Source organism: Macaca mulatta, chromosome 3 (assembly GCF_049350105.2).
Source record: "Macaca mulatta isolate MMU2019108-1 chromosome 3, T2T-MMU8v2.0, whole genome shotgun sequence".
Lineage (NCBI taxonomy): Eukaryota > Metazoa > Chordata > Mammalia > Primates > Cercopithecidae > Macaca > Macaca mulatta.
The window spans coordinates 39520637-39664069 of record NC_133408.1 but is presented as its reverse complement, the minus strand read 5'-3'; the positions used below and the strand labels follow the sequence as shown (position 1 = coordinate 39664069).

General features: G+C 45.3%; 13 protein-coding genes across 13 annotated transcripts; all 13 read left to right on the top strand.

Moving 5' to 3' along the window:
* Positions 1-61912: 61912 nt before the first annotated feature.
* Positions 61913-69435, top strand: LOC144340064 (beta-defensin 109-like). The gene is made up of 2 exons (XM_077997872.1): positions 61913-61970; positions 69230-69435. The coding sequence occupies exons 1-2, from the start codon at positions 61913-61915 to the stop codon at positions 69433-69435; spliced, it is 264 nt and encodes an 87-aa protein (XP_077853998.1).
* A 14307-nt stretch (positions 69436-83742) lies between these two features.
* On the top strand, positions 83743-85332 carry LOC106996277 (ubiquitin carboxyl-terminal hydrolase 17-like protein 17). The gene is given in 1 exon segment (XM_077997871.1): positions 83743-85332. A coding segment is annotated over 1 exon segment (1590 nt).
* A 3110-nt stretch (positions 85333-88442) lies between these two features.
* On the top strand, positions 88443-90038 carry LOC144340063 (ubiquitin carboxyl-terminal hydrolase 17-like protein 6). Its single transcript, XM_077997870.1, has one exon. It carries the CDS (start codon positions 88443-88445, stop codon positions 90036-90038), a length of 1596 nt encoding a protein of 531 aa, XP_077853996.1.
* A 3108-nt stretch (positions 90039-93146) lies between these two features.
* LOC144340062 (ubiquitin carboxyl-terminal hydrolase 17-like protein 6) lies at positions 93147-94742 on the top strand. Its single transcript, XM_077997868.1, has one exon. It carries the CDS (start codon positions 93147-93149, stop codon positions 94740-94742), a length of 1596 nt encoding a protein of 531 aa, XP_077853994.1.
* A 3107-nt stretch (positions 94743-97849) lies between these two features.
* Positions 97850-99445, top strand: LOC144340061 (ubiquitin carboxyl-terminal hydrolase 17-like protein 6). The gene has a single exon (XM_077997867.1). It carries the CDS (start codon positions 97850-97852, stop codon positions 99443-99445), a length of 1596 nt encoding a protein of 531 aa, XP_077853993.1.
* Positions 99446-102553: 3108 nt separating this feature from the next.
* On the top strand, positions 102554-104149 carry LOC144340060 (ubiquitin carboxyl-terminal hydrolase 17-like protein 6). The gene has a single exon (XM_077997866.1). The coding sequence runs from the start codon at positions 102554-102556 to the stop codon at positions 104147-104149; it is 1596 nt and encodes a 531-aa protein (XP_077853992.1).
* Positions 104150-107256: 3107 nt separating this feature from the next.
* Positions 107257-108852, top strand: LOC144340059 (ubiquitin carboxyl-terminal hydrolase 17-like protein 6). The gene has a single exon (XM_077997865.1). It carries the CDS (start codon positions 107257-107259, stop codon positions 108850-108852), a length of 1596 nt encoding a protein of 531 aa, XP_077853991.1.
* A 3108-nt stretch (positions 108853-111960) lies between these two features.
* On the top strand, positions 111961-113556 carry LOC144340058 (ubiquitin carboxyl-terminal hydrolase 17-like protein 6). Its single transcript, XM_077997864.1, has one exon. It carries the CDS (start codon positions 111961-111963, stop codon positions 113554-113556), a length of 1596 nt encoding a protein of 531 aa, XP_077853990.1.
* A 3108-nt stretch (positions 113557-116664) lies between these two features.
* On the top strand, positions 116665-118260 carry LOC144340057 (ubiquitin carboxyl-terminal hydrolase 17-like protein 6). The gene has a single exon (XM_077997863.1). The coding sequence runs from the start codon at positions 116665-116667 to the stop codon at positions 118258-118260; it is 1596 nt and encodes a 531-aa protein (XP_077853989.1).
* A 3108-nt stretch (positions 118261-121368) lies between these two features.
* LOC144340056 (ubiquitin carboxyl-terminal hydrolase 17-like protein 6) lies at positions 121369-122964 on the top strand. The gene has a single exon (XM_077997862.1). The coding sequence runs from the start codon at positions 121369-121371 to the stop codon at positions 122962-122964; it is 1596 nt and encodes a 531-aa protein (XP_077853988.1).
* A 3108-nt stretch (positions 122965-126072) lies between these two features.
* LOC144340055 (ubiquitin carboxyl-terminal hydrolase 17-like protein 6) lies at positions 126073-127668 on the top strand. Its single transcript, XM_077997861.1, has one exon. It carries the CDS (start codon positions 126073-126075, stop codon positions 127666-127668), a length of 1596 nt encoding a protein of 531 aa, XP_077853987.1.
* Positions 127669-130786: 3118 nt separating this feature from the next.
* Positions 130787-132382, top strand: LOC144340054 (ubiquitin carboxyl-terminal hydrolase 17-like protein 6). The gene has a single exon (XM_077997860.1). It carries the CDS (start codon positions 130787-130789, stop codon positions 132380-132382), a length of 1596 nt encoding a protein of 531 aa, XP_077853986.1.
* A 3119-nt stretch (positions 132383-135501) lies between these two features.
* On the top strand, positions 135502-137097 carry LOC144340053 (ubiquitin carboxyl-terminal hydrolase 17-like protein 6). Its single transcript, XM_077997859.1, has one exon. It carries the CDS (start codon positions 135502-135504, stop codon positions 137095-137097), a length of 1596 nt encoding a protein of 531 aa, XP_077853985.1.
* Positions 137098-143433: the final 6336 nt, after the last annotated feature.

The window sequence follows — 143433 nt, the reverse complement described above, 5'->3', positions numbered from 1 at the left end:
GGGCTCTCTGGGATGACTAGGAAGGAATGGGAGACTTTTCCCGTTCCTAATTCTACAGTCCTCTGGGTTGTCCAGGGGTATTTTTTGATGCCTGTGGCCCCGTGCACCCAGGATGTTTTCTTAGACATTTTTCCAATTGGTTTGGTTAGGACTGAGCGTTCCGCCCCAGTATCGACCAAGAAGCGAACTGGGGACCCCTCCACTTGCAAAGTTACCCTGGGTTCGGGGAGGGGGTCTGAACCCCGTCCTCCCTAGTCAGAGTCCTGGGTAACGAGTACGGAGGTAGGGTTAGCTGGTCTCCGTTTCTTTGGGCAGTCCTTAATCCAGTGGCCATGTTCCTTGCAATAAGCACACTGATCTTTTTCTAATCCTTGCCTAGGGTCTTGCTTTTTCTGCTTTCTGTTTTGGCCATTTCCTGCCTGGGGGAAAGCTGCTACTAAGACTTTGGTCATTTCTTTGGTTGCCTTGAACTGTTTTTCTTCTGGAGTATCCCTATTATTATAAACTCGCTGGGCCATCTGAAGGAGGTCCTGAATCTGCTTTCCCTCTAAACCTTCTAATTTCTGGAGTTTTCTTTTAATATCTGGTGTTGCCTGGTTTACAAAGGACATTACTACCGCTGCCTGATTTTCCGGTGCTTCCGGGTCCATAGGGGTAAACTGTCTGAAGGCTTCCATTAATCTCTCTAAATACACAGCGGGGCTTTCTGTCTTACCTTGTAACACAGAATATACTTTAGCCAAATTGGTGGGCTTGCGAGCTGCAGCCCGGAGACCCGCCATTAGAGTCTGGCGATAAATGAGCAGTCGTCCCCTACCTTCTGCCGTGTTGTAGTCCCATCTGGGCCGGGTCAAAGGGAAAGCCGCATTAATGAGGTCAGGATTTGCAGTTGGCTGGCCGTCATCTCCTGGAACCAGTTTTCTGGCCTCAACTTGGATTCTTTCCCACTCCTCCGTTGTGAACAGGATTCGGAGGAGCTGTTGACAGTCATCCCAGGTCGGCTGGTGAGTAAACATGACACTGTCTAACAACGAGGTTAGATCTTTGGGATTATCTGAGAACCGAGCATTTTGGGACTTCCAATTGTATAAATCACTGGTGGAAAAAGGCCAATACATGAGACGGGAGAGCCCGGTATCATCGAGTGATCCTATTTCTCTGAGAGGCAGGGCTACAGTGGAGTCAGGGAGTCGGGAAGCTTGGTCCCGCTGTACGCGGCCTCGTGTTCGGCCAGCTGGTCCCCCCAGGTTACTTTCGCTCTCAGCTGCTTCCGCTTCTCGGTTTCCCTCTACGGAAGCACCACCCTGGGGGACTGGGTCCTGCGGGATAAGGTGCGGATATGGTGGGGGAAATGTGGGTTCTAACGTTAGGGGGTCCTGGCTGTCCAGCAGCACAGGGGCCGAGGGAGCAGAGGGAGTCTTTTGTCTTGTAGGTCGCGTTACTAGGACTTTGCAGGGCTCAGGGATGAATGGAGTTATCCAGGGTGGTGGGTTTTCCACAAGATCCTGCCACACTAGAATATAAGGAATTTCATCAGGATGTCCTGACTGCCCTGGCAGGAAAATCTTAGTTTTTACCTTAGTAATAATAGAGAGACAGAAAGTTCCTTCGGAGGGCCACCCTACGCCGAAAGAGGGCCACTCCGAATGGCAGAAAGTAACTAGCTTTCCCTTCTTTAGTTCTACGCTTAAGTTACGCCCCCGAGCCTTCACATCCTTAAAATTGGTAACAAGGAGTGAGAGCGGCGTGCTCTGGTTGTTGCCCATCTTTGGACTGCTCCTACAAAGAGAAGGGGGGACGAAAATGAGTGTGAAGCAGAGGGGAGTATCCGACAGGTCCGGTCCTGGAAGGGGAAGAAAAGGTTTTATGTTTCGTTTTGGGCTTACACTTAACACTTAACAATAACAGACAGACAGTAATAACGATGAGCATTCGCGAGCGCGTGTCGGACTTCCGACCTGAGTCAGACGGGGCAACCAAGGATGGAGGCCCCCAGATGGGCACTGGGGAACGTCTCCCACCAGTCCCGAGTGGCTGTCTTCTAGCGCGTCCGCCAAGACTGTGCCACTTACAGAACAGACCAATACAGATTACAGATTACGGATTTCGCAAAATTTCAGGGAGACAGACAGAGACAAAGACAGGGACAGTGACAAAGCCAGCTTACCTACAGATTAAGATCCGTTGACTTGGAGGTCTGGTGGGCTTGGGGGAAATCCCGGACGAGCCCCCATTTGTTATGCCCAGACCGTTTATTCCCCGAAGAAGACCACCAGAGTCCAGAGTCAAAGCTAAGCAGCAAGGATCTTTATTACAGGTTCGAACCTGGAACTCTCCCTCGCTCGTGAAACGAGACGGGCAGGAGAGCTCCCCCACTCAGCTCCGAACAATGTTAGATAGTCTAAGAAAAGTGGGCATAGAGTTATTATACAAATCAGATATATGATTGGCTAGTGTTTGAACAAGGCGGTTTGGCTAACTATGATTGGTTCCTGCCATTTCTGATATTTTGGTTCAAACTTTGAGGCGGGAGAGCAGGTTTATGGCAGCAAGAGTTTATCTTAAACACGTCTTGTGACCTTGCCTCAGAACTTACAAAATCTCTGGTATGTGCAAAACAAAATCTCTGGTACGTGCAGAAAACCAGGTACTCACAGAACTTACGAAATCTCTGGTATGTGCAAAGATTAGAGAGCAGAACAAGGGTGTAGCGGGTGGGGGGCGGGTACACATCTATCTTTGTGTCCTTTCACTAACACACCCCCAAAAGCGCCCAGCTACATTTCACACCCACTGTCTTAACAGGGGTCGAAATAGAGAAGAGCAGTGCAATACAGAAAACAGAGCCTGCTGGGCGTCAAAAGCCTGGGGAATTCCAGTCCTAGCCCTGCTACCAATCAGTCTGGTCACTTCTCTCTGGTTCTGGTGTGGCCAACAGTTATGCGAGAGGATGAGGCATAAAAACACAGATGTCAGGCAAACTCCAACATCCAAAATACATAGAAATTAAAAAGCATTAAGGTGATATCAAGGAATGTATGGCATCAACCAGAACAGTACTGAAGTATTCGTTTTCCCATTCCTAAGAAATCAAAAGTGGAAGCAGAAAATTGAGCAATCGGCCTACCAAGTTGACTGGGGCAACAGAATACACTCACGGATTCTGCTCACAACAGCGGGGTGACAGACCAAAAGAAGAACTGCAGAGCGTCCCTCTCTCCTCTGTCCACCCATGCCATGAGCACGTGAGTGCATCCACACGCAGTGCCCAGTCTCCTGTTCCACTGACGCCAGCGTCCACTCACCACAAGCCTACAAAGTGCCACATGTGCTATGATGCTCCCTCATCTCATCACCATAGACATCCCTGCTGGAGGTGAGTATGTGACAGACGAAAATCACGGAGGCCTAGGGAGGTTGAGACCCGCATTCCCACTGTGGCGAGGGCGTGCTTGAGAGGGACCCCACGGCTGGGCCCTCCATGCCGCTCTCCTCAGTCATCACTCCCAGACCAGAGCAGCGAGGGGGAATTTTCTTCCTCTCACTATTTTCAGCCCCTTGGCTGACTCAGCATTCCCCAGAAAGCTATCGAGTTCGGGCAGCTCTGAGGCCACAAAGCCATAAACGCACGGGACACACAGCCCATCTGTCTCTAACGGGTCTTTTACTTGTCATGCTGGTCATTTCTAAGAGCAGATGGGTTAAGAAAGACTTGGCAAGTTACCACGAAATGACCCCTCCACTCTTCCCTGGGGGAAGGCTGACTAGCGAGCAGTCAGGCCGGCTTTCTTCCCCCACTCCTGCATTCCTGTCCCTAAGGAGCCACAGACAATCCCAACAAATATAAGCAGGAGACAGCTGCCTCCTTCCTACAGCTGGAGGGGGAAGGGTCCTCTCGGGTCTTTCAAACTGAATGAAAACCAAACTGTGAGCTGTACTGACCCGGGCCTCACCCATGTTGCAGGCGTGTACAACCCAGGTGCCCAGTGGTATCATCAGGCAGAACTACGAATGTGCTTTCCATCGTTTTCATACACTGATTCCAGAACAGCTATCCACACAGCTCCACTTCTCACACATACGACGTGCTTCAACGGATTACACAGCATGTTCACCATGGCCCCTCATCCGCTCCTCCCAGCAGCCTTGTGTGATCCCTTGAGGATGCTTCCTCATACTGAGGTTTGAAACCAAAACTTTCCCAAGAACATCCAGCTAGTGTTAGAACCAGGAGATGAGGGCTTCTGATTCTAGAACCAGTATTTGTGCCACTATTCCACATGGGCCCCTCCAGGGATTTCTGCCTGATCTTAAAATGCAGACAGCAAATCCATCTCTCTACAGTCCTGAGGTTCCCTATAGACAAGAAGTCAAACTTCTAACAGAAAGCTTATACTTATTTGGAAGGCTACCTGGGATATTTCTTTTAAGTTAGTTTGTTCATGTTTTGGAAAGATTGTTCCAATGGCAATGCGGGGCATGAAGTGAAGAAAGGATTCCATGATGAGGCAGAGAAACAATTCGGTGGCTCTTACAACAGTTCAAATGAGGCTTGAGGCGCAACCAGAAAGGACAGAGGCAAAATGCACTGGAAAGAAATGCAAAATGAAACCCACTCAGACCCAGGATGGATAAAAGGGGATTAAGCATGATGGTGGTTTCTAGTTTGAAAGGCTGATGAACAAGGATGTCATTAACTACTGCAGAGTGGTATCTGGGGCCTAGGTTCACCAGTTTGTTTAACCATTCACCTGCTGAGCAGTCTCTGGGCTGTTTCCAGTTTCTAGCCTCTATAAATAATGCTGCTATAAACAGATACATATAGGCTTTTGTGTGAACATAAGTCTTCATTTCTCTGGGATAACTGCCCATGAATGTGAGTGCTGCCTCCTACAGCAATTGCACACTGAGTTTTTTAAGAAACTGTCAAGCTGTTTTCCAGAATGGCTGTACCATCTTCCATTCCCACCAGCCAAGTGTGAGTGATTCCGTTTCCCCGCATCCTCACCAGCATTGCTCTTGTTACTACTTTTTATTTTAGGCATTCTGATAGGTGTGTAGTGACGTGGCTTTAGTGTGCATTTTTCTGATGGCTCATGATGTTGAACATCTTTTCATGTGCTTATATGTTATCTGAAATGTCTCTTCAGGTGTTTTATTCATTTTCAAAGTAGATGATTTGGTTTCACAGCTGAATTTGGATAGTTCTTTATATATTATAGACATGAGTCCTTTATCAGACATGTGGTTTGCAAATAGTTTCTCCCAGTCTCTAGCTCCTCTTTTCATCTTCATTTTGCATTTTACATTTTAGTCCATGATCCATTTTGAGTTAATTTTTGTATGAGGTATGAGGTTTAGATCAGAGTTCAGGTTTTTTTCCTAGGAATAATCAGGTGGCCAGTAACTTTTTTTAAGAGACAAGGTCTCACTCTGTCACCCAGGCTGGAATGCAATGACAAGATCAGAGCTCGGCCGGGCGCGGTGGCTCACGCCTGTAATCCCAGCACTTTGGGAGGCCGAGGCGGGCGGATCACAAGGTCAGGAGATCGAGACCACGGTGAAACCCCGTCTCTACTAAAAATACAAAAAATTAGCCGGGCGCGGTTGTGGGCGCCTGTAGTCCCAGCTACTCGGGAGGCTGAGGCAGGAGAATGGCGTGAACCCGGGAGGCGGAGCTTGCAGTGAGCTGAGATCGCGCCACTGCACTCCAGCCTGGGCGACAGAGCGAGACTCCGTCTCAAAAAAAAAAAAAAAAAAAAAAAAAAAAAAAAAAAAAAAGATCAGAGCTCACTGCAGCCTCGACTCCTGGGCTCAAGTTATCCTCCAGCCTCGACTCCTGGGCTCAAGTTATCCTCCTGCCTCTGCCTCCTAGAGTAGCTGGGACCACAGGCAGGTGCCACCATGCCCAGTTAATTTTGTTAGTTTTTGTAGAGACAGGGTCTTGTGCCATGTTACCCAGGCTGGTGTGGAACTCCTAGGCTCAAGTCATCATCCCACTTATATGGGACCAGGCAGTGGCACATGCCTGTAATCACAGCACTTTGGGAGGATGAAACAGGAGATACACTTGAACCTAGGAATTCCAGACCAGCCTGAGCAACAGAGGGAGGCCCTATCACTGCAAAAAATTTTAAACATTAGCTGGGCATGGTGTTGCACACCTGTGGTCCCAGCTACTTGGGAGGCTGAGGTGGGAGGATCTCTCAAGCCTATGGGGCTGAGGCTGCAGCGAGCCATGATCACACCACCACACTCCAGCCTGGGAGAAAGTGAGATGCTGTTCCAAAAAAAAAAAAAAAAAAAGCAAAAAAAAAAAAAGCTAAAGCATCACCCATATTAAAGACAGGCATTGTCTTTTTGAAAATTTAATTTCAGTTATATAATGGACATGTAAAATATCCAGTTTGAAAGATTGAAAAATACATAACTCTAAGTACTCTTACCTTAAAATTCTGATTCCTACCTAAGATATCACATACTGTTTACATAAGTATCATAATACCTGGACAACAACTAAAAATGTGTAAGAGGGAAAAAAATGAGCATGTATGCCTACAAAAGGATATTTCCCCCTTATTACATAAAAAAGTCATCACTGCAAACCCCTGTGACTGTATCTAAAGCAAGCCTACTGTTTTACTTCTCTGTATTATAAAATGCAAGGCTAAAATTCAAATACTACACATTTCCTGAAGCCAAGGGTAGTTTACTTAAAATAAATGCCTAGGATCTATATCAAAAATATGAAAAAGCTAGCTACTTCATAACCATTCCAATCTAAGTTCAGCTTTTTCTTTTTTAATTGATACATAATTGTGTATTGTACATATGTATGGAGTACACATAGTGATGTTATAATACATGTAATGTATGTGATCAGCATAATTAGCATATCCACCATCTCAAACATTTATCATTTCTTTGTGTTGGTAACGTTCAATATCCTTCCTCTAATTATCTGGAACTATATATTCTATAAATATATATATTTTTGAGACAAAGTCATGTTCTGTTGCCCAGGCTGGAGTGCAGTGGTGCCATCTCGGCTCACTGCAACATCTGCTTCCCAGGTTGAAGCTATTCTCCTGCCTCGACCTCCCTTATAGCTAGGGTTACAGGCACCCAGCACCACGCCTGGCTAATTTTTGTATTTTTAGTAGAGACGGGGTTTCACCACGTTGGCCAGGCTGGTCTCAAACTCCTGACCTCAGGTGATCCACCCACCTCAGCCTCCCAAAGTGCTAGGATTACAGGCATGAGCCACCGCTCCCAGCCTGAAACTATATATTCTTGTTAACTATAGTCATCCTATGTTATAGAACACTAGAATTTATTCTTATCCAAGTATAATTTTGTATCCTTTAACAAATTTCTCCCTATCTTCCTCTACCCCCACCCTTCTCACGCTCTAGGATCCTCTGTCTACTTTCAACTTCCATGAGATCCACTCCTTTTTACCTTCCACATAAGAGAACATGTGGTGTGTAACTTTCTGTCCCTGGCTTATTTCACATAATATCTTCCAGTTCCATCCACGTTGCTGAGAATAACAGGACTTCATCCTGTGTTATGGCTGAATAGTACTCCACTGTGTATAAAGACCACATTTTCTCTATTCATCATCTGCTGTTGGACACCGAGGTTGATTCCATATCTTGGCTATGGTGAACAGTGCTGTAGGAAACATAGAGGTGCGGATGCCCCTCCGACACTGATTTCCTTTTCTTTGGGTATCTACACTGTAGTGGGACTGCTGGATCAGTCTGTAATTTCATTTGCAGTTTTCTGGGGACCCTCCATACTGTTTGCCATAGTGGGTGCCCTAGCTTACTCTTACTCTTTTTCTTTTTTCTCTTTTAGACAGAGTCTCACTGTTGCCCAGGCTGGAGTACTGTGGTGTAATCTCGGCTTGCTCACTGTAGCATCCGCCTCCCGGGTTCCAGGGTTCTCATGCCTCGGCTTCCAGAGTAGCTGGGATTACGGGCACTCACCACAGCACCCGGCCAATTTTTGTATTTTTTAGTAGAGATGGGGTTTCACCACGTTGGCCAGGCTGGTCTTGAACTCCTGGGCTCAAGTGACCCGCCCACCTCTGCCGCCCAACAGTGCTGGGATTACAGGTGTGATCCACCGCTCCCAGCCAATTTTTGTGTTTTTAGTAGAGACGGGGTTTCACCATGTTGGCCAGGCTGGTTTCAAACTCCTGACCTCAGGTGATCTGCCCGCCTCGGCCTCCCAAAGTGCTGCGATGTCAGCGTGCGCCCCGCGCCCAGCCAGCTGCTCTAGTGTACACCCCACTACAGTGTGTAAGAGCTCCCTTGTCTCCATAGCCTCACCAGCACTTGTTATTTTTTGTCTTTTTGATAATACCCGTCCTAACAGGTGAGATGATACCTCACTGTGGTTTTGATTTGCATTTCTCTGATTATAAGTGATACTGAGCATTTTTTTTTCACATATTTTTTGGCCATTTGTACATCTTCTTTAAAGAAATGTCTGTTCGGTTGGGTGTGGTGACACAAACCTGTAAGCCCAGCACTCAGAACGCTAAGGCAGGAGGACAGCTTGAGTCCAGACCAGCCTAGGCAGCATAGTGAAACCCTAGCTCAAAAAAGAAGAAAGAAGGGAGAAAGAAGGGAGAAAGAAGGGAGAAAGAAGGGAGAAAGAAGGGAGAAAGAAGGGAGAAAGAAGGGAGAAAGAAAGAAGGGAGAAAGAAAGAAGGGAGAAAGAAAGAAGGGAGAAAGAAAGAAGGGAGAAAGAAAGAAGGGAGAAAGAAAGAAGGGAGAAAGAAAGAAGGGAGAAAGAAAGAAGGGAGAAAGAAAGAAGGGAGGGAGGAGGAGGAGGAGGAGGAGGAGAAGAAGGAGAAGGAGAAGGAGAAGGAGAAGAAGAAGGAGGAGGAGAAGGAGGAGGAGAAGGAGGAGGAGAAGAAGAAGGAGGAGGAGGAGGAGGAGGAGGAAGAGGAGGAGGAGAAGGAGGAGGAGAAGAAGAAGGAGGAGAAGAAGGAGGAGAAGAAGGAGGAGAAGAAGGAGAAGGAGAAGAAGAAGAAGGAGAAGAAGAAGAAGGAGAAGAAAGAAGAAGAAGAAAGAAGAAAGAAGAAAGAAGAAAGAAGAAAGAAGAAGAAGAAGAAGAAGAAGAAGAAAGAAATACCTGTGTCTGTTCAGCTTTTTGACCTCCAAAAATTAAGAGCCCATTTTGGAATCTGACGACCTGCCTGATTCAGAGACAATCTGTGTTTGGTTCTACTCTGCTACTTCCTATGTGACTTTGGGAAGTTCCCTTAGCCACTTTGAGCTCAACCTCCTCAACATTAACCAGGAATAAGTACCACCTGCCTCTGCTGGTTAACGCTGAGGACTGAAATGAGAACCTCCACAACGCCACTTGACAATGCCACCTGGCAGGAGCCCCTCAATGCGGGGCTGGTAGGATCATCTGAAGCTAAGTACAACTTTCCTTTCCACTGTCCCAGGCTCACTCTGCATACGATTAGCAAAGAATAGTGAATAAAGGAAACCAAAATACTTGCTTAATTTTTAATAAGAAATTTTTAAAAAGTGGGGGTGGTGGCAAAATAGGAGGGAGAGGAGAGGAAGGAAAAGCAGTCGATCACAAGTTCTAGTCCAGGGCTCATCCCTGGCCTCCTCACTCAGGAAATCACCAGTCCCCACCTCCTGGGAAGGGGTACTTTCTCGGCTGGCTTCACCCACATGGAAGGCACTGCCACAGGTCTTCAGAAACCAGGAGCACCTTGAAATGGGCAATGTGCTTTGGGTAGGAGACCTACAATTTTCCCGAAGGAAATCACAGCACAAAAGTGACCCACATGGAGGCACCAACGGCTGTAAATACTTGGTGGCAAAAACTGATGTCATACCTTCTGTACAGGAGACACACACCCAAATAAAACTTGCCAAAGTAGCAGAGAAAAAAATACAGCAGACAGCCAGTGCCATTCTGTTACAGAAATATTTATATCCCAAAGCCAGGGACCTCTCTGGAACACTGTCTTTATTTCCACGTTTCATGGAAGATATTTGAGTGCACTCACGTGTGTCTCAACAAACTTCCAGTCCCTGCTCTAAACCCTGTGGCTGCTCAGCGAAACCCAAAAGCAAGTATCAGTTTTCCTTCCAAGTGGGAAATTTCCTGACCTAGCGAAACCAGCATCAAATCCACTTATTATGAGAGAGCTGATTACAGGCGAAGCCCTCTAGTCCCAGGATGACTCCCCTCCTGCAGGAGCGGGAGGGATGGGCATAGCACTGGCCTGTCAGACCACATCTCCAGGCAGTTTGAAACCATGGTTGCTCAGCTGAGCCATGATAAAAACCAAAACCAAGTATCTCTGAAAAGTGTACATGTCAAGAACCAGACCTCGGACCAGACTCAGCAGAAATGGATGTTGCAAGGTTTGTTCAGAGACCTCCTCTCCATGCCCCCTCTCCCCGGGACCTCCCTCCTTGCACTAGGAGCCCAGGGACAATGGACCACTCCCTTACCTCTAGCGCAGAGCATTTTCAGGAACAACTCCCAGACTGTACCAGACCCTGAAATGTATTCACTGAATGCACTATTTCTTGGAATGATCGTAAATCACCTGATTATAACAACAACTGTTTTAAAAGTGTTCTCTCTCTCTCTCTCAGGAATCGTGCCATGAGTTTGAGCAAGCAGCTTTGCTTCTCTCTACTGCAATTCTATCATTTGCAAAATATTAACAAATATTGTGTTCACCCATAGCATTCTTATAAAAAGCCTTAAGACCCACTTCATGTAGCCTGTCTGGAGCACAGACTCTGTCACGTGGTAAATGCCCACTGAAGGTGAGTTACCTCTAGCTATTATAACCTGCCACTCCAGCGAACAAAAGGAGTCGATCAGGCCTCACCGTATCACCATGAAAGGATGTCCATGTAGACTGCGCAGTGGGAGTAGGGGGACTCAATGTTGATCAGGTACTATTTTGTTTTTTACAATGTGTACATATATATTTGTAGGTACACTGGAAAAGATCTAGAAGGAAATACACCCAGTGTTAATAGTGACTACCCCAAAGACACATTCATCCAAACACACAACAGAAAATCACTCAGTATCTTTCTGCCTTCCATATCATTTGAACTATTTTCAATAAGCATCTATGGCTTTTGTAAAGTTTTTGAAAGGAATTTATTGCATTTTTTTCTGGAGAAACAAGTAGGAGCATGAAAAAGGTGGAAACAGAAGGTAAAATATACCTGGTTGTGTGTACTTGCCCGGGGCTGTTAGCTTTCCTCCTGTGTCTTTGGCTGGCCTGTAATCCCCTAGTGGTGGAAATGCACCCTGACACTTAGCCATCATCCCCACAACACTCAGCACCGCATAGAGACCAGGGCAGTGATGCCCACTCGGACTGTGATTCTACTTATAAAGCAAAGGACCAGGGGCCAGATGCGACTTGTCTTTGGTAACTCACCAGCTGTTGTTTGAACCAGAACAAAGCCAGGTCTCCTGATGCCCAGAAAAGAGCTAGTGCCTGTCCCACTGGAAACGTGGTGAAAATGTTTTGCTTGCTGTGAAAAGATGCACTACTGGAGAAGATGGGTGCAACTTCTCATGGAGACACTCGGCCCAGATCACCAGGAAACAGGTCCGTCAGATGAGACACTAAGCCCATCCACCGGAAAGGAAATCTGGCTGGTCAGTGGAGGGAAATTCACACAGCCCAACAGCAGCAACAGCATGAACAAAACAAAAAACACCTGACTGGAAAGCCATAGCCTGCGTAGCTTATTCGAAACAGAGCCACAGTCCTAGCAGCACACATCACTGCAACACAGAGCTGCAGTCAGTGTGCGCACACTTTAAGTAGAAACGTAAAATGTCCATTTTTTGGAACAAGGAGGCTATTTGTGTGTGTGTGATGTCAAAGAAAACAGCTGAGAAGAAACTGTTGGCAAGGAAATAGAAATAGGCACCCTTACACATTGACAGTGAGATAACGGTATGGACCTAACGGAATGGAATCCGGCAACACCCATCAATATTTAAAATGTGCAGAACCCTGGATCCCACAATTGCATTTCTAGTAATGCATCCTATGAACATATTTACGCAAATATGCAAGAATTATGCACAACTCAGCACTGATTAATAGAAACGGTTGGGAACAACCTAAATACTTACCGGTGGACAACCGTGTTTATCTTATGCCAACATCTGTGTTTTTAAAAACAAGACACATAGGCTGGGCGCAGTGGCTCACGTGTGTAATCCTAGCACTTTGAGAAGCTGAGACAGGTGGATCACGAGGCCAAGATATCCAGACCATCCTGGCCAACATGGTGAAACCCCGTCTCTACTAAAAATACAAAACTTATCTGGGCGTGGTGGCGCACACCTGTAGTCCCAGCTACTCAGGAGGTTGAGGCAGGAGAACCGCTTGAACCCGGGAGGCGAAGGTTGCAGTGAGCTGACATCACGCCACCCTGGTGACAGAGCAAGACTGCCTTGGAAAAACAAACAAACAAACAAACAAAAACTGGCAACAGTGGTCACAGGGCAGTGATGGGAGTAGGACTGCCTTTCACTCTCCAGGACCTTTTGAATGTCAGTCATATTACATATTCAGAATATATGACTACAGCAAATATTTTCAAAGTAACTATGAAAAACTGGGAGAATAATAATATCTAACACATAGGACTGCTGTATAATTAAAGGATGAAAAACATTAAGCACTATCAGAGTTCAAAGGAAGAAAGATTAATTCTAGCTTGGATGTCAGAGTGGGGATCATGTAAAGGAAGTGAGTATTTCAAGTCTTGAAGGATGGAGAAGATTTAAAGAGGCAGAAGTGTGGAGATGATGTCCCAGATGGAGATAAGAACATAGGCGAAGACGATGAAGAGATGAGAAGGTATAAATTCTAAGTGCAGCTCTCAGGCTGGGCCTCAGAACAGGGCTTAGGCAACAAGCTGGAGTGCAAGGCTGATGGCGGGAATGGAAACACTGAAACCCAAACTTGCATATCACGCCCTGATCATGAGCCTTGAATGCCAAGCCAGGGAACCCGTCCTTGATCTTAACAATGAAAAATCACTGGGCCGGGTGTGGCGGCTCATGCCTGTAATCCAGTCCTTTCAGAGGCTGAGGCGAGAGGACTGCTTGAGGCCAGGAGTCTGAAACCACTCTGGACAACACAGCAAGACTCTGTTCTTACAAAAACTTTAAAAATTAGCTAGGCAGGATAGCACACCTGTAGTCCCAGCTACTCAGGAGGCTGAGGCGGGAGGATCACTTGAGCCCAGGAATTTAGGGTTACAGTGAGCTGTCATGGCGTGCCTACATTCCAGCCTGAGTAACAGAGCAAGGGCATGTCTCAAAAATCAAATCAAATGAAATAAAATCACTAAAAGTTTGTATAGACATAAAGTATAAACTCATACCATATATGATTTAATCAAGATATATAATATAAATTAGAGGGGGAAAAGAGAAATTAGGAAGCTATTATAAGAAAACAAGGCTCAACTAAGACATGAGCAAAGGCCCTGGGATCACAGCGCTATCTTTATATAAAGGAATGAACTACCACATTTATTTTCATGGCATCACCAAGTTAGATACAGGCTACAGTATTCTGGAACCATCTCTATATCAGTCAAATCAGATGGCCATAATACCGTAGGCAAATACCAGAAAAAACACCATAGGCTGTGTGGTTTAAACATTAGTTTATTTCTCACAGCCCTGGAGGCTGGAAGTCCAAGATCAAAGTGTTGGCCAACTCAGTTCCGGGACAGAAACCTCTTCCTGGCTTGCAGACAGCCACCTTTCTTCTTGTTTCCTCACACCAGGGCAGTGGGAGCTCTCTGCTTTCTTTTTTTTTTTTTTTTTTTTTTTTGAGACAGAGTCTCGCTCTGTCACCAGGCTGGAGTGCAGTGGCACAATCTCAGCTCACTGCAACCTGACTCTCTGGTTCAAGCAACTCTCCTGCCTCAGCCTCCCGAGTAGCTGGGATTACAGGCACGTGCCAGCAAACCCAACTAATTTTTGTATTTTTAGTAGAAACAGGGTTTCAGGATGGTCTCAATCTCCTGACCTCGTGATCTGCCCACCTCGGCCTCCCAAAGTGCTGGGATTACAGGTGTGAGCCACCACACCCGGCCTGGTTTCTCTTCTTCTAAGGGCACTAATCCTGTCAGACCAGGGCCCACGCTCATGATCTCATCTAACCCTAATGACTTCCCAAAGGTCCTAACCCCTAATACCATCACACTGGCAGTTAGGGCTCCAGTACAAGAATCTGGGGGAGACATAAACATTCAGTTTAGAACAATGTCTTTTCAATCCTGTTGAAAAAAACAACCAAATGAGTAGGCGACAAAGTACCTTATACGTAAGCAAGTCAGGACTTTTCATATTTCTGCTAACACATTAAGGTCAATTCAAAATATCTGATAACAAGAGTCAGAAGCAGAGATAAATGAAAGTTAGTTACTCTGCATTTTAGGCCCGCATTGAGCTGTCTTCCAATGACATTGTGGCACAAAGGACACTGCTTTCTATTCCTGGTTTTGCCACCAAAAAAGATGGAACATTTCCCTGTATTTCCGTTTATCTTGAAAATCACTGGGCTGACCTAGCAGACCTCCAAGGTCCCTTCCATTCACAAATTCCACAAATAACTTCCTACCAACAGATGCTACACAAATAAACTACACTGACGAAGGGGAAAGCTAACACTAGCAAACAATGAGATGCACACAAGACAAGACGTATAGAGAACTGGATCAACCACAAAACTGGTGGACGATGAGCCGGCGGTGGATGAAAACACATTCCCTAACGGTGGACAGAGAGGCAATGGCGCCGAGGTAGTATTGTTGAGGATTTCCTATTTTAAATCTTCAAGATCAATGGCCCAATTGTTTATATTCATTCTGATTAAATGTGAACGTGAAAACTTCCTCCAGGGGACACAGACATCTAAAAACTTCCCAATGTATCCAATTTGTCATTTGATATTTTTACTGACAAGAAGAATGCGGGACTGAATATACAAACAGACCATGCCTGATCATATGTATAAAGACAGAACTCAGACCACAACCTGTAGCTGCCCACCCAGGAAACCAATCCCCTATCTACAGTCAACAGCCAGGAGGCCAGCCAGGCTAGCACATCAGACAGGAAGCCAGACTGCTCTCTCTCCACAACCCAGAAACTAAACCACAACTCTGTCCCAGGTGGCCAGGACTTGACTCAAAACTGACAGCCACCCTAATTTTGGCCCCTGTTTCCAGTTAGGATAATCCAGAGAAAGCCAAATATGCCCCTAACCAATCATATAGGACACCCCACTTCTGCACAGCTGCCTCCAGCCCCCACAACAGCCTCCAATGGGAGCCGTTCTTTTCCATCCTGAAGTTTCCCCACTCCTCATCCGCCACTCACTTGCATGTCAGTCTCTGCCACACGCAAGTGACGGTGCCCACTCCCTTGCCACAGCAGCTCTGAGAAAGTCGCCTCTGCCTGTCTCATGCGGGTGGCCTTCCTTTATTTCCCCCAAAGAATAAGTCTTAAATGAGGGGCTTCTCTCTATATGGCCAAGCTATACAATTCAGAAGCCCAGCATGGCAGATTCCAAGCCTGGAAAGACCATACACCCCTCAGGTCCTCTTTCCACAAAACACAGCTTCCTTGAGTTCTTCAGTCACTCCCCACAAACCAGGGAAGGAACCACGTGTTATGGAAAGATCAAGGGCCTTGAAGTCAAACTTCTGAGTTCATCAAATACTTCATCTTTCCACTTAAGAAATTACATGGCCTTGGCCAGGCGTGGTGGCTCACACCTGTAATCCCAACACTTGAGGAGGCCAAGTTGGATGGATCACCCAAGGATGGGAGTTCAAGGCCAGCCTAACCAACATGGAAAAACCCCATCCCTACTAAAAATACAAAATCAGGCAGGGCGCGGTGGCTCAAGCCTGTAATCCCAGCACTTTGGGAGGCCGAAACAGGTGGATCACGAGGTCAGGAGATCGAGACCATCCTGGCTAACACGGTGAAACCCCGTCTCTACTAAAAAATACAAAAAACTAGCCGGGCGAGGTGGCGGGCGCCTGTAGTCCCAGCTACTCGGGAGGCTGAGGCAGGAGAATGGCGTGAACCCGGGAGGCAGAGCTTGCAGTGAGCTGAGATCTGGCCACTGCACTCCAGCCTGGGCCACAGAGCAAGACTCCGTCTCAAAAAAAAAAAAAAAATACAAAATCAACCTGGCGTGGTGGCACATGCCTGACATCCCAGATACTCTGGAGGCTGAGGCAGGAGAATCACTTGAACCTGGGAAGCAGAGGTTGTGGTGAGCCGAGATCACGCCATTGCACTCCAGCCTGCGCAATAAGAGCAAAACTCTGTCTCAAAACAAAACAAAACAAATGACGTGACCTTGAACAATTTTCTTAACTTCTCTAAGCCTGTATCTTCTTCTTCAATAAAATAGTTTTCCCTCCAAGATTGCATTAAACGGAATCACACATGTAAACCAGCTGACAAATATCAGGGGCCCAACAGCTGTGCGCTCCTACTGCCACCCCACTTTACCCCAAGGGAGAAGCACAAGATGTCCAGAAAAAGCCTGTTGGTCCCTACACCTCAGCATCCTGTGTTCACACAAGGCGCAGTGGCATCCAGACTTACCGGGGTCACACAAATACAAGACATGTTTTGATTTTTCAACTTAGGTACACATGGCTTCTAACGTTCACCATATATCATCCATAATTTAGAAGAGATTTTCCTACACTACCCCGTGGTTCTATTTTAGCAGACTTAGATGTGCCATAATAGCTCACTCTCTTAAGCCCTCTTCAGTATCAAAAACAAAACTTTAATCTGTAACACAGTTATCAGCAGTGAAAGTGGAAAAGGTACCTATGAGTCAAAATCACCCTCTGCCCCGCCCAGCCTCACCCTACAAAAAGCTGTTCAGGAGTATTTGGGCTGCTTATGAGAATGCTGTCTGTATTCCCAGGGACAGACCAACGCCTACCCTGGTTAGAAGCCGCGCTGCTCAGCCTCCAGGGTAGAAAGCTCCCCACACCCTCTACCCAAGGAGAAGAGAAGCAAATGGGGCGGCCAGGCTCCAGGATGTGGATGTTTAGTGTGGTTTCTGCAGTCTAGGTCACCGCCATGGGTGAAGCTCTTCCTTCCTTCTTTTCCACCCAAGTGGCCAAGGTCCTACGGCTGCTGTAGGGCCTCTTCCCTATGAGTCAGCCCAGCCATTCCCCTTCCCCATTCTTCTTTTTTTTTTTTTTTTTGAGATGGAGTCTCACTCTGTCACACAAGCTGGAGTGCAGTGGCGTAATATTAGCTCTCTGCCACCTCTACCAACCGGGTTCAAGCAATTCTCCTGCCTCAGCCTCCCAAGTACCTGGGATTACAGGCACGCACCACCACGCCCAGCTAATTTTCATATTTTTAGTAGAGACGGAGTTTCAACTTGTTGGTCAGGCTGCTCTCGACCTCCCGACCTCAGGTGATCCACCTGCCTCGGCCTCTCAAAGTGCTGGGATTACAGGCATGAGCCACTGCATCTGGCCGAGTCAGCCCAGCCATCCTGACTTTGTTCTGGCAAAATTACTCTCTTCCACGTCTACCTTCCAAGTAGCTAAATCAGAGATCTGGCCCTTGGGGCAGGCTTGAAGAATCCCTGTTTTTGGTCCTCAAGAGGTCCTACCAGGGTCTGGGACAATTTCAAGACTTGTGTTCTTAAAGAGGAAAGAAACCTCACATACACGGCTCTCGCAGAGCTCAGGCAAGCTCATATCAGAGGCAAGGCTTGGGAGGCGGCCCTAAGGTTTGGGTGTGCCATCTATGATACCAGCTAAGAGATCTGAAGCCAGCTGTCTGGGTTCAAACCTGAATTCCAACAGCACTGGCTGTGTGATGTTAGACAACGTCCCCAGCCTCTCTGTGGTTCAGGTTCCTCACTGTAAAAGGGCCACAATAATAGAGCTGCTCTAAAAATTAAGCGAATTAGTGCATATAAGGTATTCAGAACAATGCTTGGCACATGGGGGAGTTCAGTAAACACATATTGAACAGAGTAACTTAGCAATTAGTAAATATACTCATGCAGGTCAGGCGCGGTGGCTCATGCCTGTAATTCCAAAACTCTGGGAGGCTGAGGCGAGAGGGTGACTTGAGCCCAGGAGTTTGAGACTAGCATGGGCAACAGAGCAATATTCCATCTCTAAAACTGTGTGTAACATACATGTCTATATACACTCAAATGTTCACAGTGTATTTATAGTATACAAAATAGCTGGAATACAGACTTAACTATTCACAATGGCTACTTCTAGAGAAGGGGGAATGCAAATTTCAGCTTTTTACCCCACACATACATTCTTGTATCATCTGAAATATTTAAGTAAATTGTATGTATAAATTTGCCCCAAAACACATAGCAGAATAATGTAGTTTTGACTCCAAAATCTTCAAATCATGATGGAATTGTCCTGTGAAAGTAAAGTTATAGAGATGAAAAGCCTCCCTCCAGCCTAAATGCTCTTTCATATGACCTATATTACACAAACCAATGCAGACGCCCCAATCCTTTCCCCACTGTCATAAGAATTTTTCAGTGAACTGCATTCCCCTTTACAAACTAGATGATAGTTAAGAGTTACCAGGCAAGAACGTGGATCCAGTTCTGCTTTTTCAAAGCCCAATGTTCCTCACATAATAGCAATGCATTCTTCAACCGGTCAACTGCCCCCAACACCTGAGCTCTCTGTTGTACACAACTCAACGAGGCCTGGGAGAAAGCAGGTGCAAATTTCACTTACTCAGTAGCAACACATCCCACCTGATTCCTCTGCTGGGCTAGTTCTCAAGTCATCTTTTTCTAAGCTTTCATTCGGCTCTACTACACGTACCTAGTCTGGGTAAAATACTGTACCAGGGTTTTTTTGGTTTTTTTTTTTTTTTTTTTTTTTTTTGAGACGGAGTTTCACTCGGTCGCCCACGCTACAGTGCAGTGACGCCATCTCGGCTCAGAAGCCAGCGCCCGGGTCCATGCAGTCCCCTCCGCGGCAGACGCGGGGAGCCGGGGAGCAGTGGGGACCGGCCCCCACCCGCAGGGCGACCGGGACCCCCGCGCGGGCCCAAGCGGTATCGCAGCAGGCGCGAAGCCCCCGGTGCCACCCGAGGCCGAGACAAAGCCCAGGCGCAGGAACCTCAGATCCCGACCTCGAACCCTGCGGAACCCAGCTCAGAGGCGCCACACCCGGGGCAGAGACCCCCGCCCGTTCCGGAGACCCCGTCGCCCGGTCTCACCTCAGGCCACCGGCTCGCAGCACTCGCTCCTCGCCGCGGCGCTTGGGGTGATTGGAGCGCAGCTGAGCAGCCAACAGAGCCGAGGCAGCCTCAACAATGGAGTCCCGGGGCGGGGCCGCCGCCGCCGCTTCAGCCCGTGTTTCCCGCTCAGGATCCGGCTCGGATCAAGGAGCTGCAGCTGGCGCGGGACTGCGACCGGGACACACACCCTGCAGATGCACACGGCCCCGCCCGCCGCCCGCCGCCCCGCCCCCAGCGGAGCTGGGCGCCCAGGGCCCGACCCCCGGCCAATGGAGAGCGAGCCGCGCTGAGAGGGCGGGGATTGGGGGAGCAAATGGAGGTTGGGCGGGGCGGCGCTGGGACTGGGCGTACCGGATCCCGCGGGAGGACCGAACCCAAGAGCTGGCCGGATTCTGGCCTCCTAGAACACCCAGCTCAACGTCCACTGCAGTCTGGTCTACAGGACGCGCTCATCTCAAGCCCAGAACTCAGGCTTTTAGGGCAGAGAGCGAGAGACAGGCTTGCTTTACAAAAAGTGAAACTGAGGTCCAAGGAATAGGATTGCCTGCTGCCCGAAGTCACGTAGTCCCATTCACTCGTTCACCTTGTCATTCAGCACACATTTGGAAGCACGTATGCTGGGCGTTAGGAGTGAAGTAGGGCCGGGCGCGGTGGCTCCCGCCTGTAATCCCAGCACTTTGTGGGGCCGAGGCAGGTGGATCACTTGAGGCCAGGAGTTCGAAATCAGCCTGGCCAACAAGACGACACCCCATCTCTGCTAAAAATACAAAAACTTAGCCGATCGTGGTGGCGCGTACCTGTGATCCCAGCGACTGGGAAGGCTGAGGCAGGAGAATCGTTTGAACCCGGGAGGTGGAGGTTGCAGTGAGCTGAGATGGTGCCACTGCATGCGCTCCAGCCTGGGCGACAGAGTGAGACTCTGTCTCCAAAAAAAAAAAAAAAAAATTAATAGATGGGAAGTAGAAGCGAACTTAGACCTTCCCTGAAGGAGCTCGGCCAAGGAGTACCTGAAATGTCTCTGCATCTCTTTAAGGTCTGATAAAGGAACCAGGAGCGAGCACTAATCACTTCCCTTTCCTGCCTCAGAGCTTTCATATGTTTGCTGTTCCCCACCTGAAATGCCAAGTACCAATGGTATTTATTTATTTATAGAAATGGGGTCTCCCTATGTTGCCCAGGCTGGTCTCAAACTCCTGGCCTCAAGCTATCCTCTCATCTCAGCCTCCCAAAGTGTTGGGATTACAGGCATGAACCACTGTCCCCAGCCCTGATCGTCTTTCAAACCTCTTTCCTCATCTTATTTGAGCTTCCTGCTTCATCTGCCCCCACACCCTTGGTTTTCCTGTACTTCCATAGCTGCTCTGCCAAACTTGTGTTTATCTGGGCTCAGGCCAAATGCCCTTCCATTTGCAGTGGGCACTGCCACAGGAAATCTGATGCCTTTCCGGGCTTCACAAACCATCCACATGCTCTGCTGCCTGCTAGAGACATCCATCCCAGTCAGATGCCCAGCCCTGACCTTTCCCAAAGCCCCAGCTGGACACAGGGAAGCATCTCAAATTTTCCGTGGGCCAAAACAGAGTGCTTTATTAGTGCCCTAACCTGCTCATCTACATTCTTGTGATTGTCTGTAAACAGCCCCTCTATCCACCCAGCTGCTCAGGTGAAAATCTCAAATCCTCCTCCAGTCCTTCCTCCCCAAACCTCTCATGCAGCCCTCTGCCTTCCTAGGACACTGAGCACCCCTCACTTCCAGCACCAGCTGGGGTGCTGTCTCAGTCACTGCCACCCACTTGGCATGAAGTGTGACCTCTCTCCCACTGTGGTGGCTTACGCCTGTGGTCACAGCACTTTGGGAGGCTGAGGTGGGCAGATCGCTTGAGGCCAGGAGACTGGGACCAGCCTGGTCAATATGGTGAAACTAAAATACAACGATTAGCCAGGCATGGTAATGCGTGCCTATGGTCCCAGCTCCCCTACCCAGGAGGCTGAGGCAGAAAAATTGCTTGAACCTGGGAGGCAGAGGTGGCAGTGAGCCACCATCACAGCACTGCATTCCAGGCTGGGCAACAGAGTGAGACTCTGTTGCAAATTTAAAGAAAAAAAAAAACGAAGAAGAAGAAGAAGTAGGAGAAGTGTGACCTCTCTAAGGCAAGGCAGTGTCCCACTCTGATTCACTTCCATGTGTAAAACAGGACCTGCACCCTGAATGCACTCACTCAGGGAGGCTGCTGGGATGGGCGGATGCACAGTTAAGGTCTTCATGGTGGCTGGGGCTGACCCCATCCCCATCGCTCTTCCCACACACACCTGCACACTCATCACTCCGATGCTCGCACCCGTCACAGAAAGCCTGGCCCCTAATCTGATTTGCCTAAAAATATCCCCAGATGAACAACACAGGCTTCCCTACCTCTCCCCTGCTAGGGCCCCACCGTGTTCTGGGATGTACTCAGGGATAAGGAGAACAAAACCTCAGGGAGTGAAAGGACATTCCAGGGTGCAGGCCTCTGCATCCCCTTCCATGCCCTCACCCCTGCCTGACACACCCTCACCCCTGTACCTGGCCAGCTCCTACCAGCCCTTAAAGTCTCACCAAGTTCAGTGGTGGCAGCCACACCCTTAAGTGACTGACCCCCCAATGACCTATGCCCTTGCATAGTCTTCCTGACCTTGGGTATGAACAAAACCGGTGACTGGCTTCTAACCCATAGAGCCTGGCAAAAGCAATGGGATGTCACTGTCACAGTGCATCACCTTCGCACACTAGAGAGAAAGGTTCCACCTGCAGGCGCTCCAGGAGGGAGATGCTCTGCTGAGAAAGGACCTTTAGAGGGGCCCCGTAGGCAAGGAAGCAAAAAGCTAGGCCCTTGCCAAGCGGGTCCGAGCAAATGAATTCTGCCAATAACCTCGGCGGACCTGGAAATGGATTCTGCCCTGGTGGAGCCTCAGATGAGGATGCAGCCCAGCTGCTTAGAGTGAGATCCCAAGCACAGGACTCGCTAAAATGTGCTCAACTCCTAGCTTGCCAAAATTAGCTTAAAGGTGTGTGTTGTTTTAAGCTTCTAAGTTTCCAGTTATTGCCTGTGAAAGTGTTAAAATATGAGACAATAACTTAGGTGTCCTCCCCATCACACACATTCTTCCTTCTGGCATTCATCACAATTCTACTTATTGATTTAAAATCTCCCTCTTGACTGGGTGCAGTGGCTCAGGAATTCCAGACCAGCCTGGCCAACATGGTGAAACCCCATCTCAACTAAAAATACAAAAATTAGCTAGACGTGGTGGTGCAATCCTGTAATTTTAGCTACTCTGAAGGCTGAGGCAGGAGAATTGCTTGAATCCAGGAGGCAGAGGTTGCAGTGAGCCGAGATGACACCATTGCACTCCAGCCTGAGTGACAAGAACAAAACTCTGTCTCAAAAAAAAAAAAAAAAAAATTGTCTCTTGCCACTAGCATGAAAGTCCCATGAGAAGAAAAATGGGAACTCTTGCTCATAACTGTCCCAAATGCCCAGCGTGGTATAGTCTAGGGAAGGTAGTCGATGGTGGAGGCTGCTGGTTAGAGGGCCCAACTGGCCCTCCCAACTGCCTTCTTCCTGGTCACATTCCATTATAGAGAACAGAATAGTTTCTTGCCTTTCCAGAGTCCCTCTTAGTGGGGATTGGCCAAGTGACCAATCATTGTCCTGCCCCGGGAGACATAAGTGGAAGTTGGCTGAAAGGTTTCTAGCCGTGGTGTGCTGGGACGATTTGAACCAGGACATGACAGCTGACCGTCCATTGTTCGGGAATTCTGCAAGTTGGTTGTTCAACACATTCAGTACTTCAAAATGTTAAATAATATAAACTCGCAAATTAAAAAATGCATTAGACCAGATGCAGTGGCCCACATCTAACACATTGGAAGCCTGAGACAGGAAGATCACTTGAGCCCAGGAGTTCAAGACCAGCTTAGGCAAAAAAGGAAGACCCTGTTTCTACAAAAAATTTGAAAATTAGCTACACATGGTGGTGTGTGCATGCAATCCTAGCCACTCAGGAGGCTGAGGTAGGAGGATCGCTTGAGCCATCTGTTCAAGGCCCCAATGAGCTATGATAGTGCCACTGCACTCCAGCCTGGGTGACAGAGCCAGACCCTGGCTCAGAAATAAACATATTTCATATATTAATAAATTTATAATAAATGTATACATATACACATTTATTTATTATAATTATATACTTAGACATAAATATATATTTCTTGTTTTATTTATGTATTTATTTATTTTGAGATGGATTTTAACCCTTGTCACCCAGGCTGGAGTGGAATGATACAATCTGGGCTCACCGAAACCTCCACCTCCCGGATTCAAGTGATTTTCCTGCTTCAGTCTCCTGAGTAGCTGGAATGACAGACACGCACCACCACGCCTGGCTAATTTTTGTATCTTTAGTAGAGATGGGATTTCTCCATGTTTGTCAGGCTAGTCTCGAACTCCTGACCTCAGGTGATCTGCCCACCGTGGCCTCCCAAATTGCTGGGATTACAGGTGTAAGCCACTGTGCCCAGCCTATATGATATGTTTATATATTAGAATTATGTATATTAATTTTATATAATCATATATAAATATAAATATAAAAATTTTCCTTGCCTTCCCTTGTTTCTACCTACAGTCAGTCCCATGACTTCAAATACTATCTACATATAATAATTTTAAATGTATATTATATATATATATTTTGTTGTTGTTGTTGTTGAGACGGAGTCTCGCCCTGTCGCCAGGCTGGAGTGCAATGGCATAGTCTCTGCTCACTGCAACCTCTGACTCCCGGGTTCAAGCGATTCTCCTGCCTCAGCCTCCCAAGTAGCTGGGCTAATAAGCGCCCACCACCACGACCAGCTAATTTTTGTATTTTTCGTAGAGACAGGGTTTTGGCATGTTGGTTAGGTTGGTTTCGAACTCCTGACCTTAACTGATCGCCCACCTCGGCCTCCTAAAGCGCTGGGAATACAGGCGTGAGCCACCTTGGCCAAAATATTTTTCTGTTTCCAAACATTTTACATGAGAGGAAAGCGGAGAATAAATCATCTGTCATTCTACTGTAAAAAAAACTTTGTGCCTCTCTTCTTTCCATCTTTCCTAAGTGTACATATTACCAAAATATCTTTAAGTTGAGGTCCCCTTGTGAAAACATTACAGAATGTTGTGTCCTCAGCCACCCTCCTGTCTTTTCCTAGTCCTGGCATTTTAGAACGATCTGGGGATGACCCAGGATACCCACTGTGGCCATGTCTATTGGAGGGTCTAGTGAGTATCAGCCCCGGGGTCATCTCATCGCCAAGGACAGCCTGAGGTAGGGGGTAGAGTCTCTCAGGGGAGCAGTTGGATGCTCTTGGCCTTAGAGGAATCTCCTGGTATAGTTTCATCTAAAATGGTGACCCCTTAGGGTTATTAAACTTTTAGGACATTAAAATGAATGGACAATACAACATAATGCCATTAAAGCTGGGTCATTAAAACTGTTCCTCCAGCCGAGGAGTTTTTATTCCTCGGAGACACATTGATGGTTTGCCAATGGGATGCTGATTTTTTTTTTTTTTTTTTTGGAGACGGAGTCTCTCTCTGTCGCCCAGGCTGGAATGCAGTGGCCGGATCTCAGCTCACTGCAAGCTCCGCCTCCCGGGTTTATGCCATTCTCCTGCCTCAGCCTCCCGAGTAGCTGGGACTACAGGCGCCCGCCACCTCGCCCAGCTAGTTTTTTGTATTTTTTAGTAGAGACGGGGTTTCACCGTGTTAGCCAGGATGGTCTCGATCTCCTGACCTCGTGATCCGCCCGTCTCGGCCTCCCAAAGTGCTGGGATTACAGGCTTGAGCCACCGCGCCCGGCCTGGGATGCTGATATTGAGAGGAAAAGGCAGAAATGATTTCTGCTCTCTAGATTGTCTCAGACTTGTGAAGAGAGAAAAACTGTCCCAAAGGACAAGGAAAACCCACCCCAGAGAGGATATGCAAGAACCTGAATATGAAAATGCACTGAAGGCGCACAGGAGGACAAAGAGCAGTGCCAGTGCCTCCTAGGTGGTCACTGAGGACTTTACTGAACAGGATGGGTGTCCCGAGGGATAGAATGGCCTGCCGTGACACTTAGAAAGGTCTGTGTTGGAGTCAGCGCTGCCTCTCCCTGAGTTTGTTACCTTGAAAAGGCTTGTCCGCTTATTTGAGTTTCAGTTTTTCATTGACTGTAAGATACATGTTGTCAGTACAGCTTGAAAGATAAAAATACTATTTCCAAAGAAGCAAGATAAAATGATGCATTTTATATGCTAAAAATTTGTATTTCTTTCTTCCCCAGAGTGAGTGTAGTAAGTTTCAAAGGTCTGTTCTTTTCAAGGGTAATTTCAAATGGAATTTTAAGACTTAGCTTTGTCAATGTTACTGGTGAAATAAAAGTGTGTTAGATAAATTGATGATTTACAAAGATTCACCAAAATGTCAGTTCCCCTCTTGTAGCATGGTGAAGAATTTATGACAGTGGACACATCTGTATCCTCTTATCTGGATATCAGAGGGCTTTTTTTTTGGTTTTCTTTTTTTTTTTTTTTTTTTTTTTTTTTGTCCTTTTGGAGACACTGTCTTGCTCTGTAGCCTGGCTGGAGTGCAGTGGCGCCATCTCTGCTTACTGCCACCTCTGCCTCCCGGGTTCAAGTGATTCTCCTGTGTCAGCCTCCCGAGTTACTGGGATTATAGGCACCCACCACCACACCCAGCTAATTTTTGTATTTTTAGTAAACATGGTGTTTTAGGCCTGGCACACTGGCTCATGCCTGTAATCCCAGCCCTTTGGGAGGCCAAGGTGGGCGGATCACGAGGTCAGGAGTTCCAGAGCAGCCTGGTCAACATGGTGAAAAACTGTCTTTACCACAAATACAAAAAAATTAGCCGAGCCTGGTGGCAGGCACCTGTCATCCCAGATACTTGGGAGACTGAGGCAAGAGAATTGCTTGAACCCAGGAGATGAAGTTTGCAGTGAGCCAAGATCTTGCCATTGCACCCCAGCCCAAGCGACAATGCAAGACTCCGTCTCAAAAAACAAACAAACAACAGCAAAAAGGCGGAGTTTTGCCATGTTGGCCAGGCTGGTCTCAACCTCCTGACCTCAGGTGATCACCCGTCTCAGCCTCCCAAGGTGGTGGGATTACAGGCCTGAGCCAGTACACCCGGCCCACTCTATTTTCTTTTTATTCCCTAAATTTTAATATGTTTGAGTTTGTCTGTTCCTTTATCACTGTTTTCTTACATAAAAGAAATTCTGCCTAATCCTCCATAAAAAAATCTTCCTGTGACTTCTGAAAATGTTCTGGTTTTATCTTTCATATTTGAATATATAAGTTGATTATGGATCATGGAATAGAGAAGAATGCAATGTATTTTCCCAAGTAGATGCCAGCCTGGTTTGCCTCATATTTTAAAGTGCATGTGATTTCTTTTTCTATTCTACAGTGCCTACTCTATCATTCATCAACTTTCCATATAAATGCTGGGTCATTAAGACTTTTTTTTTCCCTTGGTCTGTTTGCTCATCTCTCTGCTAATACTGTGCTGTTCTGAGTATTTTCATTTGAAAATCTTAGAAGTATGTTAGACAAGCCATCACTCTTTTTTTAGCTGACTAAAAATCATTAGACATTTGCCATTTTTACTACGTATGAAAAAGTAGTTTTTCTTGCCTAAAAAAAAACCTGATTTGGGAATTTATGTGATTTCATAGGAATAACATCTAGAAGTGGTGACATTAATATCATTTAAAAAAAATGTGTCATATTTCCTCTTATTCCTTGTTGCCTTGACATTGTGCAATAGAAATTTTTAAAATTATTGTATTAGTATTGTTAAATGTCAATTATTGGTTTTATTTACTACTCAATTGAATTTAGTAAGCCTACTCTGTCTTGGTGTAGTCACATGGAGTGGGCTCAACTCCCCAGTTAACAAGTGACAGCACGTGTAAAATATTGTCTACAGGGAAACTCATTGAACACTTAGTGTTCAGACTGTGGTTTGGTGTCTGGTTCCCTAAGCACCACTGCAGTGACACAAAATAATAGACTTTTAGCAGAAAAAGTTTTGGCAAATATATTGCATAAGCCATTTAGATGCAGTGGGTCATTCTTATTACTTAGGTTGGTGGAATCCTTTTCAAAATGTAAGTTACTAATACAAACAAAGATGGAAATTTGAGAGCAGGCGTTTTTAAGAATAAGTAGTCTCAGGACTGATAATATTAACTCCCTTATGCACATCAGGTAGGACTTTATTATGGCAGATATTAGAAATGTACAAAGTGAAGTTAAAAGGTAACTCCTAGCAACACATCTTACTCCCTGGATTCTCTAATGAGATGGGTGTTTCTACTTGGCTGTTGCCTTTTTGAATAGTTCAATTCTAGCATTAGAACTGCTGTGTGGGAGGGAGTATGTGTGAACAGAGTAAGAGTGGCGACAATTAAGTCATAGAATAAATGCTTGAAAATTTTAGAATCATGTAAACAGCTTATGGATTGAGTATAGATTCCCAGTACTCTCAGTCTCACCCATCCTTCTATCCACATGTGTGGAATGTTCTAGGACTCCGTGGCTTTTGAGGATGTGGCTGTGAACTTTACCCAGCAGGAATGGATTTTGCTAGATTCTTCTCAGAAGAATCTCTACAGAGAAGTGATGCAGGAAACCTGCAGGAACCTGGCTTCTGTAGGTGAGAATGACAACACATTTCACTTAATTACAGAAGTATTTCCCTATCATCAGTGCTATTTGTGATTTGGAATGTGGCAAGGGAATGATTTGGTGAAGAAATCAGGCATGGGCGCTGTGTACAATGAACATGAAATCTAGTAATGTTTCTGTAGTTTGTAATAATTCATGATAATTTTGTGGGTCTGCATTTTAGGCAACAAATGGAAAGACCAGAATATTGAAGATCACTTCGAAAAACCTGGGAAAGATATAAGATAATTTGCACTGAGAAGAGGAAATAAAGTCCTCTGAAGGAATCTTAGCTTGTCATGAACTTAAAAACAAGCAATCAAAACAAATGAGAGTCACTCGAAATTTTTTTTTTTAAGAAAAATTTCACCCAAAATGTAATGTACTTCAGTGTAGCAGTCAGTGTTTGGAAAACAACTTACTTGAAAATAGCACTACAAAATTGTGTATATGAATGTTACTAATTTGGTCATAGCCATGCAGGTGGTAGCTGTGTTTTCAGTAGTAACCCATTTACTTTCAAATAATTCAATCATGGCACACACACACAAAAAAATTAATGATAATAATGCATTTTCCTTGGTATTGGTAACAGTGTAAGGCCAAGATCTATTGATAAGTAGAAAGTTATTAAACTAACCAATTAATATGTGCTTGTCATTTTTTTACAGCAAACATGTGGTTCTGTACCACATGTGTGTGAAAGCAAAGAAGGTAGACAGTATGGACAAGTTGTCAGCCAAATTCCAAATCTTGATCTGAATGAGAACATTTCTACTGGATTAAAACAATGTGAAAGCAGTGTTTGTGGAAAAGTCTTTGTACATCATTCCCTCCTTAATAGGCACATCCTGGCTCACTCAGGATACAAACCATATGGAGAGAAGCAATATAAATGTGAACAATGTGGGAAACTCTTTGTTTCTGTTCCAGGTGTTAGAAGACACATGATAATGCACAGTGGAAATCCAGTTATAAATGTACGATATGTGGGAAAGGGTTTATTTTCTCAATTTATTTGAAAGACATCAGAGAACTCACAGAGGAGAAAAACCCTATAAATGTAAACAGTGTGGTAAAGCGTTCACTGTTTCCGGTTGTTGTGTAATACATGAACGAACTCACACTGGAGAGAAACCCTAGGAATGTAAGGAATGTGGGAAAACATTTAGATTTTCTTGTTGTTATTTTAAGATGCGTGAAAGGACTCCCACTGGAGAAAGACCCTATACATGTACCAAATGTGATAAAGCCTTCAGCTGTTCCACTTCCCTTCGTGACCATGGAAGCATTCATACTGGAGAGAGACCCTATGAATGTAAACAATGTGGCAAAGCCTTTAGTGGTTTGAGTTCCCTTTGTAACCATAGAAGTACTCATACTGGAGAGAAAGCCTATGAATGTAAACAATGTGACCAAGCCTTCAGTCATCTCAGTTCCCTTCACCTCCACGAAAGAATTCATACTGGAGAAAAACCCTGTGAATGTAAGAGATGAGGTAAAGGCTACATTCGTTCCAGTCACATTACTCGCCATGAAAGAAGTCATGATATAGAGGCTGGGTGTACTGACTCAGCATATAATTCCAGCACTTTGGGAGGCCAAGGTGTGTGTATTGCTTGAGCCCAGGAGTTCATAACCAGCCCGGATTAAAACAATGTGAAACAACCTGGGCAACATGGTGAAACCCTGTCTCTAGAAAAAATAAAATAATGCCAGGCACGTTGGCTCATGCCAGCTACACGGGAGGCTGAGGCAGGAGAAGGGTGTGGATCTGGGAGGCGGAGCTTGCAGTGAGCCGAGATCGCACCACTGCACACCAGCCTGGGCGACAGAGCGAGACTCCGTCTCAAAACAACAACAACAACAACAACAACAAAACAAAAAAAAAACAAATAAAACTGGGCATGGTGGCACATTTCAGTTGTCTTAGTTCTTTTTCAAGGACATAAAGAGCCAGGGGGGGTTGGGGGAAAGCCCTGTGCATGCAGATCACGAGGTCAAGAGATCGAGACCATCCTGGCCAACATGGTGAAACCCCGTCTCTATTAAAAATACAAAGATTAGCTGGGTGTGGTAGCATATGGTTGTAATCCCAGCTACTCAGGAGGCTGAGGCAGGACAATCGCTTGAACCCAGGAGGCGGAGATTGCAGGGAGCCGAGATTGCGCCACTGCGCTGCAGCCTGATGACAGAGTGATACTTCATCTCAAAATTAAAGAAAATAAATAAATAAATAAAGCCCCTTGAATGTTAGAAATGTGGTAAAACATTTACTCTTTCTCATTCCCTCATAAACATGAAAAGGCTCACACTGCACAGAAACCTTAAGAATGTAGGAAATGTGGTCAAGCCTTCAGATTTTCCTGTTTTTGAAGATTTGGGAGGACTCAGAGTGGAGAAAAGCCTTTTGAATCTAAATTTGTGGTAACGCCTTCAGTTGTGTTAGTTCCATTTGAAGACATCAGTTGATTCCTGAGAAAAACCCTATGAATGTCCAGAATGTGGGAATGTTTCATTTCTCTCATACCCACTCAAGGACATGAAAATGCACACTGTAGCTGGCTGGACCTTGTAAATACAAGAACGTACACAGGATTAAAACTCTAATAGTTTAGAAACTGCAACAATATTTTCAGTTTTCACATTTACTTGAAAAGTCACGTGAAAACTCCCATGGGAAAGAAGTTCTATAAGTGAAGCTTTTCTAGTTTGGAAAGCCTGATGTAAATTAATTATGGTGCAGTGCTTGAAAAAAATGTATGAAATGTTACACAAGTTACAAGTATTTTGTTTTTATCAGTGGCTCATTCTTAAAGAGTCTTGAGTATGCATTTCACCTTGTTTTGCAGGGAAAGCTTGAGGTGAGAGTTCTGTAAATGCTCTTTAAGCAGTAGTACTTGAGTTTCATAGATAATGATATTAAGTTTGTTGGTAGAATTTTTGTCTATTCATTTGATAATGTGCTGGATTCATGGTTGAATTTTAATGTTTTTCTAATATGAAGGTATGTTTAACTTTTTTTATTTCATTATTATCTTTTTTTTTAGATGGAGTCTCACTCTGTTGCCCAGGCTGTAGTGCAATGGTGCAGTCTCGGCTCACTTAGGTGCCTCAGTTAGTTGTTATACTCCGTTCAAGAGAACTAGTAGATGGCTCACAAGAACACTCTGTTGCTACTGTCTGTGCTTCTGTCACAACAAATATCCTGATCCTTCAGTTTTAAGGGTGCAGGGCCATTTTCCTCCCTTTCTTACTGGTAGTTCTCAAGATAACTCTATGATATGCTGGGAATGCAATATCCTGATAATCAGGTGACATTGGTCAGAACAGCCCAGGCTCTGTTAGAGTCACGGCTTGAAACAGAATGGCCTTTAACACTTGTGTCCAGCAAACTACATCGTGGGAGAAAACCCAAGGTGGGCTGCTTTCTGGGGTTCCTCAGTTGTAGTGCAAGTGAAGTGTTTATGTCAAAATTCCATCCATCTGCTCTGGGTAGCCTTCCTGATCTTGTGGTAGTGGTTCTTATTGAATCCTAGACTTCTGTTGTCCTTTGTCTGCTATTTGTAAGTAATAAATTCACTTCATGGAATTTATGTATGAATGTCTTTGGTCTCATTGTACTCAGAAAAGTTGGTAGCCATTGCACAGCGAACCCGCTTCATAATTGGTGAAAACACCTATGCCACCCTTGTGCCACAACAAGGAGGTTAATTCAGCCAAACATAAGCTTCATATTTGTAAAACCCTGTAGCACAATTATTACCATGCGGGAGGCCTTTAACAGTCGTGATGCTGATTTGAAGAACACTGAAGTAAGAAATTTACACAAATAGGTTGGGTATACGGGAGTCCCTCCTAACTTAAAGCAACCCTTGCTCCCCTCTGCCTAAAAAGAGTGGAGAGGCCAGGCACGGTGGCTCAGGACTGTATTCCGGGTACTCTGGGAGGCCAAGTTGGGCAGATCACAAGATCAGGGGTTCAAGACCAGCCTGACCAACATGGGAAAGCCACATCTCTACTAAAATACAAAAATTAGCTGAGCATGGTGGTGGGCACCTGTAATCCCAGCTACTTGGGAGGCTGAGGCAGGAGAATTGCTTGAACCTGGGAGGCAAAGGTTCAAGTGAGTCAAGACCATGCCACTGCACTCTAGCCTGGGTGACAGGGCAAGACTCCATCTCAGGGAGAAAAAAAAAAGAAAGAAAAAAAAGTGGATAAGAACTGAAACAGGTTTAAAATTTTACCTAATTGGAAATGCAAAGTTTACAAAAATAATATTTCAAATAAAATGCTAAATGAGTGCTCATTGAATTTTATGCCTCCACAAAATAGGTTGTGAATTAACTTCCACATCTGTTAAAAGCCAACACAGTTGGGCAGCCTCCGTGTCTGAAGTTCACATGTGGCTCAAATAAGAATTATACCTGGGAATACTCCAAAGTTTAAATATGGTATCCCCTGTGATATTATGAGGATTTACTGTACATAAAATAGGTTGTCTTCCCTTAAATCTGAAAATCATATTATCTTGCCTAAATTCTCCAAAATGCATCACTCTGCAGTATCCTATGGTGGACATAGGTTTCCTGACCAATGAGCACTAAAAGTCAGTGTGTGCGACTCACCTATGTTCTTATCAAAATGGAAATCCCCGAATCCCACCAGTTAGAATAACATGTCAGAATGTCAGATTTTTGGAATCTATAGGTTTTCTGTAAGGTTATTAGGTATCGATTCCATTTTTAAAATAGTTATCAATATATTTAGATTACCTATTTCTCCTATGTTTTAATATTAATAGATTATGTCTTTTAATTCATCCAGTTGGTCTAAGTTACCAAGTTTGTGAGTTATGGAGATTGTAATGTTCTTTATGATTTTATCATCCATGGGCTCTCTAATATAAAGGCCTCTTTTAATTCTTCTATTATTAGGTTGGTGCCAAAGTAATTGTGGTTTTGGACCGTGAATTTTAAATTTTTATAATTAGGCTGCAACACATCTTTATTAATCAAAATAGAACCCATTACAATGGACTGGGCACAGTGGCTCACGCCTGTAATCCCAGCACTTTGGGAGGCTGAGGCAGGTGAATCAGGAGGTCAGGAGTTTGAGACCAGCCTGACCAACGTGGTGAAATCCCGTCTCTACTAAAAACACAAAAAGTAGCCAGGTGTAGTAGCATGTGCCTGTAATCCCAGCTACTCAAGAGGCTGAGGCAGGAGAATCTCTTGATCCCAGGTGGCAGAGGTGGCAGTGAGCCGAGATTGCACCTTTGCACTCTGGCCTGGGCGACAGAGTGAGACTCGGTCTTTAAAAAAAAAAAAAAAAAAGAGAGAGAAACCATTACATTGAACACATTTTTGTCAATGAGAAATAAATTTATTTATTTCATGCTTTCAGGGTTCGATAAACTCTTGGAAAGCATTTTCTGCATCCTGTTGGTTGTGTAAGTGTTTTCCCCGCAACAAGTTGTCAAGATGCTTGAAGAAGTGGTAGTTGGTTGGCGAGAGGTCAGATGAATATGGCAGATGAGATAAAACTTCATAGCCCAGTTTATTCAACTTTTGAAGCCCTGGTTGTATGACATGTGGTCATGCGTTGTGGAGAACTGGGCCCTTCATGTTGACCAGTGCCAGCTCCAGGTGCTGCAGTTTTCCATGCATCTCATCGATTAACTTGACATACTTCTCAGATGTAATGATTTCACCAGATTCAAAAAGTGTAGTGGATCAGAAGACCGGCAGCTGACCACCATACAGTGACCATGACCTTTTATTGGTACAAGTTTGACTTTGGGAAGTGGTTTGGAGCTTCTTCTCAGTCCAACCAGTGAGCTGGCTGTTGTATGAAATCCACTTTTCATGGCATGTCACAATCTGAACAAGAAATGGTTCAATGTTGTTTCATAGAACAAGAGAAGATGACACTTCAAAAGGATGATTTTAAAAGTATTTGTTCAGCTCATGAGGCACTCACTTATCAAGATTTTTCAGCTTTCCAATTGGCTTCAAATGCTGGATGACCATAGAATGGTCGACATTCATTTCTTCGCCAACTTCTCGTGTATCTGTAAGAGGATTGAATTCAGTGGTTGCTCTCAATTGGTCGTTATCAACTTCTCGCCCAGAGTCTGGGGCTGAGGCTGCCATGACCACCCTGTTCTCTTCCTTCTGGGGTCCCCAGGAAGCTCCCAGGACTGAATGATTCCCACAACATACAGTGGCCAGGATGGGAGGGCTGGAGGTCAACTACCCCTCACCCCTGCCACCACAACCAAGAGGCCCCTATGGAGGTTGGCCCTGAGCTGTGGGTCCCTGTGGGATGCAGGCTCCCACGGAAACTTCAGGGGATGAGCATGGGTCCTCCTGGCTGACAGAGCCTGGTGGGCACTGGGTGTGTGGGGCCTGTGTAGGTAGGTTGGACAGCACTGAGTCTAGCCAGGGAGCCGGGGACTGGTGTGGCCAAAGTGGGCAACAATATGTTACCAGAACAAAACTACAGTGCAATCAGCCCAGCTGGGAGGGAGAAGGAGGCTTGCCTAGCAGGACCATCCACCCCTGTCCTGGCCCCAAGTCCATACGGCCTGCCTGTACTGGATATTGCCTGGTCCAGGAGGCCTGGGTATGAGGGTCTGGTGGTGTGTCCCTGGGTTCCAAGCCTTGGTGGTCCCTTGGGAGCTGAATATCCTCTGGGCAGGAGGAGGGCCCGTGGTCCACTGTTTCCATCGACCCCTGGGGGTGTGCCCCACCCCAGCTTCTCAGTGCACATGGGGACATGGACAGGGCTCCTCACCTGCTCTGTGGCTCCAGCCCTGAACAGCTCACTGGGTGACTCTGACAGCTTCCTCCCCAAAGCTTGGGTCTTCATCTGTTGGAATGGGGTGTCCCAGGACCCCTGCAGGCAGGAACCCACCCCCAGTTCCTCTGGTGGGCCCTCCTGGGCTTTCTTACCTACTGGCTTGTGAGACACGGTTGGCCAAACTTGGTGTCCTATTTTTATGTTGGCCTTTTTCTTAGTGTGTGTTTTCTGTAACTACTGCTGTGTAGATCTTCTATTTGAGTTTTAGGTAGAGAATCTTGCCCACCCAGAGGGCCTCCACCCCAGAGAGCCTCCACTTCTCCCCCCGCTGGGCTGGTCCTGCCTATGCTCCGCTTGGTGTGAATGTTAAGTGTGATCGATCCACACGGCTGCTTGACACTGCATCTCCTTCCTTCTTGTTGCTGAGGCCAGTTCTGTTCTCTCTTTCTCCACCTGAACTGCACTTGAAGCCAAGATGAAGGATGAGAAGTGGTTGCTACGAAGGACCCTCCTGCAGTGGATCTGCTGTGAGGAGGCTGTGCTGGCCCAGCCTGTCATTTCCTTCTCTAAGCTCATTCCAGAGGTTGGCAAGGGGCGGCCTGTCCCTGCCTGCTATTGTCGCCCGTGAATAAGGAATGGATTTTACAGTTCCAAATGGTTGAACAAATAAAATACTAACAATTCATGACACTGAGGAGTTTCCATGTCCATAAGTAAAGTTTGATGGGGGTGCAGTCATGCCCATCTCTTCACAGGCCACCTGCAGAAGGCTGCTGTTGTGCAGCCATGGCAGAGTTGCATCCTTGAGGCAAAGATCAGTTGGCAAAGCGGAAAATACTGACTCCTGGCCCTTTAGGGAAACAGTTTCCAGTCCCTGGTATAAGGGCTGTGTGGCAGAACCCCAGGATTTTGGTCAGCTTGTTCCTCACTCAGAGCCTGCTGTGGCCTTCGCTAGTATGTCTGCAAAGTCTGCGTGCTATGGTGCCTCTCATGGGGCGTTGAGCTCTGTTGGTCTAGATTTCAGGGTGTCTGCCTCATGATCACCTGTCTCACCAACAGAGACCCTGCGGCCAGATTCAAACTAGCAGGAGCAGTTGGTCTTTGGCAGCAAGGATAGCTTAGTGCTGAGCTGCCACCCACCCTGAGGTGGTCCCATGACACCCACTGTCTCGGTCAAGGTTGGGGCAGGGCTGGTGTCCTGAACTGCCCTGCGATGTGGATCGTAATAGCCAGCGGGGAGAGGGGGTTGCTATTACTCCCCATATCGTGGGGAGTGCCTCACCCCCTGAGATGTGGATCGTAATAGCCAATTACTCCCTTCTGCAATGTGTGTCCATTATTAGCAGTCTCTTTTGTTCAGGATATTACGAATAATTTCACAGGTTGTGTGTAAACAGTCTGCGATACGAGAACGAATACCATCCTCTGCACCTCCGGATATTAGGAACCATATCACACAATGGGTGTACACTTTTTGGGAGGTTTGGGATAATGTCGTCCTGTGTTTCCCAGAATTTTCAGAGAAATATCACAGGGTGGCTATACACCCACTACTCTCTTGGCAGGAACATCATACTTTACCTACTGGAAATTAGGAGCAGTATCAGAGACTGGGTGTCAAGCCACTGTCATACTGGAAGTAATATCATGCTCTCCCCCACAAGTCATGAGGAACAATATCACAGCGGGGTGTGTATCTTCTCCGGTAGTGGGAGTAGTATCATCATCTCTTCCTTTAGATAACAGGAACAATATCACAGGGTGGGTGTACAATCCGTGTGTTTTTGGAAGCAATGTCATTCTCTCTTCTTCTAGGTTTTACGACTCATATCACAGGCGGGGTGTACACCCCTTGTTATATTGGATGGAATCTCATCCTCTTTCAACCTGTAACTTTAGAACAATATCCCATGGGGGGTATCCATCCCTTCAATATTGGTACTAATACCATCTTCTCCTTTCCTGGATATGAGAAACAATATCACAGGAGGGTGTACACCCCTTGCAATGTTGGTAGTAATGTCACCTCTCCCCTGTGGTTATTAAGGACAAAATCCCAGGGTGGCTGTACGGTTCCTACTTTATTGGGAGTAATATCATCCACTCACCCCCTGGATATCAGGAACCATATCAGAGAAGAGGTGTCCACCCCCTTCGCTATTGTCAGCCATATCATCTTCTTCCCGCCTGGATATTAGGAATGATACCCCGGGACTGGGGGCGGTGTACACCCACTGCGACATTGAAAGTAAAAACAGCCTCTTTCCCGCTAGATATTAGGAACTATATTACAGGTGTGTGTGCACCTTCTGGGATATTGGTAGTACTCTCAGCCTCCACCTCGCTGCATATTAGGAATAATATACGGGGGGCAGGGTGGTTACACGTCCTGCAATGTTGAGAGCAATATTCTCTTTCCCCTGTACATTAGGAACGACATAACAGGGGTCTGTATGCCTTCTGTGATATTGGGATTAATGTTATCCTCTCCCACACTGAATGGCAAAAACAATATCACAAAAGGGTGTACACCCCCTGCAATATGGCTAGTAACATCATCGTATCTACCTTTGGATACTAGAAACAACATCACAGAGGGTGTGTACACTCCCCTGCGATATTGGGCATAATGTTATCCTCTCATCCCCTGGATATTAGGAACGATATCCCTGGTGGTGGGAGGTGGAGTACATTAAGAACAACATCATTGGGTGGGTGTACACCCCTTGCAATATTGGATGTAGTATCATCCTCTCTTCCCTAGGATATTAAGAACAATAACACAGGAGGGGTGTACAGCCCCAGCCCCTGCGTTATTGGGAGCAATAGCATGTTCTCCCCCTCTTGATATAAGGAACAGTATCCCAAGGTAGGTGTACATCCCCTGGGATATTGGGCGTAATGTCATCATCTCCCAAAGTGGATATTGAGCATAGTGTCACAGGGGGGTGTACGCCTTCTTTGATATTGGGAGTAATATCATCCTCTCCCCTCAGGATTGTAGGCAAAATATTGAAGGGGTTTTACAACTCGTGCGATATGGTCAGTATTATTATCCTCTCCCCACCTAGATGTTAGGAACTATATTACAGGCGGTTGTACACTTCTTGCGATATTGGGAGTCATATCATCCTTTCCCACTCAGGATATAAGGAAAAAGATGACCGAAGGGATGGACACCCACTGCGATAGTTTCAATAATGTCATCCTCTATTCCCTGGCTATTAGGAATAACATCATAGAGGGGTGTACACTTTCTTCGATATTGGGAGTAATATCATCCTCTCCCAGCTGGATATCAGGAACAAGTCTATTAATTATTAATATTAATAAATATAGTAAAAATTAACAGCAATCATCGATACTAATAATCACAATAAAGATAGTATAAATTAATACTGGTAAAAAATGTTAACGATTAGTATAATAATTAATCACAATATCACTATTAACAATAAAATAATGATATCAGCAATTAATGTTACTTAAATCAATACTAAGTGATGTTGGCAATAAAATAATAATTAATATTAAGTACTAATATTGTTAAATGACATTAATATTACTAATTATTTTCAAGCATGCATAATCTTATGTTTAAAATAATTATCCATAATGAATAATGGTATCCTATTAATTGTGTCATTGATAATTATTAAAATCAACATAGATGTTTAATAATCATATTATTACTCCTGATACCGCAGGGGGTATACACCTACCTGTGATGTTGTTCCTAATATCCAAGGATGGAGAGCATGATTTTAGTTTTAATATCATAGTAGGTGTGCAATCACCCTGTGCCACTGATGTTAATATCTAAGGGGTAGAGTATGACATGACTCCCAACATAGCAATGAATGGAAAGCCACCCAGTGATATTGCTCTTAATATTCATGGAAGAAGGGTATGATATTACTCCCAATATCACAGGGAGGGTACAGCTCTTCTGTGATATGGTTCCTAGTATTCAGAAGGGGAGAGGATGAAAATAATTCCAGTATCACAGGCTGTGTTCACCTGCCCTGTGATATTGTTATTTATATCCTGGAAGGGAGAGGATGATATTATTCCCCGTAGAGCAGGAGGCGTACACCCAGCCTGGGATATTGTTCCTAATATCCACGGAGAGGAGAGGCTGATATTACTCCCAATATGGCAGGGGGTGTACATCCACCCTGTGATATTCTTCTTAATATTCCAAGGCCGAGAGTTTGATATTACTCCCAGTATCGCAGACACTGTACACCCCCGTGTGATACTCTTCCTGATATCCAGAACGGGAGAAGATGGTTTTAATCCCCATATCGCAGGAGGTGAACACCCACTCTGTGATATCTTTCCTAATATGCAGGGGGAGAGAGGATAATATTATTCCCAATATTGCAGAAGATGTACACATGTCTCCCCATGATATTGTCCTTAATAATCCAAGGCACAGAAGATGATGTTACTCCCAATATCACAGAAAGTGTACACCCCCCAGTGATGTTGTTCCCATGATCCAGGAGGGGAGGGCATGATATTACTTTCAATATCGCAGGGGGTGTACACACCCCCAGTGATACTGTTCCTAACTTCCACTGGGGAGAGGATGATACTACTCCCAATATCGCAGGGATTAAAAACATGGTGATGCACAGTGTCTGTAATACTAGGAGTAATATCAACCTCTCGGCCTTGAAATATAAAGAAGAATATCACAGGGTGGATGTACACCCCCTGCCACATTGGGAGTAATATCCTCTCCCTTCCAAGATATTAATAACAATGTCACAGGGCCGGTGAACACAGCCTGTGACACTGGAATTATTGTCATCCTCTCCCCCTCCGGATATTAGGAATCATAACACAGAAGAGCTGTACCCTCCCTGCGATACTGGGAGTAATATCATACGCATCTTCCATGAACATTAGGAGCTATTTCACTGGGTGGCTATCTATTCATTGCTATGTTGGGAGTCATGTCATACTCTACTACACTGGATATTAGGATCTGTGTCACAGGGTGAGTGTACACTTATTGCGATCACAGGTAGCTGTATACACACTGCAGTATTAGGAGAAATAATATGATTAATTATTAAACATCAATGACTGATTTTAACAATTATCAATGATACTAATAATAGGATACCATTATTAATTATGGATAATTATTTTAAATCTATGATTATGCATGTTTAAAATTAATTATTACTATTAATGTCATTTAGCAATGCTAGTAGTTCATAAAATAATCATTATTTTATAACCAACATCACTTAGTATTGACTTAAGTAACATTAATTGCTGATATCATTATTTAATTACTAATAGTGATATTGTATTAATTATTACTAATATTAACATTTTTAACCAGTTTTAATTTTTACTATCTTTATTGTGATTATTATTATCAATGATTACTATTAATTTCTATTGTATTTCATAATAATAATAATTAACAGACTTGTTCCTGATATCGAGCTGGGGGAGGACGATGTCAGGTGGGGAAGCTTCGTGCAGGTTCCCCATGACAGGGGGAAAAACAACGGAATCCAAATACTGGTCCTTACTTGGGAAGCCAAGAAGGTCACTGGGAGGATGAGAAGGTTGGCACATGAGAGAAGGTGCAGAGGTGGAAAGGGCACAAGAGTTCCATTTATTTATCACAAAACACAGAACAGGACTGGGCCAGAGACTGAATTCTGTCTGTCTCCTGGGGAAAACCGGGTGCATGGCCTGAACTTTTTCTCTTCTGCAGGCAACAAGACCCGCAGAGGAAGGCTCCCAAGACCTTTTCTTGGAAACCTTCGGAGAAGGCGCTGCCAAATCGAAAAGCATCCACGGAATCTTGGATTTATCTGAGGGTGAGTGTCACCCTGGGTCCCTGTTCTTTGCTCCACTAGGTCACTCTGGTTGATTTACTTTCAGGTTCCCGTGTGTGTGAGGGGATCGGGGAACCCCTCTTCCCTGCCTTCTTGGGGTCAGGGACTCCACGATCCTTCCAGGTCCATTTCATTCCAGGTGAAGGCATCTGAAGATGCCGCATTTCCTGTTGCTTTCTTTCTGTGCAATGACGGCAAGCCTGCCAACAACATCTTCCTAGTGGCGTGAGGAAATTAGTCCCTCAGAGGCCCCAAACATGGAGGAGGCTCACCCCAGGAACATGCATGTTTTCAGAAAAGACGTCCTGGGAACCCTTGAGCCACCAACCTGCCTTCAGAAGGGCATTAGTCCGTCCCACTTCATGGAAGGCTGAGTGGAGGCGCTTTGATCCAGTGAATGCCAAAGATACAGTCTTTAGAAAAATGGTGTTCTTAGATCATAGCTGGAGAGTGCATTTTTCATGGGTCTTGTCCCGATCAGCACTCACGTTGAGGATCTGTCCCTATTTCCAAGGACCGCCTGTCCATACCGTATTAAGAATTTCCTGCTGTGTGCACCTTGTCTTTGGATGTGGTTGATTTCCATGTTGGCTCCATGCCGAGGAACTTCTAACGTGTGTGATCTCCTTTCTTTCAGGTTGTAAGCAGGCCAATGCCGGTCAACACAGCCAATAAGAGGCCACACGTGGACCCTGCCCTCACTGATGGCTCAACTACCAAAATGTCTGACACCGTATCCGTCTTGGCTTCACTATCTCCTCTCAGAAAAGCCAGTCTGAGCTCCTCGTCAAGTCTCCAACCAAAGGCACGACAGACAGGGGCTGTGGCCGACATCCCTCAGCCTGGAGTCAGGCAGCAGGGCCCAGAGCCTCTCGTCGTGGTGAAGCCGACACACAGCAGGCCTCAGGGTGGCTGTCGAGAAGTTCCGCAGGCTGCCTCCAAGCCCCACGGCCTGATCCGGGTCATCAGCCCCCAGGCACAAGACAAACGTCCTGCGGTGACCTCACAGCCCTGTCCACCAGCCGACACACACAGCCTGGGCCTTGGCTCCAATCTCAGTTTCAGGCCAGGAGCCAAGAGACCTGCCCAGGCTCCGACTCAGGCTTGCCTGAACTTCCCCAAGAAACCGAGAATGGGTCCCTTCCAGGTGCCCGAAAATGCCATCCAGGGAGGTGAGCTGGGGGCCCTGGAGACTCTCCAACCTCCGCCAGCTGCAACCGAACTCAGACCAAGTCCGTCGCCCCAGATGAGCAGGGGGACAACCGCCCAGGTGCCCAGCAGCGACCGGCAGCCTCCGCACAGCAGACCTTGCCTGCCTACTGCCCAGGCCTGCACCATGTCCCATCACCCAGCGGCCAGCCACGATGGGGCCCAGCCTCTCAGAATGCTCTTCCGGAGACTAGAAAACGGATGGTGGAGCTCCAGCCGCCTGACAGCTCCCTCGTTTCCCTCTTCTGAGAAGCCGGGAGCCTTCCTCGCTCACAGCCCTCATGTCTCAGAGAAGTCTGAGGCTCCCTGTGTTCCCGTCCCACTGAGTGTCCTCTATGAGGACCTTCAGGTTTCCTCCTCCTCAGAGGACAGCGATTCTGTCCTGGAGTGAGGCTACAGGAGGCCGGGGCTCCATTGCATCCAGCTCCCGTGACTTGGAGGAGTATGTGGGACTGAGGAGCACAGAGCAGAGAGCAGACTGTGTGTGGTGACTCCCAAGCTCCCCAGCTGTGGTGCTTCTGTGGATGTTGGAGCCCAGGCCAGGCAGGGACCAGATGCAGAGACTCTGCCTCATCGAATTCTGGTGAGGGACATCGTAGTTTGCAGGGCTCTCCGGAAACCCGCCACCAGAAGCTTCTGTGCCAATGATTCGTTGCCTCAGAAACTGGGTGACGGCGACGCGCGGGAGTCAGACTTCAGCTGTGATGTCAGTAGGAAACTGGGGAATGACTGTGTGTTTGCTCTCCAGATGACTGAATCAGGGAACAGTTAGGGAACCCTGAGAGATGCAGGCCTTCAGCTGTGCCCCGCCCCGACAGCAGTGTTTTGGACGCTGTGAAGCGTTCTGCGCAAAGCGTTCTTGAGGTGTTTCCTCAGCCTGGAAAATTGGGCTCTGGAATGCCGTTGGAAATAGGTGTGTTTAATTTGTTTTGAAGTGAATAAAATTCTCAAAAAGATGACGTATTCCCTTTTGACTTTCATTCCGTGTTTGTGTGTAACTGATTTTCCAAGGGCTTGAAAATGTCTTGACTTGTCCGTAATCCAAGTCATTATGTCTCTGAAACAGAGTTGATTGAGGGGACCGCAGGTCTTCGCAGGACCTGTGACTTCTTAAACATCCACAGGGGCAAGAGAACCTCAGCCCCACTCTACCAACACGCACCTAGACAAATTCCGCCAAGTGAATCTCACGCACGCTAACACGTGGGGAGCGTTGCTTGCACCACGAGTCCCCATTTGGCTCACCGCGATGCCACGTGTGGGGTTCAAACTGTTACGGCCCCCATTAAGTGGTTTCCGGATGTGCGTATGAACGAGGCACACTTTCATTCGCCAAGTAGAACCCAGTAAAGCTGAAGTAAACTCCCAGATTTGGGATGTACTTCAGAGGTCGAATATTCATCCCGTCTTCTTTCTGGATGCCTGAGCACCGGGCCTTTCCATGCTTCTCCCCCGATCCTAAGTGTAGCTGAGGTCGAGATTCACTGAAAGCTCTAGGTAAAGATATCCCACCATGCACAGGCTATCTCCGTTCTCTGACCTGGGAACAACTCTGACCAGGATTCCACATCTAGGAGGCCTCGGAACTGAGTGGGATTTTCTGAGCGACACCAAATGGCTGCTCCCTTTCCGGCGCCGTTGAGGGTCGTTACCTTGATTATCCAGATCACCTAGAAAGTATCAGTATCCAGAATCAACAAGATCAACTCTCTGCTCCTCTGACAGCAGAAGGAGCATGACCAAAAGGAACCAAAGAGCGTGGCAGCAAACGATATGACCGGAAAGCTCAGAGAACAGCCACAGGGGGATGTAAGCAGGCGTTCCCACCTGATCATGAATAATTAATGAAGCGCAAATCCAGGGGGAATCGAGTTTCAGCAGGTGCAACTCATCCAACGGGAGATCGCCGGAGGGCCAACAAGATTCAGCAACTGAGAGTCGGGTGTAGTATCAAGTGGGACGCGACTGGTTCCAAAGCTCTAGAAGCCCATGGGGTCACTTGGACCACCTGAGAAAATGCCCCCAGTATGCTGGTTCAGCATTCTGACTCCTGCCTGTCCCTTCCCGCCCAGGGAACTTGGACCCTAACTTGTGCAGGTGCAGATGACGAAGGGCAGAATGAGGGGACGAGGCACCCAAGTTCCCCGACAAGAGAGTTCCGCAGAAAGTCCGCTGGATCTTCGCAAATCCAGAGAAATGGCAACGGGACCCAAGGAAATAGAGCCCCACCAGTGTCCTGGAGACTCTTCAGGCATAATGCCTGGAGCCGCAGGACGAGCTGAAAAAGGAGCCAGGCAGCGAAGGACAAAGCGGTGTTGACGTTCTTCATGTGGGTTTCCCAGTGCAGTCCAATTCACGGTGGTTTCCAAGGGCCTCCTGGAGGAGAAAGCACGTGAGGGTGTGGTCAGGGTTTTCTGCTGACACACTTACTGTGGGGAAGAAGGAGAAGCTCTGAAGATGGATAACGGCCGAGATTGCATGTCAAGGTGCACCTCCTTGATGACACTGAGGCCTACGTTGAAATAGAGTAAAAATGGTCCAATTACACTGTGCCTATTTTAGCACCTTGTTTAAAAAAAAAAAAAGATGTAAAACAAGACAGGGGTACATGCACCAGTGCTACATACCTGACGCGAAACATCTATTCTTCAAAGCTTGCGGCTGTACAGGTAGGTTTTAGAATGTCTGTCCCTAGTGAACATCGTCTTAGAATGGGCTGGGCAAATAGACCTTTCCAGGTCATGTAATTGGATTAAGTTGATTAGGTTAGGGTCCGTTTCGCGTCAGGGGTCCAGAGGCAGTATAAAAGGCAGCCTGGAAAGCAAAGGTCCCTCTCCGCCCCTTCCTCCGGCTTCCTGAAGGCTGCACCGCTTCCAGCAGGGCTGCTCCAGCACCTGCCCATCTGAGCGCCAGCGCACCTGTCCATCTGAGCACCAGCCGAGGAAAGAAAGTAGACCTGTAATTTCAGGTTAGTTTCCCTGAACGACTGTTTGTTTCACGTAAGCCCTGAGGGGTTGGGGGAAAAGAGACAAAGGAGAGTGAAAGAAACAGATCACACTGGGGCTCGCTGGTGGGGTAGGATGTGTTCTCCTTATCCGTAATTCTTGGAACAGAAAGCGAGAAAACATTTCCATCTTCGTGCCTGGGATAAGAGCCAGATGGAAATGCAAAAAGAAATTTACTCCAGCACGCTGAATTGGCGGGTAAATGGAAAAAGAACTTTGGAAAAGGGTTGGTTTGCCCTTTAGCCTTGTAAGAAATTCATATGCCACTTGTTCAGCATTTGTTTAGATGAATTCGTATGGCGTGTATAAAATACCAGAAAAATAAATAAAGAGGGGCTGGAGCTAAAGCCAAAAAGACAGAGCGGGAAAGACCATCACCTGCTAGTGTGGTAGAGAGGGAGTTAACTTCTCTCGATGAATTTGTGTTTGGAAGTTGCCAAATGAAACGGCAAGAGTAGCGATTCGAGTTCTGATAGGAAGCATCCCTTATCCCTGACTTCAAGCAGACTTGCCAAGGGGTGACATCGGCCATGCCCTGTAGCTTCGATTCTTTTGTCCCTCAGGGGAGAGAGAATCACTGTGTCTTCTACTGGAGTGAATGGTGATAGACCTAAGTCCAGTCTCCAGAATCAGTTGTTTGGTTGGGATTGAAATCTCAACTCCAACTCCACATACCTAGGCCGTGGGCCGTGTGGCAGGCCAGGTTTACTCTTGGACCAGGTAGTCACGGCAGAGGAACACACAATATCTGAGGATGCACACACCACATTGTGATCCACAGATTTGACCGACGGGTGGTGAGGTGTCCTCATGACCACACCGTCATGGAATTAGCTGGGGGTTTCTTGTGGGTGTGTGAATATCCAATGTGCCTAACCATCGCTTTGCGTGTGTTTGTGTGTGATTCAGGTGACCCAACCATCAATCCCTGAAAAAGGCAGCCATAAAACGTCCAGGAGATGCAGATGATGGCACGTCGTGACCCCAAAAGTGGGGTAAACAGACTCGTGAGAGCCCAGACCCTCCAGAAGCAGCAGAGGGCCCCAGTTGGGCCAAGGGCTCCCCCACCCGATGAAGAAGATCCCAGGGTACGTGTAGCCCTGGAATCTTTTGGGTATTGAGGGGGGAGAAGGGGGCGAGTGTCACACGGTCCTCAGAGACTGGGTTGGATTCCAAAGAATTCTGCCAGCACCACCCGGGTTGCTTTTCCCATCCAAGGTGGACCTGGCTTGGGACCTCCTCCCCGGTCCGACAGGTCCCTTGAGAGACTCTTGGGAACAACCTCCCTATCCACTCAGAATCCTGTGTAGCCAGGTTGGGCTGTGTTGCGGACATCGAGTTCACAATCGTCCCTGCTAGAATCCTGAGTCCTTCCTTTGAGAGTTCCTCCGTCACATGGGCTTTGGGAGGGAACATCGTAACCGAACCCTCCCTCCACTTAAGGGCCCCCATGCCGGTGTCCCCTCTTTGGAATCCTCACTCAGTTCTGAATTCACAGTCCGTCTCAATGTTGACATTGGATCACTGCCTGTGGCTTCAGCTCATTCACTGACATCACTTCCTTTCCACCCACAGGTCAAGTGCAAAAACTGCGGGGCCTTTGGGCACACGGCCAGAAGTACCAGGTGCCCCATGAAGTGCTGGAACGGAGCCCTGGTTCCCCAGACCTTTGGGAGAAAGGAAGGGAAGGAAAACCGGAAACCATGGAAGCCTCAGGTTCGAGGGAACCCTGAGCCCTGGAACAAGGAAAAGGGAGAGAAGGAAGAGAGACCGAGGTGAGCAGTGGGAGGGGTTTTCACCATCCTTAGGGTACTGCCACCTAAGGACACGGTGTCTCTGCACCTGCACACCGTGTGCCTTTCCGTCTCCAGGACAGGGAAGGAACGCTGCAGAGAAACAGACCAGAGCTCCGTGTCCTCCCGGGTTCCCCACCCAGGAGCTCCTTTGGCTCTGGGAGATTCAGGGATGGGGGCCAGGTGGGGGCGCTTTGTGCAGGTTCCCCATGACAGGGGGAAAAGCAACGGAATCCAAACGACAATCCTTACTTGGGAAGCCTAGAGGGCCACCGGCAGGATGGGAAGGTTGGCACATGAGGGAAGGTGCAGAGGCGGAAAGGGCACAAAAGTTCCATTTATGTATCACAAAACACAGAACGGGACTGGGCCCCAGACAGGGTTCTCCCTGTCTCATGGGGAGAAGCGGGGAGCAGGGCCTGAACTTTTTCTCTTCTGCAGGCAACAAGACCCGCAGAGGAAGGCTCTCCTCCAGATCTTTTCCGGGACATCTCCGGAGAAGCAGCCGCCAAATCGAAAAGAATCCATGGAATCTTGTGATTATCTGAGGGTGAGTGTCACCCTGGGTCCCTGGTCTTTTTCTCCTCTAGGTCACCCTGGTTGATTTACTTTCAGGTTCCCGTGTGTGTGAGGGGATCGGGGAACCCCTCTTCCCTGCCTTCTTGGGGTCAGGGACTCCACGATCCTTCCAGGTCCATTTGATTCCAGGTGAAGGCATCTGAAGGTGCCGTATTTGCTCTTGCTTTCTTTCTGTGCAATGACGGCAAGCCTGCCAACAACATCTTCCTAGCGGCCTGAGGAAATTAGTCCCTCAGGGGCCCCAAACATGGAGGAGGCTCACCCCAGGAACATGCATGTTTTCAGAAAAGACGTCCTGGGAACCCTTGAGCCACCAACCTGCCTTCAGAAGGGCATTAGTCCGTCACACTTCATGGAAGGCTGAGTGGAGGCGCTTTGATCCAGTGAATGCCCAAGACACAGTCTTTAGAAAAATGGTATTCTTAGATCACAGCTGGAGAGTGCATTTTTCATGGGTCTTGTCCCGATCAGCACTCACGTTGAGGATCTGTCCCTACTTCCAAGGACCACCTGTCCATACCGTATTAAGAATTTCCTGCTGTGTGCACCTTGTCTTTGGATGTGGTTGATTTCCATGTTGGCTCCATGCCGAGGAACTTCTAACATGGGTGGTCTCCTTTCTTTCAGGTTGCAAGCAGGCCAATGCCATTCCACACAACCAATAAGAGGCCACGCGTGGACCCTGCCCTCACTGATGGCTCAGCTACTAAAATGTCTGACACGGTATGCGTCTTGGCTTCACTGTCTCCCCTCAGAAAAGCCAGTCTGAGCTCCTCGTCAAGTCTCCGACCAAAGGCACGACAGACAGGGGCTGTGGCCGACATCCCTCAGCCTGGAGTCAGGCAGCAGGGCCCGGAGCCTCTCCTCGTGGTGAAGCCGACACACAGCAGACCTCAGGGTGGCCGCCGAGAGGTTCCCCAGGCTGCCTCCAAGCCCCACGGCCTGATCCGGGTCATCAGCCCCCAGGCACAAGACAAACGTCCTGCGGTGACCTCACAGCCCTGTCCACCAGCCGACACACACAGCCTGGGCCTCGGCTCCAATCTCAGTTTCAGGCCAGGAGCCAAGAGACCTGCCCAGGCTCCGACTCAGGCTTGCCTGAACTTCCCCAAGAAACCGAGAATGGGTCCCTTCCAGGTGCCCGAAAATGCCATCCAGGGAGGTGAGCTGGGGGCCCTGGAGACTCTCCAACCTCCGCCAGCTGCAACCGAACTCAGACCAAGTCCGTCGCCCCAGATGAGCAGGGGGACAACCGCCCAGGTGCCCAGCAGCGACCGGCAGCCTCCGCACAGCAGACCTTGCCTGCCTACTGCCCAGGCCTGCACCATGTCCCATCACCCAGCGGCCAGCCACGATGGGGCCCAGCCTCTCAGAGTGCTCTTCCGGAGACTGGAAAACGGATGGTGGAGCTCCAGCCTCCTGACAGCTCCCTCGTTTCCCTCTCCTGAGAAGCCGGGAGCCTTCCTCGCTCACAGCCCTCATGTCTCAGAGAAGTCTGAGGCTCCCTGTGTTCCTGTCCCGCTGAGTGTCCTCTATGAGGACCTTCAGGTTTCCTCCTCCTCAGAGGACAGCGATTCTGACCTGGAGTGAGGCTACAGGTGGCCGGGGCTCCATTGCATCCAGCTCCCTTGACTTGGAGGGGTCTGTGGGACTGAGGCGCACAGAGCAGAGAGCAGACTGTGTGTGGTGACTCCCAAGCTCCCCAGCTGTGGTGTTTCTGTGGATGTTGGAGCCCAGGCCAGGCAGGGACCACATGCAGAGAATCTGCTTCATCAAATTCTGGTGAGGGACATCGTAGTTTGCAGGGCTCTCCGGAAACCCGCCACCAGAAGCTTCTGTGCCAGTGATTCGTTGCCTCAGAAACTGGGTGACGGCGACGCGCGGGAGTCAGACTTCAGCTGTGATGTCAGTAGGAAACTGGGGAATGACTGTGTGTTTGCTCTCCAGATGACTGATTCAGGGAACAGTTAGAGAACGCTGAGAGATGCAGGCCTTCAGCTGTGCCCCGCCCTGACAGCAGTGTTTTGGACGCTGTGAAGCGTTCTGCGCAAAGCGTTCTTCAGGTGTTTCCTCAGCCTGGAAAATTGGGCTCTGGAATGCCATTGGAAATAGGTGTGTTTAATTTGTTTTGAAGTGAATAAAATTCTCAAAAAGATGACGTACTCTCTTTTGACTTTCATTCCGTATTTGTGTGTAACTGATTTTCCAAGGGCTTGAAAATCTCTTGACTTGTCAGCAATCCAAGTCATTATGTCTCTGAAACAGAGTTGATTGAGGGGACCGCAGGTCTTCGCAGGACCTGTGACTTCTTAAACATCCACAGGGGCAAGAGAACCTCAGCCCCACTCTACCAACACGCACCTAGTCAAATTCCTCCAAGTGAATCTCATGCACGCTAACACATGGGGAGCGTTGCTTGCACCACGAGTCCCCATCTGGTTCACCGCGATGCCTCCTGTGGGGCTTCACACGTATGTGTTGCACCGCAGTCCATTTCACAGTGGTAGAATAAATGTATTGGCTTTCTGTCGGTTTGTTGGCGGCAAAAACCTGTGATGTTGTTGGTTTTTGGTGGGAGAGTTTCACTCTGGAAAAGCAAATATTCTGAAGATGGAGGTTGTCCTAGATTGTATTTCAAGGTGAATCTACTTGATGCCAGTGAAGCATATTTTGGCATATAATACATATGGTTATATTATATTTTGTCTATATTACCTCATTTTAGAAAACCATTTTGTGAAAAATATCAGAGTTAGATATGCCAGTGTTAAATTTCTGATCACGTGTCCAGAAGCACTGTAAAATGCAGCCTAGAATGCAAAATTCCCAGCCACTTCTTTGTTGAACTCTCTGTAGAGCGGCATTGCATCCAGGGGTTCTCAAGGTGCACTAGTGTGGCATGAGCTGGTCTTTGGCTTCCTGTTGAAGTTGGAATCCTGCAGATTGTTTAGGGGTGGTGTCTGCTTGTCCCATCTTTCCAGGTCATCATTAACATTTCCTCGGCACCCACGTGGACTCAGAACTTACCTAGAGTCACAGGCAAGTCTGGAAAGCTGCCCTTGAGACTTCGTGCAGTCCATGATGGTTCCATGCCTCTGATCTGCTGGGGCACATTCTGCAGAGGGATGGGCTGGCATAAGCTGTCCCTGCCTTTCTGAAAATCACGGAGATTCCTGGTACCTGAAGCCACATAGAAATATCTGTGGAGTCTCAGGCAGGACAGGGATGCCATTCACACGCTCCTGTTCTTCCACTTAATGGCAGTAAGAGTGATTCCTGGGTTTCCTAATTGACTTCAAAACAATTTTGGTGACTTTGTTGTGTCAATGACCACTCCTGTTTCTGTGGCATCCAGTTCACCTGTAAGGTTTTTGGGGATTATGTGGAAACTCGTGCATTTTTCCAGAGCTTCACTTCATCCTGGATGCTCTCAGGCATGCACAAGGGGATTCCTGCCTTGGTGGCATCTTGGAGCATTGCAGGAGACCCCTTAGGTCTAGGAGGCACTAGGAGGTCCATCAGGAATTGGGAGGACATGTGTCTGCCCATCTGTAGTGTGAACTTCTATTCACCTTCAGAATGCAGATTCTTCCTGAACTAATAAATTATCTTCATCTTGGTGTAAGTAGCCACAAAAGAATAATTCATATTAACTCCATTAATAAAAATAACTGAAAATCAACAACGAGGATAATAACGACAATGTTAATTATTATAATATTGATAGTAAAAATAAAACAAAGGCATTAGAGATTAGAGATTCCCTTAAGTGAAGGACAATGGGAAGATATAGGGATACATGAGTTGTTTGGACTCAGAGTCCAATGAAACGTGTTCCTCAAAGGCAAAGACAAGAAGCATAAGGAAAATACAAAGTTCATGGATGACCACCTGGGCTACCTTGGAACTCATGTGGGAACACTGCAGGCAAAGTGTATCTCGTCCTGGGACTGCCCACCATCCAGCCCCCACTCACCTTCATGAGGTAGGATAGCAGGATAATGGGGATGGAGTCCATGAAAGGGATGCAAGACTTGTGTCACACCTGATTCAAAGAAGCACTGCTTATGACAGATGTTTCTCTCCTAACACTGTGTCACCTCTAACTGCCTGGCTGCATGTCTGTCCTCTGTTCTTCTTAGGTCACAGGAGGGACAGACATTACTGTCCACCCATCTGCATACAGAGCCATTGGAGGACGTTACCCTTGTTGCTTCCTCTTTGGAAAGGGGCAACATACATGGCAGATGCCATTCTCTGTCTCTTTGGAAAACGTTGCCAGCACATTTAAGGTTTACTTCAGCCACAGAAAGCCACCTGCTTCAAAGTCTCACCCTCCACAAGTGGCAAGCACACAATTATTAATGGAGGCAAGGGATGCATAGGCTTTGCCATTTGATTCAAATGGGACAAATAGGGGAGGTCTTCTTAGCTGAACAGAAGAAGTTGACAAAGTCAGGCTGCATTGCCATTAGACTTGTCCCTTTGCACATAAGGCTTCCCTCCAATCCTTTCCACAGATGTGGATCCTGACATTACTTCCTAATAAACATCCTGCACACTAAACTTCATCTATATCCAGCTCCCTGGGAACCAAACCTGTGACAAAAGTGAAAAGTTTCTAGGGAAAATATGGTTTCCTTATCAGACAGGAATCAAATTCTGCTGAGCTAGAAAATAAGGTAAAGTCTGATGCCATCTCATGATTTTTTTTATTAGGACATTACCACTGCCAGCAAGAATTATGTGCATCAATTCATGGGGACAAAAATCATATTGGAGTGGGATGAGGTTGTTGTGAGTTGAGGAGAAATTTTGACGAATGAACTTCACCCTCAACTTGAGTTCAGGAGAGGAGATGAAGATGAAAAGAGCTGGAAATAAAAGGTGTCCAAAAACATTTTTCTGGTTTTTCAAAAATCAAATTTCAGGTTGGGAGACACTATGTTTAAATTCTAAAAGGATGTAGCATACTGAGAGGAAATAACTATAGATAAATTATCTTTTTTGTAAATAATACACTTTATGGTATGACAGGAGACCAAGGGACACAACACAAATTTGGAGTTAAAGAAACTAACAGACATTCTCGATACTCAGTTGTTATGGCAGAGATGCCAGAGTGATGGATGTCCATGTAGCAATACTTTTTTTTTTTTTTTTTTTTTGAGACAGAATCTTGATCTGTAACCAGGCTGGGGTGCAATAGTGTGATCTCAGCTCACTACAACCTCCACCTCCTTGGTTCAAGAAATCCTCCTGCCTCAGCCTCCCAAGTAGCTGGGACTACAGGTGCGCACCACCACACTCAGCTAATTTTTGTATTTTTAGTAGACATGGGGTTTCACCATGTTGGCTAGGATGGTCTCGATCTCCTGATCTTGTGATCTGTCCAACTTGCCCTCCCAAAGGGTTGGGATTAGAGGTATGAGCCACTATGCCCGGCCCATGTAGCAGTACTTTTGACCTTAATGGCTGCAAGCATCCACCTCCAAACTTATGTATTATATTTGCAAAAGAGTACAAACCATGTAATGAATTTTAAAAGGAAGACAAGCCTGTGGGAATTCAACAGCCATGGCAATGTTTTGAACTTCTTTTTATTAAACATGTAAGAAGTAAGTGAAGTTCAAGACCTAACAGAATTGCCAGGAATTATTTGAAGAATTACCAAGATAACTTAGAGACTATGAAATCCTTTCGACGCCCTCTGGTGGAGTTTCCTCCTGGAGCCAGTGATTTTAAGCCAGAGGCAAATGTCTCTGCAGGCATAAGAATTCGACTCAAATGTATTATTCAATTTTAAATGAGATGACAATAAAATTATCTGCTATATAGTAACAACCTTTTTTTTTTTTTTGGACAGAGTCTTTCTCTGTTGCCTAGGCTGGAGTGCAGTGGGGCACTCTTGGCTCACTGCAATCTCTGCCTCCTGGGTTCAAGTGATTTTCCCACCTCACCCTCCTAAGTAGCTGGGGTTATAAGCATGTGCCACCATGTCTGACTGATTTTTGTATCAGCAAAATTATTTCTGGGGTGGAGAGCTAGGGACCTTTATTCTCCCACATCCAAAAACATGTTCTCCAAATGATCTGTCAATAGAAATAACTGATACCTATATTTGCTAACCTATCTTTTTCTGTCTTTAAATTCAGAACTAGAGTGTGGAAAAGTTATATTAAGAAGGTTCTCTCAATTTTCAACACAAGTGATGGGCTAGGCACTATTCTAGGTGCTACAGATACACATTCACACACCCACAATAGTTTTGCCTTATTATCTCCTACATTCTAATAATGGAACAAAAGAAAAGTATAGATTAGCTTTTTATTTTTCTGAGATGAAGGTTAATTCTGTCACCCAGGATGGAACGCAGAGGCGCGATCTCAGCTCACTGCAACCTCTGCCTCCTGGGTTCAAGCGATTCTCCTGCCTCAGCCTCCTGAGTAGCTGGGATTACAAGCATGTGCCAACATGCCCAGAAAATTTTTGTATTTTTCAGAAAGACGGCTTTCATTATGTTGGCCAGGCTGGTCTCAAACCCCTGGCCTCAAGTGATCCATGCACCTCGACCTTTCAAAGTGCTGGGATTATAAGCATGAGCCATAGTGCCCAGCCAAAGAGAATAGCTTTAAATAGAAAGCATGAAAACAAAAGAAATGTATGCCCATCAATTTTATACTGTATTTGGCCAGGTGCAGAAGATCGACTTGTAGTATTATGGGGGAATAAGGTCAATTCACATCTAATTGTTTGGACAAGTCACCAGAAACCAAAAGTTGGAAGAGTTGTATCTTTTGAGGTGGGTTGCACAGGCAAGGAGCAAGTTGCTATCTCTCCAAAGTCTTAAACTGTTCTATTTCTCCTACTGTGGAAAAATGCATCTTCTACTTGATTTCAATTTATATAGGAAAATGCTTAATAAAACTAATAAGGGCTACATTCTAGGGACACAGCTAGACCACACATATACTGAACCTTGATTCTGGAAACACATCTTGTTCAATGTAATTGGATTTTCATGACAACAAAAATGTAACCCTGACACAATATTGGAGAGTCAAAAGGAAAGGACATTTTGGATTGAAATTTTTTATTTTAAGAATATGTCCTTGAGTTCTATTAACAATAGCTAAAACCTGGGAACAACTCTAATGTCTATCGAGAGGAAATTGATAAACAAATTATATGCATATTATAGTGCAATATTGGGCAATAACGGGGGATAATCCACTCTATTAATCAACATCTTGGATCAATATAATCTTTCTCACCCTGAGTGGAGAAAGCTAAGCTAAAAAGTGTCCTATAATATAAACAAATGTGTACAAAATTCTAGAACAGACAAGCCTAATATAAGCTAAAAAAAAATTAGAAAAGCCAGGTTCAGTGGCTCATGCCTGTTATGCCAGCACTTTGTGAGGTGGGTGGATCGCATGAGCTCAGGATTTTGAGACCAGCCTGGCCAACATGCTGAAGCTACTCCATCTTTACCAAAAATACAAAAATTAGCCCAGTGTGGTATTGTGCGCAGGAACAGAAAACCAAATACTACATATTCTCCATTATAAGTGAGAGCTAAACATTGGGTTATACATTGTTTAGCTCTCACTTATATGGAAACAATAGACACTGGAGATTCTTAGAGGGAGGAGGGAGGGTTGAGTACAAGGCCTTAAAAGCTGTCTATTGGGTATTATGTTCACTATGTGTGTGATGAGATCATTCATACTCTAAACCTCAGCGTCACACAATACATCCATGGAACAAACCTGCACATGTATCCTCTGTGTATAAAATTAGAATTAAAAAACTAAAATGAACAAACAGATATGAGTAGGAATTTCTCAAAAGAGGAGATACAAATGGACGACATATATATAAACAATTCTTACCCTCTCTAGTCATCACAGGAATGCAAATGAAAACTACCATGAAATATCACCTCACACCTGTTAGAATAGCTATTATCAAAAAGATGGATGATAACAAGTGTTGGTAAGGATGTGGAGAAAAGGGAACCTTTGTATACTGGTGGTGGGAATGTAAATTAGTATGGCCAGCTTGGAAAATAGTATGGAGGTTTCTCAAAAAATTAACAATAAAAATATCATTTTGTTCCAGCAATCCCACTTATTTTATTTATATATATATATATATATGAAGTCATTGAAATCAGTATGTAAAAGGGATATCTGTACTCATATGTTCTTTTTAGCACTGTTCACAATAGTCAAGATATATGAAGAAGACACACATGTTATTCATTCACGGATGGATGAATTAACGTTTTATATATATATATGTATGCACAATGGAATATTATTCAGTATTATATAATAATGAAACCCTGTCATTTGTGACAGCATCCATGAATCTGAAGGGCATGAAGTCATGTGAAATAAACCAAACACTGAATGACAAATATTGTAGATTACACTTGTATTTGAAATCTCAAATAAACTCAGAAGCAGAGAGTAGACTGGAGGTTGCCAGGAGCTGTGGTGCAGGTAAATGAGTAGGTGTGATTATAGTACAAAGTTTTAGATATACAAACATAAATAAGTTCAGGAGGTTTAATCTACAGCATAGTGCTTATAGCTATGAATGCTGTATTGCATACTTAAAATATAATAGGAGTGTGAATTTTATGTTAATTGTTCTTACTAATAGAAATAATAATTCGGATGGGAGGGAGAACTTCAGGAGGTGATGATTATGTTTACAATCTTGATAGTAGTGATGCTTTCAGAATGTATCCTTATCCTCAAACTCACTGAGATGTACATATTAAATTGGTACAGCTTTTTTAATGTACTCGTATCTCAACAAGGTGTTTTTAAGGGGGGGTTGGTTAAATAATTGAAAAAGGAAGGGTAGATGTTCCTTTGCCCTTCTCCCACGCCTTTTTTCTCCCTGCTGTCTAGAATTCAGAAATAATAGGTGGGAATTTAGCAGCCAAACTAGGGTATTTTCTAAAGTATAGCAGAGCAGATACCTGGAAGGGACCTGCATCCCTAATGACATTAGAAAGTATCTGTACTAACCCTGAATGGTGTAACTACAGGTTAATTTTAAGTGACAAAGAAATCAACTTCTGCCTTGTTTAAGCAACTTCATTCAGGCATTAATTTTATAAACATGTAGAGAATACACACTCCTTATGAGCAGAAACAATGTTTATAAATAAAACAATGGTGATAAATAAAAGAAAATAAAAAGCAGTGAAACAAAGTGGTTTAATAGCTATACATAGTTATTTTGTTAAAAGATTCTGCTGCTAATATTATTCAATGTTTTTGTATGTTGGTGCAAGTAAGGAAATTTACATTGTCTAATAAAAATTATTTATCAATTTATAAAACAGTAAACATTTCATAGAATGGGGCTAAGATTCTGCACTGCAAAATAACTTTCAGTTGATTTCATGCACAGTAATTATTGAGAATCCCAACAGATCTGGACCTACATAGGTGCTATCAAGACTTAAGGAAGAAAATTTTCCTGACTCTATCCATACCTCCAGTTAGTAATAGATCTAGAGATTCAGAACCCAAATCCAGACCTCCTGCTTCCATGTGCAGTGGCCTTTCACTGTCCTGTTTCGCTTCACTTGTTGAAGAGGATTTGAGAATAAAGGACCACATGATTCAACTCTCTCCTCAGCTCTGAGGAATATAGCCCTGTCCTGGCAAACAAGAAGCTCACACAGTAGTAGAGGAGGCAAATATACATTCACTAATGTAGCATACAAGCAGTAGGCACTGTACCATAAACAAGGCACTGTGGGGGTTCAGACCAGGAGCAAAGCAGGGATTAGCAGGGCTAGTAAAGTCTGGGAAGTGTTCACTAACAAAATGTTTAATCATTAACTAAACCAAATGGTTTCTCAACATGGCCTAATTAATTGTAAATTAATATAAATGGTTGGTTGTTCATAAACCTTAATCTTTTGCCAAAATATTTGTAACTTATTTTCCCATTTAACAAGGTTTTCTGATCAAAACTGCATCCAAATCGTTCTAACGAACTTAGTGTCCAATAAAACATGGACTTTCTCAGTCATCCCATGAAGGTGATTTTGCGTGCATAGTACATCTCTGTCTGTGAATATGCCTAATGAGGTATGAAAGGACACTTATTATCCAAACAAAGACATTCCACTGGTGCTAGAGAGCTACAGAGGGAAGTTTTTTCTGCCTACTGGAAATAAAGCCAAGCTTTCTTCTTCCTTCAGCAGTGAGGATTGCTCTCCTCCTCTTTATCGTTCTCTCTCTCTCTCTCTTTTTAACGGGCCAAACTCTACCAAATAACAAGATAAACTTTCGGTAAGCCTTGGTAAGAGCAGAGTGTCTGACACCTTATGGTGCTATAATACTCAAAGCAAAAGCAAAATCACCTATGACCAGAAAAGGGAGTCCCAGGAAATCTAGAAGACTTATTGGCCAAGAGACCTGCAGCCTCCTAGTTCATTAGCTCTCCATAAGAACTCTCACGTGAAATGAAGTCAGTGGTGTTTCAAGTGCTTGAAACCCTTGTTACTCTTCCTCTAAATGTGAATTGGCCGGGTGCGGTGGCTCAAGCCTGTAATCCCAGCACTTTGGTAGGCCGAGACGGGTGGATCACGAGGTCAGGAGATCGAGACTATCCTGGCTAACACGGTGAAACCCCGTCTGTACTAAAAAATACAAAAAACTAGCCGGCTGAGGTGGCGGGCACCTGTAGTCCCAGCTACTCGGGAGGCTGAGGAGGAGAATGGCGTAAACCGGGGAGGCGGAGCTTGCAGTGAGCTGAGATCCGGCCACTGCACTCCAGCCTGGGCAACAGAGCGAGACTCCGTCTCAAAAAATAAATAAATAAATAAATAAATAAATAAATAAATAAATGTGAATTAATTAGGCAAGTTTACTAGCAGTTACTAGACCTCAAAAGCAAGATAATCAGGCATTATTCTACTAAATATTGGTCTCCATAACTCCTCTATTTTCTTTAGGAAAAGTTAGTTAGCCTAAGACATTTGGCATAAGGGCTATGCCAAAGCTATGTTGGGGTCAGCCAGGAAGGATTCATGGAGGTCTCCTTGAAAATATTACAATCATCGAAGAAATCTTCAACCTATTGCCCCTCAGTACTGTTGGTCCCTTGTACTTGATTTTTCCCCTTAAGTTTTATTCCAATTTCTAACATTATCATTCCCTCTTCCTTCTCAGTAACTAGTCCTCCAAAGTAGAACTTAAACAATGACCAGACATGGCCCTGCAACACAGCATATCCTTCTACATTTAGCATGCAATCATGAATCACAGGTATAAGGCCCCTTGGACAGACATGGTTTTGGTGACTACATGTAGGACTTATTCCTTTTACCCAAGAAGAGGATCAGGCATCCTAAGTAGCTCAGAAATTTTTCTGGAGCTCTTGAATGTGTATAGGCAAGAAAGATTAAGCAACCTGTTGCCTTACATGAGGCATACTATCTTCTTATGTTTTCTTTTGAATTCAGGATTTCAAGGTTGGGGAAGGAGTGGGAAAGTAGCCATGGACATGTGAGAATGTGGATGATCCTTTTACATTGTCAGGAACGGTCAAACTCTATGCTTTATGTTGTTTGCTAAAAGACACTTTCCAAAGCTTTCAACAGAAAATATAATGGCACACATGTCTATTCTTGGTGAACCCAGACTTTTTATCTAGTCTGTGATAGTCAATATCGAAGGACTGCTTAGGGTAATGAATCCTTCAAGTTGTAAAGATGAAGGACAGTTTTTGGACAATTCCCATTTTGCTGTAGGAAACCTAATCTGGAAGAAGTAAAAGGGAGAGATTGAAGTGGAAGAGAATGGAGGTGGAAAATGAGTTCAGTTGACCAAACATTTGTTTAGCACCCACTGTATGTCGGGCCCTTACAAGGAAGCAAGCAAAGAACAAAAGCATGTGATGGCCTTGCTCCTAAGAAGCCAGAGGCCAGTAACCTGGATTGCTATAGACCAGGAAAATGTCCACAAACCCCTACAATACAGCACTGGCATAGGATGAAGAAGAAGTTTCTTTCTATGAGATAAATAGCATACAACCAAATAAGAAAGTCAAAAGTTACACAAAGTTCACAAACCTAAGGCACCAAGCTTTAAGAGATCTGATTGTCGGTGGTGACTTTGGAAGGAAAGTTATTATTAGGATTATTTTAATACTAAGAGTTTTGAGCTGTCTATCCAATATTTTCATGTGCACCTCTGCCTTGGTAATACTGTGTGTGTGTGCGTGTCTGTGTGTGTGTATGTGCGTGTGCCTTTTCATGTGTTTGAAATATATTATCTATCCCACACTCCACATAGGTTTGGGGGTTAATTACATACAGGCTGATCTGAATCTATACTCTTAGGAATGGGGTTAAGCTACTCTACCACATTGTGAAGAGTTGATATGTAAGGGACTCTGAACATCTTGTATATTATCTTTAAAATGTTTCCTTTTTTTGTGAAAGGAAGAATAAGTATTTGTAAACAAATGCAAAAATATCTTTAAACAAAAGAACAGTTAGTTAACCTTGTTGTGATTAGCAGAGAGGATAGCTGCAGACACTAAAATCACTCAGCAACAAGATTTGACAAAACCTTAAAGATGGCTCTATTTTTCCTGTTTTATACAGGAAAATATTAAGGCCCTGGGAATTGAAGTACTTTTCCCAACAGTGGAGTAAATGTCAGAGTCGAGGCTGTGTTTTACATCTCGGTTTCCCCACACATTCCACCCTATGGCTCTGTTGTGCTGTTCCTTTGTGTGACTCCTCAAAGCCTGGTTAAAGGTGATACCGTATCAAATTGTATTAACTCAGTAGCACGAAACACCAGGGAATTGATTTATAAGAGTATTAACCTTGTGGCATTACTGAAGACCCATCTGATTAGTAGTTATCGAGTAGTCACCCTGGCTAAACATATGGGTTTGATTTTTAATTTTGAAAATGAAAAATATTTTAAAATCTATGTCTTACATCCATATCCCCAGGAAATTTTAATCAAGTTTTAAAACTTCCAAATTTAGATAAACTCATGTTTTTTGTTGTTTTAATTTTCACTCAATGAAAATAGAAAAAAACTAATTGGATAGAACAGCCCAGCAGAAGCATTACTTATAGCCAAAAATGGGATGCAACAAGACTGAAGAAGAAAATGCAGGACAGTGCTTAAAAAAGCAGTCTAAGGAAAAGTGGGGTCTCCTCAGGATGTCCTTAGGTAGACATTGCAGCAGAACTGCAAAGTTTTCTTTAGAAGGCTGGGGAAGAGAGGAGGAAACAGAGAAGGGGCAAGAGTGGAAAATAGAATGAGGCTCAGAATACCAAGTGCTGTCCCTATCACCTTCCTCACTTGATCACTGGGTGATCTTGGGCAAGTTTCTTCCTTTCCCTCAGCTCATTTCCTCATCTGGAAGGTAAGTTACTAGACAAGATAGCCTTTGGTGTTCATTGTAACTCTAACTAATCTTCCCCAAGCAAATAGCTGGGAAAGACCCTGTGCCCACAATATGCAAGACACAAGGATTACAAGCAAAGAACCAATCAAAACAAAAGATGTTTTAAAACCCCTAATGTCACTTGAATTCTTACAAATAAGCAATGGTACATCATACTTTTACAAAGCCCTTCTGTGATTTCATTTTTAAAATCATTTCAAGTTTTATTTTACTTCATATTAAGATAATGGGAGATAAAGTGTTAAATGGGTTCATGCAGGAATATATGTAAGAGACACAAAAATCCAAAATAGGTAATTGTTATGTTAGTAGTTCCCTTTACTGAGGGAGAGCAGACAAAAGAATGTTAGAAAAAGCTTCATAAAGTGGATTATATAGAATGTGCTTTGAAAGAGTTTGGTATTTTATTGAGTGGGAAAGAGCAATACGGGGAGTTATTGTTCAAGGGTTGAAGCTATGCAAAATGAGTCAATTACAGAGATAGGCTCTAAAACATAGTACCTATAGTTATTACTGAGGTATTTTGTATTTAACAATTTGTTAAGAGGGTCGATCTTAGGGGTTCTGACAACAACAACAACAACAATAAAGGGACGTAGGAAACATTTGGAGGTGATGGGTATATTATTACCTGGATATTGGTTGTGGTAACAAGAGTAATATATATGTGCAAATTTGCCAAACTATATCCATTAATTACGTACAGTTTTTGTATAACAATTTTACTTCAGTTCCTACTATATTGCCTGGCAAACAATACTTTATACTTAAAGTAAGAGCAATGATTATTGCATGTGCATGTTGAAAATAATAAAGAAAGCAGGTGACAATAAGACATCCTGAGTCTTTTGGAAATAAATAGCATTCACCTGCTTTCTCATCCATTGAGATATCACCACATTTATATACTTGTGTGTCCCTGTAAGTTTCTTGTGGGAGATTTAGTTATTCTTTTTTCATTAGTCTCTACTAACCAAGAACAAATCACAGACTCAGACAGCATCACAAAAAGGCCCAGACCCACGATGTCCAGAGACTCCAGGCTCAACCCACATTGATGCTGGCCCTTCAGCCATGAGACTCCATTTACTTCTTCTTATTCTCCTTCTTTTTTCAATTCTTTTATCCCCAGGTAAGTTGGTAGCTGATTACTATAAGGTTCTGCAGATTAGAAGGCTATATCCCTGGCCAGACAAGATCCTAGAATCAGTCCTGTGGTTTCAAGAACCTAATATTTACAGCTTCACTAGGATTATAATAGGGAAAAATAGAAAAGAGACTCATTTAGCAGTAGCTCCTGTTGATAATTCAATCCATGTTTTTTGATCTAGTGAGTGGATATAATAATAGATGCTGCTGAAATTCAATCCTGTCAGATCAAACTGCCTACATATCAATTTCCATGCCCCACTAAGGCATCTCAAGATACAAAGTAAGGATACAACAGAATGTGACCTCAATGAGATGCCTTTGTGGGACCTGGAAATTTATATGCAGGCAGTTAGATCTGACAGGATTGAATTTCAGCAGCATTTATTATTATATTTGCTCACTAGGTCAAAAGAGATGGATGGAATTCTATCAATAGGAGCTACTGCTAAATAAGTGTTGACAAATCTGAAAGTTTTATTCAGAGACAAACAGAAAACTTATAATCCTAGAATAAGTGAAAATTATATGAGAGACTTTTCAAAATAAATTCTATTTTACGTGGCTATGAATAAAAAATGATTTGCAAAGTGAAACTTAGGACTAGAAAGGAGAGTTAAAGGAACTTCAGACAAGTGAATTAATAATAAGTAAAGACACCAAGAAGTGCCGCTCGTGGTATATTACAGGTAACCACACAGAAATGGGTAACATCACTTTCAATACTAAACCGGCTAAAATTTAATGGTCTAAGCATGCATTTTGAGGGCTTTTGGAAAAAAAAAAAGCATAATAAACCTAAACAAGATAAAGGGAAAGTTATAAATACAAAATATAAATTAATGAAACGAATGAGAAAAAACTAGTAATTTAAAAAATGTTTTTCATAAAGTCTAATATACTTTATAATAACCTGGCAACACTGGACAAATGAGAACATGCTTAAAATAACTATTGCAGGAATGAAAAGTTAATGTCGAAACAGATGTTTCAGACATTCACATCATTTTTTAAAAAATGTATTTGTGTATTATATTCCCTCTTTGCTGTGTACCTTGGGGATTTTCCTGTTGCAGTTCACTATATCATGTGTCATCAGTTGTGACTGTGTCATCAATTTTTATGCTAGTAAATTATTACCATCAGCATACAAATATGCTGTTAAGTATGTCCTTGCTTTTCTTCTGATGCCAGCTGTCATCCTATTTTTTTGCTCTAGTTTTCAGTAAAAATCTTAAAAGAGTTGTCCATACTCTCTGTCTTCAATTCCTCTCCTCTCATTGTCTCTTAAATATATCCCAGTTGGGCTCTCTCCCCTTTTTTCAATCATGTTATTGACACCACTTTTGTCAAAGTGACCAATAATCTCCATATTGCTAGGTCCAATGATCATTTTTCACTACAACTTTAATTGGCCTATTAGCAGCATTTGACACAAATAATCACTTCCTTCTTCATAGTATACTTTCTTCACTTGGTTTCCAGGACAGCACATTCACTTGATTCTCAGCCTATCTCACTGGAGCTACCACTTCGGCTTCCTTTGTTTCTTCCTCATCTTTTCCCATCACACTTCCTATTGGAGAGCTCCGGAGCTCAGTGCCTGATTCTTTTCTCTTCTCCCTCACCACACACTCTGGAGGGGCTCAGCAAGTCTCATCCTTTTCAATTCTCCTTTTGGACCTCCTTTTGAACTGCAGGCTTATAATAAATTATCCAACTGCATAACTGGTATATCTACTTGGACACTGAATTTCAAAAGTCATAGATATCCGAAATTGAACTCATGATTTTCCCTCATAAACCACTACATACAGATTTTCTCTTCTTGCAGAATGCCATGGTCAGCACTGGAGCCTCTCTTAGCTCTCCTGTACACTTTCATCCTCAGCAAGCCTCTATCTCTGCACCTCAAGAATCTCTCAGGGCTCCCATCCCTTGCCCAGCCTTGGGCAGTAGCTGCCTCACACTCAAAGAAAGAACAGAGAATCTGCTTCTCTCATCTACCTGCCCTGCCCTGCCTTCAGACCTCATCAGGCCCCTCTGCTTATGCACCTGTGAGAAAAGAGAGTGAAGGGGGATTGTCTCAGCTCCTTCACACACTCCCCAGTAACAGAGGATTTTACCTGATTCTCACAGTAAGACCTTTACCTTGCTCTCACCTCCAATTGCAGCAGTTCCTACATGGCTGTCCCTCAAAAGTGCATCTGGTAGTTCTGCTCTCCATCCGATCTTACCTAGGAGCACACAAGATAGGTCATGAAAAAACCATTAGTGGGGCCGGGCGCTGTGGCTCACGCTTGTAATCCCAGCACTTTGGGAGGCCGAGGTGGGCAGATCATGAGGTCAGTGGCTAACACGGTCAAACCCCGTCTCTACTAAATACAAAAAATTAGCCGGGCATGGTGGCATGCGCCTGTAGTCCCAGCTACTTGGGAGGCTGAGTCAGGAGAATCGCTTGAACCCTGGAGGCGGAGGATGCAGTGAGACAAGACCGCGCCATTGCACTCCAGCCTGGGCGACAGAGTGAGACTCCAAAGAAAGAAAGAGAGAGAGAGAGAGAGAGAGAGAGAGAGAGAGAGAAAGGAAGAGAGGGAGGGAGGGAGGGAAGGAGGGAGGAAGGAAGGAAGGAAGGAGAAGGAGAGAGAAAGAAAGAAAGAAAGAAAGAAAGAAAGAAAGAAAGAAAGAAAGAAAGAAAGAAAGAAAGAAAGAAAGAAAGAAAGAAAGAAAGAAAGAAAGAAAGAAAGAAAGAAAGAAAGAAAGAAAGAAAGAAAGAAAGAAAGAAAGAAAGAAAGAAAGAAAGAAAGAGAGAAAGAAAGAAAGAATTAGTGAGGGAGAGTGAGTGAGAGTGAGTGTGTTTGGGCCCCTACTGATGATGCTAAACTATCACAAGCCCACACTCAGCCTTTCAACATTTGCTGGAGATTCACTTGTTTCCTTGTTATCTCCATCAAGGGCAGCTTCCTCCTGCTTCTGCTGCTGCAACTCAGCTAGGCACAAAGCATCTGTGGATCCGTTCTTTTTTCAGCAGGGCTTCATCACTCTGAATTTAAGTTAATTAGCTTTGTTTGAGACCTCAGTTCTATGTTTCAAAATGAAATCTATGATCTATAGATTATCCAGCTTATTCTCTTTGTCAGGGCAAGAGCATTTTTCTACAACTTTCTAATTCTAAACAAAAGTAAAAGTTCACTTCTTTTCAGAATCCCCACGTGTCAGAAAGTGTTACTATTATCAGTTTAGTGATATTTATGGAATTCCAAGTTGACTCTAGTATCAGCTTTTGGGTTAAATTCTTTCTTTCTGATATGTAGCCTTTGAAATTTTATTTGCTGCAGATCTCTTGGTAGTGAACAATTTTAATTTTTATCTGTCAATTTCATATTGTTATTTTTGATCTTGAAAGACAGCATTACTGAGTACCCAATTCTGTATTAACAGTTATTTTCTCTCGACATTTGTTGATACTAGTTTACTCATTTTTAGTGAATGAGTGAACAAGTGAATCTCCAGCAAATGTTGAAAGGCTGAGTGTGGGCTTGTGATAGTTTAGCATCATCAGTAGGGGCCCAAACACACTCACTCTCACTCACTCTCCCTCACTAATGCTTTTTTCTTTCTTTCTTTCTTTCTTTCTTTCTTTCTTTCTTTCTTTCTTTCTTTCTTTCTTTCTTTCTTTTCTTTCTTTCTTTCTTTTTTTCTTTCTTTCTTTCTCTTTCTTTCTTTCTTTAATAATCAGATAAATATTATTTCATTATAAATTATCCTTTTTTCAATGTTTGTATGGTCTGGTGTTTGGTTTTAATGTTTTATAATTTAACTAAAGTGAGTTGATTTTTATATCATCTGTTAGAAATATATTCTTTGAATCAATGGATTTATACCTTTTCTTAATTTCTTTCTGAGAATCTCTTGAAATGGTGAATCCTTTTACACTTCTCTCCCCCCATATTTGAATTAAATAAATGTTAGACCTTGTGCTTCCATGCTACATTCTGGGTATATCATTTAAACAGTTTTTTCTTCACTGGTTATCCTCTTACCTGTGTCTAATATATCATTAATAACCTGCATTATTTTTAAATTATTTTTTGTTTCAGACCTGCCTTTTTTTTTTTTTTTTGGAGATGGAGTCTCACTCTGTTGCCCAGGCTGGAGTGCAGTGGTGCGATCTTGGCTCACTGCAACCTCCACCTCCTGGGTTCAAGCGATTCTTCTATCTCAGCCTCCTGAGTAGCTGGGACTACAGGCACCCGCCACCATGCTCGGCTGATTTATATATATATATTTTTTAGTAGAGACAAGGTTTCACCATCTTGGGCATGCTGGTCTTGAACTCCTGACCTCGTGATCCACCCATCTTGGCCTCCCAAAGTGCTGGGATTACAGGCATGAGCCACCATGCCCAGCCAGACCTGCCCATTTTTTCTATCATCTATATTGTTTTACTATTGTTTTTACATCTTTGTAATAGTAGATTGTTTCTTTAAACAATTGATACACACCTGCTTAATTATTTCTCCACATTGATGATTTCAATATATTTAGTTTTAAAGGGTCTAGATATGCTATTCATTTCATTAACTTTTATTCATGGTTTCTTGCTTACCTGATCATTTTTAATACTGAACTCATTGTTCATCCTTAACCTGACATCATTTTATGGTCTGAAATGGGAATGCTATTATCCAGACTTCCTCTGTGAAGCTGACACAATGCTTTAACTCAATATAGAAGTTTCAGCACTAACAAACTGGAATTTCTGATGGCCCAAGAGTCAGTAGTACCATCATTAGCATTACTGATCATAGCAGATCTTCCCAGAAGATCTGGGAAACCCTCACCCCCCTCCATCAACTATCCAGTACAAAGTGCCCACTGCTCAAGCTCCAGTTCACAGACTATTTTTGTGTTTGCAAGAGGAGATATTTTAGGAACTTGCCTAACCATTTTCAGGGATAGAAGTGTTTCAAAGAGATCCTCTACTATATATTTGTTCTATAGCAGCAGTCACTTGAGAGCAGCTAACTTGCAGTCATGGCCAAAAGCCTAAATCTTTCTTTCATTCTAGTCACACCTATTTTGTACCTTTTGGGGATATCTCAGATTCAGATGCATTCATAGTATTCTATGATTTGGGACACTACTACAGATTCTTCAAAATGTTACAACATTCCAATGGTATTTTGGGAGGTATAGAAGGAGAGGAAAAACAATGGGCTCAAGTCTCCTCTGACTTCTCTTCTTACAATATGTTTCATTGTTCAAAACTTTTAGAACTATATTAATACAGCATTGACAGTGGACATTCTTCTTTTCCTTCTGACTTTAATAGGATTGAAGGAAATGTTTTGCTATGAAATTGCTATATGGGTTGTATTCAGACAAATTTTGACTTTGTAAAGGCAATATTCTCCTCATTATTTTTAAATGCTTACCAGGATTCACAGTATTATTTTCAGTTCTCCCTGTTTAAAGGCATATTTAAATAACTTGATGACTTGGATATATTATATATGTTACTCTGCTACAGAAACAGAAAAGCCACCACCAAATTATATTCTAAGATACTTGGTACACCAATTGCACCATCTTTTTTTATCTAAGACATTCAATTCTTCCACAGGTGGGAGCACATGAATTAGCATCATTTACTACTTGTAGCTTTCACTACAGACTTTCAGACTTATGGTGCCTAAAAGAAATAGAATACTTCTAGCTGGGTTTAAAAGCTACAAATAAACAGAGGAAATATACACTATTTTGAAAGTACCACTTGAGTGTTATGCATGTATTTCAATATTATGTTGCTAATTTTAATTGTTCGAAGTTAAAGAGCTTAAACCTCCCCCTCATGCATTCCTGAATCACCCATTACTCCCACACATACATTGTTTGATACAGCATAAACCTAAGTAAATAAAGGTGTGGCAAAATGAAAAAAATAAAATAACGTTATACCATTCTCATCTGTGAATGACATCAGTAGACAGATGTGAATAAAAGTAATGTGATTATAATTTTAAAAATCATCTTTAATAGGATCCATTTACTATTAAATGAACATTTGGTTACTTAATGAATAATAAATCTTTGACACAATGAAAACTCTTAATGCAGAGTGAGACCAAAATGAAGGTAATAACTGATTTTTTCCTAACCCTTGCTTTAGTTGGTCTTTCCACTAGACTGTCACTTTATTTTAAGGATATTATAATAGCACAAAGCCATCAGCTTTACCATTAGAGAGATCTTCATTAAATTATCTTTGTTGTAATAAAGGTCATCTGGAGGAAATACTGGTCTGGACACAATAATAAATGTTAAGCTTTCTAATATTTTCCACTTTTAGACACAAATTGAAAGGATCATTTATAATGTCAAAAATATACTTTTTTCTAACTAATCTATCCTATGACTAAGACACTATTAGCAATTAAAGTAGACAGAGCAAATCTAAATGTGGAGAGAAAAAGTAATTTCCACTTACGTTTGGACAGATGAAAGCACGGATAAATTGAAAGCCTGAAATATTAGCTTGGGGGAATGAAATCACTTGGGGGAGCAAGAGCAGGATACACCAGCCTTTAACTCTATACTTCCCCCAAGAAAAAATATATAGATAGCTATGTGCAAACCAAAATAGCACTGGGAGGGTTCAAGGGACCACTTAAGAAACTATGGCAATTCAGTGAAGCCAAAAAAAAAAAAAAAAGAAAAGAAAAAAGAAAAGAAAAAGAGAGAGAGACAGTGAAAGAAAAAAAAAAAAAAACTGAATAGCCATATAGAAAAAACAACTGCTGAAATCAGCATACCTGAGACTGCAGAAACATCTTTTTTGGCTAGGAACGAAAAAAAGCAGAAAGGGACTATCAGTATCAGCCACAAGGTGGAACCACCATGGCCCTCAGTAACCCACTCTGGCAGAAGACACTGGCATTTTTGCCCTGCGGTAAGCAACAGCCATTTCTGAGAGAAAACCTAGAGGAAAAGATGAAGATGTACCATCCCCTCCCACATCCCTTTTCCCCCACCAAAAAGACCGTGACTGTTGTGCCAAACCAGGATCGGAACTACTACCTTTCTTAATCTGCATGTGTCTCTGACATGTGAGCAGCAACCATTTCAAAAGCTCCCACGTAAAAATGCTCATACTAAATTTATTCTCTTACTTAAGAGTGTTTATGGATTTACATTCCATTTGTGGACTATGTAGATCTCACTGGATCTTCTTTCCTGCAGTGAGAGGTGGTTTGGGTGCTGCTGAAGGTCATTGTCTCAATTTGTCTGGTGTTTGCAGAAGAGATGTCTGCAAAGTAGTAGAAGATCAAATTGGTGCCTGCCGAAGAAGGATGAAGTGCTGTAGAGCATGGTGGATTTTAGTGCCAATTCCAACACCACTTATCATGTCAGATTATCAAGAACCCCTTAAACCTAAGTTGAAATGAAACTGATGTAAAATAAAAATACATCAAAAGTGAAGTTCTTTGCATCTAAGAATATTGAAATATACATATTAAGTACTTCCATCTTGATAACCATCTTGTATTTTCACTTATCAACATGAATGAATAAATACTAATTTCAAATATACCCAATATGTTTTCTTTGTGAGTCATTAACAGATCTTAACAAAACCTTTAAAAATGAGAAAACTGTTATTTTTGTTTTCCAAGATGGTGGATTGAAGGCATTGTTAGCCTGCCTCATGCACTTGGAAAGACAAAGTGGTGTGTAGAGATTCACACTGAACTTTCTTTCAAGAAGCAACACAGGAACTTAACAGGAAAATTGAAATAAGCCACAGACCATTTGAAAGAAGCAGCAGGATGCAGGTTACGCCATAAGCTAGGCAGAAAATTTTGAGTTTCCAGGGTGTGAGAGGGGGATAAACTGACTGTAAGATATACACTTCCATTGGGAAACCTATCAATCTAGGCCATAGGGGAAGGCCTTAATCCTACTCAGAGCTGGAGTTGATTTAGTGAAGAGTGACGAGTATATGAGGAGTGGCATTGGGATGTGCTTTGAGTCTCCAGTGCATTCCCAGTTTCGGGCAGCATGGAGGGAAGCCATTTCTGATTCTACCTCAGAGAGGACCTCCCAGAAGTCTGCCAGCTAACTCAAATGGTGGTCACAGGTTGAGAGAACCTTCCAACTGAAATGTTTGATATAATCTTGTGAGGGGACAAACTCCCCAGGCCAGAACTGAGAGGTGAGTGGGACGTGTGATGCAGCAGCAAGCACAGGAGCTGGATGCCCCTGCTCTGCAGGTGGATCAGGAGGGGTGTGGCCTGAAAGCTGCAGTTGCTGTTTCCATAGGAGAGGCTTATGGTATGGGTCAGTTTTGAGCTCTGAGTTCAGACTTCTTGAAACTTAGCTAGCTACTCCCAGTGGAACACTGTGGGTGTGAGACCTGCCTTGCCAAGGGTGTGGGAGCTGGATGGGGCTTACTGCCAAGCTGCTACTCCCCATTCTTCATATGGACTCTCCTTGTACAGAGGCAGAGGCAGCTTCACTTCTCTCTGGAAAATTACCCCAGTGGCCCAAGAACTGCCTTCCAATTCCCACTGGAGCCACTGCTTGTCCCACATGTAGAGAGCCAGAGCATCACTTTACCTGACCTAGTTCCCACCTGGTTTTGCTCAACCACCTACCCTGGTAGATTAACACAAATAACAGAAGAAACTTTTAGAAGCCCTTTGGCTCTACCCATTCCCTGAGACACCAGAGTACCTACCATGGGTAACATAAGGCAAGTCCAAATCTCACCACTACCACCGCAGCTGCCAGTCTTTTTCAAGCATCACCTCCTGGCTGAAGGCCAACTGACACAGTCCATTAGAGCATCTTGAATTCAGAACATTCAATGTCATGGCAGGCCGGGGAGCCTCCTCTGCCCTAATTTGGCCCTCTATCACACATTCACACACACACACACACGTCACACACACACATCAACCTACTGGCAAACCGAGGTAAACACACACACACACACACACACAAACACACCCCTGCTCAATTCAGGCCATTATCCCTGATGAACATCGATGCAAAAATTCTCAATAAAATACTGGCAAACCGAATCCAGCAGCACATCAAAAAGCTTATCCACCACGATCAAGTGGGCTGCATCTTTGGGATGAAAAGCTGATTCAACATACACAAATCAATAAATGTAATTGATCACATAAACAGAACCAAAGGCAAACACCAGACAATTATTTTGATACATGCAAAAATGCCTCTGATAAAATTCAACATCCCTTCCTGTTAAAAACTCTCAATAAACTAGGTATTGATGGAACATACCTTAAAATAATAAGAGCTATTTCATACAGCCAATATCATAAAGAATAGGCAAAAGCTGGAAGCATTCCATTTGAAAACTGGTACATGACAAGGAAGCCCTCTGTAACCACTTCTATTCAACATAGTATTGGAAGTTCTCGCCAGGGCAATCAGGCAATAGAAAGAAATAAAGGGTATTCAAATAGGAAGAGAGAAAGTCAACTTGTCTCTGTTTGCAGATGACATGACTTCATATTTAGAAAACCCCATCATCTCAACTGAGAAACTTCTTGAACTGATAAGCAACTTCACCAAGGTCTCAAGATACAAAATCATTGTGCAAAAATCACAAGCATTCCATTACACCAACAATACTCAAGCAGAGAGCCAAATCAAGAATGAACTCCCATTCACAATTGCTACAAAGAGAGTAAAATACCTAGGAATACAACTAGGAGTACAACGGATGTGAAGGACCTCTTCAAGGACAACTGCAAACCACTGCTCAAGGTAATAAGAGAGGACACAGGTGAATGGAAAAACATTCCATCCTCATGAATAGGAAGAATCAATATTGTGAAAATGGCCATACTGCCCAAACATTATAGATTCAATGCTATACCCATCAAAATACCGTTGACATTTTTCACAGAATTAGAAAGAACTATTTTAACTGTCATATGGAATCAAAGAATACCCCATATAGCCAAGACAATCATAAACAAAAATAACAAAGCTGGAGGCATTACACTAACTTCAAACTGTACTAGAAGGCTACGGTACCAAAACAGCAGGCTACTGCTGCCAAAACAGACATATAGACCAATGGAGTAGAACAAAGACTTCAGAAATAACACCACACATCTATGTCCACCTGATCTTTGACAAACCTGACAAAAACAAGCAAGGGAGAAAGGATCTCCTATTCAGTATATGATGCTGGGAAAACTGGCTTGCCATATACAGAAAACCAAAACTTGACCCCTTCCTTACACCTTATACAATAATTAACTCAAGATGGATTAAAGACTTAAATGTAAAATCCAAAACCATAAAAACCCTAGAAGAAAACCTAGGCAATACCATTCAGGACACAGGCAAGGACAAAGACTTCATGACAAAAATGTCAAAAGCAATTGCAACCAAAGCCAAAATTGACAAATTGGATCTAATTGAACTAAAGACCTTCTGCACAGCAAAGAAACTATCATCAGCATGAGCAATCAACCTACAGGATGGGAGAAAATTATTGCAACCTACCCATCCGACAAAGGTCTAATAACAAAAATTGACAAGGAACTTAAACATATTTACAAGCAAAAAAACAAACAACCCCATCAAAAGTGAGCAAAGGATATGAACAGAAACTTATCAAAAGAAGACATTTACCTAACCAACAAATGTATTTTTTATAAGCTCAACAATACTGATCATCCGAGAAGTGAAAATCAAAACTACCATGAGATACCATCTCACACCCATCAGAATGGTGATTATTAAAAAGTTAAGAAACAATAGATGCTGGTGAGGCTGAGAAGAAAGAGGAACGCTTTTACACTGTTGGGGAAACTGTAAATTAGTTCAACCATTGTGGAAGACAGTATGGTGATTCCTCAAGGATCTAGAACCAGAAACACCATTTGACCCAGTAATCCCATTACTGGCTATATACCCAAAGGAATATAAATCATTCCACTATAAAGACACATGCACATGTATGTTTATTGCAGCACTATATACAATAGCAAAGACATTAAACCAACCCAGATGCCCTTCAGTGCTAGACTGGATAAAGAATATGTGGTACATTTACACCATAAAATACTATGCAGTCATAAAAAGGAATGAGATCATGTCTTTTGCAGACACATGGATGAAGCCATCATACTGAGCAAACTAACACAGTAACAAAAAAATCAAACACCGCATGTTTTCACTAATAAGTGAAAGTGGAACATTGAGAAAACAAGGACACAGTGAGGGGAACAACACACAACACGGCCCGCTGGGGACTGGGGGTGAGGGAAGAGAACTTAGAGGATGAGTCAATAGGTGCAACAAACCACCATGGCAAAGGATACCTATATAACAAACCTGTACGTTCTGCACATGTATCCCATGTTTTTTCAATTTAAAAACAGGAAATAATTATGTACATACATACACACATACATTCTTCCCGGATCTTCATTCCTGGTAAGCCAAGGAACCTGGAGAAACACCAGAATTCTGTCCCTCTGAAAATGCAGGACAGGTCTACCTTCATCAGCATAAAATTTTGGACCAAATGTGGTAACTGCAGGTCCACCCCACAATGAGTAACTGAAAATTGAGGCAGTATTTCAGATCCTAAAAAACTGATGAAGCAATTCGTGACACATTTGGGTTGTTTTTGCCTTTTCCTACTATGAAGAGTGCTAGTAGGAAGAAGGAAGAATGGTGTACAAATATCTGTTTGATTCTCTGCTTTCAGAATCCTTTGTTTGTTTGTGTGTTTGTTTGTTCTTTCTTGAGACAGGACATCACTCCAGTCAGCCAGGCTTTTCCAGTCTGTAATTTTTGTTGTTTCCTTTTGTCAAGTTTTAGAAGATTTTATTTAATTTCTATTGAATTTTAAGGCATTTTTAGATATGTATTAAAACATTATCTCACATGCTGTGTGTTACGTTTCATTTATTTTCATCGTACATTTTTTATTTTATTATTTTATTTTATTATACTTTATATTCTAGGGAATACATGCACAAAGTGCAGGTTTGTTACATATGTATACATGTGCCATGTTGGTGTGCTGCACCCATTAACTCGTCATATACATTAGGTGTATCTCCTAATGCTATCCTTCCCTCCTCCCCCAACCCCACAACAGGCCCTGGTGTGTGATATTCCCGTTCCTGTGTCCAGGTGTTCTCATTGTTCAGTTCCCATCCATGAGTGAGAACATGTGGTGTTTGGTTTTCTGTTCTTGCAGTAGTTTGCTGAGAATGATGGTTTCCAGCTGCATCCATGTCCCTACAAAGGACATGAACTCATCCTCTTTTATGGCTGCATAGTATTCCATGGTGTATATGTGCCACATTTTCTTAATCCAGTCTATCATTGATGAACATTTGGGTTGGCTCCAAGTCTGTACTGTTGTGAATAGTGATGCAATAAACATATGTGTGCATGTGTCTTTATAGCAGCATGATTTATAATCCTTTGGGGATATAGCCAGTAATGGGATGTCTGGTTCTAATGGTATTTCTAGTTCTAGATCCTTAAGGAATCACCATGCTGTTTTCCACTATGGTTGAACTAGTTGACAGTTCCACCAACAGTGTAAAAGTGTTCCTATTTCTCCACATCTTCTCCAGCACCTGTTGTTTCCTGACGTTTTAATGATCACCTTTCTAACTGGTGTGAGACAGTATCTCATTGTGGTCTTGATTTGCATTTCTTTGATGGCTAGTGATGGTGAGCATTTTTTCATGTGTCTGTTGACTGCATAAATGTCTTCTTTTGAGAAGTGTCTGTTCATATCCTTTGCCCACTTTTTGATGGCATTTTTTTTTTTTTCTAGTAAATTTCTTTGAGTTCTTTGTAGGTTCTGGATATTAGCCCTTTGTCAGATGAGTAGATTGCAAAAATTTTCTCCCTTTCTGTAGGTTGCCTGTTTATTCTGATGGTAGTTTCTTCTGCTGTGCAGAAGCTCTTTAGTCTTATTAGATCCGATTTGTCAATTTTGGCTTTTGTTGCCATTGCTTTTGTTGTTTCAGACATGAAGTCCTTGCCCAAGCTTGTGTCCTGAATGGTATCGCCTAGGTTTTCTTCTAGGGTTTTTATGGTTTTAGGTCTAACATTTAAGTCTCTAATCCATCTTGAATTAATTTTTGTATAAGATGTAAGGAAAGGATACAGTTTCAGCTTTCTACTTATGGCTAGCCACTTTTCCCAGCAGCATTTATTAAATAGGGAATCCATTCTCCATTTCTTGTTTTTGTCAGGTTTGTCAAAGATCAGATAGTTGTAGAAGTGTGGTATTATTTCTGAGGGCTCTGTTCTGTTCCATTGGTCTATAGCTCTGTTTTGGTACCAGTACCATGCTGTTTTGGTTACTGTAGCCTTGTAGTATAATTTGAAGTCAGGTAGCGTGATGACTCCAGCTTTGTTCTTTTGACTTAGGATTGTCTTGGCAATGCGGGCTCTTTTTTGGTTCCATATGAACTTTAAAGTAGTTTTTTCCAATTCTGTGAAGAAAGTCACTGGTAGCTTAATGGGGATGGCATTGAATCTATAAATTACCTTGCACAGTATGGCCATTTTCACTATATTGATTCTTCCTATCCATGAGCATGGAATGTATGGAATGGTCTCCCATTTGTTTCTGTCCTCTTTTATTTCATTGAGCAGTGGTTTGTAGTTCTCCTTGAAGAGGTCCTTCACATCCCTTGTAAGTTGGATTCCTAGATATTTTATTCTCTTTGAAGCAATTGTGAATGGGAGTTCACTTATGATTTGGTTCTCTGTTTGTCTGTCATTGGTGTATAAGAATGCTTGTGATTTTTGCAAATTGATTTTGTATCCTGAGACTTTGCTGAAGTTGCTTATCAGCTTAAGGAGATTTTGGGCTGAGATGATGAGGTTTTCTAAATATACAATCATGTCATCTGCAAACAGGGACAATTTGACTTCCTCTTTTCCTAATTGAATACCCTTTATTTCTTTCTCTTGCCTGGTTGCCCTGGCCAGAAGTTCAACACTATGTTGAATAGGAGTGGTGAAAGAGGGCATCCCTGTCTTGTGCTAGCTTTCAAGGGGAATGCTTCCAGTTTTTGCCTATTCAATATGATATTGGCTGTGGGTTTGTCATAAATAGCTCTTATTATTTGGAGATATGTTCCATCAATTCGGAATTTATTAAGTTTTTAGCATGAAGAGCTGTTGAATTTTGTCAAAGGCCTTTTCTGCATCTATTGAGATAATCATGTGGTTTTTGTCTTTGGTTCTGTTTATACGCTGGATTACGTTTATTGATTTGTGTATGTTGAACCAGTCTTGCATCCCAGGGATGAAGCCCATTTGATCATGGTGGATAAGCTTTTTGAAGTGCTGTGGATTTGGTTTACCAGTATTTTATTGAGGATTTTTGCATGGATGTTCATCAGGGATATTGGTCTAAAATTCTTTTTTTTGTTGTGTCTCTGCCAGGCTTTGGTATCAGGATGATGTTGGCCTTATAAAATGAGTTAAGGAGGAGTCCCTCTTTTTCTATTGATTGGAATAGTTTCAGAAGGAATGGTACCAGCTCCTCCTTGTACCTCTGGTAGAATTCGGCTATGAATCTTTCTGGTCCTGGACTTTTTTGGTTGGTAGGCTATTAATTATTGCCTCCATTTCAGAGCCTGTTATTGGTCTATTCAGGGATTCAACTTCTTCCTGGTTGAGTCTTGGGAGAATGTATGTGTCCAGCAATTTATCCATTTATTCTAGGTTTTCTAGCTTATTTATGTAGAGATGTTTTTAGTATTCTCTGATGGTAGTTTGTATTTCTGTGGGGTCAGTGGTGATATCCCCTTTATCATTTTTTATTGCATCTATTGGATTCTTCTCTTTTTTCTTCTTTATTAGTCTTGCTAGCTGTCTATCAATTTTGTTAATCTTTTCAAAAAACCAGCTTCTGGATTCATTGATTTTTTGAAGGGTTTTTTGTGTCTCTGTCTCCTTGAGTTCCGCTCTGATCTTAGTTATTTCTTGTCTCCTGCTAGCTTTTGAATGTATTTGCTCTTGCTTCTCTAGTTCTTTTAGTTGTGATATTAGGATGTCAATTTTAGGTCTTTCCTGCTTTCTCTTGTGGGCATTTATTTCTATAAATTTCCCTCTACACACTGCTTTAAAAGTGTCCAGAGATTCTGGTATGATGTATCTTTGTTCTCATTGGTTTCAAAGAACATCTTTATTTCTGCCTTCATTTCGTTATGTAACCAGTAGTCATTCAGGAGCAGGTTGTTTAGTTTCCGTTTAGTTGAGAAGTTTTGATTGAGTTTCATAATCCTGAGTTCTTGTTTGATTGCACTGTGGTCTGAGAGACAGTTTGTTATAATTTCTGTTCTTTTATATTTCCTGAGGAGTGCTTTACTTCCAACTATGTGGTCAATTTTGGAATAAGTGTGATGTGGTGCTGAGAAGAATGTATATTCTGTTGGTTTGGGGTGGAGAGTTCTGTAGATGTCTATTAGGTCTGCTTGGTGCAGAGTTGGGTTCAATTCCTGTATATTCTTAACTTTCTGTCTTGTTGATCTGTCTAATGTTGACAGTGGGGTATTAAAGTCTCCCATTATCATTGTGTGGGAGTCTAAGTCTCTTTGTAAGTCTCTAAGGACTTGCTTTATGCATCTGGGTGCTCCTGAATTGGGTGCATATATATTTTGGATAGTTAGCTCTTCTTGTTGAATTGATCCCTTTACGATTATGTAATGGCCTTCTTTGTCTCTTTTGATCTTTGTTGGTTTAAACTCTGTTTTATCAGCGACTAGGATTGCAACCCCTGCCATTTTTTGTTTTCCATTTGCTTGGTAGATCTTCCTCCATCCCTTTATTTTGAGCCTATGTGTGTCTCTGCATATGAGATGTGTCTCCTGAATACAGTAAACTGATGGGTCTTGCCACCACCAGGCCTGCCCTACAAGAGCTCCTGACTCTTTATCCAACTTGCCAGTCTGTGTCTTTTAATTGGAACATTTAGCCCATTTACATTTAGGTTAATATTGTTACATGTGAACTTGATCCTGTCATTATGATGTTAGCTGGTTATTTTGCTCATTAGTTGATGCCGTTTCTTCCTAGCATCGACGGTCTTTACATTTTGGCATGTTTTTGCAGTGGCTGGTACCAGTTGTTCATTTCCATGTTTAGTGCTTCCTTCAGGAGCTCTTGTAGGGCAGGCCTGGTGGTGACAAAATCTCTCAGCGTTTGCTTGTCTGTAAGGATTTTATTTCTCCCTCACTTATGAAACTTAATTTGGCTCGATATGAAATTCTGGGTTGAAAATTCTTTTCTTTAAGAATGTTGAATATTGCCCCACCCCTCTCTTCTGGCTTGTAGAGTTTCTGCCGAGAGATCCACTGTTATTCTCATGGGCTTCCCTTTGTGGGTAACCCGACCTTTCTTTCTGGCTGCCCTTAACATTTTTTCCTTCATTTCAACTTTGGTGAATCTGACAATTATATGTCTTGGAGTTGCTCTTCTAGAGGAGTATCTTTGTGGCGTTCTCTGTATTTCCTGAATTTGAATGTCAGCCTGCCTTGCTAGGTTGGGGGCGTTCTCCTGGATAATATCCTGCAGATATTTTCCAACTTGGTTCCATTCTCCCCCTCACTTTCAGGTACACAAAACAGACGTAGATTTTGCCTTTTCCCATAGTCCCATATTTCTTGGAGGCTTTGTTCATTTCTTTTTACTCTTTTTTCTCTAAAGTTCTCTTCTCACTTCATTTTATTTATTTGATCTTCAATCACTGACGCACTTTCTTCCAGTTGACTGAGTCGGTTACTGAAGCTTGCGCATTTGTCATGTAGTTCTCTTGTCATGGTTTTCAGCTCTCTCAGGTCATTTAAGGACTTCTTTACATTGGTTATTCTAGTTAGCCATTCAGGAAATATTTTTTCAAGGTTTTTAGCTTCTTTGCTATGGGTTCGAACTTCCTCCTTTAGCTCGGAGAAGTTTGATCGTCTGAAGCCTTCTTCTCTCAACTCGTCAAAGTCATTCTCTGTTCAGTTTTGTTCCATTGCTGGAGAGGAGCTGCATTCCTTTGGAGGGGGAGAGGTGCTCAGATTTTTAGAATTTTCAGTTTTTCTGCACTTCTTTTTCCCGATCTTTGTGGTTTTATCTACCTTTGGTCTTTGATGATGTTGATGTACAGATAGGGTTTTGGTGTGGATGTCCTTTCTGTTTGTTTGTTAGCTTTCTTTCTAATAGTCATGACCCTCAGCTGCAGGTCTGTTGGAGTTTGCTCAAGGTCCACTCCAGACCCTGTTTGCCTGGGTGGCAGCAGTGGAGGCTGCAGAAGAGTGAATATTGCTGAACAGCAAATGTTTCTGCCTGATTATTCCTCTGGAAGCTTCATCTCAGAGGGGTACCCTGTTGTGTGAGGTGTGAGGTGTCAATAGGACCCTAGTGGGGGTGTCTCCCAGTTAGGCTACTCCGGGGTCAGGGACCCACTTGAGCAGGCAGTCTGTCTGTTCTCAGATCTCAAACTCCCTGCTGGGAGAACCACTACTCTCTTCAAAGCTGTCAAACAGGGACATTTAAATCTGCAGAGGTTTCTGCTGCCTTTTGTTTGGCTATGCCCTCTCCCCAGAGGTGGAGTCTACAGAGGCAGGCAGGCCTCTTTGAGCTGTGGTGGGCTCCACCCAGTTCGAGCTTCCCCACCACTTTGTTTACCTACTCAAGCCTCAGCAATGGTGAGTGCCCCTCCCCCAGCCTTGCAGCCTCCTTGCAGTTAGGTCTTGGACTATTGTGCTAGCAATGAGGGAGGCTCTGTGGGCGTGGGACTCTCCAAACCAGATGCGGGATATAATCTCCTGGTGTGACGTTTGCTGTGACCCTTGATAAAGGACAGTGTTAGGGTGGGAGTAACCCAATTTTCCAGGTGCTGTTTATCACGGTTTCCCTTGGCTAGGAAAGGGAATTCCCTTCCCCCTTGCACTTCCTGGGTGAGGTGATGGCTCGCCCTGCTTCGGTTGTTGCTCTGTGTGCTGCATTCACTGTCCTGCCCCCACTGTCCAACAAGCCCCAGTAAGATGAACCCGGTACCTCAGTTGGAAATGCAGAAATCACCCATCTCCTGTGTTGCTCACGCTGGGAGCTGGAGGCTGGATCTGTTCCTATTCGGCCATCTTGGAACTGCCTCTCATCGGTCCTTTAATGAACAAAAGGTTTTAGCTTAGATATCTTCCTGTTTGTCAAGTTTTTCTGATTTTGACTTTTTAAAATATGCTGTCATATACAAGAAACCCTTGGATATAAAATTCCATGAATATTTATCTTTTCTCGTAGTCATAACTTCGGTGGATGTCATCAATTAATCTCTGGGTTATAGCATGTTTTCTTGAAAGTGTTCCGCAGTCCATTTTGGGCATTGAGAATTTCATCAAACTTAAGTGAATATTTCTACAAATTGAAGGCATAGTCCCTTTTGATGCTTTATTATTTGCATATATTGCTTCCACAAGACCATTTCATGCAAAGACTTGTTTTGACCCCACAGCCAGATCATTGCAACATGATATAGAATCAATTGGTCAAAAATGGGAAGGTTATCTCTGGAATGTCTATTTGACTCCATTGATCTCTCCATTTTATTTAAGACAGAATATGCTGTGTTAATTACATAACATTGCTGCACATTCTCAAATCAGAAAGTGTAGTTCCAACTTCTTGTCGTTCAATCGCGGAAAGAATGATCTTATCTCCCAGATGCACATGCTTGGAAGTACTTCTCAACACACACACACAGACACTCACATCCAGACACAAAGATACAAATACACACACAGACACAAACTGTTTAATATGTACACAATTGTTAACTGGCATTGTTTTACATGAAATAAGGCAAATGTGTAGCCACTGTCCTAACCCACTTCCACTCCTATCATATTTGCCCATAACACTGATTAGTAAATCTGATTCAACTGTTCTATAATCACAATTTAAGCTGTGTCCATTAAATTCCCTGAGGAATGCAAAAAGACACAACCTAAGACACAAAACTTAATTGACTGCTGATATTTCATTGGTAAATTGGGTAATTGATGGGTAAATGTAGTGGAACCGGTGGGTGGGCATTAGTTATATAAGGGGTGAAGCAGCAAGATACTTCATTATTAAAAGGTGTTTGAAAGAAATTGAAACACAGGAGTGTGTATATTCAGCTGAAATAAAATTAGAAAACCCAGAAATAAATCTCACTTGGGGTGTAAAAAAGTGGCATTAGGGGAGATTCTGGGTCAATCGTCCAACTGTGCAAACTGGATCTTGGAAGCAGGATCCCTTTCCTGCAATGAGACTTGTTTAATGGTGGTGGTGTTTCAGTGGAAACGATTTTGGAGAATGGCCCCTTCCTTTTGTGTATCTGCTGATTAGATTTCATGGCTGATTAGATTTCATGGGAAGCCTGGGGTTTTAAACTCTATTTAAATGTTAACATAATTCATTCAAATGGCAAAAAATCAACAGGTTCTTTGATGTGGAATCATCACGGATCAATTTCTTCTTAGGTACAGTTATTAAAGTTGACCTACCAGAGTGAGACAATTGTGGAGAATGGCCCCTTCCTTTAGTGTATTTGCTGAATAGATTTAATGGTACATTTATCATTAGGTATAGTGATCAAAGTTGACCTACCCAAGAGTAGAGATGTCCAGGACAGAACTCAGGACTCTGTAGAATCACAGAATCTTGGGTGCAACACTTTTCAAGCACATAAATATGCTCATTCAGAGTGTTTCGGTGGGACATGTGTGTGAATTGCAGTGTAATGAGCATGACACGCAGACAGGTTATCAAGTGGACTCACCTCAAAATAAGTTATGGACATTACAGAACACTGATGCCAAGTTCCCAGATCCAGAGGAAAGAAACTCCAGCCTCCTGTGTAAAGCCACGGCATCTGGATTTCTCATGCTTCTGGGGATCATTCTCCTGAAAACGGTGACTCCTTCCTCCTTGTGGAGCATCTTTCTCAGCAACGCCCATTTCTTCTTCCAGGACTCTGTCCAACAGAAAGGGGAAGCCTTCTGATAGAGCACACCGGACCCATGAAAAGAAAAGGGAAAGAAAGGAGGCCAAAGGTCACACTCTCCTCATTCCACCATCCTCCCTAAAATCATCCTGATTTCATGGGCCCTGAGACCGGGGATGCTTCTGTACACCTCGAGGCCTTGGCGCCTGGCCGAAATTCTATTCTCTTTCTCATTATCTGAAAAATTTTAAGAAAATCCCTAGAGCCAGGATCTTTATTCCTAGTAAGCCAAAAGTCCCAAAGAAACACCCAAATTCTGTCCCTTTTAGTTTGGGAAACAAGTCTACCTTCATCAGCATGACATTTTCCACCAAAGGTGGTAACTGCAAGTCCACCACACAATGCTTAACTGGAATTGGAAGCAACATCTCAGACGATGAAAAATACATGCAAGAATCCCTAAGACAAATGGTTTATTTTTCCCTTTCTTACTAAAACAACTGCCAGTATTAACAATGGTATGCAAATCTCTTTTAGACGCCCTGCTTTTAAATCTCTATGTTTCTTCCTGAGACAGGGACTCATTCCCATCACCCAGGCATTTACAGTGTTTAATTCTGGTTATATGCTATTCTCAAATTTACAACTATTCATTTCATCTCTCTCAAATGTTGATCTATTATCACATACGTATTAAAATATTATCTCCCATGCTGCGTGATATGTTATTTTTATATTCATCCTTCCTTAAATGGACCGAAGGTTTTAGTTGGATTAGATTGTGATTAGTCAAGTTTTCTGATTTCATGATTTCTTAAATTGCAGTCATATGACCTCAATCACTGGAAATAGAATGTCATGAGTATTTCTCTTTACTTGCAATCATAAATTCAGGGAATGTCATCAATTGGTATGTCGGTGATTGCATGATTTCCTGAAAGTCTTTCACAGTCTAATTTGGGCACTGAGTATTTCTCTAAGTTCAGTGCATGTTTCCAACACTTGATGCTTTATGATTTGGGTATATAGCTTCCGCAAGAGCATTTCCTGCAAAGACATGTCTTGGTCCCCACTGGTAAGTCATTTCACTCGAACACAGAATCAATAGGCTGAACATGGAAAGGTTTTTGCTAGAATACTTATTAGACTGCACGGATCTATTCTTTGATATTAAGGAAACAAATACATTGTGTTATTGACTGTACTTCATTGATGATTCTCAAGTCAGAAAGTACAGGTCTGACTTCCTGTCCTTCAATGCCTGAAAGGATGATCGTATCTGCCAAAAGCACAAAGTTAGAAGCACATCGCAGCTCAAACACACACACACCCAGACATATAAACAAACACAAAGAAAACTCACATGGGCATGATTCTGCGTGCCCACAAGCTCACGCAAGCAAAACACACACACAAGCACACACATTGTTTCGTAAGGACAGAATTATTCCCTACCACTGTTTTAAGGAAACTAACGCATTCCCCAGGAGTTTTAAGTGAACTCCCTGGGGATTACAAGGGGACACACCCTATGACTCATTCCTTAATTGGGTGCTGAGATTTGATTGGTGGACCGCGTACCTGATGGGTGGGTAGGGTGTTCGCAGTAGGCGGGGGTGAGTTATATAAGGGCTGATGCGGCCAGATGGCACGTCATTTGAAGACTCTCTCGGAAGAGATAGCGTCTTTCTGCAACGTGCGGTCCCAGCAGAGAAAGCTTGTGATCCTTGCTCCTGGCGACATGGAGGCCGATTCACTCCACTTGGGAGGTGAGTGGCAGTTCAACCACTTTTCAAAACTCACATCTTCTCGGCCAGATGCAGCTTTTGCTGAAATCCAGCGGACTTCTCTACCTGAGAAGTCATCACTGTCATCTGAGACCCATGTCGACCTCTGTGATGGTTTGGCTCCTGTGGCAAGACAGCCTGCCCCTGGGGAGAAGCTTCCTCTCAATAGCAGGAGACCTGCTGCGGTGGGGGCTGGGCTCCAGAATATGGGAAATACTTGCTACGTGAATGCTTCCCTGCAGTGCCTGACATACACACCACCCCTTGCCAACTACATGCTGTCCCGGGAGCACTCTCAACTTTGACATCGTCACAAGTCCTGCATGCTGTGTACGATGGAAGCTCACATCACACGGGCCCTCCACTGTCCTGGCCACGACATCCAGCCTTCACAGGCATTGGCTGCTGGCTTCCATTGAGGCAAGCAGGAAGACGCCCATGAATTTCTGATGTTCATTGTGGATGCCATGAAAAAGGCATGACTTCCCGGGCACATGCAGGTAGATCATGACTCTGAGGACACCACCCTCATCCACCAGATATTTGGAGGCTGCTGGAGATCTCAAATCAAGTGTCTCCACTGCCAGGGCGTTTCGGACACCTTTGACCCTTACCTGGACATCGCCCTGGATATCCAGGCAGCTCAGAGTGTGAAGCAAGCTTTGGAACAGGTGGTGAAGCCCGAAGAACTCAATGGAGAGAACGTCTATCATTGTGGTCTTTGTCTCCAGAAGGCGCCTGCCTCCAAGACGTTCACTCTACACACTTCTGCCAAGGTCCTCATCCTTGTATTGAAGAGATTCTCCGATGTCACAGGCAACAAACTTGCCAAGAATGTGCAATACCCTGAGTGCCTTGACATGCAGCCATACATGTCTCAGCAGAACACAGGACCTCTTGTCTATGTCCTCTATGCTGTGCTGGTCCACGCTGGGTGGAGTTGTCACGACGGACATTACCTCTCTTATGTCAAAGCTCCAGGAGGCCAGTGGTATAAAATGGATGACGCCGAGGTCACTGCCTGTAGCATCGCTTCTGTCCTGAGTCAACAGGCCTATGTCCTCTTTTACATCCAGAAGAGTCAACTGGAAAGATGCAGTGAGAGTGTGTCAATAGGCAGGGAACCAGGAGCCCTTGGTGCTGAACACAAAGACAGGCGAGCAACGCAAGGAGAGCTCCAGAGAGAACCCTGCCTCCAGGTACCCGACTTGGAGGAGCACTTGGTGGAAAGAGCCACTCAGGAAAGCACCTTAGACCACTGGAAGTTCCTCCAAGAGCAAAACAAAACCAAGCCTGACTTCAACGTCAGAAAAGTCGAATGTACCCTGCCTCCCAACGTGCTTGTGATTCATCCATCAAAATACAAGAGTGGGATGAACAACCGTCATCCTGAACAGCAAAGCTCCCTGCTGAACCTCTCTTCAAGGAACCTGGCACCTCAGGAGTCCATGAACACTGGCACACTCACTTCTCTGCAAGGGAGGACCAGGAGATCCAAAGGGAGGAACAAACACAGCAAGAGGGCTCTGTTTGTGTGCCAGTGATCTCAGGAAAAGTCTCCATGCAAACGCAGGAGTGCATGCGCACACACACTGACACACACACACACATACACGTACACACACACACACCCACGAGGGGGTTCGCGCGCGCACACACACACACACCATCACCTACGCAGTCAATCCGACATAAAGTAATGAGGAGCCCAGGTGTCTGTCTACACAAGAGGGAAAACTGGATAGTGATGGCTGCGTTTCAGGATGAGCCCAGACATGGGAAACATCGAGTTTTGCAGTCGTGAGTCTTCTGAACCTGTGGAGGGATTGTCTGTGTGTTTGTGTTCACGGTAGATGTCATTCAGTGTGAATTTCTGAATATGACATATTGCGGTGTAGGGTTGCGCGTGAGGTTATTGCAGGGGACGGGGTTGACTATTTTCTCTTGGGGTGTGTTTCATTCGTCAGTTGTTGGTGAGCACCAGAAGTTGAAATTTTGCGAACGTGGGACTTCTGTGGATCCTTCTCGCTACCTTGAGTAGTGGAAACTGGAACGCATTTGAAGAGAGGAAGGGTGTTCTTCTTTTGAACCTGCCTCGCCGTTTTTACATTACTTGTTGAATGGACGTCAGGCGCCCTAGGACTTGTGCCCTTGGTGGAACCCACAGAATGCTGGAGACAGACAGACAGACACACTTGCCTATTGAATGGTGTCCATTTCCAATGAATTGAAGCAGAAAATCATCCCACTGGTATGTGAGTCATTTGGAAGTAAGTCGTATTGATAATAAAGGAAATCAAACACAGGAGCGTGTGTGTATTCAACTAAAATAAAATCAGCAAGCACTGAAATAAATCGCATTTGGTGTGCATCAAAATGGCGTCTGGGAGATTCCGGGTCAATCGTCCAGCTGCGAAAGGTGCATCTCTGAAGCACAGTCCCTGACCTGCAGTGAGACTTGTTCATCCGAGGTGGTGTTGCAGTGGAAATGATTGTGGGAAATGGCCCCTTCCTTTTGTGTATTCGCTGATTGGATTTCAGGCTCCGTTTCTCGTTCGGTACAGCGATCCAAGTTGACCAACCCGAGAGGAAAGATGTCCAGGGCATAACTCAGGGCTCCATACAACCACAGAATCTCGGGTGCAACCCTGCTCAAGCACACAAATGCGCGTATTAACAGTGTCTCTGTGTGTGACGTGTGTGCAAAGTACAGTGTGATGAGCATGACTGGCAGACAGGTGATCCATTGGGCTCACCTGAAAATCAGTTATGAGCATGAAAGAACACCGACGCCCAGGTCCCCGCTTCAGACATAACACCCACCAGCGTCTTGTGTGAAGCCACGGCATCTGGACTGCTCATGCTTCTGGGGATCATTCTCCTGAAAATGGTGGCTCCTTTCTCCCTGTGGAGCAACTCTCTACGCAGCGCTTCTTTCCTCCCCCAGGACTCATTTCATCGGGCCCGGGAAGCCTTCTGATTCAACACTCCTGACCCATGAAAAGGAAAGGGAAAGAAAGGAGGCCAAAGGTCACACTCTCCTCATTCCACCATCCTCCCTAAAATCATCCTGATTTCATGGGCCCTGAGACCGGGGATGCTTCTGTACACCTCGAGGCCTTGGCGCCTGGCCCAAATGCTATTCTCTTTCTCATTATCTGAAAAATTTTAAGAAAATCCCTAGAGCCAGGATCTTTATTCCTAGTAAGCCGAAAGTCCCAAAGAAACACCCAAATTCTGTCCCTCTTAGTTTGGGAAACAAGTCTACCTTCATCAGCATGACATTTTCCACCAAAGGTGGTAACTGCAAGTCCACCACACAATGCTTAACTGGAATTGGAAGCAACATCTCAGACGATGAAAAATACATGCAAGAATCCCTAAGACAAATGGTTTATTTTTCCCTTTCTTACTAAAACAACTGCCAGTATTAACAATGGTATGCAAATCTCTTTTAGACGCCCTGCTTTTAAATCTCTATGTTTCTTCCTGAGACAGGGACTCATTCCCATCACCCAGGCATTTACAGTGTTTAATTCTGGTTATATGCTATTCTCAAATTTACAACTATTCATTTCATCTCTCTCAAATGTTGATCTATTATCACATACGTATTAAAATATTATCTCCCGTGCTGCGTGATATGTTGTTTTTATATTCATCCTTTCTTAAATGAACCAAAGGTTTTAGTTGGATTAGATTGTGATTAGTCAAGTTTTCTGATTTCATGATTTCTTAAATTGCGGTCATACGACCTCAATCACTGGAAATAGAATGTCATGAGGATTTCTCTTTACTTGCAATCATAAATTCGGGGAATGTCATCAATTGGTATGTCGGTGATTACATGATTTCCTGAAAGTCTTTCACAGTCTAATTTGGGCACTAAGTATTTCGTCTAGGTTCAGTGCATGTTTCCAACACTTGATGCTTTATGATTTGGGTATACAGCTTCCACAAGAGCATTTACTGCAAAGACATGTCTCGGTCCCCACTGGTAAGTCATTTCACTCGAACACAGAATCAATAGGCTGAACATGGAAAGGTTACTGCTAGAATACTTATTAGACTGCATGGATCTATTCTTTGATATTAAGGAAACAAATACACCGTGTTATTAACTGTACTTCATTGATGATTCTCAAGTCAGAAAGTACAGGTCTGACTTCCTGTCCTTCAATGCCTGAAAGGATGATCGTATCTGCCAAAAGCACATAGTTAGAAGCACATCGCAGCTCAAACACACACACACCCAGAAATATAAACAAACACAAAGAAACACTCCCATGGGCATGATTCTGCATGTTTTAAGTAAACTAACGCATTTTAAGTAAACTACCACTTAAGTTTACTGTTTTAAGTAAACACCACTGTTTTCAGTAAACTAACGCCTTCCCCAGGAGTTTTAAGTGAACTCCCTGGGGAATACAAGGGGACACACCCTATGGTTCATTCTTTAACTGAGTGCTGATATTGGATTGGTGGACCGCGTACCTGATGGGTGGGTGGGGTGTTCGAGGTAGGCGGGGTTGAGTTATATAAGGGCTGATGCGGCCAGATGGCGTGTCATTTGAAGACTCTCTCGGAAGAGATAGCATCTTTCTGCAACGTGCGGTCCCAGCAGAGAAAGCTTGTGATCCTTGCTCCTGGCGACATGGAGGCCGATTCACTCCACTTGGGAGGTGAGTGGCAGTTCAACCACTTTTCAAAACTCACATCTTCTCGGCCAGATGCAGCTTTTGCTGAAATCCAGCGGACTTCTCTACCTGAGAAGTCACCACTCTCATCTGAGACCCATGTCGACCTCTGTGATGGTTTGGCTCCTGTGGCAAGACAGCCTCCCCCTGGGGAGAAGCTTCCTCTCAGTAGCAGGAGACCTGCTGCGGTGGGGGCTGGGCTCCAGAATATGGGAAATACTTGCCATGTGAATGCTTCCCTGCAGTGCCTGACATACACACCACCCCTTGCCAACTACATGCTGTCCCGGGAGCACTCTCAACTTTGTCATCATCACAAGTGCTGCATGCTGTGTACGATGGAAGCTCACATCACACGGGCCCTCCACCGTCCTGGCCACGTCATCCAGCCCTCACAGGCATTGGTTGCTGGCTTCCATCGAGGCAAGCAGGAAGATGCCCATGAATTTCTGATGTTCATTGTGGATGCCATGAAAAGGGCATGCCTTCCCGGGCACAAGCAGGTAGATCATGACTCTGAGGACACCACCCTCATCCACCAGATATTTGGAGGCTGCTGGAGATCTCAAATCAAGTGTCTCCACTGCCAGGGCGTTTCGGACACCTTTGACCCTTACCTGGACATTGCCCTGGATATCCAGGCAGCTCAGAGTGTGAAGCAAGCTTTGGAACAGGTGGTGAAGCCCGAAGAACTCAATGGAGAGAATGCCTATCATTGTGGTCTTTGTCTCCAGAAGGCGCCTGCCTCCAAGACGTTCACTCTACACACTTCTGCCAAGGTCCTCATCCTTGTATTGAAGAGATTCTCCGATGTCACAGGCAACAAACTTGCCAAGAATGTGCAATACCCTGAGTGCCTTGACATGCAGCCATACATGTCTCAGCAGAACACAGGACCTCTTGTCTATGTCCTCTATGCTGTGCTGGTCCATGCTGGGGGGAGTTGTCACAACGGACATTACCTCTCTTATGTCAAAGCTCCAGGAGGCCAGTGGTATAAAATGGATGACGCCGAGGTCACTGCCTGTAGCATCGCTTCTGTCCTGAGTCAACAGGCCTATGTCCTCTTTTACATCCAGAAGAGTCAACTGGAAAGATGCAGTGAGAGTGTGTCAATAGCAATAGGCAGGGAACCAGGAGCCCTTGGTGCTGAACACAAAGACAGGCGAGCAACGCAAGGAGAGCTCCAGAGAGAACCCTGCCTCCAGGTACCCGACTTGGAGGAGCACTTGGTGGAAAGAGCCACTCAGGAAAGCACCTTAGACCACTGGAAGTTCCTCCAAGAGCAAAACAAAACCAAGCCTGACTTCAACGTCAGAAAAGTCGAATGTACCCTGCCTCCCAACGTGCTTGTGATTCATCCATCAAAATACAAGAGTGGGATGAACAACCGTCATCCTGAACAGCAAAGCTCCCTGCTGAACCTCTCTTCAAGGAACCTGGCACCTCAGGAGTCCATGAACACTGGCACACTCACTTCTCTGCAAGGGAGGACCAGGAGATCCAAAGGGAGGAACAAACACAGCAAGAGGGCTCTGTTTGTGTGCCAGTGATCTCAGGAAAAGTCTCCATGCAAACGCAGGAGTGCATGCGCACACACACTGACACACACACACACATACACGTACACACACACACACCCACGAGGGGGTTCGCGCGCGCACACACACACACCATCACCTACGCAGTCAATCCGACATAAAGTAATGAGGAGCCCAGGTGTCTGTCTACACAAGAGGGAAAACTGGATAGTGATGGCTGCGTTTCAGGATGAGCCCAGACATGGGAAACATCGAGTTTTGCAGTCGTGAGTCTTCTGAACCTGTGGAGGGATTGTCTGTGTGTTTGTGTTCACGGTAGATGTCATTCAGTGTGAATTTCTGAATATGACATATTGCGGTGTAGGGTTGCGCGTGAGGTTATTGCAGGGGACGGGGTTGACTATTTTCTCTTGGGGTGTGTTTCATTCGTCAGTTGTTGGTGAGCACCAGAAGTTGAAATTTTGCGAACGTGGGACTTCTGTGGATCCTTCTCGCTACCTTGAGTAGTGGAAACTGGAACGCATTTGAAGAGAGGAAGGGTGTTCTTCTTTTGAACCTGCCTCGCCGTTTTTACATTACTTGTTGAATGGACGTCAGGCGCCCTAGGACTTGTGCCCTTGGTGGAACCCACAGAATGCTGGAGACAGACAGACAGACACACTTGCCTATTGAATGGTGTCCGTTTCCAATGAATTGAAGCAGAAAATCATCCCACTGGTATGTGAGTCATTTGGAAGTAAGTCGTATTGATAATAAAGGAAATCAAACACAGGAGCGTGTGTGTATTCAACTAAAATAAAATCAGCAAGCACTGAAATAAATCGCATTTGGTGTGCATCAAAATGGCGTCTGGGAGATTCCGGGTCAATCGTCCAGCTGCGAAAGGTGCATCTCTGAAGCACAGTCCCTGACCTGCAGTGAGACTTGTTCATCCGAGGTGGTGTTGCAGTGGAAATGATTGTGGGAAATGGCCCCTTCCTTTTGTGTATTCGCTGATTGGATTTCAGGCTCCGTTTCTCGTTCGGTACAGCGATCCAAGTTGACCAACCCGAGAGGAAAGATGTCCAGGGCATAACTCAGGGCTCCATACAACCACAGAATCTCGGGTGCAACCCTGCTCAAGCACACAAATGCGCGTATTAACAGTGTCTCTGTGTGTGACGTGTGTGCAAAGTACAGTGTGATGAGCATGACTGGCAGACAGGTGATCCATTGGGCTCACCTGAAAATCAGTTATGAGCATGAAAGAACACCGACGCCCAGGTCCCCGCTTCAGACATAACACCCACCAGCGTCTTGTGTGAAGCCACGGCATCTGGACTGCTCATGCTTCTGGGGATCATTCTCCTGAAAATGGTGGCTCCTTTCTCCCTGTGGAGCAACTCTCTACGCAGCGCTTCTTTCCTCCCCCAGGACTCATTTCATCGGGCCCGGGAAGCCTTCTGATTCAACACTCCTGACCCATGAAAAGGAAAGGGAAAGAAAGGAGGCCAAAGGTCACACTCTCCTCATTCCACCATCCTCCCTAAAATCATCCTGATTTCATGGGCCCTGAGACCGGGGATGCTTCTGTACACCTCGAGGCCTTGGCGCCTGGCCCAAATGCTATTCTCTTTCTCATTATCTGAAAAATTTTAAGAAAATCCCTAGAGCCAGGATCTTTATTCCTAGTAAGCCGAAAGTCCCAAAGAAACACCCAAATTCTGTCCCTCTTAGTTTGGGAAACAAGTCTACCTTCATCAGCATGACATTTTCCACCAAAGGTGGTAACTGCAAGTCCACCACACAATGCTTAACTGGAATTGGAAGCAACATCTCAGACGATGAAAAATACATGCAAGAATCCCTAAGACAAATGGTTTATTTTTCCCTTTCTTACTAAAACAACTGCCAGTATTAACAATGGTATGCAAATCTCTTTTAGACGCCCTGCTTTTAAATCTCTATGTTTCTTCCTGAGACAGGGACTCATTCCCATCACCCAGGCATTTACAGTGTTTAATTCTGGTTATATGCTATTCTCAAATTTACAACTATTCATTTCATCTCTCTCAAATGTTGATCTATTATCACATACGTATTAAAATATTATCTCCCGTGCTGCGTGATATGTTGTTTTTATATTCATCCTTTCTTAAATGAACCAAAGGTTTTAGTTGGATTAGATTGTGATTAGTCAAGTTTTCTGATTTCATGATTTCTTAAATTGCGGTCATACGACCTCAATCACTGGAAATAGAATGTCATGAGGATTTCTCTTTACTTGCAATCATAAATTCGGGGAATGTCATCAATTGGTATGTCGGTGATTACATGATTTCCTGAAAGTCTTTCACAGTCTAATTTGGGCACTAAGTATTTCGTCTAGGTTCAGTGCATGTTTCCAACACTTGATGCTTTATGATTTGGGTATACAGCTTCCACAAGAGCATTTACTGCAAAGACATGTCTCGGTCCCCACTGGTAAGTCATTTCACTCGAACACAGAATCAATAGGCTGAACATGGAAAGGTTACTGCTAGAATACTTATTAGACTGCATGGATCTATTCTTTGATATTAAGGAAACAAATACACCGTGTTATTAACTGTACTTCATTGATGATTCTCAAGTCAGAAAGTACAGGTCTGACTTCCTGTCCTTCAATGCCTGAAAGGATGATCGTATCTGCCAAAAGCACATAGTTAGAAGCACATCGCAGCTCAAACACACACACACCCAGAAATATAAACAAACACAAAGAAACACTCCCATGGGCATGATTCTGCATGTTTTAAGTAAACTAACGCATTTTAAGTAAACTACCACTTAAGTTTACTGTTTTAAGTAAACACCACTGTTTTCAGTAAACTAACGCCTTCCCCAGGAGTTTTAAGTGAACTCCCTGGGGAATACAAGGGGACACACCCTATGGTTCATTCTTTAACTGAGTGCTGATATTGGATTGGTGGACCGCGTACCTGATGGGTGGGTGGGGTGTTCGAGGTAGGCGGGGTTGAGTTATATAAGGGCTGATGCGGCCAGATGGCGTGTCATTTGAAGACTCTCTCGGAAGAGATAGCATCTTTCTGCAACGTGCGGTCCCAGCAGAGAAAGCTTGTGATCCTTGCTCCTGGCGACATGGAGGCCGATTCACTCCACTTGGGAGGTGAGTGGCAGTTCAACCACTTTTCAAAACTCACATCTTCTCGGCCAGATGCAGCTTTTGCTGAAATCCAGCGGACTTCTCTACCTGAGAAGTCACCACTCTCATCTGAGACCCATGTCGACCTCTGTGATGGTTTGGCTCCTGTGGCAAGACAGCCTGCCCCTGGGGAGAAGCTTCCTCGCAGTAGCAGGAGACCTGCTGCGGTGGGGGCTGGGCTCCAGAATATGGGAAATACTTGCTATGTGAATGCTTCCCTGCAGTGCCTGACATACACACCACCGCTTGCCAACTACATGCTGTCCCGGGAGCACTCTCAACTTTGTCATCATCACAAGTGCTGCATGCTGTGTACGATGGAAGCTCACATCACACGGGCCCTCCACCGTCCTGGCCACGTCATCCAGCCCTCACAGGCATTGGTTGCTGGCTTCCATCGAGGCAAGCAGGAAGATGCCCATGAATTTCTGATGTTCATTGTGGATGCCATGAAAAGGGCATGCCTTCCCGGGCACAAGCAGGTAGATCATGACTCTGAGGACACCACCCTCATCCACCAGATATTTGGAGGCTGCTGGAGATCTCAAATCAAGTGTCTCCACTGCCAGGGCGTTTCGGACACCTTTGACCCTTACCTGGACATTGCCCTGGATATCCAGGCAGCTCAGAGTGTGAAGCAAGCTTTGGAACAGGTGGTGAAGCCCGAAGAACTCAATGGAGAGAATGCCTATCATTGTGGTCTTTGTCTCCAGAAGGCGCCTGCCTCCAAGACGTTCACTCTACACACTTCTGCCAAGGTCCTCATCCTTGTATTGAAGAGATTCTCCGATGTCACAGGCAACAAACTTGCCAAGAATGTGCAGTACCCTGAGTGCCTTGACATGCAGCCATACATGTCTCAGCAGAACACAGGACCTCTTGTCTATGTCCTCTATGCTGTGCTGGTCCATGCTGGGGGGAGTTGTCACAACGGACATTACCTCTCTTATGTCAAAGCTCCAGGAGGCCAGTGGTATAAAATGGATGACGCCGAGGTCACTGCCTGTAGCATCGCTTCTGTCCTGAGTCAACAGGCCTATGTCCTCTTTTACATCCAGAAGAGTCAACTGGAAAGATGCAGTGAGAGTGTGTCAATAGCAATAGGCAGGGAACCAGGAGCCCTTGGTGCTGAACACAAAGACAGGCGAGCAACGCAAGGAGAGCTCCAGAGAGAACCCTGCCTCCAGGTACCCGACTTGGAGGAGCACTTGGTGGAAAGAGCCACTCAGGAAAGCACCTTAGACCACTGGAAGTTCCTCCAAGAGCAAAACAAAACCAAGCCTGACTTCAACGTCAGAAAAGTCGAATGTACCCTGCCTCCCAACGTGCTTGTGATTCATCCATCAAAATACAAGAGTGGGATGAACAACCGTCATCCTGAACAGCAAAGCTCCCTGCTGAACCTCTCTTCAAGGAACCTGGCACCTCAGGAGTCCATGAACACTGGCACACTCACTTCTCTGCAAGGGAGGACCAGGAGATCCAAAGGGAGGAACAAACACAGCAAGAGGGCTCTGTTTGTGTGCCAGTGATCTCAGGAAAAGTCTCCATGCAAACGCAGGAGTGCATGCGCACACACACTGACACACACACACACATACACGTACACACACACACACCCACGAGGGGGTTCGCGCGCGCACACACACACACCATCACCTACGCAGTCAATCCGACATAAAGTAATGAGGAGCCCAGGTGTCTGTCTACACAAGAGGGAAAACTGGATAGTGATGGCTGCGTTTCAGGATGAGCCCAGACATGGGAAACATCGAGTTTTGCAGTCGTGAGTCTTCTGAACCTGTGGAGGGATTGTCTGTGTGTTTGTGTTCACGGTAGATGTCATTCAGTGTGAATTTCTGAATATGACATATTGCGGTGTAGGGTTGCGCGTGAGGTTATTGCAGGGGACGGGGTTGACTATTTTCTCTTGGGGTGTGTTTCATTCGTCAGTTGTTGGTGAGCACCAGAAGTTGAAATTTTGCGAACGTGGGACTTCTGTGGATCCTTCTCGCTACCTTGAGTAGTGGAAACTGGAACGCATTTGAAGAGAGGAAGGGTGTTCTTCTTTTGAACCTGCCTCGCCGTTTTTACATTACTTGTTGAATGGACGTCAGGCGCCCTAGGACTTGTGCCCTTGGTGGAACCCACAGAATGCTGGAGACAGACAGACAGACACACTTGCCTATTGAATGGTGTCCATTTCCAATGAATTGAAGCAGAAAATCATCCCACTGGTATGTGAGTCATTTGGAAGTAAGTCGTATTGATAATAAAGGAAATCAAACACAGGAGCGTGTGTGTATTCAACTAAAATAAAATCAGCAAGCACTGAAATAAATCGCATTTGGTGTGCATCAAAATGGCGTCTGGGAGATTCCGGGTCAATCGTCCAGCTGCGAAAGGTGCATCTCTGAAGCACAGTCCCTGACCTGCAGTGAGACTTGTTCATCCGAGGTGGTGTTGCAGTGGAAATGATTGTGGGAAATGGCCCCTTCCTTTTGTGTATTCGCTGATTGGATTTCAGGCTCCGTTTCTCGTTCGGTACAGCGATCCAAGTTGACCAACCCGAGAGGAAAGATGTCCAGGGCATAACTCAGGGCTCCATACAACCACAGAATCTCGGGTGCAACCCTGCTCAAGCACACAAATGCGCGTATTAACAGTGTCACTGTGTGTGACGTGTGTGCAAAGTACAGTGTGATGAGCATGACTGGCAGACAGGTGATCCATTGGGCTCACCTGAAAATCAGTTATGAGCATGAAAGAACACCGACGCCCAGGTCCCCGCTTCAGACATAACACCCACCAGCGTCTTGTGTGAAGCCACGGCATCTGGACTGCTCATGCTTCTGGGGATCATTCTCCTGAAAATGGTGGCTCCTTTCTCCCTGTGGAGCAACTCTCTACGCAGCGCTTCTTTCCTCCCCCAGGACTCATTTCATCGGGCCCGGGAAGCCTTCTGATTCAACACACCTGACCCATGAAAAGGAAAGGGAAAGAAAGGAGGCCAAAGGTCACACTCTCCTCATTCCACCATCCTCCCTAAAATCATCCTGATTTCATGGGCCCTGAGACCGGGGATGCTTCTGTACACCTCGAGGCCTTGGCGCCTGGCCCAAATGCTATTCTCTTTCTCATTATCTGAAAAATTTTAAGAAAATCCCTAGAGCCAGGATCTTTATTCCTAGTAAGCCAAAAGTCCCAAAGAAACACCCAAATTCTGTCCCTCTTAGTTTGGGAAACAAGTCTACCTTCATCAGCATGACATTTTCCACCAAATGTGGTAACTGCAAGTCCACCACACAATGCTTAACTGGAATTGGAAGCAACATCTCAGACGATGAAAAATACATGCAAGAATCCCTAAGACAAATGGTTTATTTTTCCCTTTCTTACTAAAACAACTGCCAGTATTAACAATGGTATGCAAATCTCTTTTAGACGCCCTGCTTTTAAATCTCTATGTTTCTTCCTGAGACAGGGACTCATTCCCATCACCCAGGCATTTACAGTGTTTAATTCTGGTTATATGCTATTCTCAAATTTACAACTATTCATTTCATCTCTCTCAAATGTTGATCTATTATCACATACGTATTAAAATATTATCTCCCATGCTGCGTGATATGTTGTTTTTATATTCATCCTTTCTTAAATGAACCAAAGGTTTTAGTTGGATTAGATTGTGATTAGTCAAGTTTTCTGATTTCATGATTTCTTAAATTGCGGTCATACGACCTCAATCACTGGAAATAGAATGTCATGAGGATTTCTCTTTACTTGCAATCATAAATTCGGGGAATGTCATCAATTGGTATGTCGGTGATTGCATGATTTCCTGAAAGTCTTTCACAGTCTAATTTGGGCACTAAGTATTTCGTCTAGGTTCAGTGCATGTTTCCAACACTTGATGCTTTATGATTTGGGTATATAGCTTCCACAAGAGCATTTACTGCAAAGACATGTCTCGGTCCCCACTGGTAAGTCATTTCACTCGAACACAGAATCAATAGGCTGAACATGGAAAGGTTACTGCTAGAATACTTATTAGACTGCATGGATCTATTCTTTGATATTAAGGAAACAAATACACCGTGTTATTAACTGTACTTCATTGATGATTCTCAAGTCAGAAAGTACAGGTCTGACTTCCTGTCCTTCAATGCCTGAAAGGATGATCGTATCTGCCAAAAGCACATAGTTAGAAGCACATCGCAGCTCAAACACACACACACCCAGAAATATAAACAAACACAAAGAAACACTCACATGGGCATGATTCTGCATGTTTTAAGTAAACTAACGCATTTTAAGTAAACTACCACTTAAGTTTACTGTTTTAAGTAAACACCACTGTTTTCAGTAAACTAACGCCTTCCCCAGGAGTTTTAAGTGAACTCCCTGGGGAATACAAGGGGACACACCCTATGGTTCATTCTTTAACTGAGTGCTGATATTGGATTGGTGGACCGCGTACCTGATGGGTGGGTGGGGTGTTCGAGGTAGGCGGGGTTGAGTTATATAAGGGCTGATGCGGCCAGATGGCGTGTCATTTGAAGACTCCCCGGAAGAGATAGCATCTTTCTGCAACGTGCGGTCCCAGCAGAGAAAGCTTGTGATCCTTGCTCCTGGCGACATGGAGGCCGATTCACTCCACTTGGGAGGTGAGTGGCAGTTCAACCACTTTTCAAAACTCACATCTTCTCGGCCAGATGCAGCTTTTGCTGAAATCCAGCGGACTTCTCTACCTGAGAAGTCACCACTCTCATCTGAGACCCATGTCGACCTCTGTGATGGTTTGGCTCCTGTGGCAAGACAGCCTCCCCCTGGGGAGAAGCTTCCTCTCAGTAGCAGGAGACCTGCTGCGGTGGGGGCTGGGCTCCAGAATATGGGAAATACTTGCCATGTGAATGCTTCCCTGCAGTGCCTGACATACACACCACCCCTTGCCAACTACATGCTGTCCCGGGAGCACTCTCAACTTTGTCATCATCACAAGTGCTGCATGCTGTGTACGATGGAAGCTCACATCACACGGGCCCTCCACCGTCCTGGCCACGTCATCCAGCCCTCACAGGCATTGGTTGCTGGCTTCCATCGAGGCAAGCAGGAAGATGCCCATGAATTTCTGATGTTCATTGTGGATGCCATGAAAAGGGCATGCCTTCCCGGGCACAAGCAGGTAGATCATGACTCTGAGGACACCACCCTCATCCACCAGATATTTGGAGGCTGCTGGAGATCTCAAATCAAGTGTCTCCACTGCCAGGGCGTTTCGGACACCTTTGACCCTTACCTGGACATTGCCCTGGATATCCAGGCAGCTCAGAGTGTGAAGCAAGCTTTGGAACAGGTGGTGAAGCCCGAAGAACTCAATGGAGAGAATGCCTATCATTGTGGTCTTTGTCTCCAGAAGGCGCCTGCCTCCAAGACGTTCACTCTACACACTTCTGCCAAGGTCCTCATCCTTGTATTGAAGAGATTCTCCGATGTCACAGGCAACAAACTTGCCAAGAATGTGCAGTACCCTGAGTGCCTTGACATGCAGCCATACATGTCTCAGCAGAACACAGGACCTCTTGTCTATGTCCTCTATGCTGTGCTGGTCCATGCTGGGGGGAGTTGTCACAACGGACATTACCTCTCTTATGTCAAAGCTCCAGGAGGCCAGTGGTATAAAATGGATGACGCCGAGGTCACTGCCTGTAGCATCGCTTCTGTCCTGAGTCAACAGGCCTATGTCCTCTTTTACATCCAGAAGAGTCAACTGGAAAGATGCAGTGAGAGTGTGTCAATAGCAATAGGCAGGGAACCAGGAGCCCTTGGTGCTGAACACAAAGACAGGCGAGCAACGCAAGGAGAGCTCCAGAGAGAACCCTGCCTCCAGGTACCCGACTTGGAGGAGCACTTGGTGGAAAGAGCCACTCAGGAAAGCACCTTAGACCACTGGAAGTTCCTCCAAGAGCAAAACAAAACCAAGCCTGACTTCAACGTCAGAAAAGTCGAATGTACCCTGCCTCCCAACGTGCTTGTGATTCATCCATCAAAATACAAGAGTGGGATGAACAACCGTCATCCTGAACAGCAAAGCTCCCTGCTGAACCTCTCTTCAAGGAACCTGGCACCTCAGGAGTCCATGAACACTGGCACACTCACTTCTCTGCAAGGGAGGACCAGGAGATCCAAAGGGAGGAACAAACACAGCAAGAGGGCTCTGTTTGTGTGCCAGTGATCTCAGGAAAAGTCTCCATGCAAACGCAGGAGTGCATGCGCACACACACTGACACACACACACACATACACGTACACACACACACACCCACGAGGGGGTTCGCGCGCGCACACACACACACCATCACCTACGCAGTCAATCCGACATAAAGTAATGAGGAGCCCAGGTGTCTGTCTACACAAGAGGGAAAACTGGATAGTGATGGCTGCGTTTCAGGATGAGCCCAGACATGGGAAACATCGAGTTTTGCAGTCGTGAGTCTTCTGAACCTGTGGAGGGATTGTCTGTGTGTTTGTGTTCACGGTAGATGTCATTCAGTGTGAATTTCTGAATATGACATATTGCGGTGTAGGGTTGCGCGTGAGGTTATTGCAGGGGACGGGGTTGACTATTTTCTCTTGGGGTGTGTTTCATTCGTCAGTTGTTGGTGAGCACCAGAAGTTGAAATTTTGCGAACGTGGGACTTCTGTGGATCCTTCTCGCTACCTTGAGTAGTGGAAACTGGAACGCATTTGAAGAGAGGAAGGGTGTTCTTCTTTTGAACCTGCCTCGCCGTTTTTACATTACTTGTTGAATGGACGTCAGGCGCCCTAGGACTTGTGCCCTTGGTGGAACCCACAGAATGCTGGAGACAGACAGACAGACACACTTGCCTATTGAATGGTGTCCATTTCCAATGAATTGAAGCAGAAAATCATCCCACTGGTATGTGAGTCATTTGGAAGTAAGTCGTATTGATAAAAAAGGAAATCAAACACAGGAGCGTGTGTGTATTCAACTAAAATAAAATCAGCAAGCACTGAAATAAATCGCATTTGGTGTGCATCAAAATGGCGTCTGGGAGATTCCGGGTCAATCGTCCAGCTGCGAAAGGTGCATCTCTGAAGCACAGTCCCTGACCTGCAGTGAGACTTGTTCATCCGAGGTGGTGTTGCAGTGGAAATGATTGTGGGAAATGGCCCCTTCCTTTTGTGTATTCGCTGATTGGATTTCAGGCTCCGTTTCTCGTTCGGTACAGCGATCCAAGTTGACCAACCCGAGAGGAAAGATGTCCAGGGCATAACTCAGGGCTCCATACAACCACAGAATCTCGGGTGCAACCCTGCTCAAGCACACAAATGCGCGTATTAACAGTGTCTCTGTGTGTGACGTGTGTGCAAAGTACAGTGTGATGAGCATGACTGGCAGACAGGTGATCCATTGGGCTCACCTGAAAATCAGTTATGAGCATGAAAGAACACCGACGCCCAGGTCCCCGCTTCAGACATAACACCCACCAGCGTCTTGTGTGAAGCCACGGCATCTGGACTGCTCATGCTTCTGGGGATCATTCTCCTGAAAATGGTGGCTCCTTTCTCCCTGTGGAGCAACTCTCTACGCAGCGCTTCTTTCCTCCCCCAGGACTCATTTCATCGGGCCCGGGAAGCCTTCTGATTCAACACACCTGACCCATGAAAAGGAAAGGGAAAGAAAGGAGGCCAAAGGTCACACTCTCCTCATTCCACCATCCTCCCTAAAATCATCCTGATTTCATGGGCCCTGAGACCGGGGATGCTTCTGTACACCTCGAGGCCTTGGCGCCTGGCCCAAATGCTATTCTCTTTCTCATTATCTGAAAAATTTTAAGAAAATCCCTAGAGCCAGGATCTTTATTCCTAGTAAGCCGAAAGTCCCAAAGAAACACCCAAATTCTGTCCCTCTTAGTTTGGGAAACAAGTCTACCTTCATCAGCATGACATTCTCCACCAAAGGTGGTAACTGCAAGTCCACCACACAATGCTTAACTGGAATTGGAAGCAACATCTCAGACGATGAAAAATACATGCAAGAATCCCTAAGACAAATGGTTTATTTTTCCCTTTCTTACTAAAACAACTGCCAGTATTAACAATGGTATGCAAATCTCTTTTAGACGCCCTGCTTTTAAATCTCTATGTTTCTTCCTGAGACAGGGACTCATTCCCATCACCCAGGCATTTACAGTGTTTAATTCTGGTTATATGCTATTCTCAAATTTACAACTATTCATTTCATCTCTCTCAAATGTTGATCTATTATCACATACGTATTAAAATATTATCTCTCATGCTGCGTGATATGTTGTTTTTATATTCATCCTTTCTTAAATGAACCAAAGGTTTTAGTTGGATTAGATTGTGATTAGTCAAGTTTTCTGATTTCATGATTTCTTAAATTGCGGTCATACGACCTCAATCACTGGAAATAGAATGTCATGAGTATTTCTCTTTACTTGCAATCATAAATTCGGGGAATGTCATCAATTGGTATGTCGGTGATTGCATGATTTCCTGAAAGTCTTTCACAGTCTAATTTGGGCACTAAGTATTTCGTCTAGGTTCAGTGCATGTTTCCAACACTTGATGCTTTATGATTTGGGTATATAGTTTCCACAAGAGCATTTCCTGCAAAGACATGTCTCGGTCCCCACTGGTAAGTCATTTCACTCGAACACAGAATCAATAGGCTGAACATGGAAAGGTTACTGCTAGAATACTTATTAGACTGCATGGATCTATTCTTTGATATTAAGGAAACAAATACACCGTGTTATTAACTGTACTTCATTGATGATTCTCAAGTCAGAAAGTACAGGTCTGACTTCCTGTCCTTCAATGCCTGAAAGGATGATCGTATCTGCCAAAAGCACATAGTTAGAAGCACATCGCAGCTCAAACACACACACACCCAGAAATATAAACAAACACAAAGAAACACTCACATGGGCATGATTCTGCATGTTTTAAGTAAACTAACGCATTTTAAGTAAACTACCACTTAAGTTTACTGTTTTAAGTAAACACCACTGTTTTCAGTAAACTAACGCCTTCCCCAGGAGTTTTAAGTGAACTCCCTGGGGAATACAAGGGGACACACCCTATGGTTCATTCTTTAACTGAGTGCTGATATTGGATTGGTGGACCGCGTACCTGATGGGTGGGTGGGGTGTTCGAGGTAGGCGGGGTTGAGTTATATAAGGGCTGATGCGGCCAGATGGCGTGTCATTTGAAGACTCTCTCGGAAGAGATAGCATCTTTCTGCAACGTGCGGTCCCAGCAGAGAAAGCTTGTGATCCTTGATCCTGGCGACATGGAGGCCGATTCACTCCACTTGGGAGGTGAGTGGCAGTTCAACCACTTTTCAAAACTCACATCTTCTCGGCCAGATGCAGCTTTTGCTGAAATCCAGCGGACTTCTCTACCTGAGAAGTCACCACTGTCATCTGAGACCCATGTCGACCTCTGTGATGGTTTGGCTCCTGTGGCAAGACAGCCTGCCCCTGGGGAGAAGCTTCCTCGCAGTAGCAGGAGACCTGCTGCGGTGGGGGCTGGGCTCCAGAATATGGGAAATACTTGCTATGTGAATGCTTCCCTGCAGTGCCTGACATACACACCACCCCTTGCCAACTACATGCTGTCCCGGGAGCACTCTCAACTTTGTCATCATCACAAGTGCTGCATGCTGTGTACGATGGAAGCTCACATCACACGGGCCCTCCACCGTCCTGGCCACGTCATCCAGCCCTCACAGGCATTGGTTGCTGGCTTCCATCGAGGCAAGCAGGAAGATGCCCATGAATTTCTGATGTTCATTGTGGATGCCATGAAAAGGGCATGCCTTCCCGGGCACAAGCAGGTAGATCATGACTCTGAGGACACCACCCTCATCCACCAGATATTTGGAGGCTGCTGGAGATCTCAAATCAAGTGTCTCCACTGCCAGGGCGTTTCGGACACCTTTGACCCTTACCTGGACATTGCCCTGGATATCCAGGCAGCTCAGAGTGTGAAGCAAGCTTTGGAACAGGTGGTGAAGCCCGAAGAACTCAATGGAGAGAATGCCTATCATTGTGGTCTTTGTCTCCAGAAGGCGCCTGCCTCCAAGACGTTCACTCTACACACTTCTGCCAAGGTCCTCATCCTTGTATTGAAGAGATTCTCCGATGTCACAGGCAACAAACTTGCCAAGAATGTGCAGTACCCTGAGTGCCTTGACATGCAGCCATACATGTCTCAGCAGAACACAGGACCTCTTGTCTATGTCCTCTATGCTGTGCTGGTCCATTCTGGGGGGAGTTGTCACAACGGACATTACCTCTCTTATGTCAAAGCTCCAGGAGGCCAGTGGTATAAAATGGATGACGCCGAGGTCACTGCCTGTAGCATCGCTTCTGTCCTGAGTCAACAGGCCTATGTCCTCTTTTACATCCAGAAGAGTCAACTGGAAAGATGCAGTGAGAGTGTGTCAATAGCAATAGGCAGGGAACCAGGAGCCCTTGGTGCTGAACACAAAGACAGGCGAGCAACGCAAGGAGAGCTCCAGAGAGAACCCTGCCTCCAGGTACCCGACTTGGAGGAGCACTTGGTGGAAAGAGCCACTCAGGAAAGCACCTTAGACCACTGGAAGTTCCTCCAAGAGCAAAACAAAACCAAGCCTGACTTCAACGTCAGAAAAGTCGAATGTACCCTGCCTCCCAACGTGCTTGTGATTCATCCATCAAAATACAAGAGTGGGATGAACAACCGTCATCCTGAACAGCAAAGCTCCCTGCTGAACCTCTCTTCAAGGAACCTGGCACCTCAGGAGTCCATGAACACTGGCACACTCACTTCTCTGCAAGGGAGGACCAGGAGATCCAAAGGGAGGAACAAACACAGCAAGAGGGCTCTGTTTGTGTGCCAGTGATCTCAGGAAAAGTCTCCATGCAAACGCAGGAGTGCATGCGCACACACACTGACACACACACACACATACACGTACACACACACACACCCACGAGGGGGTTCGCGCGCGCACACACACACACCATCACCTACGCAGTCAATCCGACATAAAGTAATGAGGAGCCCAGGTGTCTGTCTACACAAGAGGGAAAACTGGATAGTGATGGCTGCGTTTCAGGATGAGCCCAGACATGGGAAACATCGAGTTTTGCAGTCGTGAGTCTTCTGAACCTGTGGAGGGATTGTCTGTGTGTTTGTGTTCACGGTAGATGTCATTCAGTGTGAATTTCTGAATATGACATATTGCGGTGTAGGGTTGCGCGTGAGGTTATTGCAGGGGACGGGGTTGACTATTTTCTCTTGGGGTGTGTTTCATTCGTCAGTTGTTGGTGAGCACCAGAAGTTGAAATTTTGCGAACGTGGGACTTCTGTGGATCCTTCTCGCTACCTTGAGTAGTGGAAACTGGAACGCATTTGAAGAGAGGAAGGGTGTTCTTCTTTTGAACCTGCCTCGCCGTTTTTACATTACTTGTTGAATGGACGTCAGGCGCCCTAGGACTTGTGCCCTTGGTGGAACCCACAGAATGCTGGAGACAGACAGACAGACACACTTGCCTATTGAATGGTGTCCATTTCCAATGAATTGAAGCAGAAAATCATCCCACTGGTATGTGAGTCATTTGGAAGTAAGTCGTATTGATAATAAAGGAAATCAAACACAGGAGCGTGTGTGTATTCAACTAAAATAAAATCAGCAAGCACTGAAATAAATCGCATTTGGTGTGCATCAAAATGGCGTCTGGGAGATTCCGGGTCAATCGTCCAGCTGCGAAAGGTGCATCTCTGAAGCACAGTCCCTGACCTGCAGTGAGACTTGTTCATCCGAGGTGGTGTTGCAGTGGAAATGATTGTGGGAAATGGCCCCTTCCTTTTGTGTATTCGCTGATTGGATTTCAGGCTCCGTTTCTCGTTCGGTACAGCGATCCAAGTTGACCAACCCGAGAGGAAAGATGTCCAGGGCATAACTCAGGGCTCCATACAACCACAGAATCTCGGGTGCAACCCTGCTCAAGCACACAAATGCGCGTATTAACAGTGTCTCTGTGTGTGACGTGTGTGCAAAGTACAGTGTGATGAGCATGACTGGCAGACAGGTGATCCATTGGGCTCACCTGAAAATCAGTTATGAGCATGAAAGAACACCGACGCCCAGGTCCCCGCTTCAGACATAACACCCACCAGCGTCTTGTGTGAAGCCACGGCATCTGGACTGCTCATGCTTCTGGGGATCATTCTCCTGAAAATGGTGGCTCCTTTCTCCCTGTGGAGCAACTCTCTACGCAGCGCTTCTTTCCTCCCCCAGGACTCATTTCATCGGGCCCGGGAAGCCTTCTGATTCAACACACCTGACCCATGAAAAGGAAAGGGAAAGAAAGGAGGCCAAAGGTCACACTCTCCTCATTCCACCATCCTCCCTAAAATCATCCTGATTTCATGGGCCCTGAGACCGGGGATGCTTCTGTACACCTCGAGGCCTTGGCGCCTGGCCCAAATGCTATTCTCTTTCTCATTATCTGAAAAATTTTAAGAAAATCCCTAGAGCCAGGATCTTTATTCCTAGTAAGCCGAAAGTCCCAAAGAAACACCCAAATTCTGTCCCTCTTAGTTTGGGAAACAAGTCTACCTTCATCAGCATGACATTTTCCACCAAATGTGGTAACTGCAAGTCCACCACACAATGCTTAACTGGAATTGGAAGCAACATCTCAGACGATGAAAAATACATGCAAGAATCCCTAAGACAAATGGTTTATTTTTCCCTTTCTTACTAAAACAACTGCCAGTATTAACAATGGTATGCAAATCTCTTTTAGACGCCCTGCTTTTAAATCTCTATGTTTCTTCCTGAGACAGGGACTCATTCCCATCACCCAGGCATTTACAGTGTTTAATTCTGGTTATATGCTATTCTCAAATTTACAACTATTCATTTCATCTCTCTCAAATGTTGATCTATTATCACATACGTATTAAAATATTATCTCCCATGCTGCGTGATAGGTTGTTTTTATATTCATCCTTTCTTAAATGAACCAAAGGTTTTAGTTGGATTAGATTGTGATTAGTCAAGTTTTCTGATTTCATGATTTCTTAAATTGCGGTCATACGACCTCAATCACTGGAAATAGAATGTCATGAGGATTTCTCTTTACTTGCAATCATAAATTCGGGGAATGTCATCAATTGGTATGTCGGTGATTGCATGATTTCCTGAAAGTCTTTCACAGTCTAATTTGGGCACTAAGTATTTCGTCTAGGTTCAGTGCATGTTTCCAACACTTGATGCTTTATGATTTGGGTATATAGCTTCCACAAGAGCATTTACTGCAAAGACATGTCTCGGTCCCCACTGGTAAGTCATTTCACTCGAACACAGAATCAATAGGCTGAACATGGAAAGGTTACTGCTAGAATACTTATTAGACTGCATGGATCTATTCTTTGATATTAAGGAAACAAATACACCGTGTTATTAACTGTACTTCATTGATGATTCTCAAGTCAGAAAGTACAGGTCTGACTTCCTGTCCTTCAATGCCTGAAAGGATGATCGTATCTGCCAAAAGCACATAGTTAGAAGCACATCGCAGCTCAAACACACACACACCCAGAAATATAAACAAACACAAAGAAACACTCACATGGGCATGATTCTGCATGTTTTAAGTAAACTAACGCATTTTAAGTAAACTACCACTTAAGTTTACTGTTTTAAGTAAACACCACTGTTTTCAGTAAACTAACGCCTTCCCCAGGAGTTTTAAGTGAACTCCCTGGGGAATACAAGGGGACACACCCTATGGTTCATTCTTTAACTGAGTGCTGATATTGGATTGGTGGACCGCGTACCTGATGGGTGGGTGGGGTTTTCGAGGTAGGCGGGGTTGAGTTATATAAGGGCTGATGCGGCCAGATGGCGTGTCATTTGAAGACTCCCCGGAAGAGATAGCATCTTTCTGCAACGTGCGGTCCCAGCAGAGAAAGCTTGTGATCCTTGATCCTGGCGACATGGAGGCCGATTCACTCCACTTGGGAGGTGAGTGGCAGTTCAACCACTTTTCAAAACTCACATCTTCTCGGCCAGATGCAGCTTTTGCTGAAATCCAGCGGACTTCTCTACCTGAGAAGTCACCACTGTCATCTGAGACCCATGTCGACCTCTGTGATGGTTTGGCTCCTGTGGCAAGACAGCCTCCCCCTGGGGAGAAGCTTCCTCTCAGTAGCAGGAGACCTGCTGCGGTGGGGGCTGGGCTCCAGAATATGGGAAATACTTGCCATGTGAATGCTTCCCTGCAGTGCCTGACATACACACCACCCCTTGCCAACTACATGCTGTCCCGGGAGCACTCTCAACTTTGTCATCATCACAAGTGCTGCATGCTGTGTACGATGGAAGCTCACATCACACGGGCCCTCCACCGTCCTGGCCACGTCATCCAGCCCTCACAGGCATTGGTTGCTGGCTTCCATCGAGGCAAGCAGGAAGATGCCCATGAATTTCTGATGTTCATTGTGGATGCCATGAAAAGGGCATGCCTTCCCGGGCACAAGCAGGTAGATCATGACTCTGAGGACACCACCCTCATCCACCAGATATTTGGAGGCTGCTGGAGATCTCAAATCAAGTGTCTCCACTGCCAGGGCGTTTCGGACACCTTTGACCCTTACCTGGACATTGCCCTGGATATCCAGGCAGCTCAGAGTGTGAAGCAAGCTTTGGAACAGGTGGTGAAGCCCGAAGAACTCAATGGAGAGAATGCCTATCATTGTGGTCTTTGTCTCCAGAAGGCGCCTGCCTCCAAGACGTTCACTCTACACACTTCTGCCAAGGTCCTCATCCTTGTATTGAAGAGATTCTCCGATGTCACAGGCAACAAACTTGCCAAGAATGTGCAGTACCCTGAGTGCCTTGACATGCAGCCATACATGTCTCAGCAGAACACAGGACCTCTTGTCTATGTCCTCTATGCTGTGCTGGTCCATGCTGGGGGGAGTTGTCACAACGGACATTACCTCTCTTATGTCAAAGCTCCAGGAGGCCAGTGGTATAAAATGGATGACGCCGAGGTCACTGCCTGTAGCATCGCTTCTGTCCTGAGTCAACAGGCCTATGTCCTCTTTTACATCCAGAAGAGTCAACTGGAAAGATGCAGTGAGAGTGTGTCAATAGCAATAGGCAGGGAACCAGGAGCCCTTGGTGCTGAACACAAAGACAGGCGAGCAACGCAAGGAGAGCTCCAGAGAGAACCCTGCCTCCAGGTACCCGACTTGGAGGAGCACTTGGTGGAAAGAGCCACTCAGGAAAGCACCTTAGACCACTGGAAGTTCCTCCAAGAGCAAAACAAAACCAAGCCTGACTTCAACGTCAGAAAAGTCGAATGTACCCTGCCTCCCAACGTGCTTGTGATTCATCCATCAAAATACAAGAGTGGGATGAACAACCGTCATCCTGAACAGCAAAGCTCCCTGCTGAACCTCTCTTCAAGGAACCTGGCACCTCAGGAGTCCATGAACACTGGCACACTCACTTCTCTGCAAGGGAGGACCAGGAGATCCAAAGGGAGGAACAAACACAGCAAGAGGGCTCTGTTTGTGTGCCAGTGATCTCAGGAAAAGTCTCCATGCAAACGCAGGAGTGCATGCGCACACACACTGACACACACACACACATACACGTACACACACACACACCCACGAGGGGGTTCGCGCGCGCACACACACACACCATCACCTACGCAGTCAATCCGACATAAAGTAATGAGGAGCCCAGGTGTCTGTCTACACAAGAGGGAAAACTGGATAGTGATGGCTGCGTTTCAGGATGAGCCCAGACATGGGAAACATCGAGTTTTGCAGTCGTGAGTCTTCTGAACCTGTGGAGGGATTGTCTGTGTGTTTGTGTTCACGGTAGATGTCATTCAGTGTGAATTTCTGAATATGACATATTGCGGTGTAGGGTTGCGCGTGAGGTTATTGCAGGGGACGGGGTTGACTATTTTCTCTTGGGGTGTGTTTCATTCGTCAGTTGTTGGTGAGCACCAGAAGTTGAAATTTTGCGAACGTGGGACTTCTGTGGATCCTTCTCGCTACCTTGAGTAGTGGAAACTGGAACGCATTTGAAGAGAGGAAGGGTGTTCTTCTTTTGAACCTGCCTCGCCGTTTTTACATTACTTGTTGAATGGACGTCAGGCGCCCTAGGACTTGTGCCCTTGGTGGAACCCACAGAATGCTGGAGACAGACAGACAGACACACTTGCCTATTGAATGGTGTCCATTTCCAATGAATTGAAGCAGAAAATCATCCCACTGGTATGTGAGTCATTTGGAAGTAAGTCGTATTGATAATAAAGGAAATCAAACACAGGAGCGTGTGTGTATTCAACTAAAATAAAATCAGCAAGCACTGAAATAAATCGCATTTGGTGTGCATCCAAATGGCGTCTGGGAGATTCCGGGTCAATCGTCCAGCTGCGAAAGGTGCATCTCTGAAGCACAGTCCCTGACCTGCAGTGAGACTTGTTCATCCGAGGTGGTGTTGCAGTGGAAATGATTGTGGGAAATGGCCCCTTCCTTTTGTGTATTCGCTGATTGGATTTCAGGCTCCGTTTCTCGTTCGGTACAGCGATCCAAGTTGACCAACCCGAGAGGAAAGATGTCCAGGGCATAACTCAGGGCTCCATACAACCACAGAATCTCGGGTGCAACCCTGCTCAAGCACACAAATGCGCGTATTAACAGTGTCTCTGTGTGTGACGTGTGTGCAAAGTACAGTGTGATGAGCATGACTGGCAGACAGGTGATCCATTGGGCTCACCTGAAAATCAGTTATGAGCATGAAAGAACACCGACGCCCAGGTCCCCGCTTCAGACATAACACCCACCAGCGTCTTGTGTGAAGCCACGGCATCTGGACTGCTCATGCTTCTGGGGATCATTCTCCTGAAAATGGTGGCTCCTTTCTCCCTGTGGAGCAACTCTCTACGCAGCGCTTCTTTCCTCCCCCAGGACTCATTTCATCGGGCCCGGGAAGCCTTCTGATTCAACACACCTGACCCATGAAAAGGAAAGGGAAAGAAAGGAGGCCAAAGGTCACACTCTCCTCATTCCACCATCCTCCCTAAAATCATCCTGATTTCATGGGCCCTGAGACCGGGGATGCTTCTGTACACCTCGAGGCCTTGGCGCCTGGCCCAAATGCTATTCTCTTTCTCATTATCTGAAAAATTTTAAGAAAATCCCTAGAGCCAGGATCTTTATTCCTAGTAAGCCGAAAGTCCCAAAGAAACACCCAAATTCTGTCCCTCTTAGTTTGGGAAACAAGTCTACCTTCATCAGCATGACATTCTCCACCAAAGGTGGTAACTGCAAGTCCACCACACAATGCTTAACTGGAATTGGAAGCAACATCTCAGACGATGAAAAATACATGCAAGAATCCCTAAGACAAATGGTTTATTTTTCCCTTTCTTACTAAAACAACTGCCAGTATTAACAATGGTATGCAAATCTCTTTTAGACGCCCTGCTTTTAAATCTCTATGTTTCTTCCTGAGACAGGGACTCATTCCCATCACCCAGGCATTTACAGTGTTTAATTCTGGTTATATGCTATTCTCAAATTTACAACTATTCATTTCATCTCTCTCAAATGTTGATCTATTATCACATACGTATTAAAATATTATCTCTCATGCTGCGTGATATGTTGTTTTTATATTCATCCTTTCTTAAATGAACCAAAGGTTTTAGTTGGATTAGATTGTGATTAGTCAAGTTTTCTGATTTCATGATTTCTTAAATTGCGGTCATACGACCTCAATCACTGGAAATAGAATGTCATGAGTATTTCTCTTTACTTGCAATCATAAATTCGGGGAATGTCATCAATTGGTATGTCGGTGATTGCATGATTTCCTGAAAGTCTTTCACAGTCTAATTTGGGCACTAAGTATTTCGCCTAGGTTCAGTGCATGTTTCCAACACTTGATGCTTTATGATTTGGGTATATAGCTTCCACAAGAGCATTTCCTGCAAAGACATGTCTCGGTCCCCACTGGTAAGTCATTTCACTCGAACACAGAATCAATAGGCTGAACATGGAAAGGTTACTGCTAGAATACTTATTAGACTGCATGGATCTATTCTTTGATATTAAGGAAACAAATACACCGTGTTATTAACTGTACTTCATTGATGATTCTCAAGTCAGAAAGTACAGGTCTGACTTCCTGTCCTTCAATGCCTGAAAGGATGATCGTATCTGCCAAAAGCACATAGTTAGAAGCACATCGCAGCTCAAACACACACACACCCAGAAATATAAACAAACACAAAGAAACACTCCCATGGGCATGATTCTGCATGTTTTAAGTAAACTAACGCATTTTAAGTAAACTACCACTTAAGTTTACTGTTTTAAGTAAACACCACTGTTTTAAGTAAACTAACGCCTTCCCCAGGAGTTTTAAGTGAACTCCCTGGGGAATACAAGGGGACACACCCTATGGTTCATTCTTTAACTGAGTGCTGATATTGGATTGGTGGACCGCGTACCTGATGGGTGGGTGGGGTGTTCGAGGTAGGCGGGGTTGAGTTATATAAGGGCTGATGCGGCCAGATGGCGTGTCATTTGAAGACTCTCTCGGAAGAGATAGCATCTTTCTGCAACGTGCGGTCCCAGCAGAGAAAGCTTGTGATCCTTGATCCTGGCGACATGGAGGCCGATTCACTCCACTTGGGAGGTGAGTGGCAGTTCAACCACTTTTCAAAACTCACATCTTCTCGGCCAGATGCAGCTTTTGCTGAAATCCAGCGGACTTCTCTACCTGAGAAGTCACCACTGTCATCTGAGACCCATGTCGACCTCTGTGATGGTTTGGCTCCTGTGGCAAGACAGCCTGCCCCTGGGGAGAAGCTTCCTCGCAGTAGCAGGAGACCTGCTGCGGTGGGGGCTGGGCTCCAGAATATGGGAAATACTTGCTATGTGAATGCTTCCCTGCAGTGCCTGACATACACACCACCCCTTGCCAACTACATGCTGTCCCGGGAGCACTCTCAACTTTGTCATCATCACAAGTGCTGCATGCTGTGTACGATGGAAGCTCACATCACACGGGCCCTCCACCGTCCTGGCCACGTCATCCAGCCCTCACAGGCATTGGTTGCTGGCTTCCATCGAGGCAAGCAGGAAGATGCCCATGAATTTCTGATGTTCATTGTGGATGCCATGAAAAGGGCATGCCTTCCCGGGCACAAGCAGGTAGATCATGACTCTGAGGACACCACCCTCATCCACCAGATATTTGGAGGCTGCTGGAGATCTCAAATCAAGTGTCTCCACTGCCAGGGCGTTTCGGACACCTTTGACCCTTACCTGGACATTGCCCTGGATATCCAGGCAGCTCAGAGTGTGAAGCAAGCTTTGGAACAGGTGGTGAAGCCCGAAGAACTCAATGGAGAGAATGCCTATCATTGTGGTCTTTGTCTCCAGAAGGCGCCTGCCTCAAAGACGTTCACTCTACACACTTCTGCCAAGGTCCTCATCCTTGTATTGAAGAGATTCTCTGATGTCACAGGCAACAAACTTGCCAAGAATGTGCAGTACCCTGAGTGCCTTGACATGCAGCCATACATGTCTCAGCAGAACACAGGACCTCTTGTCTATGTCCTCTATGCTGTGCTGGTCCATGCTGGGGGGAGTTGTCACAACGGACATTACCTCTCTTATGTCAAAGCTCCAGGAGGCCAGTGGTATAAAATGGATGACGCCGAGGTCACTGCCTGTAGCATCGCTTCTGTCCTGAGTCAACAGGCCTATGTCCTCTTTTACATCCAGAAGAGTCAACTGGAAAGATGCAGTGAGAGTGTGTCAATAGCAATAGGCAGGGAACCAGGAGCCCTTGGTGCTGAACACAAAGACAGGCGAGCAACGCAAGGAGAGCTCCAGAGAGAACCCTGCCTCCAGGTACCCGACTTGGAGGAGCACTTGGTGGAAAGAGCCACTCAGGAAAGCACCTTAGACCACTGGAAGTTCCTCCAAGAGCAAAACAAAACCAAGCCTGACTTCAACGTCAGAAAAGTCGAATGTACCCTGCCTCCCAACGTGCTTGTGATTCATCCATCAAAATACAAGAGTGGGATGAACAACCGTCATCCTGAACAGCAAAGCTCCCTGCTGAACCTCTCTTCAAGGAACCTGGCACCTCAGGAGTCCATGAACACTGGCACACTCACTTCTCTGCAAGGGAGGACCAGGAGATCCAAAGGGAGGAACAAACACAGCAAGAGGGCTCTGTTTGTGTGCCAGTGATCTCAGGAAAAGTCTCCATGCAAACGCAGGAGTGCATGCGCACACACACTGACACACACACACACATACACGTACACACACACACACCCACGAGGGGGTTCGCGCGCGCACACACACACACCATCACCTACGCAGTCAATCCGACATAAAGTAATGAGGAGCCCAGGTGTCTGTCTACACAAGAGGGAAAACTGGATAGTGATGGCTGCGTTTCAGGATGAGCCCAGACATGGGAAACATCGAGTTTTGCAGTCGTGAGTCTTCTGAACCTGTGGAGGGATTGTCTGTGTGTTTGTGTTCACGGTAGATGTCATTCAGTGTGAATTTCTGAATATGACATATTGCGGTGTAGGGTTGCGCGTGAGGTTATTGCAGGGGACGGGGTTGACTATTTTCTCTTGGGGTGTGTTTCATTCGTCAGTTGTTGGTGAGCACCAGAAGTTGAAATTTTGCGAACGTGGGACTTCTGTGGATCCTTCTCGCTACCTTGAGTAGTGGAAACTGGAACGCATTTGAAGAGAGGAAGGGTGTTCTTCTTTTGAACCTGCCTCGCCGTTTTTACATTACTTGTTGAATGGACGTCAGGCGCCCTAGGACTTGTGCCCTTGGTGGAACCCACAGAATGCTGGAGACAGACAGACAGACACACTTGCCTATTGAATGGTGTCCATTTCCAATGAATTGAAGCAGAAAATCATCCCACTGGTATGTGAGTCATTTGGAAGTAAGTCGTATTGATAATAAAGGAAATCAAACACAGGAGCGTGTGTGTATTCAACTAAAATAAAATCAGCAAGCACTGAAATAAATCGCATTTGGTGTGCATCCAAATGGCGTCTGGGAGATTCCGGGTCAATCGTCCAGCTGCGAAAGGTGCATCTCTGAAGCACAGTCCCTGACCTGCAGTGAGACTTGTTCATCCGAGGTGGTGTTGCAGTGGAAATGATTGTGGGAAATGGCCCCTTCCTTTTGTGTATTCGCTGATTGGATTTCAGGCTCCGTTTCTCGTTCGGTACAGCGATCCAAGTTGACCAACCCGAGAGGAAAGATGTCCAGGGCATAACTCAGGGCTCCATACAACCACAGAATCTCGGGTGCAACCGGGCTCAAGCACACAAATGCGCGTATTAACAGTGTCTCTGTGTGTAACGTGTGTGCAAAGTACAGTGTGATGAGCATGACTGGCAGACAGGTGATCCATTGGGCTCACCTGAAAATCAGTTATGAGCATGAAAGAACACCGACGCCCAGGTCCCCGCTTCAGACATAACACCCACCAGCGTCTTGTGTGAAGCCACGGCATCTGGACTGCTCATGCTTCTGGGGATCATTCTCCTGAAAATGGTGGCTCCTTTCTCCCTGTGGAGCAACTCTCTACGCAGCGCTTCTTTCCTCCCCCAGGACTCATTTCATCGGGCCCGGGAAGCCTTCTGATTCAACACTCCTGACCCATGAAAAGGAAAGGGAAAGAAAGGAGGCCAAAGGTCACACTCTCCTCATTCCACCATCCTCCCTAAAATCATCCTGATTTCATGGGCCCTGAGACCGGGGATGCTTCTGTACACCTCGAGGCCTTGGAGCCTGGCCCAAATGCTATTCTCTTTCTCATTATCTGAAAAATTTTAAGAAAATCCCTAGAGCCAGGATCTTTATTCCTAGTAAGCCGAAAGTCCCAAAGAAACACCCAAATTCTGTCCCTCTTAGTTTGGGAAACAAGTCTACCTTCATCAGCATGACATTTTCCACCAAAGGTGGTAACTGCAAGTCCACCACACAATGCTTAACTGGAATTGGAAGCAACATCTCAGACGATGAAAAATACATGCAAGAATCCCTAAGACAAATGGTTTATTTTTCCCTTTCTTACTAAAACAACTGCCAGTATTAACAATGGTATGCAAATCTCTTTTAGACGCCCTGCTTTTAAATCTCTATGTTTCTTCCTGAGACAGGGACTCATTCCCATCACCCAGGCATTTACAGTGTTTAATTCTGGTTATATGCTATTCTCAAATTTACAACTATTCATTTCATCTCTCTCAAATGTTGATCTATTATCACATACGTATTAAAATATTATCTCCCGTGCTGCGTGATATGTTGTTTTTATATTCATCCTTTCTTAAATGAACCAAAGGTTTTAGTTGGATTAGATTGTGATTAGTCAAGTTTTCTGATTTCATGATTTCTTAAATTGCGGTCATACGACCTCAATCACTGGAAATAGAATGTCATGAGGATTTCTCTTTACTTGCAATCATAAATTCGGGGAATGTCATCAATTGGTATGTCGGTGATTACATGATTTCCTGAAAGTCTTTCACAGTCTAATTTGGGCACTAAGTATTTCGTCTAGGTTCAGTGCATGTTTCCAACACTTGATGCTTTATGATTTGGGTATACAGCTTCCACAAGAGCATTTCCTGCAAAGACATGTCTCGGTCCCCACTGGTAAGTCATTTCACTCGAACACAGAATCAATAGGCTGAACATGGAAAGGTTACTGCTAGAATACTTATTAGACTGCATGGATCTATTCTTTGATATTAAGGAAACAAATACACCGTGTTATTAACTGTACTTCATTGATGATTCTCAAGTCAGAAAGTACAGGTCTGACTTCCTGTCCTTCAATGCCTGAAAGGATGATCGTATCTGCCAAAAGCACATAGTTAGAAGCACATCGCAGCTCAAACACACACACACCCAGAAATATAAACAAACACAAAGAAACACTCCCATGGGCATGATTCTGCATGTTTTAAGTAAACTAACGCATTTTAAGTAAACTACCACTTAAGTTTACTGTTTTAAGTAAACACCACTGTTTTAAGTAAACTAACGCCTTCCCCAGGAGTTTTAAGTGAACTCCCTGGGGAATACAAGGGGACACACCCTATGGTTCATTCTTTAACTGAGTGCTGATATTGGATTGGTGGACCGCGTACCTGATGGGTGGGTGGGGTGTTCGAGGTAGGCGGGGTTGAGTTATATAAGGGCTGATGCGGCCAGATGGCGTGTCATTTGAAGACTCTCTCGGAAGAGATAGCATCTTTCTGCAACGTGCGGTCCCAGCAGAGAAAGCTTGTGATCCTTGCTCCTGGCGACATGGAGGCCGATTCACTCCACTTGGGAGGTGAGTGGCAGTTCAACCACTTTTCAAAACTCACATCTTCTCGGCCAGATGCAGCTTTTGCTGAAATCCAGCGGACTTCTCTACCTGAGAAGTCACCACTGTCATCTGAGACCCATGTCGACCTCTGTGATGGTTTGGCTCCTGTGGCAAGACAGCCTGCCCCTGGGGAGAAGCTTCCTCGCAGTAGCAGGAGACCTGCTGCGGTGGGGGCTGGGCTCCAGAATATGGGAAATACTTGCTATGTGAATGCTTCCCTGCAGTGCCTGACATACACACCACCCCTTGCCAACTACATGCTGTCCCGGGAGCACTCTCAACTTTGTCATCATCACAAGTGCTGCATGCTGTGTACGATGGAAGCTCACATCACACGGGCCCTCCACCGTCCTGGCCACGTCATCCAGCCCTCACAGGCATTGGTTGCTGGCTTCCATCGAGGCAAGCAGGAAGATGCCCATGAATTTCTGATGTTCATTGTGGATGCCATGAAAAGGGCATGCCTTCCCGGGCACAAGCAGGTAGATCATGACTCTGAGGACACCACCCTCATCCACCAGATATTTGGAGGCTGCTGGAGATCTCAAATCAAGTGTCTCCACTGCCAGGGCGTTTCGGACACCTTTGACCCTTACCTGGACATTGCCCTGGATATCCAGGCAGCTCAGAGTGTGAAGCAAGCTTTGGAACAGGTGGTGAAGCCCGAAGAACTCAATGGAGAGAATGCCTATCATTGTGGTCTTTGTCTCCAGAAGGCGCCTGCCTCAAAGACGTTCACTCTACACACTTCTGCCAAGGTCCTCATCCTTGTATTGAAGAGATTCTCCGATGTCACAGGCAACAAACTTGCCAAGAATGTGCAGTACCCTGAGTGCCTTGACATGCAGCCATACATGTCTCAGCAGAACACAGGACCTCTTGTCTATGTCCTCTATGCTGTGCTGGTCCATGCTGGGGGGAGTTGTCACAACGGACATTACCTCTCTTATGTCAAAGCTCCAGGAGGCCAGTGGTATAAAATGGATGACGCCGAGGTCACTGCCTGTAGCATCGCTTCTGTCCTGAGTCAACAGGCCTATGTCCTCTTTTACATCCAGAAGAGTCAACTGGAAAGATGCAGTGAGAGTGTGTCAATAGCAATAGGCAGGGAACCAGGAGCCCTTGGTGCTGAACACAAAGACAGGCGAGCAACGCAAGGAGAGCTCCAGAGAGAACCCTGCCTCCAGGTACCCGACTTGGAGGAGCACTTGGTGGAAAGAGCCACTCAGGAAAGCACCTTAGACCACTGGAAGTTCCTCCAAGAGCAAAACAAAACCAAGCCTGACTTCAACGTCAGAAAAGTCGAATGTACCCTGCCTCCCAACGTGCTTGTGATTCATCCATCAAAATACAAGAGTGGGATGAACAACCGTCATCCTGAACAGCAAAGCTCCCTGCTGAACCTCTCTTCAAGGAACCTGGCACCTCAGGAGTCCATGAACACTGGCACACTCACTTCTCTGCAAGGGAGGACCAGGAGATCCAAAGGGAGGAACAAACACAGCAAGAGGGCTCTGTTTGTGTGCCAGTGATCTCAGGAAAAGTCTCCATGCAAACGCAGGAGTGCATGCGCACACACACTGACACACACACACACACATACACGTACACACACACACACCCACGAGGGGGTTCGCGCGCGCACACACACACACCATCACCTACGCAGTCAATCCGACATAAAGTAATGAGGAGCCCAGGTGTCTGTCTACACAAGAGGGAAAGCTGGATAGTGATGGCTGCGTTTCAGGATGAGCCCAGACATGGGAAACATCGAGTTTTGCAGTCGTGAGTCTTCTGAACCTGTGGAGGGATTGTCTGTGTGTTTGTGTTCACGGTAGATGTCATTCAGTGTGAATTTCTGAATATGACATATTGCGGTGTAGGGTTGCGCGTGAGGTTATTGCAGGGGACGGGGTTGACTATTTTCTCTTGGGGTGTGTTTCATTCGTCAGTTGTTGGTGAGCACCAGAAGTTGAAATTTTGCGAACGTGGGACTTCTGTGGATCCTTCTCGCTACCTTGAGTAGTGGAAACTGGAACGCATTTGAAGAGAGGAAGGGTGTTCTTCTTTTGAACCTGCCTCGCCGTTTTTACATTACTTGTTGAATGGACGTCAGGTGCCCTAGGACTTGTGCCCTTGGTGGAACCCACAGAATGCTGGAGACAGACAGACAGACACACTTGCCTATTGAATGGTGTCCATTTCCAATGAATTGAAGCAGAAAATCATCCCACTGGTATGTGAGTCATTTGGAAGTAAGTCGTATTGATAATAAAGGAAATCAAACACAGGAGCGTGTGTGTATTCAACTAAAATAAAATCAGCAAGCACTGAAATAAATCGCATTTGGTGTGCATCCAAATGGCGTCTGGGAGATTCCGGGTCAATCGTCCAGCTGCGAAAGGTGCATCTCTGAAGCACAGTCCCTGACCTGCAGTGAGACTTGTTCATCCGAGGTGGTGTTGCAGTGGAAATGATTGTGGGAAATGGCCCCTTCCTTTTGTGTATTCGCTGATTGGATTTCAGGCTCCGTTTCTCGTTCGGTACAGCGATCCAAGTTGACCAACCCGAGAGGAAAGATGTCCAGGGCATAACTCAGGGCTCCATACAACCACAGAATCTCGGGTGCAACCCTGCTCAAGCACACAAATGCGCGTATTAACAGTGTCTCTGTGTGTGACGTGTGTGCAAAGTACAGTGTGATGAGCATGACTGGCAGACAGGTGATCCATTGGGCTCACCTGAAAATCAGTTATGAGCATGAAAGAACACCGACGCCCAGGTCCCCGCTTCAGACATAACACCCACCAGCGTCTTGTGTGAAGCCACGGCATCTGGACTGCTCATGCTTCTGGGGATCATTCTCCTGAAAATGGTGGCTCCTTTCTCCCTGTGGAGCAACTCTCTACGCAGCGCTTCTTTCCTCCCCCAGGACTCATTTCATCGGGCCCGGGAAGCCTTCTGATTCAACACACCTGACCCATGAAAAGGAAAGGGAAAGAAAGGAGGCCAAAGGTCACACTCTCCTCATTCCACCAACCTCCCTAAAATCATCCTGATTTCATGGGCCCTGAGACCGGGGATGCTTCTGTACACCTCGAGGCCTTGGCGCCTGGCCCAAATGCTATTCTCTTTCTCATTATCTGAAAAATTTTAAGAAAATCCCTAGAGCCAGGATCTTTATTCCTAGTAAGCCGAAAGTCCCAAAGAAACACCCAAATTCTGTCCCTCTTAGTTTGGGAAACAAGTCTACCTTCATCAGCATGACATTTTCCACCAAATGTGGTAACTGCAAGTCCACCACACAATGCTTAACTGGAATTGGAAGCAACATCTCAGACGATGAAAAATACATGCAAGAATCCCTAAGACAAATGGTTTATTTTTCCGTTTCTTACTAAAACAACTGCCAGTATTAACAATGGTATGCAAATCTCTTTTAGACGCCCTGCTTTTAAATCTCTATGTTTCTTCCTGAGACAGGGACTCATTCCCATCACCCAGGCATTTACAGTGTTTAATTCTGGTGATATGCTATTCTCAAATTTACAACTATTTATTTCATCTCTCTCAAATGTTGATCTATTATCACATACGTATTAAAATATTATCTCCCATGCTGCGTGATATGTTGTTTTATATTCATCCTTTCTTAAATGAACCAAAGGTATTAGTTGGATTAGATTGTGATTAGTCAAGTTTTCTGATTTCATGATTTCTTAAATTGCGGTCATACGACCTCAATCACTGGAAATAGAATGTCATGAGTATTTCTCTTTACTTGCAATCATAAATTCGGGGAATGTCATCAATTGGTATGTCGGTGATTGCATGATTTCCTGAAAGTCTTTCACAGTCTAATTTGGGCACTAAGTATTTCGTCTAGGTTCAGTGCATGTTTCCAGCACTTGATGCTTTATGATTTGGGTATATAGCTTCCACAAGAGCATTTCCTGCAAAGACATATCTCGGTCCCCACTGGTAAGTCATTTCACTCGAACACAGAATCAATAGGCTGAACATGGAAAGGTTTCTGCTAGAATACTTATTAGACTGCATGGATCTATTCTTTGATATTAAGGAAACAAATACACCGTGTTATTAACTGTACTTCATTGATGATTCTCAAGTCAGAAAGTACAGGTCTGACTTCCTGTCCTTCAATGCCTGAAAGGATGATCGTATCTGCCAAAAGCACATAGTTAGAAGCACATCGCAGCTCAAACACACACACACCCAGAAATATAAACAAACACAAAGAAACACTCCCATGGGCATGATTCTGCATGTTTTAAGTAAACTAACGCATTTTAAGTAAACTACCACTTAAGTTTACTGTTTTAAGTAAACACCACTGTTTTCAGTAAACTAACGCCTTCCCCAGGAGTTTTAAGTGAACTCCCTGGGGAATACAAGGGGACACACCCTATGGTTCATTCTTTAACTGAGTGCTGATATTGGATTGGTGGACCGCGTACCTGATGGGTGGGTGGGGTGTTCGAGGTAGGCGGGGTTGAGTTATATAAGGGCTGATGCGGCCAGATAGCGTGTCATTTGAAGACTCCCCGGAAGAGATAGCATCTTTCTGCAACGTGCGGTCCCAGCAGAGAAAGCTTGTGATCCTTGCTCCTGGCGACATGGAGGCCGATTCACTCCACTTGGGAGGTGAGTGGCAGTTCAACCACTTTTCAAAACTCACATCTTCTCGGCCAGATGCAGCTTTTGCTGAAATCCAGCGGACTTCTCTACCTGAGAAGTCACCACTGTCATCTGAGACCCATGTCGACCTCTGTGATGGTTTGGCTCCTGTGGCAAGACAGCCTCCCCCTGGGGAGAAGCTTCCTCTCAGTAGCAGGAGACCTGCTGCGGTGGGGGCTGGGCTCCAGAATATGGGAAATACTTGCCATGTGAATGCTTCCCTGCAGTGCCTGACATACACACCACCCCTTGCCAACTACATGCTGTCCCGGGAGCACTCTCAACTTTGTCATCATCACAAGTGCTGCATGCTGTGTACGATGGAAGCTCACATCACACGGGCCCTCCACCGTCCTGGCCACGTCATCCAGCCCTCACAGGCATTGGTTGCTGGCTTCCATCGAGGCAAGCAGGAAGATGCCCATGAATTTCTGATGTTCATTGTGGATGCCATGAAAAGGGCATGCCTTCCCGGGCACAAGCAGGTAGATCATGACTCTGAGGACACCACCCTCATCCACCAGATATTTGGAGGCTGCTGGAGATCTCAAATCAAGTGTCTCCACTGCCAGGGCGTTTCGGACACCTTTGACCCTTACCTGGACATTGCCCTGGATATCCAGGCAGCTCAGAGTGTGAAGCAAGCTTTGGAACAGGTGGTGAAGCCCGAAGAACTCAATGGAGAGAATGCCTATCATTGTGGTCTTTGTCTCCAGAAGGCGCCTGCCTCCAAGACGTTCACTCTACACACTTCTGCCAAGGTCCTCATCCTTGTATTGAAGAGATTCTCCGATGTCACAGGCAACAAACTTGCCAAGAATGTGCAATACCCTGAGTGCCTTGACATGCAGCCATACATGTCTCAGCAGAACACAGGACCTCTTGTCTATGTCCTCTATGCTGTGCTGGTCCATGCTGGGTGGAGTTGTCACAACGGACATTACCTCTCTTATGTCAAAGCTCCAGGAGGCCAGTGGTATAAAATGGATGACGCCGAGGTCACTGCCTGTAGCATCGCTTCTGTCCTGAGTCAACAGGCCTATGTCCTCTTTTACATCCAGAAGAGTCAACTGGAAAGATGCAGTGAGAGTGTGTCAATAGCAATAGGCAGGGAACCAGGAGCCCTTGGTGCTGAACACAAAGACAGGCGAGCAACGCAAGGAGAGCTCCAGAGAGAACCCTGCCTCCAGGTACCCGACTTGGAGGAGCACTTGGTGGAAAGAGCCACTCAGGAAAGCACCTTAGACCACTGGAAGTTCCTCCAAGAGCAAAACAAAACCAAGCCTGACTTCAACGTCAGAAAAGTCGAATGTACCCTGCCTCCCAACGTGCTTGTGATTCATCCATCAAAATACAAGAGTGGGATGAACAACCGTCATCCTGAACAGCAAAGCTCCCTGCTGAACCTCTCTTCAAGGAACCTGGCACCTCAGGAGTCCATGAACACTGGCACACTCACTTCTCTGCAAGGGAGGACCAGGAGATCCAAAGGGAGGAACAAACACAGCAAGAGGGCTCTGTTTGTGTGCCAGTGATCTCAGGAAAAGTCTCCATGCAAACGCAGGAGTGCATGCGCACACACACTGACACACACACACACATACACGTACACACACACACACCCACGAGGGGGTTCGCGCGCGCACACACACACACACCATCACCTACGCAGTCAATCCGACATAAAGTAATGAGGAGCCCAGGTGTCTGTCTACACAAGAGGGAAAACTGGATAGTGATGGCTGCGTTTCAGGATGAGCCCAGACATGGGAAACATCGAGTTTTGCAGTCGTGAGTCTTCTGAACCTGTGGAGGGATTGTCTGTGTGTTTGTGTTCACGGTAGATGTCATTCAGTGTGAATTTCTGAATATGACATATTGCGGTGTAGGGTTGCGCGTGAGGTTATTGCAGGGGACGGGGTTGACTATTTTCTCTTGGGGTGTGTTTCATTCGTCAGTTGTTGGTGAGCACCAGAAGTTGAAATTTTGCGAACGTGGGACTTCTGTGGATCCTTCTCGCTACCTTGAGTAGTGGAAACTGGAACGCATTTGAAGAGAGGAAGGGTGTTCTTCTTTTGAACCTGCCTCGCCGTTTTTACATTACTTGTTGAATGGACGTCAGGCGCCCTAGGACTTGTGCCCTTGGTGGATCCCACAGAATGCTGGAGACAGACAGACAGACACACTTGCCTATTGAATGGTGTCCATTTCCAATGAATTGAAGCAGAAAATCATCCCACTGGTATGTGAGTCATTTGGAAGTAAGTCGTATTGATAATAAAGGAAATCAAACACAGGAGCGTGTGTGTATTCAACTAAAAAAAAATCAGCAAGCACTGAAATAAATCGCATTTGGTGTGCATCAAAATGGCGTCTGGGAGATTCCGGGTCAATCGTCCAGCTGCGAAAGGTGCATCTCTGAAGCACAGTCCCTGACCTGCAGTGAGACTTGTTCATCCGAGGTGGTGTTGCAGTGGAAATGATTGTGGGAAATGGCCCCTTCCTTTTGTGTATTCGCTGATTGGATTTCAGGCTCCGTTTCTCGTTCGGTACAGCGATCCAAGTTGACCAACCCGAGAGGAAAGATGTCCAGGGCATAACTCAGGGCTCCATACAACCACAGAATCTCGGGTGCAACCCTGCTCAAGCACACAAATGCGCGTATTAACAGTGTCTCTGTGTGTGACGTGTGTGCAAAGTACAGTGTGATGAGCATGACTGGCAGACAGGTGATCCATTGGGCTCACCTGAAAATCAGTTATGAGCATGAAAGAACACCGACGCCCAGGTCCCCGCTTCAGACATAACACCCACCAGCGTCTTGTGTGAAGCCACGGCATCTGGACTGCTCATGCTTCTGGGGATCATTCTCCTGAAAATGGTGGCTCCTTTCTCCCTGTGGAGCAACTCTCTACGCAGCGCTTCTTTCCTCCCCCAGGACTCATTTCATCGGGCCCGGGAAGCCTTCTGATTCAACACACCTGACCCATGAAAAGGAAAGGGAAAGAAAGGAGGCCAAAGGTCACACTCTCCTCATTCCACCAACCTCCCTAAAATCATCCTGATTTCATGGGCCCTGAGACCGGGGATGCTTCTGTACACCTCGAGGCCTTGGCGCCTGGCCCAAATGCTATTCTCTTTCTCATTATCTGAAAAATTTTAAGAAAATCCCTAGAGCCAGGATCTTTATTCCTAGTAAGCCGAAAGTCCCAAAGAAACACCCAAATTCTGTCCCTCTTAGTTTGGGAAACAAGTCTACCTTCATCAGCATGACATTTTCCACCAAAGGTGGTAACTGCAAGTCCACCACACAATGCTTAACTGGAATTGGAAGCAACATCTCAGACGATGAAAAATACATGCAAGAATCCCTAAGACAAATGGTTTATTTTTCCGTTTCTTACTAAAACAACTGCCAGTATTAACAATGGTATGCAAATCTCTTTTAGACGCCCTGCTTTTAAATCTCTATGTTTCTTCCTGAGACAGGGACTCATTCCCATCACCCAGGCATTTACAGTGTTTAATTCTGGTGATATGCTATTCTCAAATTTACAACTATTTATTTCATCTCTCTCAAATGTTGATCTATTATCACATACGTATTAAAATATTATCTCCCATGCTGCGTGATATGTTGTTTTATATTCATCCTTTCTTAAATGAACCAAAGGTATTAGTTGGATTAGATTGTGATTAGTCAAGTTTTCTGATTTCATGATTTCTTAAATTGCGGTCATACGACCTCAATCACTGGAAATAGAATGTCATGAGTATTTCTCTTTACTTGCAATCATAAATTCGGGGAATGTCATCAATTGGTATGTCGGTGATTGCATGATTTCCTGAAAGTCTTTCACAGTCTAATTTGGGCACTAAGTATTTCGTCTAGGTTCAGTGCATGTTTCCAGCACTTGATGCTTTATGATTTGGGTATATAGCTTCCACAAGAGCATTTCCTGCAAAGACATATCTCGGTCCCCACTGGTAAGTCATTTCACTCGAACACAGAATCAATAGGCTGAACATGGAAAGGTTTCTGCTAGAATACTTATTAGACTGCATGGATCTATTCTTTGATATTAAGGAAACAAATACACCGTGTTATTAACTGTACTTCATTGATGATTCTCAAGTCAGAAAGTACAGGTCTGACTTCCTGTCCTTCAATGCCTGAAAGGATGATCGTATCTGCCAAAAGCACATAGTTAGAAGCACATCGCAGCTCAAACACACACACACCCAGAAATATAAACAAACACAAAGAAACACTCCCATGGGCATGATTCTGCATGTTTTAAGTAAACTAACGCATTTTAAGTAAACTACCACTTAAGTTTACTGTTTTAAGTAAACACCACTGTTTTCAGTAAACTAACGCCTTCCCCAGGAGTTTTAAGTGAACTCCCTGGGGAATACAAGGGGACACACCCTATGGTTCATTCTTTAACTGAGTGCTGATATTGGATTGGTGGACCGCGTACCTGATGGGTGGGTGGGGTGTTCGAGGTAGGCGGGGTTGAGTTATATAAGGGCTGATGCGGCCAGATAGCGTGTCATTTGAAGACTCCCCGGAAGAGATAGCATCTTTCTGCAACGTGCGGTCCCAGCAGAGAAAGCTTGTGATCCTTGCTCCTGGCGACATGGAGGCCGATTCACTCCACTTGGGAGGTGAGTGGCAGTTCAACCACTTTTCAAAACTCACATCTTCTCGGCCAGATGCAGCTTTTGCTGAAATCCAGCGGACTTCTCTACCTGAGAAGTCACCACTGTCATCTGAGACCCATGTCGACCTCTGTGATGGTTTGGCTCCTGTGGCAAGACAGCCTCCCCCTGGGGAGAAGCTTCCTCTCAGTAGCAGGAGACCTGCTGCGGTGGGGGCTGGGCTCCAGAATATGGGAAATACTTGCCATGTGAATGCTTCCCTGCAGTGCCTGACATACACACCACCCCTTGCCAACTACATGCTGTCCCGGGAGCACTCTCAACTTTGTCATCATCACAAGTGCTGCATGCTGTGTACGATGGAAGCTCACATCACACGGGCCCTCCACCGTCCTGGCCACGTCATCCAGCCCTCACAGGCATTGGTTGCTGGCTTCCATCGAGGCAAGCAGGAAGATGCCCATGAATTTCTGATGTTCATTGTGGATGCCATGAAAAGGGCATGCCTTCCCGGGCACAAGCAGGTAGATCATGACTCTGAGGACACCACCCTCATCCACCAGATATTTGGAGGCTGCTGGAGATCTCAAATCAAGTGTCTCCACTGCCAGGGCGTTTCGGACACCTTTGACCCTTACCTGGACATTGCCCTGGATATCCAGGCAGCTCAGAGTGTGAAGCAAGCTTTGGAACAGGTGGTGAAGCCCGAAGAACTCAATGGAGAGAATGCCTATCATTGTGGTCTTTGTCTCCAGAAGGCGCCTGCCTCCAAGACGTTCACTCTACACACTTCTGCCAAGGTCCTCATCCTTGTATTGAAGAGATTCTCCGATGTCACAGGCAACAAACTTGCCAAGAATGTGCAATACCCTGAGTGCCTTGACATGCAGCCATACATGTCTCAGCAGAACACAGGACCTCTTGTCTATGTCCTCTATGCTGTGCTGGTCCATGCTGGGTGGAGTTGTCACAACGGACATTACCTCTCTTATGTCAAAGCTCCAGGAGGCCAGTGGTATAAAATGGATGACGCCGAGGTCACTGCCTGTAGCATCGCTTCTGTCCTGAGTCAACAGGCCTATGTCCTCTTTTACATCCAGAAGAGTCAAATGGAAAGATGCAGTGAGAGTGTGTCAATAGCAATAGGCAGGGAACCAGGAGCCCTTGGTGCTGAACACAAAGACAGGCGAGCAACGCAAGGAGAGCTCCAGAGAGAACCCTGCCTCCAGGTACCCGACTTGGAGGAGCACTTGGTGGAAAGAGCCACTCAGGAAAGCACCTTAGACCACTGGAAGTTCCTCCAAGAGCAAAACAAAACCAAGCCTGACTTCAACGTCAGAAAAGTCGAATGTACCCTGCCTCCCAACGTGCTTGTGATTCATCCATCAAAATACAAGAGTGGGATGAACAACCGTCATCCTGAACAGCAAAGCTCCCTGCTGAACCTCTCTTCAAGGAACCTGGCACCTCAGGAGTCCATGAACACTGGCACACTCACTTCTCTGCAAGGGAGGACCAGGAGATCCAAAGGGAGGAACAAACACAGCAAGAGGGCTCTGTTTGTGTGCCAGTGATCTCAGGAAAAGTCTCCATGCAAACGCAGGAGTGCATGCGCACACACACTGACACACACACACACATACACGTACACACACACACACCCACGAGGGGGTTCGCGCGCGCACACACACACACACCATCACCTACGCAGTCAATCCGACATAAAGTAATGAGGAGCCCAGGTGTCTGTCTACACAAGAGGGAAAACTGGATAGTGATGGCTGCGTTTCAGGATGAGCCCAGACATGGGAAACATCGAGTTTTGCAGTCGTGAGTCTTCTGAACCTGTGGAGGGATTGTCTGTGTGTTTGTGTTCACGGTAGATGTCATTCAGTGTGAATTTCTGAATATGACATATTGCGGTGTAGGGTTGCGCGTGAGGTTATTGCAGGGGACGGGGTTGACTATTTTCTCTTGGGGTGTGTTTCATTCGTCAGTTGTTGGTGAGCACCAGAAGTTGAAATTTTGCGAACGTGGGACTTCTGTGGATCCTTCTCGCTACCTTGAGTAGTGGAAACTGGAACGCATTTGAAGAGAGGAAGGGTGTTCTTCTTTTGAACCTGCCTCGCCGTTTTTACATTACTTGTTGAATGGACGTCAGGCGCCCTAGGACTTGTGCCCTTGGTGGAACCCACAGAATGCTGGAGACAGACAGACAGACACACTTGCCTATTGAATGGTGTCCGTTTCCAATGAATTGAAGCAGAAAATCATCCCACTGGTATGTGAGTCATTTGGAAGTAAGTCGTATTGATAATAAAGGAAATCAAACACAGGAGCGTGTGTGTATTCAACTAAAATAAAATCAGCAAGCACTGAAATAAATCGCATTTGGTGTGCATCAAAATGGCGTCTGGGAGATTCCGGGTCAATCGTCCAGCTGCGAAAGGTGCATCTCTGAAGCACAGTCCCTGACCTGCAGTGAGACTTGTTCATCCGAGGTGGTGTTGCAGTGGAAATGATTGTGGGAAATGGCCCCTTCCTTTTGTGTATTCGCTGATTGGATTTCAGGCTCCGTTTCTCGTTCGGTACAGCGATCCAAGTTGACCAACCCGAGAGGAAAGATGTCCAGGGCATAACTCAGGGCTCCATACAACCACAGAATCTCGGGTGCAACCCTGCTCAAGCACACAAATGCGCGTATTAACAGTGTCTCTGTGTGTGACGTGTGTGCAAAGTACAGTGTGATGAGCATGACTGGCAGACAGGTGATCCATTGGGCTCACCTGAAAATCAGTTATGAGCATGAAAGAACACCGACGCCCAGGTCCCCGCTTCAGACATAACACCCACCAGCGTCTTGTGTGAAGCCACGGCATCTGGACTGCTCATGCTTCTGGGGATCATTCTCCTGAAAATGGTGGCTCCTTTCTCCCTGTGGAGCAACTCTCTACGCAGCGCTTCTTTCCTCCCCCAGGAGGAAAGAAGCTCATTTCATCGGGCCCGGGAAGCCTTCTGATTCAACACTCCTGACCCATGAAAAGGAAAGGGAAAGAAAGGAGGCCAAAGGTCACACTCTCCTCATTCCACCATCCTCCCTAAAATCATCCTGATTTCATGGGCCCTGAGACCGGGGATGCTTCTGTACACCTCGAGGCCTTGGCGCCTGGCCCAAATGCTATTCTCTTTCTCATTATCTGAAAAATTTTAAGAAAATCCCTAGAGCCAGGATCTTTATTCCTAGTAAGCCGAAAGTCCCAAAGAAACACCCAAATTCTGTCCCTCTTAGTTTGGGAAACAAGTCTACCTTCATCAGCATGACATTTTCCACCAAAGGTGGTAACTGCAAGTCCACCACACAATGCTTAACTGGAATTGGAAGCAACATCTCAGACGATGAAAAATACATGCAAGAATCCCTAAGACAAATGGTTTATTTTTCCCTTTCTTACTAAAACAACTGCCAGTATTAACAATGGTATGCAAATCTCTTTTAGACGCCCTGCTTTTAAATCTCTATGTTTCTTCCTGAGACAGGGACTCATTCCCATCACCCAGGCATTTACAGTGTTTAATTCTGGTGATATGCTATTCTCAAATTTACAACTATTCATTTCATCTCTCTCAAATGTTGATCTATTATCACATACGTATTAAAATATTATCTCCCATGCTGCGTGATATGTTGTTTTTATATTCATCCTTTCTTAAATGAACCAAAGGTATTAGTTGGATTAGATTGTGATTAGTCAAGTTTTCTGATTTCATGATTTCTTAAATTGCGGTCATACGACCTCAATCACTGGAAATAGAATGTCATGAGTATTTCTCTTTACTTGCAATCATAAATTCGGGGAATGTCATCAATTGGTATGTCGGTGATTGCATGATTTCCTGAAAGTCTTTCACAGTCTAATTTGGGCACTAAGTATTTCGTCTAGGTTCAGTGCATGTTTCCAGCACTTGATGCTTTATGATTTGGGTATATAGCTTCCACAAGAGCATTTCCTGCAAAGACATATCTCGGTCCCCACTGGTAAGTCATTTCACTCGAACACAGAATCAATAGGCTGAACATGGAAAGGTTTCTGCTAGAATACTTATTAGACTGCATGGATCTATTCTTTGATATTAAGGAAACAAATACACCGTGTTATTAACTGTACTTCATTGATGATTCTCAAGTCAGAAAGTACAGGTCTGACTTCCTGTCCTTCAATGCCTGAAAGGATGATCGTATCTGCCAAAAGCACATAGTTAGAAGCACATCGCAGCTCAAACACACACACACCCAGAAATATAAACAAACACAAAGAAACACTCCCATGGGCATGATTCTGCATGTTTTAAGTAAACTAACGCATTTTAAGTAAACTACCACTTAAGTTTACTGTTTTAAGTAAACACCACTGTTTTCAGTAAACTAACGCCTTCCCCAGGAGTTTTAAGTGAACTCCCTGGGGAATACAAGGGGACACACCCTATGGTTCATTCTTTAACTGAGTGCTGATATTGGATTGGTGGACCGCGTACCTGATGGGTGGGTGGGGTGTTCGAGGTAGGCGGGGTTGAGTTATATAAGGGCTGATGCGGCCAGATAGCGTGTCATTTGAAGACTCCCCGGAAGAGATAGCATCTTTCTGCAACGTGCGGTCCCAGCAGAGAAAGCTTGTGATCCTTGCTCCTGGCGACATGGAGGCCGATTCACTCCACTTGGGAGGTGAGTGGCAGTTCAACCACTTTTCAAAACTCACATCTTCTCGGCCAGATGCAGCTTTTGCTGAAATCCAGCGGACTTCTCTACCTGAGAAGTCACCACTGTCATCTGAGACCCATGTCGACCTCTGTGATGGTTTGGCTCCTGTGGCAAGACAGCCTCCCCCTGGGGAGAAGCTTCCTCTCAGTAGCAGGAGACCTGCTGCGGTGGGGGCTGGGCTCCAGAATATGGGAAATACTTGCCATGTGAATGCTTCCCTGCAGTGCCTGACATACACACCACCCCTTGCCAACTACATGCTGTCCCGGGAGCACTCTCAACTTTGTCATCATCACAAGTGCTGCATGCTGTGTACGATGGAAGCTCACATCACACGGGCCCTCCACCGTCCTGGCCACGTCATCCAGCCCTCACAGGCATTGGTTGCTGGCTTCCATCGAGGCAAGCAGGAAGATGCCCATGAATTTCTGATGTTCATTGTGGATGCCATGAAAAGGGCATGCCTTCCCGGGCACAAGCAGGTAGATCATGACTCTGAGGACACCACCCTCATCCACCAGATATTTGGAGGCTGCTGGAGATCTCAAATCAAGTGTCTCCACTGCCAGGGCGTTTCGGACACCTTTGACCCTTACCTGGACATTGCCCTGGATATCCAGGCAGCTCAGAGTGTGAAGCAAGCTTTGGAACAGGTGGTGAAGCCCGAAGAACTCAATGGAGAGAATGCCTATCATTGTGGTCTTTGTCTCCAGAAGGCGCCTGCCTCCAAGACGTTCACTCTACACACTTCTGCCAAGGTCCTCATCCTTGTATTGAAGAGATTCTCCGATGTCACAGGCAACAAACTTGCCAAGAATGTGCAATACCCTGAGTGCCTTGACATGCAGCCATACATGTCTCAGCAGAACACAGGACCTCTTGTCTATGTCCTCTATGCTGTGCTGGTCCATGCTGGGTGGAGTTGTCACAACGGACATTACCTCTCTTATGTCAAAGCTCCAGGAGGCCAGTGGTATAAAATGGATGACGCCGAGGTCACTGCCTGTAGCATCGCTTCTGTCCTGAGTCAACAGGCCTATGTCCTCTTTTACATCCAGAAGAGTCAACTGGAAAGATGCAGTGAGAGTGTGTCAATAGCAATAGGCAGGGAACCAGGAGCCCTTGGTGCTGAACACAAAGACAGGCGAGCAACGCAAGGAGAGCTCCAGAGAGAACCCTGCCTCCAGGTACCCGACTTGGAGGAGCACTTGGTGGAAAGAGCCACTCAGGAAAGCACCTTAGACCACTGGAAGTTCCTCCAAGAGCAAAACAAAACCAAGCCTGACTTCAACGTCAGAAAAGTCGAATGTACCCTGCCTCCCAACGTGCTTGTGATTCATCCATCAAAATACAAGAGTGGGATGAACAACCGTCATCCTGAACAGCAAAGCTCCCTGCTGAACCTCTCTTCAAGGAACCTGGCACCTCAGGAGTCCATGAACACTGGCACACTCACTTCTCTGCAAGGGAGGACCAGGAGATCCAAAGGGAGGAACAAACACAGCAAGAGGGCTCTGTTTGTGTGCCAGTGATCTCAGGAAAAGTCTCCATGCAAACGCAGGAGTGCATGCGCACACACACTGACACACACACACACATACACGTACACACACACACACCCACGAGGGGGTTCGCGCGCGCACACACACACACACCATCACCTACGCAGTCAATCCGACATAAAGTAATGAGGAGCCCAGGTGTCTGTCTACACAAGAGGGAAAACTGGATAGTGATGGCTGCGTTTCAGGATGAGCCCAGACATGGGAAACATCGAGTTTTGCAGTCGTGAGTCTTCTGAACCTGTGGAGGGATTGTCTGTGTGTTTGTGTTCACGGTAGATGTCATTCAGTGTGAATTTCTGAATATGACATATTGCGGTGTAGGGTTGCGCGTGAGGTTATTGCAGGGGACGGGGTTGACTATTTTCTCTTGGGGTGTGTTTCATTCGTCAGTTGTTGGTGAGCACCAGAAGTTGAAATTTTGCGAACGTGGGACTTCTGTGGATCCTTCTCGCTACCTTGAGTAGTGGAAACTGGAACGCATTTGAAGAGAGGAAGGGTGTTCTTCTTTTGAACCTGCCTCGCCGTTTTTACATTACTTGTTGAATGGACGTCAGGCGCCCTAGGACTTGTGCCCTTGGTGGAACCCACAGAATGCTGGAGACAGACAGACAGACACACTTGCCTATTGAATGGTGTCCGTTTCCAATGAATTGAAGCAGAAAATCATCCCACTGGTATGTGAGTCATTTGGAAGTAAGTCGTATTGATAATAAAGGAAATCAAACACAGGAGCGTGTGTGTATTCAACTAAAATAAAATCAGCAAGCACTGAAATAAATCGCATTTGGTGTGCATCAAAATGGCGTCTGGGAGATTCCGGGTCAATCGTCCAGCTGCGAAAGGTGCATCTCTGAAGCACAGTCCCTGACCTGCAGTGAGACTTGTTCATCCGAGGTGGTGTTGCAGTGGAAATGATTGTGGGAAATGGCCCCTTCCTTTTGTGTATTCGCTGATTGGATTTCAGGCTCCGTTTCTCGTTCGGTACAGCGATCCAAGTTGACCAACCCGAGAGGAAAGATGTCCAGGGCATAACTCAGGGCTCCATACAACCACAGAATCTCGGGTGCAACCCTGCTCAAGCACACAAATGCGCGTATTAACAGTGTCTCTGTGTGTGACGTGTGTGCAAAGTACAGTGTGATGAGCATGACTGGCAGACAGGTGATCCATTGGGCTCACCTGAAAATCAGTTATGAGCATGAAAGAACACCGACGCCCAGGTCCCCGCTTCAGACATAACACCCACCAGCGTCTTGTGTGAAGCCACGGCATCTGGACTGCTCATGCTTCTGGGGATCATTCTCCTGAAAATGGTGGCTCCTTTCTCCCTGTGGAGCAACTCTCTACGCAGCGCTTCTTTCCTCCCCCAGGAGGAAAGAAGCTCATTTCATCGGGCCCGGGAAGCCTTCTGATTCAACACTCCTGACCCATGAAAAGGAAAGGGAAAGAAAGGAGGCCAAAGGTCACACTCTCCTCATTCCACCATCCTCCCTAAAATCATCCTGATTTCATGGGCCCTGAGACCGGGGATGCTTCTGTACACCTCGAGGCCTTGGCGCCTGGCCCAAATGCTATTCTCTTTCTCATTATCTGAAAAATTTTAAGAAAATCCCTAGAGCCAGGATCTTTATTCCTAGTAAGCCGAAAGTCCCAAAGAAACACCCAAATTCTGTCCCTCTTAGTTTGGGAAACAAGTCTACCTTCATCAGCATGACATTTTCCACCAAAGGTGGTAACTGCAAGTCCACCACACAATGCTTAACTGGAATTGGAAGCAACATCTCAGACGATGAAAAATACATGCAAGAATCCCTAAGACAAATGGTTTATTTTTCCCTTTCTTACTAAAACAACTGCCAGTATTAACAATGGTATGCAAATCTCTTTTAGACGCCCTGCTTTTAAATCTCTATGTTTCTTCCTGAGACAGGGACTCATTCCCATCACCCAGGCATTTACAGTGTTTAATTCTGGTTATATGCTATTCTCAAATTTACAACTATTCATTTCATCTCTCTCAAATGTTGATCTATTATCACATACGTATTAAAATATTATCTCCCGTGCTGCGTGATATGTTGCTTTAATATTCATCCTTTCTTAAATGAACCAAAGGTTTTAGTTGGATTAGATTGTGATTAGTCAAGTTTTCTGATTTCATGATTTCTTAAATTGCGGTCATACGACCTCAATCACTGGAAATAGAATGTCATGAGGATTTCTCTTTACTTGCAATCATAAATTCGGGGAATGTCATCAATTGGTATGTCGGTGATTACATGATTTCCTGAAAGTCTTTCACAGTCTAATTTGGGCACTAAGTATTTCGTCTAGGTTCAGTGCATGTTTCCAACACTTGATGCTTTATGATTTGGGTATACAGCTTCCACAAGAGCATTTCCTGCAAAGACATGTCTCGGTCCCCACTGGTAAGTCATTTCACTCGAACACAGAATCAATAGGCTGAACATGGAAAGGTTACTGCTAGAATACTTATTAGACTGCATGGATCTATTCTTTGATATTAAGGAAACAAATACACCGTGTTATTAACTGTACTTCATTGATGATTCTCAAGTCAGAAAGTACAGGTCTGACTTCCTGTCCTTCAATGCCTGAAAGGATGATCGTATCTGCCAAAAGCACATAGTTAGAAGCACATCGCAGCTCAAACACACACACACCCAGAAATATAAACAAACACAAAGAAACACTCCCATGGGCATGATTCTGCATGTTTTAAGTAAACTAACGCATTTTAAGTAAACTACCACTTAAGTTTACTGTTTTAAGTAAACACCACTGTTTTAAGTAAACTAACGCCTTCCCCAGGAGTTTTAAGTGAACTCCCTGGGGAATACAAGGGGACACACCCTATGGTTCATTCTTTAACTGAGTGCTGATATTGGATTGGTGGACCGCGTACCTGATGGGTGGGTGGGGTGTTCGAGGTAGGCGGGGTTGAGTTATATAAGGGCTGATGCGGCCAGATGGCGTGTCATTTGAAGACTCTCTCGGAAGAGATAGCATCTTTCTGCAACGTGCGGTCCCAGCAGAGAAAGCTTGTGATCCTTGCTCCTGGCGACATGGAGGCCGATTCACTCCACTTGGGAGGTGAGTGGCAGTTCAACCACTTTTCAAAACTCACATCTTCTCGGCCAGATGCAGCTTTTGCTGAAATCCAGCGGACTTCTCTACCTGAGAAGTCACCACTGTCATCTGAGACCCATGTCGACCTCTGTGATGGTTTGGCTCCTGTGGCAAGACAGCCTGCCCCTGGGGAGAAGCTTCCTCGCAGTAGCAGGAGACCTGCTGCGGTGGGGGCTGGGCTCCAGAATATGGGAAATACTTGCTATGTGAATGCTTCCCTGCAGTGCCTGACATACACACCACCCCTTGCCAACTACATGCTGTCCCGGGAGCACTCTCAACTTTGTCATCATCACAAGTGCTGCATGCTGTGTACGATGGAAGCTCACATCACACGGGCCCTCCACCGTCCTGGCCACGTCATCCAGCCCTCACAGGCATTGGTTGCTGGCTTCCATCGAGGCAAGCAGGAAGATGCCCATGAATTTCTGATGTTCATTGAGGATGCCATGAAAAGGGCATGCCTTCCCGGGCACAAGCAGGTAGATCATGACTCTGAGGACACCACCCTCATCCACCAGATATTTGGAGGCTGCTGGAGATCTCAAATCAAGTGTCTCCACTGCCAGGGCGTTTCGGACACCTTTGACCCTTACCTGGACATTGCCCTGGATATCCAGGCAGCTCAGAGTGTGAAGCAAGCTTTGGAACAGGTGGTGAAGCCCGAAGAACTCAATGGAGAGAATGCCTATCATTGTGGTCTTTGTCTCCAGAAGGCGCCTGCCTCCAAGACGTTCACTCTACACACTTCTGCCAAGGTCCTCATCCTTGTATTGAAGAGATTCTCCGATGTCACAGGCAACAAACTTGCCAAGAATGTGCAGTACCCTGAGTGCCTTGACATGCAGCCATACATGTCTCAGCAGAACACAGGACCTCTTGTCTATGTCCTCTATGCTGTGCTGGTCCATGCTGGGGGGAGTTGTCACAACGGACATTACCTCTCTTATGTCAAAGCTCCAGGAGGCCAGTGGTATAAAATGGATGACGCCGAGGTCACTGCCTGTAGCATCGCTTCTGTCCTGAGTCAACAGGCCTATGTCCTCTTTTACATCCAGAAGAGTCAACTGGAAAGATGCAGTGAGAGTGTGTCAATAGCAATAGGCAGGGAACCAGGAGCCCTTGGTGCTGAACACAAAGACAGGCGAGCAACGCAAGGAGAGCTCCAGAGAGAACCCTGCCTCCAGGTACCCGACTTGGAGGAGCACTTGGTGGAAAGAGCCACTCAGGAAAGCACCTTAGACCACTGGAAGTTCCTCCAAGAGCAAAACAAAACCAAGCCTGACTTCAACGTCAGAAAAGTCGAATGTACCCTGCCTCCCAACGTGCTTGTGATTCATCCATCAAAATACAAGAGTGGGATGAACAACCGTCATCCTGAACAGCAAAGCTCCCTGCTGAACCTCTCTTCAAGGAACCTGGCACCTCAGGAGTCCATGAACACTGGCACACTCACTTCTCTGCAAGGGAGGACCAGGAGATCCAAAGGGAGGAACAAACACAGCAAGAGGGCTCTGTTTGTGTGCCAGTGATCTCAGGAAAAGTCTCCATGCAAACGCAGGAGTGCATGCGCACACACACTGACACACACACACACACATACACGTACACACACACACACCCACGAGGGGGTTCGCGCGCGCACACACACACACACCATCACCTACGCAGTCAATCCGACATAAAGTAATGAGGAGCCCAGGTGTCTGTCTACACAAGAGGGAAAACTGGATAGTGATGGCTGCGTTTCAGGATGAGCCCAGACATGGGAAACATCGAGTTTTGCAGTCGTGAGTCTTCTGAACCTGTGGAGGGATTGTCTGTGTGTTTGTGTTCACGGTAGATGTCATTCAGTGTGAATTTCTGAATATGACATATTGCGGTGTAGGGTTGCGCGTGAGGTTATTGCAGGGGACGGGGTTGACTATTTTCTCTTGGGGTGTGTTTCATTCGTCAGTTGTTGGTGAGCACCAGAAGTTGAAATTTTGCGAACGTGGGACTTCTGTGGATCCTTCTCGCTACCTTGAGTAGTGGAAACTGGAACGCATTTGAAGAGAGGAAGGGTGTTCTTCTTTTGAACCTGCCTCGCCGTTTTTACATTACTTGTTGAATGGACGTCAGGCGCCCTAGGACTTGTGCCCTTGGTGGAACCCACAGAATGCTGGAGACAGACAGACAGACACACTTGCCTATTGAATGGTGTCCATTTCCAATGAATTGAAGCAGAAAATCATCCCACTGGTATGTGAGTCATTTGGAAGTAAGTCGTATTGATAATAAAGGAAATCAAACACAGGAGCGTGTGTGTATTCAACTAAAATAAAATCAGCAAGCACTGAAATAAATTGCATTTGGTGTGCATCAAAATGGCGTCTGGGAGATTCCGGGTCAATCGTCCAGCTGCGAAAGGTGCATCTCTGAAGCACAGTCCCTGACCTGCAGTGAGACTTGTTCATCCGAGGTGGTGTTGCAGTGGAAATGATTGTGGGAAATGGCCCCTTCCTTTTGTGTATTCGCTGATTGGATTTCAGGCTCCGTTTCTCGTTCGGTACAGCGATCCAAGTTGACCAACCCGAGAGGAAAGATGTCCAGGGCATAACTCAGGGCTCCATACAACCACAGAATCTCGGGTGCAACCCTGCTCAAGCACACAAATGCGCGTATTAACAGTGTCTCTGTGTGTGACGTGTGTGCAAAGTACAGTGTGATGAGCATGACTGGCAGACAGGTGATCCATTGGGCTCACCTGAAAATCAGTTATGAGCATGAAAGAACACCGACGCCCAGGTCCCCGCTTCAGACATAACACCCACCAGCGTCTTGTGTGAAGCCACGGCATCTGGACTGCTCATGCTTCTGGGGATCATTCTCCTGAAAATGGTGGCTCCTTTCTCTCTGTGGAGCAACTCTCTACGCAGCGCTTCTTTCCTCCCCCAGGACTCATTTCATCGGGCCCGGGAAGCCTTCTGATTCAACACACCTGACCCATGAAAAGGAAAGGGAAAGAAAGGAGGCCAAAGGTCACACTCTCCTCATTCCACCATCCTCCCTAAAATCATCCTGATTTCATGGGCCCTGAGACCGGGGATGCTTCTGTACACCTCGAGGCCTTGGCGCCTGGCCCAAATGCTATTCTCTTTCTCATTATCTGAAAAATTTTAAGAAAATCCCTAGAGCCAGGATCTTTATTCCTAGTAAGCCGAAAGTCCCAAAGAAACACCCAAATTCTGTCCCTCTTAGTTTGGGAAACAAGTCTACCTTCATCAGCATGACATTTTCCACCAAAGGTGGTAACCGCAAGTCCACCACACAATGCTTAACTGGAATTGGAAGCAACATCTCAGACGATGAAAAATACATGCAAGAATCCCTAAGACAAATGGTTTATTTTTCCCTTTCTTACTAAAACAACTGCCAGTATTAACAATGGTATGCAAATCTCTTTTAGACGCCCTGCTTTTAAATCTCTATGTTTCTTCCTGAGACAGGGACTCATTCCCATCACCCAGGCATTTACAGTGTTTAATTCTGGTTATATGCTATTCTCAAATTTACAACTATTCATTTCATCTCTCTCAAATGTTGATCTATTATCACATACGTATTAAAATATTATCTCCCGTGCTGCGTGATATGTTGCTTTAATATTCATCCTTTCTTAAATGAACCAAAGGTTTTAGTTGGATTAGATTGTGATTAGTCAAGTTTTCTGATTTCATGATTTCTTAAATTGCGGTCATACGACCTCAATCACTGGAAATAGAATGTCATGAGGATTTCTCTTTACTTGCAATCATAAATTCGGGGAATGTCATCAATTGGTATGTCGGTGATTACATGATTTCCTGAAAGTCTTTCACAGTCTAATTTGGGCACTAAGTATTTCGTCTAGGTTCAGTGCATGTTTCCAACACTTGATGCTTTATGATTTGGGTATACAGCTTCCACAAGAGCATTTCCTGCAAAGACATGTCTCGGTCCCCACTGGTAAGTCATTTCACTCGAACACAGAATCAATAGGCTGAACATGGAAAGGTTACTGCTAGAATACTTATTAGACTGCATGGATCTATTCTTTGATATTAAGGAAACAAATACACCGTGTTATTAACTGTACTTCATTGATGATTCTCAAGTCAGAAAGTACAGGTCTGACTTCCTGTCCTTCAATGCCTGAAAGGATGATCGTATCTGCCAAAAGCACATAGTTAGAAGCACATCGCAGCTCAAACACACACACACCCAGAAATAGAAACAAACACAAAGAAACACTCCCATGGGCATGATTCTGCATGTTTTAAGTAAACTAACGCATTTTAAGTAAACTACCACTTAAGTTTACTGTTTTAAGTAAACACCACTGTTTTAAGTAAACTAACGCCTTCCCCAGGAGTTTTAAGTGAACTCCCTGGGGAATACAAGGGGACACACCCTATGGTTCATTCTTTAACTGAGTGCTGATATTGGATTGGTGGACCGCGTACCTGATGGGTGGGTGGGGTGTTCGAGGTAGGCGGGGTTGAGTTATATAAGGGCTGATGCGGCCAGATGGCGTGTCATTTGAAGACTCTCTCGGAAGAGATAGCATCTTTCTGCAACGTGCGGTCCCAGCAGAGAAAGCTTGTGATCCTTGCTCCTGGCGACATGGAGGCCGATTCACTCCACTTGGGAGGTGAGTGGCAGTTCAACCACTTTTCAAAACTCACATCTTCTCGGCCAGATGCAGCTTTTGCTGAAATCCAGCGGACTTCTCTACCTGAGAAGTCACCACTGTCATCTGAGACCCATGTCGACCTCTGTGATGGTTTGGCTCCTGTGGCAAGACAGCCTGCCCCTGGGGAGAAGCTTCCTCGCAGTAGCAGGAGACCTGCTGCGGTGGGGGCTGGGCTCCAGAATATGGGAAATACTTGCTATGTGAATGCTTCCCTGCAGTGCCTGACATACACACCACCCCTTGCCAACTACATGCTGTCCCGGGAGCACTCTCAACTTTGTCATCATCACAAGTGCTGCATGCTGTGTACGATGGAAGCTGACATCACACGGGCCCTCCACCGTCCTGGCCACGTCATCCAGCCCTCACAGGCATTGGTTGCTGGCTTCCATCGAGGCAAGCAGGAAGATGCCCATGAATTTCTGATGTTCATTGAGGATGCCATGAAAAGGGCATGCCTTCCCGGGCACAAGCAGGTAGATCATGACTCTGAGGACACCACCCTCATCCACCAGATATTTGGAGGCTGCTGGAGATCTCAAATCAAGTGTCTCCACTGCCAGGGCGTTTCGGACACCTTTGACCCTTACCTGGACATTGCCCTGGATATCCAGGCAGCTCAGAGTGTGAAGCAAGCTTTGGAACAGGTGGTGAAGCCCGAAGAACTCAATGGAGAGAATGCCTATCATTGTGGTCTTTGTCTCCAGAAGGCGCCTGCCTCCAAGACGTTCACTCTACACACTTCTGCCAAGGTCCTCATCCTTGTATTGAAGAGATTCTCCGATGTCACAGGCAACAAACTTGCCAAGAATGTGCAATACCCTGAGTGCCTTGACATGCAGCCATACATGTCTCAGCAGAACACAGGACCTCTTGTCTATGTCCTCTATGCTGTGCTGGTCCATGCTGGGGGGAGTTGTCACAACGGACATTACCTCTCTTATGTCAAAGCTCCAGGAGGCCAGTGGTATAAAATGGATGACGCCGAGGTCACTGCCTGTAGCATCGCTTCTGTCCTGAGTCAACAGGCCTATGTCCTCTTTTACATCCAGAAGAGTCAACTGGAAAGATGCAGTGAGAGTGTGTCAATAGCAATAGGCAGGGAACCAGGAGCCCTTGGTGCTGAACACAAAGACAGGCGAGCAACGCAAGGAGAGCTCCAGAGAGAACCCTGCCTCCAGGTACCCGACTTGGAGGAGCACTTGGTGGAAAGAGCCACTCAGGAAAGCACCTTAGACCACTGGAAGTTCCTCCAAGAGCAAAACAAAACCAAGCCTGACTTCAACGTCAGAAAAGTCGAATGTACCCTGCCTCCCAACGTGCTTGTGATTCATCCATCAAAATACAAGAGTGGGATGAACAACCGTCATCCTGAACAGCAAAGCTCCCTGCTGAACCTCTCTTCAAGGAACCTGGCACCTCAGGAGTCCATGAACACTGGCACACTCACTTCTCTGCAAGGGAGGACCAGGAGATCCAAAGGGAGGAACAAACACAGCAAGAGGGCTCTGTTTGTGTGCCAGTGATCTCAGGAAAAGTCTCCATGCAAACGCAGGAGTGCATGCGCACACACACTGACACACACACACACACATACACGTACACACACACACACCCACGAGGGGGTTCGCGCGCGCACACACACACACACCATCACCTACGCAGTCAATCCGACATAAAGTAATGAGGAGCCCAGGTGTCTGTCTACACAAGAGGGAAAACTGGATAGTGATGGCTGCGTTTCAGGATGAGCCCAGACATGGGAAACATCGAGTTTTGCAGTCGTGAGTCTTCTGAACCTGTGGAGGGATTGTCTGTGTGTTTGTGTTCACGGTAGATGTCATTCAGTGTGAATTTCTGAATATGACATATTGCGGTGTAGGGTTGCGCGTGAGGTTATTGCAGGGGACGGGGTTGACTATTTTCTCTTGGGGTGTGTTTCATTCGTCAGTTGTTGGTGAGCACCAGAAGTTGAAATTTTGCGAACGTGGGACTTCTGTGGATCCTTCTCGCTACCTTGAGTAGTGGAAACTGGAACGCATTTGAAGAGAGGAAGGGTGTTCTTCTTTTGAACCTGCCTCGCCGTTTTTACATTACTTGTTGAATGGACGTCAGGCGCCCTAGGACTTGTGCCCTTGGTGGAACCCACAGAATGCTGGAGACAGACAGACAGACACACTTGCCTATTGAATGGTGTCCATTTCCAATGAATTGAAGCAGAAAATCATCCCACTGGTATGTGAGTCATTTGGAAGTAAGTCGTATTGATAATAAAGGAAATCAAACACAGGAGCGTGTGTGTATTCAACTAAAATAAAATCAGCAAGCACTGAAATAAATTGCATTTGGTGTGCATCAAAATGGCGTCTGGGAGATTCCGGGTCAATCGTCCAGCTGCGAAAGGTGCATCTCTGAAGCACAGTCCCTGACCTGCAGTGAGACTTGTTCATCCGAGGTGGTGTTGCAGTGGAAATGATTGTGGGAAATGGCCCCTTCCTTTTGTGTATTCGCTGATTGGATTTCAGGCTCCGTTTCTCGTTCGGTACAGCGATCCAAGTTGACCAACCCGAGAGGAAAGATGTCCAGGGCATAACTCAGGGCTCCATACAACCACAGAATCTCGGGTGCAACCCTGCTCAAGCACACAAATGCGCGTATTAACAGTGTCTCTGTGTGTGACGTGTGTGCAAAGTACAGTGTGATGAGCATGACTGGCAGACAGGTGATCCATTGGGCTCACCTGAAAATCAGTTATGAGCATGAAAGAACACCGACGCCCAGGTCCCCGCTTCAGACATAACACCCACCAGCGTCTTGTGTGAAGCCACGGCATCTGGACTGCTCATGCTTCTGGGGATCATTCTCCTGAAAATGGTGGCTCCTTTCTCTCTGTGGAGCAACTCTCTACGCAGCGCTTCTTTCCTCCCCCAGGACTCATTTCATCGGGCCCGGGAAGCCTTCTGATTCAACACACCTGACCCATGAAAAGGAAAGGGAAAGAAAGGAGGCCAAAGGTCACACTCTCCTCATTCCACCATCCTCCCTAAAATCATCCTGATTTCATGGGCCCTGAGACCGGGGATGCTTCTGTACACCTCGAGGCCTTGGCGCCTGGCCCAAATGCTATTCTCTTTCTCATTATCTGAAAAATTTT

What these genes read in the sequence shown, in the direction of transcription:
- LOC144340064 (XM_077997872.1), top strand. Translation starts at nt 61,913, where the DNA reads ATGAGACTCCATTTACTTCTTCTTATTCTCCTTCTTTTTTCAATTCTT. An exon ending in TTCAATTCTTTTATCCCCAG is followed by an intron (nt 61,971 to 69,229) that starts GTAAGTTGGTAG and finishes TCTTTCCTGCAG; the next exon opens with TGAGAGGTGGTTTGGGTGCT.
- LOC144340063 (XM_077997870.1), top strand. Translation starts at nt 88,443, where the DNA reads ATGGAGGCCGATTCACTCCACTTGGGAGGTGAGTGGCAGTTCAACCAC.
- LOC144340062 (XM_077997868.1), top strand. Translation starts at nt 93,147, where the DNA reads ATGGAGGCCGATTCACTCCACTTGGGAGGTGAGTGGCAGTTCAACCAC.
- LOC144340061 (XM_077997867.1), top strand. Translation starts at nt 97,850, where the DNA reads ATGGAGGCCGATTCACTCCACTTGGGAGGTGAGTGGCAGTTCAACCAC.
- LOC144340060 (XM_077997866.1), top strand. Translation starts at nt 102,554, where the DNA reads ATGGAGGCCGATTCACTCCACTTGGGAGGTGAGTGGCAGTTCAACCAC.
- LOC144340059 (XM_077997865.1), top strand. Translation starts at nt 107,257, where the DNA reads ATGGAGGCCGATTCACTCCACTTGGGAGGTGAGTGGCAGTTCAACCAC.
- LOC144340058 (XM_077997864.1), top strand. Translation starts at nt 111,961, where the DNA reads ATGGAGGCCGATTCACTCCACTTGGGAGGTGAGTGGCAGTTCAACCAC.
- LOC144340057 (XM_077997863.1), top strand. Translation starts at nt 116,665, where the DNA reads ATGGAGGCCGATTCACTCCACTTGGGAGGTGAGTGGCAGTTCAACCAC.
- LOC144340056 (XM_077997862.1), top strand. Translation starts at nt 121,369, where the DNA reads ATGGAGGCCGATTCACTCCACTTGGGAGGTGAGTGGCAGTTCAACCAC.
- LOC144340055 (XM_077997861.1), top strand. Translation starts at nt 126,073, where the DNA reads ATGGAGGCCGATTCACTCCACTTGGGAGGTGAGTGGCAGTTCAACCAC.
- LOC144340054 (XM_077997860.1), top strand. Translation starts at nt 130,787, where the DNA reads ATGGAGGCCGATTCACTCCACTTGGGAGGTGAGTGGCAGTTCAACCAC.
- LOC144340053 (XM_077997859.1), top strand. Translation starts at nt 135,502, where the DNA reads ATGGAGGCCGATTCACTCCACTTGGGAGGTGAGTGGCAGTTCAACCAC.